General features: G+C 43.4%; 3 protein-coding genes across 14 annotated transcripts in view; 2 read left to right on the forward strand and 1 right to left on the reverse strand.

Moving 5' to 3' along the window:
* Positions 1 to 21,782: 21,782 nt before the first annotated feature.
* Positions 21,783 to 22,562, reverse strand: LOC105864176 (DNA-directed RNA polymerases I, II, and III subunit RPABC3-like). The gene has a single exon (XM_076009628.1). It carries the CDS (start codon positions 22,451 to 22,453, stop codon positions 22,001 to 22,003), a length of 453 nt encoding a protein of 150 aa, XP_075865743.1. The 5' UTR covers positions 22,454 to 22,562; the 3' UTR covers positions 21,783 to 22,000.
* An 18,836-nt stretch (positions 22,563 to 41,398) lies between these two features.
* TMTC4 (transmembrane O-mannosyltransferase targeting cadherins 4) lies at positions 41,399 to 103,338 on the forward strand. Of its 3 annotated transcripts, XM_076009298.1 has the most exons (18): positions 41,399 to 41,520; positions 46,731 to 46,946; positions 50,441 to 50,556; positions 51,947 to 52,163; positions 57,500 to 57,587; positions 71,268 to 71,368; positions 75,609 to 75,701; positions 75,930 to 76,094; positions 76,896 to 77,098; positions 78,777 to 78,948; positions 79,038 to 79,169; positions 87,776 to 87,855; positions 88,036 to 88,143; positions 88,251 to 88,392; positions 93,647 to 93,761; positions 95,040 to 95,152; positions 100,846 to 100,915; positions 102,089 to 103,338. In XM_076009298.1, exons 2-18 carry the CDS (start codon positions 46,785 to 46,787, stop codon positions 102,235 to 102,237), a joined length of 2,226 nt encoding a protein of 741 aa, XP_075865413.1. In that variant the 5' UTR covers positions 41,399 to 41,520; positions 46,731 to 46,784; the 3' UTR covers positions 102,238 to 103,338. The 3 variants fall into 3 exon arrangements, with proteins under 3 accessions (XP_075865413.1, XP_075865411.1, XP_075865412.1); XM_076009297.1 differs by lacking the exon at positions 46,731 to 46,946 and having other exon boundaries at positions 41,450 to 41,520; XM_076009296.1 differs by lacking the exons at positions 100,846 to 100,915; positions 102,089 to 103,338 and having other exon boundaries at positions 41,423 to 41,520; positions 93,647 to 93,771; positions 95,040 to 95,126.
* Positions 103,339 to 113,874: 10,536 nt separating this feature from the next.
* GGACT (gamma-glutamylamine cyclotransferase) overlaps positions 113,875 to 144,179 on the forward strand; it is a 45,102-nt gene continuing 14,797 nt past the window's right edge. The window contains exons 1-4 of one of the 10 annotated variants that reach the window (XM_012751861.3): positions 113,935 to 113,980; positions 117,365 to 117,520; positions 121,672 to 121,791; positions 122,296 to 122,389. In XM_012751861.3, the coding sequence (XP_012607315.2) occupies positions 122,329 to 122,389 (61 nt within the window). In that variant the 5' untranslated portion in view covers positions 113,935 to 113,980; positions 117,365 to 117,520; positions 121,672 to 121,791; positions 122,296 to 122,328. Of the gene's footprint in view, positions 113,981 to 115,551; positions 115,911 to 117,361; positions 117,521 to 121,671; positions 121,792 to 122,289; positions 122,390 to 133,356; positions 133,707 to 144,179 lie in introns of those variants that run through there. The other 9 variants (XM_012751860.3, XM_076009299.1, XM_012751867.3 and 6 more) reach the window with 9 other exon arrangements.

Consider the following 144,179-nt stretch of genomic DNA (forward strand, 5'->3'; position numbering starts at 1 on the left):
TGACTAAGAGATTATGGATACTCAATAAACACCTGTTGAAGTGAAGTTATTATTTATTGAAATAGAAGCATTTAGTTATCACACACAGTGAAAAATCTAGACACAGGCGGTCCCAGAGCCAATCCATCCAGGACACTGAGTCAACCTCTCTGTGAGGTTCTTAGCCTTTTCCATTTAGCTGCAAGGTGACAGCCATCCCCCAAACATCAGATCTCACAGCATGATGTCTAAGAAAGGAAGCAAGGGATGACCAGGTTAATGAGCGATGTCTCCTTGCACACTTTTCTGGTCCTCATGTAGCTAGAACCAGATCCTCTGCAAAGAGGCTGGGAAATTCAGCAACCCCGACCCTTTTTTCTAGACCCTGCAGTGGGAGATGGGCAGAGGAAAAGGAGGTTGGTTGTCCCTAAGGCAGAGAAATAATTTGCCTGATTTCCTACCAGGCCAATTCAAGGCCAGGAATTGTACAAGTAGTACAAATACTTATTGTGGTTCAAATGCCTTTTTCTGACGAAGGCACAATCATTATTCTGGAATTTTCTGTACTTATTGATCTTATTGTAAATAAAATCTACAATAACTCTTTCTAGGCCGGGCGCTGTGGCTCACGCCTGTTATCCTAGCTCTTGGGAGGCCGAGGCGGGCGGATTGCTCAAGGTCAGGAGTTCGAAACCAGCCTGAGCAAGAGTGAGACCCCATCTCTACTATAAATAGAAAGAAATTAATTGGCCAACTGATATATATATAAAAAAAAAAAAATTAGCCGGGCATGGTGGCTCATGCCTGTAGTCCCAGCTACCCGGGAGGCTGAGGCAGAAGGATCACTCGAGCCCAGGAGTTTGAGGTTGCTGTGAGCTAGGCTGACGCCAGGGCACTCACTCTAGCCTGGGCAACAAAGCGAGACTCTGTCTCAAAAAAAAAAAAAAAAAAAAAAAAACTCTTTCTAATTACCAAATGATTACCCTTAGAAGGACATTTAGAAAGACTGTTTATGTACAACTTGACTGAATGAGGTCTATATCAGATTATTGTAATCAGGTGCCTAATATGATAAATATAAATTATATTTTTTAAAATCCCTTGCAAAAATTCCCTGGTCCATAAAACAGTTAAATAAAATACAATGCCACAGGGAATTTGAACAGCTCCTAGGAGCTATTTGCCTGGGTTTTGATTCACGTAAATGTTATTATTGACAAAGAGAACAATTGAAAGCCATTCACACACGAAATGTTTGCATTCAAGCAACCTTCAAATATTTTGACAAGCTACCTTCCACTTAATACTCAGAGAGAGGCCAAGGAAATAAACACAGCCTACTTTGGGCTCCCAAGGCTGTCGGCATGGATTCTGGTCACTGAGGAAGATTGCTTTCCATCTGTCACCATCCGGACACATCTGTGGCAGAGAGAATGCCCAAGTTCAGGAAAAGGCAGCAAATAAATGTCAGAAATAATAATGGCTGGGACAGACTCTTTTCAGACTTAGCTACGATTCATAGACTTAGAACCACAACGGACCGTAGAGATTATCTTCCACACTTGCATCCAAAACTGTGTTGTCCCTGGTCAGATCTTTCTGGGAAATGATTTTATACAGAGGAAATTAGGTTTTTTTACTCGGGACTCTTCAGGGGCATTGGAGACAGAGTCTCACTCTGTTGCCCAGGCTAGAGTGCCATGGTGTCAGCCTAGCTCTCACTACAGCCTCAAACTCCTGGGCTCCAGTGATCCTCCTGCCTCAGCCTCCTGAGTAGCTGGGACTACAGGCACATGCCATCACACCCGACTAATTTTTTCTACTTTTAGTAGAGACAGAGGTCTCACTCTTGCTCAAGATGTTCTCAAACTCCTGAGCTCGAGTAATCCTCCCACTTTGGCCTCCCAGAGTGCTAGAATTACAGGTGTAAGCCACTGTGCCCAGCCACTATGAAACTTAAAAAAAAAAAATATAGCCACTTTTTCCAAACCTGATGTAACTATAGATGCCCCCTTTTTTATTTTTTTTATTCGTTTATTTATTTTTAAGACAGAGTCCCACTCTGTCGCCCAGGCTGGAGTGCAGTGGCATCATCATAGCACACTGCAACCTCAAACTGCTGGGCTCAAGCAATCTTCCTGCCTCAGCCTCCTCCTTAGTAGCTGGGAATACAGGCACATACTGCCATGCCCAGAAAATTTTTGTTTTTAAAGTTTTTGTAGAGACATGGTCTCACTATGTTGCCCAGGATAGTCTCGAACTCCTCGCCTCAAGCAATTCTCCCAACTCAGCCTCCCAAAGTGCTGGGATTACAGGCGTGAGCCACTGTGCCTAGCCAAACAGGCCCCCTTTTAAATGAAATATACTAAATTTATTTTTTGTTTGTAATCATGGTAAAATACATGTGACATTTACCATCTTAACCATTTTTAAGTGCACAGTTCAGCAGTGTTAAGTGTATTCACATTGTTGTGCGACCAATCTCCAGAACGTTTTCATCTTGCAAATTGAAACTCTGTGCCTATTAAACAAAGACTCCCCCCTTCTGCCCCATCCCCTGGCAACTACCATTCTACTTTCCGTTCCTATTAATTTGACTACTCTAGGTACTTCATGTATGTGGAATCTTACAGTATTTCTCTTTTTGTGTCTGGCTTATTTCATTTAGCATAATGTCTTCAAGGTTCATCCATATTGTTGCAAGTGTCAGAATTCCCTTACTTTTTAAGGCTGAATAATATTCCATTGCATGGATGGACCACATTTTATTTATCCATTCATCCATTGATGGACATGTGAGCTGCTTCCACTTGTTTATTTCAGATAACGCTGCTAGAACATAAGTGCATAAATATCTCCTCAAGATCCTGTTTTCAATTCTTTTGGATATATTACATATACCCAGAAGCGGAAGCTCTGGATCCTGGTAATTCTGTTTTTCATTTTTTGAGGAATCACCATATTGTTTTACATCCCCAGCAATGGTGCACAGGTGGAACCCCTTTTTTAAAGAACACTTATTGACATGGAATAAAGCTTAAGAAATGCTGGTTTAGTTTAAATCTACAATTTTACAAATAAAAAAATAGTAGTTTAAGAGGTGAGGGACTTGTGCAAACACTTGTCCTTGCAGGTCTTCATGGCGAACCAGCCAGGAGCTCCGCAGGAAGCACAGACCACGCACCAACGCTATGGAGAGAATTTAATGTAGGAATTATTGACGCAGTTGGGAGCCTTACTAAGGGGGCCAGCAAGGGCTGGGAAGAGCAACAGTGAGAAGCAGTTACCACCTTTTGGTCTAAAGAGGGAAAGAGAGGAAATGGTATGTTTGAACCCAGTGAAAGCTAGAGCCAGGAGGGTGGTTGCCCAGGGGAGTGGGAGGTCAGGGGCTGTGGTCACAGCCAGAGCAACGACACAGAAGCAACAGGCAAACGGATACTCCACTGCTCTCTCCTTCTGTTCGCTAACCTCCTGCCAGTTCCTCTCACTGGCCAAACCAACCAAAACGCAGAGGGCAGGAGAACCCAGTGTGCAGGAGTAAGTGCTCAAAAGAGAGCAGAAATGGTTAAGGAGGAAAAACAAGAGAAGGAAGGAGGGTACTGGAGCAGCAACCCACGGTGTCTGACATGGAGGGTGTCTGGGCATGGTCTTCTATGCTGCTTATTGAAGACAACTCAAAATTTAGAATGTTCAGAACATTAGAAAAAAATCAAACAAAAAATTTACTAATAATCTCATCACCCACAGATATCTGAATTAACATTCTTGTTTCCAACGTATATTGCATGGCAAAATAAAGTATTGAGGTAGGAAGTTGCGTTTGCTTTCACTGCTGTGCAGTGGCCACTCCAGAATGTCCACCCAGGAGGAAGAAGTGGCTGAAAGGAAGAACTGGACCTGTGTCTTGACGCCACACTTACGTAGCAAATGCACTGGCTTTGACCAGATTGTGGGTTTATTTGGGAGCCTTTCTGGGGCTTCTGATGGAAAAGAAAGGCTTTGTCTTGAAGCAGAGGAGCCCACTTGTCTATCTTGGGAGGTTTTGGGGAGGAAGGTGATGATTTATGTGGCAGGGAAAAAGCTCCCCTGCTCAAGCCACACCTTGGCAATGCTGTAGAAAAGCTGCCACAGCTCGGGCTCCTCCCTGGACAGGCGATGGCCGTGGATGCAAGTGCTTCCTTCCCCACAGAGTGGGTGCAGGTGCACTGGGAATGGGAGATGTGGGGCAGTGTCCTGGGGATGTCGTAAAGACCCGCTGTGAGATGCCACATCCTGACATATCACAGGAGCCCCCACCACACACACTAAAGCCAGCGTGAAGCACCCACGACAACCACAGTTCCCCACTTCCGTCTCAATTGTCTACAGGAACTGCTGTAGCAGATCTTGCACCAGGGAATCTTGGCATGGATGCACATCATCAGAATCAAATATTTGAGGAGAGCTGGCACCATAAGACAGGGAAAAAAAGTAAGTGAAAATGGAGAAACTTTAACTCAAGAAGCAGATTGGTGCATAAAAGGGACTTTATAAAAACCACATAATAAATATCTTTAAAGATTGAAGGATATAATGTGGGCAATCATAAGAATAGACAAAGATCCAATCAAAACCACTGGGCATTAAGATTTTAATTGTTGAAATTGAAAACTTAGTATGTGGGTGGAAAACAGAATGAGCTTAGCTGAGGAGCAAATCCATTGGAAAATGGAGCCATGGAATCTGCTCAAAATGACACAAAATTAAGAGACATGTAAAATAAACCTACTTCCAGCATCTGTGGGAAATGAGTTTCAAAAGAGCCTAGAGAAAAAGAAAAGTAAATAAAATTTAAAGAAATAATTGATTAGAAATGTATGAAAATAAAGTAAGACATGAGGTCTCCGAAAGAAGCCATCACTATCCAGCAGAATACAATTGTTTTCAATTATTCAGACACAACTGAGAATAGAGGACATTTGTTATCACGTGGCTTAAACTATTAGGGCCAAAGACAAAGACCACCTGTTTCAACATGACTTAATTATTTGCTCCAGGAAATTCTTGCCCAGAAAAATAAGGCTGTAACCAATAAATAACTGCTATTTATTATACTTCAGGAAATTCCTGCAAACCAATTTGTCTGGGCAAACAGTTTGTGCATCTGGGCAAACAGTTTTCCTCACAAGACAATAGTGTTTGCAGCTGGGTAAAGAGCTCTTCTATAAAACAATTTCCTTATCAATATTTGCTTTCAGCCCCTAGCTCCACTGTGTCCACCAATCCTAAACTATTAGTTACAGTCTTCACCCAATCCCAATCAATCCTCGTCTTTGAAAGATCTGCCTTAAATCCCCTGAGCCATGACCCCAAAACTCTATCAATATCCTCTCCTGACTTTTACCTTCTGAGACATCGCTAAGATCCTCTCAAAGAGATGATTTTCCCTTACTACAATAAGTTTAATAAAATTAGCTTTGCTTTATCAAAAGGTTATTTTTGATGGAAATTTAGGGGAGTTAGCAATTGAAAATCCATGAAGAAACTTCATTAAAATAAAAAGAAAATCTTAAAAAAAATCATTTCTCAGTTTTTTTGGCTAAGATCAAGTGTAAAACCTTAAAAATCTTCCGGAGAGGAATAAACTGCTTATCTACAAAGGAAAAAGAATCAGATTGGCCTCAGACTTCTTGATGACAACAGTGGACACAGGAAGACCTTGGAGCAATTATCTAAAGGAAAATAAATTTGAGCCTAAAATTTTATACCCACACAAACTATCCTTTAAAAACTGAGGTCAAAAAACTATAGCCAATGGACCAGCCCTCTGTTTTTACAAAGAAAATATAATTGGAATACAATCACACCCATGCATTTATTAAATATGTATTGTCTGTCGCTGCTTTTGCACTACCTTAGCAAAGTTGAATAGTTGCAACTGAGACCATTCAGCCAGAAGCCTAAAATACTTTCTATTTGGACCATTTAAAAAAGTTTGCTGACACTCGCTTTAAAATAAAACATTTACAGATACGTAAAATCTCATAAAACTTACAAAGAACTTTATTGCCTTTTTAGTTCCCCCACTCACAATTTCCACCTGCCTCCATGGAATTTAACACTGCATGGGATTTTTAAATTTAACACTTAAATAATTAATGCTTATGTTAACGTACAAATAAGGTTTACTCCTGTGTTTGTAACTCATTGCTTTATACGTCTCACTTCTTCCTCCTGGAACCTCCCGTCCCCTCCCTCTCTCCCACAATTCTCATAGTGATTCTTCAAGCAGGATCATTGGATAGCAAATTTTATGAGAGGCGGGGGGTGGGGGGGAAGACAGTTTAAACTGGTGAAGGGGATCAGGATATGCCACCCCAAAACATGCCACTTTGGCACAAAAACTATTTTGAGCTGAAAGCAGTTGAGAATCAGCAGACAGAGAAAGAGTTCACTGCCCTCCCCTAGCTGCCTAAAAATAGGGCATCAACTTCCCTTTGTGAAGGTGTCCCCCACTCCTGTACCAGGCAGAGGAGAGCAACTCCTGTCACCTGGGACAGAGTTGGCACCAACATGAGTCTGCACTTTACCAAAATAAGCCCTTTCTTCCATTAATTAGTTTCCCCCATATATTTCCTTGTCACTTCCCCATAGGCCATCATTCCTTGAAGCCCAACCCCCTTTTATTTTCGACCCAGGCCCCAGAGTTTAACCACTTCTTTGAGTTTCAGTTCTTTTCTGTGAACTCATGTACATAAATATTAATAAGAATGGTATGCTTTTTCTCCTATTAATCTGTCTTTTGTTAGTTTAATTCGCAGGCTCCCATCACTAACCCTAAGAGGGTAGAGGAAAATTTTTTCCTCTCCAACAGCATATGAAAAGAAATACTCAATTATAACACATGCACACACAATACACACATAAAATCAACTTCTATATATCCAGTTTACAAGGGACAGACTATAGCAGATACCTTGGGGACCCTGCTCAGACCCGTTTTCAGCCTGATGAATCCACCCCTAGCTGCAGTGGGTGCTGGTTCTTAAAGTCTCACCGGCTGCCTCCCTTCTCTGGAGAACTGTTGATTGCAGCTGCTTCACCTGGGTGGTTATTCAATAAAAAAAAACAAAAACCTCCAGGTAGCAAAAAAAGAGGAGCTGTCTTTAATGATTAATCATGTCATAGGGCATGCCCATATATGATTTTCCTGCATTACACACATTATTAACTAGTATATTGTAAGACAGTAGGAATTTTGAGCCCTGTTGGGATCTTCTGATTTAATCTCTAGAGTGGAATGGGATGGTGGGAGTAAGAAATTTTCTTTTATTTCCATTGCCACAGTCATTCTGAACCATCGTCAAAGGATGCACCAATCACGAAGAACAATTCAAGAGAGCAAAGGTAGCTTTTTAAAGAAATATTAAACGAAAAAGTGGCTTTTTTTATTTTTAAACATAAGCGATTCTTTTCAGCTGTTCAATACTCACGCCTAGGCTATTTTGAAGCTACAAAGAAAAACATTCAAATAGTAAACGCTATAAGAGTTAGTGATGTGCTTTTCAATATAACTAGAATTTTTCTGGAAATACTACAATTTTCAAGATATTTCTGACAAAACCCATAGGTAAAACTTCTACTAGAATTCTTGTAGATCAATAAGTTACAAAATTATTTCATCAAATTAGCAATAGAACGTATTCAACTGTTATATTAGCTTCCTATTGTTGCTATAACAAATTGCTACAAATTGAGTGGCTTTGAAAAACAATGCAAATTTATCATCTCGCATTTTTGGAGGTCAGAAGTCTGAAATGGGTCTTACTGGGCTAAAATCTTCCTTTGGGAAGCTCTAGGGGAGAACCCATTCTCTTGCCTTGTCACCTTCTAGGGGCTGCCCATATTCCTTGACTCATCTTCAAAGCCAGTGACATGGGACCGAGTTCTTCTTATGCCACCATCTCTCTGGTTCTCTCTTCTGCCTCCCTCTTCCACTTGTCAGGACCCTTAAGATTACATAGGACTTGCCTGGATAATCCAGCATACTGTCTCCATCTCAAAGTTAGTTGATCAGCAACTTTAATTTCTTCTGAAACTGGATTCTTCCTGTAACATAGTCACAGATTCCAGATATTAAGACTTGCACATCTTTGGGTAGCCAGTATTTTGCTTATCACAACTCTTAAGAAACAATTCCAATAAAATATAGTTTTAAGTTTAATAATTATTTATCAACATTTGTAAGATATTGTTACTTTGATCAATTATGTTCTAATTGAAGTTATAACTAAATATAGAATAAACTTCTTGTCACTAAGAGCCTAATATTCATTGGAAATGAAGCAAGATTTTCAATCGATAGACACAATTATATTACAAACAAATATAATAGAGTAAGTAAGACCCTTCAAGCATAAAATTATATCATATTTATAGGATAAAATTATATGGTAGAAGTGAAATGGAAATTTAAGTCAAGGAGAAAGACAAAATGTAAATTTTCCCAATGTTTAAGGTTGGTTTGTGTATACATTTGATAATGTGTATCAAATCATTGTATATTTAGGTTCCACTGGGTAAATTTGAAAGTATAATTAAGTTTACTTTGAACTGTTGATACAATTGAATCTTACCAACTAATGTTGCACAAAAGAAGCCAGATTATATGATTCACTTATATACGCAGAACAATTTTCCAGGTGGCCTTGGACAAGCGTAGTTCTTTCCTTTTCTCACAGTTCTCAAGAATAGCTGTCGAATGAGCTGGGAATGCAACATCCTGACATGGGGGAGTTGGCCAGACAGCCCGGGCTCTATTCCAGTCCTTCCCTAGAAACAGGATATCCCTCAACACGTTAGCCCAGCAAGTAGCTCCTGAGTATAACACCCAGGGCAGGCTGCTTTTCCGGGTCCCTCGGCTATGGTTCAAGTGAGGCACACACAGTTGAGACTCTGTCCACTCTGGAAAACCTGCCTGAGCCTTAGAGGGGCCGGCTCACAATGACTCTTTGATTTCCCAAGGAGAAATCCATGTAATCCATTTCTCCCAAGGAGAAATCTGCTCCATGTAACGTGCATGCAAGGGTGTTCTGTCTCACTAGAGTCAGGCGAGTTGGTGACCAGTGCCTGGTGAACTTATTTCACAATATGAAGTTCAAAATATAAGCAAACTATCCAGTGGTGTTAGAAACCAGGATGGTGGTTATGCTTGGGCTGGAGTGAGGGGAGAGTGGGAAAGAGACAGGAGGCTCCTGGGAGTCTGGTTATCCTGATTACACAGATGTGTTCTCTTTGTAAAATTCACGAACTATACACTTATGCTTTATTTACTTTTCTATATGTGAGTTGCAGTATAATAAGATCATTATTACAAGTGTCAATGTAGCCTTTATGCATTATGGATATTGGTACATTGTTATTTATCTTTCAAATATCCTTTTCTGTCGCTTGTACTTTAACTGCTTTATAGAAGACTGGACAAAATTTACAAGCAGGCAATTCACAGAGGGTTCCATACATTAAATACCCAACAAATAAGAAACAATATGCAGTTTCACTACTACCTAGGGAAATGCAAATGAATACAACATGTAAATCTTTCACTCATCAAGTTAGAAACTTTTCTAGAGGTTTATAACATGTTGCCAATGGTGTGGGAAAAGAGGCATTCTCAAACCTTTGGTAGATGGAATAAATCGATGGAATAAATTGCTGAGAGACAGTTTGGCAGTATCTAACAAAACTCCTCATACAAGAACCAGCAGCCCTCATGACATTCCCGAGCAACTGAAATGATGTCACCAACCATCCACCTCCACCTTTCTTGTGAAGACAACAAATCCCTATTCATTTTTTTTTATTTCAATATAGATACCCGCCCTCAACCAAATTCATACCATCTGAACTCAGCAACCAAATACATTCAGAGTATTTGGATAAATCTCACAATATCTGAACTCTCACTACTCAGCATCCAAAACTTGGGAACTTAAATGTATTTACTATCAGCCACAAATTACATTCTATGGAACCATTTAAACTCACAGTGAATATTTTTAAATGCCAACCTAAAAGTGTACAATGGTGAGGGGGGTAATTTTTGAAAAATTCTTTTAGAGCAAAACAACTTTGAAGATAATAGTCTTCATATACCTCTTTAGAAATATATTCTTCAAGTAGACCAAAAATAAATAAATGAGCAAACAAAAATACATAGGATTTGATTTCCACAATTAAAACTAAACAACTAAAGTTTTGTATGTATCCTCAAAGCAGAAGATATGCATATTTTTTTCAAACACCCACTTCATAGTTTGAAAACTAAACTCTATAAACAGGCCACACAAAGCTCAGTACGTTTCCAAAAAAATTGATATCATATTGTCTCCATTGACTGCCCACAATATAATTTTTTAGCCCCAAAACGTTTTTGCCAGGAAATTTAAAAACACACACCTGAATAGCTCTTGAACTAAAGAGAACATCAAAGAAACAGAACAGTTCCTACTCTTCCCATGGGACCTGGGGGTTCTCCTAGGTGTCCCCATGAGGACCCCCAGCTGCCATCCTGCTATGTCTCTCCACTGAGGCCACCCGCCCTGTGACCAGGCCTCTCCCCACTTCCCCCAGCACGCATAACTAGGCAGAGGAACCCACAGGGGGCCACAGCAACCTTCTTCAGGGAATCTGTTGGTGGAAATTCTTGTCCTGCGATGAATTGGTACTCTCTTGTTGCTCATTAGAAATCTGTAATCCATCTCGTTTCTTTTGTTTTGTTTTGTTTTTTCTTTGCCTCCAGAAAACTCTGAGTTTTGTTCTTGGTTTTCATATTTTTGCTCAGCCTAAATTTTCTGATTAAAAAAAAATCTCTTTGTTCTTCTACCATAAGGCTTTTGTCGAAATGGTTTGAATGTACATAGCCTCCTCACATCAGTTTTGGAAGTAGATAGGGTACAAAATATAAATACATACATACACAAATAAATCAAATAAAACTTAAAGGGTGGAATTTTCAGGATAGGTTGAAGATTATCAATGGTGACATTTTCAGGCAGGTAAGGTCTTGATGCATGGTAGAATCATCTCAGGCAAGTGACCACCCTGTGCATAGAAATGTCAAATATTACAAATAACTGTCCTCCCTCTACCCTATCCCTGAATCCATGTGGGTTGAACAACACCCAGAAAACCTTGAACATGGCAGCTCAGGTCCTAAATAAAGATGGTTCAAATTTGCCAAGAGATGTTGCTTCTGGAAACTGAGAATTCTCAGAAGATATTCTAAAGACATCTCCTGCTGGGGACCCCAGAACAATTTCCTGTTCTCATCAACAGATTAGCTCTTGGGAGGTCACAACCTTCATTCTGTGCAGGTGTGGCTGAAAAAAAGCTGCAACCCAGTCATTTTTTCAACCTTGAGACAGAAGAAGCTACAATCCCAGCTGCGTTGTAAACAATCACTCAGAAAACGGAGAGGCCGTATTTAGCTCTGTATTTAGTGTGAAGCATTTAGTACATTGCGTCCACCAGCCATCCTTAACACGCTTTAATTGGTTTCCCGTCAAGCAGCCACTACAAAAACACACAGAACCTTTGAATCTTAAACATTTCAAAGTGACATCTAAGGAAATACATGCAATTTTAGACTTTATCTTATTTTTAAATCACAACTTTCTTTTAGATGAAAACAATATAAACTTTACTGCTTCTGTCCTCGGGAAAATTGTTTTTTCTGACAATTCCCCAGCACAGTTTCACATGGGACGTAGAAAAGACACCTCCTATTTTCTAAAATGCCGTATCAAGGAAAGTAAGATGGCGGCCAAATGAACCCTTCCCTGCTCAACCTGATGTTTTGTTTCTCCAGCTAGTCTCCTGGAAGTGTGCTAAGTAATTACAAGAGAATTAGACACATGGGAGGATTAGGATTGAGAGTAAGAAGTGACAAAAAGTAGAACTGATTGCTTTGCCATCCAGGACAAACGCTATTTCCATAAAGTGCTAAGAACATTATGATCCTGCAACCACCAGGATCAAGGCAGCTGAGTGAGAGCAAGCCCTGAGCAGAATAAGAACTACAGCACCCCGAGTGACTGCCTCTTTCGCTTCTTGTGGTGTCTCTGCCTTCCAGCACTGGGTGGACTGACACCCCTACCCACAGATTCAGTCCTGCCCCCCGCCCATCACCCACCCTCACCTTCACCATCAAGCCAGACCTGGAATTAGGTGTGATCATCTCAGGCCCTAGACCCACCCCACCCCCTCTAGCCCTGATTCCTCTCTTGCTGTGGCTGTAACAACTCACTACAAAGTCAGCAGCTTAAATAACAATTTATTGTTACTTAAATAACAATATTAACAAGGTATTATATATATATAGCAAGGTAAATAACAAGGTATTAGCTCAGTGCTGTAGGTCAGAACTCTGGGTGGGCTCAGTTGGTTTCTCTGCTCTGAGTCTCAGGAGGCCAAAATCAAGGTGTCTGCCTGCCTGGGCTCTTCTCTGGAGGTTTTGGGGAGAAACCGCTTCCCAGCTCACTGACGTTGTGGGAAGAGGTCAGTTCCTCCCAGCTGTAGGACTGAGGTTAGGTCTCCATTTCCAGGAACCTGTTTCAGCTGGCAACGGCCACTTTCATCCCTTGGCATGTTACCCTGTCTTTAAACTAAAAATGGCATGTGGCATCTTTCTGGTACTCCTGTGACATCTCCTTCTGCTGTAAGGGCTTTAAGGGCTCGTGTGACTACATCAATGCCCCCCTCCCCACCCACCCCATCCCCTATGATTCAGAACAATCTCCATTTCTTCATGCCAACTGATTGTTGCTAGTAATCCTAATCATATCTGTAAAATCTCTTTTGCCATGTAATGAAACATGATCACAGGCTCCACGAATTAGGATGTAGACATCGTTGGGGGTCAATTCTGTCACCTGCCCTCCCCCCAATTTCCCCTTGTTCCCAAGCAAACCCATAATCCAGGGGTCCTCGAACTTTTTAAACAGGGGGCCAGTTCACTGTCCCTCAGACCGTTGGAGGGCAGGACTATAGTTTAAAAAAACTGTGAACAAATTCCTATGCACACTGCACATATCTTATTTTGAAGTAAAAAAACAAATGGGCAAAAACACCCGCATGTGGCCCACAGGCCATAGTTTGAGGACGCCTGCCATAATCTATGGTGCCTGGGTTGAGGCGAGTCCTCTGCACCAAGGTATGCTCCTGATGCTCCCACGCTAGACTAAGTCATGAAATTAGCCTCAGCTGTTAGGTAGACAGTGAGGGACCTCCAATCCTCCTGGGGACAAAGACGGTCAGGAGCCTGAGCAATTGCCACAGCTGGGAAAGGAGTGAACGTCCTACCAATCTGCCAATCAGAACTTAGCATGCCAACTGTGAAGGGATGCAGAGGATTTCCTAGCCAGCGGGCCAAGCAGCACAGGCACAACAGGGTCTGGAAGGTGACCTAGAACAACCTAAGGCTAATTACCATGTCATTAGCTTAAATCCACATTGTGATTCACCACCCCGCCATGGGCTTTCAGGCTCATGGGAGATCCACATGCGCAGTAAGACTCAGGTTCTATAACTCCCAGCTGTCCATCAAAGTGATTCCATGGTGACATTTGAACCACAAGGAGGGCCCAGCCTGGGCAATATAAAACAGGACCCAGATCATAATCGAGTCCCCCCGTTATGACACAGGGTCCTTTAGTTGTCTGTGGTAATGTACCTTACTTTACTCAATAAACTTCACCTTGTACTTGCCTTATTTTGGTGCGTTTGGTCATTCTTTGGACAAGAGCACACCGAGAACCGAGAACAGACAACTACCACCTGACAAGGTCTTGATTCCTTACTATGAGCCATTGTCCTGCCAGAGGCTCAGGTTTCCTTCTCACCCGAGCACCCATCTGAGAAACTGGTTTTAGACCAGGAGAAAATCTGCTGGCTTCTTCCCCAGGAGCTTGCCCCTAGGCTGGTGTTGCCCTGCAATTGTACAGCGCTCCAGAAACCGACCCGCACCCCTCCAACCGCCTCTGTGCGAGAGGACTGGCCTCTGTACACCCTCCCCCCAGAACCCAGTCCCAACAATTGCCAGAATCATCCGTAGAGTCTGGTTTGCTGAAGAGCAAGAACCACAAGGGGCTGCAAAAATGCCTCCCTGAATCATAAATAGGGACCAGTTAGTTTTTCTGTTGGAGACCCAATAAATCTTTCTAATCAAATCACATTTTGTCATTTGTAGATGTCGGCGATGTGTTTTCCCAAATCTTGCTTGTTTCGAAACATTTCTCCCTGAAAAGAAATATGTTCTAGCTCTCTTTTCTCTAAGGCCAGAAGCATAAATTGCACCAAGAATTTATATAATACGGATTTAATGTTTCCCAACCTCCTCATCATTTCTACTCTGCTTTCAACTCCTACTCAGTGAGTTTCCCTGAGAGAATCGAAGTTCTTCTCTGTCGCGCCCGCCTCGCCAGCAAAGAAAACGCGGCAACCGGAGTTCTTCTGACAGCGCTTTAATGGGGATTGCTTAACTGGTTACATGCGGAGACGCCGAGGCGTTCTCGGCGGCTGCTTATAAAGGCAGTAAGTACACTGGGCATTGTCTGATTGGATAAGGCACTTGGAAGGGAGGAGACAAACTCTGCACATGCACTGAGCACTTGTTTGTCAGACTAACAGCAGGGTTTGACCAGGAAGCGGGCGCCATCTTGGAATGGTGTTGCCACCGCGCCCCACATCTCCCCCTATTTTATTAATTAAATGAGAACTGAGCAACCGTTTAGCAAGGATGCAGAGCCTCACTTACCCAACAACAACCACCTTACCTCGTGCAATGAGCAAAACTCTGAGGTGTGCAAAGGCTGGTTGTGGGACTGAGGACATGCCTTCTCTGGTGCAATGGGAGAGATCCCTCAGAGTGCAAAGGCCATGTCTGCCAAATGCCTGGGAGTAGGAGCGGGTGCAACCCAAACCTAGGCTAACCCTTAAGCATGGTCAACCACACCTGTGTAGACTGTCCCAGTTCAAGCGCAGCAAATGCCTGTGCCAATACCACATGGTCCCTCCGTCTCTGGGCCTGCAGCCTACAGATGCACCACAGTCCGCCAACAGCCGCAACGATCAGCAAAACGGCCACGGCTGCAAGACCAGACCATTCCTTCAGATGATGGGTGGCTTGTTGAATCCATGCTGTCAGTCCTGTGGCAAGGCTCAGATCCACACGAGTGGAGTTCACGTGCATGATGGCCAGTCTCCGGTCTCTGAGTGAGGAATCAAACTGTGCAGACCAGTTGCCTGCTAGATGCCTAGACAGCTGTCTAGAAAGATTAGCGGCAAAGGTAAAGTTCTCATAGAGCACAGAAGTGACACAGAGGCCGGTCATTCTCCACTCACAACCCAGCTGCGCAAACTGCCAAAGAGTGTCCACCTGGTCCTGTACTAAATCCACTCGCTGATTCAGAAGCATAATCCCACCCTTCACATGGGCATTCAGAGTGGCTTGAGTGTCGAGGGCTGCGGCTACTCCAGCAGATAGATTGTTGAGAGCCTGAGCAGTATGAATCGCAGCTGTGATCCCGAAATCTCTGCGAGATCTAAACAGAGTCATAGAGCTAGAAGCTTCAACAGGAACAGGAATGTATCAGTAGTCAAGCAGGCATCTCCTCTGTCTTCTGTCCTGTCCTTTCCTTTGTCATTTTTATTTTTGGTACCTTTACATTTCTTTCTCTCCCTTTTCTTCTTTCTCAGCCTTTTCTCCTGGCGCTCTGGCTTTGGCTCTGGCTCTGGCTCTGGCTCTTGCTCTGGCTCTCGCTTTCGCGCCTGCCTTGGTCTTCTTTCTTGTCTGACTCTGAAGTACTGTCTTGATGGTCAAAGAGCACCTTTTGCCCTGCCTGTAACGAAAGCAGGGAGCTCACGGGCTCTCAATAACAGTCTACCTTGGTCAGCAAAGGTCCGAATTCGATTCCGTCCCACGCGTCAGTTCTGAACTCTCCTCTATCGAGGTCATCTTCCACTGGTGCCTCAAAGTTGTTTCGGTTCCTGGGTTTCGGCACCACTTGGTGCCTTAAAGTTGTTTCAGTTCCCGGGTTTCGGCACCACTTGTCGCGCCCCCTCGACCAGCAAGGAAGACGTGGCAATTGGAGTTCTTCTGACAGCGCTTTAATGGGGATTGCTTAGCTGGTTACATGCGGAGACGCCGAGGCGTTCTCGGCGGCTGCTTATAAAGGCAGTAAGTACACTGGGCATTGTCTGATTGGATAAGGCACTTGGAAGGGAGGAGACAAACTCTGCACATGCACTGAGCACTTGTTTGTCAGACTAACAGCAGGGTTTGACCAGGAAGCGGGCGCCATCTTGGAATGGCGTTGCCACCGCGCCCCACACTTCTCTGATTCATAAACATAGAATCCTGACACAAAGAATAGCGGCCAAATCTCTAATGAGGAAAAAGGACAGGAAGGGCAAAGAAATGTGCCCACAAATGTGAAATAACACCATCTAGTGGGTGGCCGGACAACTGATCTCTCCAGCCTCCTTCCTTGGTCTTCCATCCCCAAAGGCATGAGGGCTTCCAGACACACAGTCCGCCCTAGCATTGTGCACACATGCCCTGTGAGCTCCTTTGTCCCTATCGATGCCATGACCCTTCTATTTTTGTTAACTTCTTGTAAGTATCAGATGCATACATGAATCACAGCCCCCAAACTTGGGTGCAAGAAACACCACATCTCTTTATTTACATAAGTCAATTTGGTTTCAGATCCCAATGCCAATAACACCAGGCTGGTAGAAAATTTAACCTCGATGACTTTCAGAGTTTCTAGACAGCTCCCTGGAGGTATGGCAGGGTGATGGAGGTTTGCCTGCTGCCACGGGTCTGTGACACGCCCTCCAGACAAGCGTCAGTTTGCTCACCGCTGAGACATCCCCTTCTCCCTGCATGGCCCCAGCAGGGCTCTGCTACTGCCGTCCCCCTCGATGACCTGGGGGGGCCCTTAGGTTCTTGGGTCCTCAAGCATCTTCAGGTGTTTCCCGGAAACCATAACCAAGACGCCTCCCCTCTGAGACACTCAGACTCCCCCGCTCTTCTCGCTTAAACTGGAGCCCACGCTGAGACCCTCACAGGGACAGTGGGGGGCTGCCACCCCTCTCCTTGCTGCCTCCCTGCAGTGTTGGTTCTCCCAGCAGCACACCCCATCTTGATCTACACCCTTATCTCCCCTGGGCTGGCAGCCTCAAGCCTTCGCTGGGACAATGACTCTCGGGTGTGTCTGCTTGAACGAGGGGGATACTTAGTGAGAAAAAAGGGCTGAAAAACCACAAATATCTTGAAAGCCTATTTAGCCTATAGTAATGAAAATGCATAGCCTTCTCACTCAAAACCCAGTTTATGCTCACATCCAACAGAGAAAATCCAAGCTGGCCCCTGCTAGCTTCAGTGACGCGAGTCTCTCTTAGAATCCCGAGCCAGGGTGGAAATTAACCTGCGCCACCGGCAGCCTCCTCCCTGGCTGACCCGGAAGACTATTCTTTGGAGACGGGAGAGCATCTCTCCCTCCTGAAAAACAGTCCACAAGTTATTTTAGCATTTGTGTATAACATTTTAAAAGAGGAATCATTTAGGGCCGTATCATGGTGTTTTTTCAGCAAGTCCCTGCAAGGTTTCGTTCCCAGGTGCCAACCTTCTAGGACAGAATGAATTACTCTTCCCTTTGTTCCCACACAGGGTGAAGTGTGTAGGTATTTATAGCACTTCCTTTATTCTGCCTTGTCTATGCAGAAATAAATGAAGACCACCCACATGAGAAAGGCAAAGGCTATTTATTCAGAGCTTGCTGTAGCATGGGGGTCAGCCACCGTCACTTGTGTTTGCAGAGACTCAAAGGCACACAGGGGAGTGGGAGATCTTCACAGTGGACAAAAGGGACGGCTTCAGGTGTGCCCTGATTGGAGGCTGTTGGCCTGGGGGACAAAAATTAGGGAAACTGTTCATTAAAAATCAAGTCCTGGCCACGTGGGGCCTATTGGTAGAGGGGATATTGCGTGGCTTCCAGACCAGTTGCTAGAGATAGTGGTTTGAGTTTCTGCAAGTCTGACCTATAAACAGGAGGTTGGCTTTCTAGGCTGATGACTATACATAATGGGTTAGTTTTCTGGACTGGTTGCTGCAGATTGTGGGTCTGAGTTCTATTTTTATGTACGATCTGGCCATTGTCCATTTATATATTCAGTCTCTCACCTGTTACAGTTGGCTATTTATATCCATGGCTATAAGATCCTCGAGGACAGGGACCAGACCTTTAGAGTTGAATTTCCAATGCTCGGGGTCTAAGACATACATATTTTGAAAATTGAACTGAATCAATTTCACATACATGTTTGTGGAGGTAAATTGAATACATTTTATTTTCACTAGTACAGTCATTGAGTTAATTTTTTCTTTAGCACAAAGTACTAAACAGACACTACTGTACCGCCTTCCACCGTAAGCAAGGCTTGCCCCCCCCATGCCAACAACTCTTCAAACTCCACTCTTCAAACTCCATGCGTGACCACCTTGCCTTCAATTATGTCTCTACCCTTTCACCATCTTCTTGCATCTTCCCTGGTGTGGTTTCTGTCTAAACCATGAGATGCCGGATACCATCTGACTAGGTTTGTCAACCAGTATTTTTTATTGTTGTTGTCATGAAATTGAACTGTGTCTACCTTTCCAAAGTTGGCTTAAAAACAAATGCATTTGTATTGAACCAACAGTTTCCCAGTATATTTTGGCTAAAAATACACAATAAACCAAAGAGGTTTGAAGAAGGCCTTCTCTCCCAGATAAGAGAATTAAGAATGCATAATCAATGTCCCTTTAGCTTTGGTCTGAACACTCAAATAAGTAATCCCCTCCTCTCTAATTGAGTAAAATTCACATATGTAAAATGAACCATTTTGAAATGTGCCATTCAGTGGCATTTAGTACATACACAGTGTTCTACCACAATCACTTCTAACTAATTCCAATACATTTTCATCATCCCAAAAGGAAACTCCATACCCATTAAGTAGTCCCTCCCCATTCCAGCCTCCCCCCAGCCCCTGACAACAATTAATCTGCTTTCTGTCTCTAGTATTTTCCTGTTCTGGATATTTCCTATGAATGGAATCATACGGTATGTGACCTTTTGCATTTGGCTTATTTTACTTCGCATAATGCTTTCATGGTTCATCCGTGTTGTAGCATGCATCAGTACTTTATTCCATTTGTAACTGAATAACATTGTATCCTGTGGATATACAATATTTTGTTAATTCACTCTTCTATTGATGGACATTTGGGTGGTTTCCACCTCTTGGCTCTTGTGAATAGTGCTGCTATGTACATGGTTGTGCACGTGTTTGTGTGGACATATGTTTTCAGTTCTCTTGGGCATATACCTAGGAGTGGAATTGCAGGGTTCTATAGTAATTCTATGTTTAACTTTTTGAGGAATCTTTTTAAAGTGCCCTATGTGAGGAGTGCTGAATTCAATTGAAACATGCAGGTGGGCTAGGAAGAACTGGAATGGGCTTTCCATAACGTCTGGGAATGCCCCCCTCCTCTCTGCAGCCTGCTGAGACCTCTGTGTCCCTCGCCACACTGCACTGTAATGATCTGTTTCCAACGTCTGTGACCCCAATTAGCATGCAAGTCTCTCTACGGCAGGGGCCATGCTTTATAGGCTCATCTGCGTGTCCCCAGTGGTTAGTAGTTAGCACTATTCCTAGCACATAGTAGGTGTTCAAAACTGTTGGTGGGTCTAAATCAATTCTCAAATGACTAAACTAATGAAGGCATCATTCCTTTAGCAGTTTGGTCCTTGTTTAAGAAGAACATACTTTTCACTGGGATGCCCACAGAGAGCTGTTGATAGGTACAGCACCATTATCTAATACAAAGAACATGTAAATTTGGAAAGCAATAAACCCCGGATGCACTAACAATGATAGCAATCTCCACTCTGGGATGGTACATTTAACTTGTGTTTAAATTAAAAGTGAGCGCCTTTGAGCATTTCTCCATTCTTAGTAGAGAGAGGCTCATTATCTAAAGCAAAATACAATCCCAGATAACATTGACTAATAAAGCTAAGTATTGTGCTTGTAAGAAAAATGAACTGAGTGACTCATGGATTATACTGTGTCTTTATTGTTCAGAATTTCTAGGCCTGAAAGTTCGCTCATCCTGCTTCTGCAGAACGATTAGTATATCTTAGGACCATGAAGGACAGAGTTAAATTTTTAAAATGTACAATAAGCTCAGCCCTACTGTTAAATGCTACCATTTCACAGCTCAATCCTCACAGCTCACTGCTTTGTTGGCATTAGGTGTTATCTAAATGCAATGCCATGCCATTCAAAGGGCTGTAAAACAGGACTTAGCACGCAGCTCTGTGAAACTTGGTGTCATCGCAATGAGGATCTCTTTCTTTTCCCTATAAATTCTCCCTTGATGTTGAACAGCCGAGGCTAAAAATGATCAAACAGCAATTAAGCCACGATGATCTAAGAATTATGTGAGATGATGACTTGGAAAGGATGATCTGCTCCTGGAAGATAAATCAAGAAGAATACAAGGGGGAGAAATGTGAATGCAGGGTGGGAATGCGTGATTTCAGACTGGCAGACGTGGATCAGAGACAGAATCCACCCTCTTCCTTCTAGGCCGGCCATTGATCCCAGGGGAGTTGGCGTTGGTGCCTCCTTCTCTCCTGCCCTCAGGGGCCTCCAAACTCCCCCTCCGTGCACCTGCACCCCTCACCTTCCTGCTACCACACCCTCTGGACCGATTTCAAGCCTTCAGGAACTCAGGATTATTAAAATAGCCTCCCAGCCGACTTACTGCCTCCACACTCCCCCACTCTAATTTGCAGATTAATCCCCTCATATGTGGGTCGATTCACAGTTCAAAAGCTGCTAATGCCATCCCTCCCCTGCAGAATGGAGCACGGGCTAGCCTCGCCTGGCATCAAAGCCTTCCGTGGCCTGGCTGACTGACCTTTCTTTGCTACACTTAAAAGAGCCATTTCTGTTCCCCGAACACATTGCTACTATCTCCAGTGGGGTTCCCAAGAGGCCCGGAGAGGAGGGTTCATGTGCAGGTGACTTGCTGAGGAAGTTGGACAGGGGACAGGGAAAGCCTGGAACGGGTGTGCTTCCAGACGCAGGCTGCAGAGGGAGCAGAAGGGAGCTCTGAAATTTGGGCTGACAGAGGCTGGGGCTTTAGACTCCTGCCGGGGTGGGCGTGGGCAGGGAAGATGAGCTCTGAGCTCAGGCACTCCTGGGCCTTGGTGTGGCTCCGGGAATCGCCTCGGCTGCTGAGCTGCTAGAAGCAAAACATGCCAAAGTTTGGGTAGGGGGATGGGTGGGTGAGGAAGACTAGAAATGGAAAAGGGATGGAGAGATTTTTTTTTTCCTGAAAAAAGTAAAGTTTAATTAAAAAATCATATACACAAGGCCGGGCGCGGTGGCTCACGCCTGTAATCCTAGCTCTCTGGGAGGCCGAGGCGGGCGGATTGCTCAAGGTCAGGAGTTCAAAACCAGCCTGAGCAAGAGCGAGACCCCGTCTCTACTATAAATAGAAAGAAATTAATTGGCCAACTAATATATACAAAAAAATTAGCCAGGCATGGTGGCGAATGCCTGTAGTCCCAGCTACTCATGAGGCTGAGGCAGGAGGATCGCTTGAGCCCAGGAGTTTGAGGTTGCTATGAGCTAGGCTGATGTCACGGCACTCACTCTAGCCTGGGCAACGAAGCGAGACTCTGTCTCAAAAGAAAAACAAATCATATACACAAAACAACTTCTGATTCATTTTAAGCTCTCCCACTGGGTCTTTCACAGGCAAGTCAGTTTCCCACTGAGTCCAGACCAGCTAAAGATGCACCCACAGGAGAAAGGGGACCTTTAATAGGTGTTCTCCTTAATAGGTGAACAACAGCATCTGTTACTTGACCAATGTCCACGACCCGAGTGACTAGGCAACAAGGCTGGCTTCCCTCGTAGTTCAGAAGGCCAGTTTCTTCATCAGCAGGTAAACTCTGGAATCCACCTCAAATCCATGCAGGTTGTTGGCATCACCCTGCAGCCTCATGAGCAGGCCCCCATAGGACACGTAGGCAGAGAGGCGTGTTGCTGCTTCAGTGGAAGTTTCGTCTCCCTCAATCCTGTACACTTCCCCATACATTACATACTCAAATTGGTCAGCCCCGGAAGGCCTGTCAACACTGGGGTTGTATTCACCATCATCCAGGGTACCATCTTCATACAAGGTACTAGCTACGACCAACCGGAACTTATCACCCAAGTCTACAGGGTAAATCTGGATGTTTACATCTAAGATGAGATCCATCTTGAAAGATTCACTCTCACAATGCACTCGAGACACTCGGTCAAATTTCTTGCCCTCCGGGTCAATGTCTTTCACATCGAAAATATCCTCAAACAGGATGCCCGCCATCGTGAGGGGGGCAAGAGAGCAGAAGTGCTGAGTGCATGACCACCGCTACAGATATGTGCACCCCCTCACGTGGAGAAAAGGAGAGAAGAAAAAAGCAGTTCCTAAAAAGAGGAAGCCAGAAAGAATCGGGATGGAGAGATTTTGGGTGGAGTCAGGACAGTGTCTGCCACACCTGCTTCCCACCTAGTGTCTTAGCTGTGATCCTAGGAAAGGTCACCCTTCATCTCTACTTCATCTCTACTTGCCAGAATCTAGACCATCTTGCACAGACCAGCTCAGAAGCTTCAACTAAGCCTTCCCTAACCATAACCACCACCACCACCACCACCACCACACACACACACACACACACACACACACACACACAGGAACAAAAGTGGACCCAGCCAACAATGGCACAACAGCTGAATGCACAAGGCCCACATGCACAAGGCACAGAGCATTCCCAGGTGCAGCCTTGGAGGACGGTGGGCATCTGAGGAGAAGGAAGAGTGGGCAGCCCAGCAGGCAGAGGGCACAGCCACCCGGGAGCACTGTGGGTAGAGGATGCAGGCCTCCTCCTGGGTGGCGGGTTCCCAGCAAGTCTTCCTAGAGGGCAGTGTAGCTACAGGAGGCAGAAATAAAATCATGCATAGAAACAAAAATAAATAAATAAATAAATAAAATGCTATGAACTGGGACCGATAGGAGAGGGAAGGACAGGAAGAATAAAGCTGCAACTTGGGAGGCAAGTGCAGTGCAGTAGCACGGTGCAGGTGAGCCTGGCTGAGCAGGTGGCCACACATTGGCTGCTTAAACTCAAACAGGCCTTTCAGGGACCAAAGAGGTTGCTTTTAAAAAGTTATTGAGATGAAATACCAAAGCAGAGATAAGTACCTACTTGCTAATTTTCAACATTATGTCCCTCTTCAGTAGAGGTTGGAAAACAAAATATTCAAATTCCCAGCCTCCTCTGCACCTAGAGGTGGTCACATGCTACACACCTGGCCACTGAAAAAATAGGTAAAAGTCCTTGGAAAGAGCTTCTCTCTACTCTTCCTTGTTCCCCTTTTGTTCTGGCTGGGATGCAGATTTTGACAGCTGGTGACTCAGTAGCCACCACAAGGATGAAAGCCACAATCTCAAAGGTAGACAAAGAAGATAAAAAGAGACTGGTCTCCTCATGTAATCTTTGAAACTTAAGGTAGCAATAGCTGCTATAACAGGCAAACCCTGAAAGCTCATACAACAATGGTTTATTTATTATGTGTGTAAAATCTAAATGGTGTAGGATGGAAGGGGGTGCTCTGCTCCATGTCATCATTCAGGGACCCAGGCTAAGGAAGGCTCTACTGTCTTCAGCATGTGGTTTCTCAGATCACCCTGGGTATGAAATCCAGCCAGCAGAGAGAGGAAAAGAGGGAATAGATTATTCCCACAGCAAAGTTTTATGAACCAGAACTGAACACAGTATATTTCACTTTCCTTTGACCAGAATTCAATCATCTGGCTGCACTAACCACAAAGAAGTCTGGGAAATGTAGTCCAGCCCAGGAGGAAGGGAGAAGGATTTGGCATCCCCCACTACATTCTTCTGCAGCCACATGAACCCTAAACTGCCTCCCTGGTTATAGAAGACCACAGGGAAGATATACGTCTTTCTTGTTTAAGATATTGTTTGTTAGATATCCTTGTTATTCTCAGCCAAGTACAATTCTATCTTAAATCCAGGATAAACAGACATTGTGGTGTAGTTAAAATATTTACAGGTAGAAAATTCATGCTTTTAACAGTCATACCACTAGTATATTAATTAATCATAAGATAATCACAGCATTTATATAAAATGTTAATTGATAATGCTCCAGAGGTGTGGTATAGTACTGATAAATGAGGTTAAATTTATATGGCATCATTTTCTTTCCATCCTGTCAATGATTTCTGTCACTATGTGTTTAACTTCAATGCAAGAAGTCTGATATTTAAGGTTTTTCATGGATGTGAGACCTGGGCCAAAATGCTGCCCCTGCCCAAATTGGGAGGCAGAAAAAAAGGAAGGGAGGAAAAGAAGTGGTCTACTTCTGCCTCTGCCACTGGATTAAAAGATTCTTGAGAATAGAATTTGTATGATTCATCTTTATATCTCCAACACCTAAAATTTAAAAATAGATGGACACTTAGATAAATAAGACTGTCAGAATTATTGCTACAATGCCAAATATTAGTAGCTACATTTTTCTACACCAAAGATAGTATGTTGCCAGGGAATAACCTTGGAGACAGACATGCAGATGAAGATCGTGCTTTTTTAACTTAGGTGTTTTTGAAATAAGGTATCGATATAATGTGGCTTTGTGTAGTAGGATTCAATATCCATTTCATGAATCTTCGAACTGGAAAGGATCTTGGTTCAGGCCCCCTTAATAGAAGAAGAAAGGAGGTGCAGAGGGTGGGGTTACTTGCCAATAAGCGACTGAGCCAGGAGTAGGACCCAGGCCTTCTGACTCCCAGTCTGGTGCAGATGTACACCATACCATGTTTGATTTTTTAAAAGTGCAACAAGAGTTAAACAGAGAGATCATATATGATCCAGCCATTCCACTTCTGGGAATATACCCCAAAAGAATTGAAACCAGTGACTCAAACAGGTATTTGACTGCTCCTATTCATAGCAGCATTATTCACAACAGCCAAAAGGTGGGAACCACCCAAATGTTCATCAACTGATGAACAGGTGAGTAAGCAAAATGTGGTCTAGACATAGAGTGGAATATTATTCAATTTTAAAAAGAAATGATGTTCTGATACTGGATGAACTGTGGGAACATCATGTTAAGTAAAGTAAGCAAGACACAAAAGACAAATGTATGATTCCCTTATCTGAGCTAGCTAGAGTAGGCAAATTCATAGAGACAGACAGCAGCATAGAGGTTATGAGGGGCTGGAAGGAGGCAGTATAGGAGTTATTCTTTAATGGGTGTAGACTTTCAGTTTAGGATGATGTAAAAGTTCTGGAAGTGGAGAGTGCAGGTAGTCATACATCAGTGTGATTATATTATACTTAATGCCACCGAATTGTTCACCTAAAAGTGGTAAATTTTATGCTATGTATATATTTTACCACACATACACAAAAAGAAGCACAAGAACTTTTTCAAAAGTACTTCTAATAATGTGTCTTACTTTTTAACAAAAAAAGTTTAAAAAGTAAAAAAACAAATAAATTTTAAAACATTAAAAGTACAAAGAGTTTATAGGATAAGGATATAACAAAAGAAAACAGGGCCAGGTGCAGTGGCTCATCCCTATAATCCCAGCACTTTGGGAGGCCAAAAGAGGATTACTTGAAGCCAGGAGTTCAAAACCAGGATGGCCAACATAGCACCAAGACCCAGATCTCTAGAAAAAATTAAAAAAAAAAAAAAATTAGCCAGGTGTGGTAGTGTGCACCAGCTACTCAGGAGGCTGAGACAGGAGGATCCCTTGAACCCAGGAGTTCAAGGCCATGGTGAGTTATGATCATGCCACTGCACTCCAGCCTGGAGCACAGAGTTTCTGTCTCTAAAATAAATAAATAAATAAGCAATATGCAGGCAATGGAAACTGTATTTTAAGTATCCATATAACTATTCTTTCACTTCTAGTGTAATATTTGACAAATTACATGAGATGGTCAACACTTTATTATAAAATAGGCTTTATGTTAGATGATTTGCCCAATTGTAGGCTAATGTATTTTGAGCATAATAGGTATGCTAGACTAAGCTATGATGTTTGGTAGTTTAGGCATATTAAATGCATTTTCAACTTATAATATTTTAAACCTACAAAGGTTTATCAGGATGTAACCTCATGGAAATAGAGGAGTATCTATATATATACAATCTTACTGATTTTAAAAAGGATGTCTAGAGCAATTATGCTCTTGGATCTTCCTCTGAAGAACTACATGACGTGAAACATTCTCATGTTCAACACACACTCATGGGATTTCCTACATTTAGACTACAATAATTTATAATCACAACTATTTGCTAATGCTTCAGTAATAGTCTGTTCCTACTGATTGCAGCATCAAAAAAATAGTGTGGGTTATGCACAACTCACCCACAGCAGCTTATTCTCTCTGCAACTTTTATCCAAACAACATGTCAGCATATTTTGAAAATTAGAGATCAATTGTTGGTTTTGTGAAGTCAATTATCTCCAACTGATAGTGACACAACTCCAAAGTTTAGTGTCACTTAGAATTACCTTGGGAGGTGATTCTTAAGAAAGTGTAGGTTCCCAGGCTACAAACCTAAGAGAGTCATATTTATAGCATTTCAGGTGGCCCAAGAATCCACATTTTAGCAAGTATTCTAGGAGCTATGGAGTTGTTATCTGGAAAACCTTATCCTAGAGAGACTTTAGTTTTAATATGGTCCTAGCTACAAGTACCCAGTCGAGGCTCTGGATGGTAAGGTAGGAAGAAGGAAATTGTCATATGCTCCTTCCAAAACAATTAGTCTTGGCAAACCAGCTGTGACAGGCTGAACTATGTCCCCTCCCAAATTCATGGGCTGAAGCCCTAACCCCCAGTACCTCAGAATGTGGCTATATTTGGAGACAAGGCCTTTAGAGAGGTGATTCACTTATAATGAGACCATTAGGATGGACCTTAATCCAGTATGACTGGTGTCCTTATAAGAAGAAGAAATTTAGACACAAAGACACCCACCAGGGGTGTGTGCTGCACAGAGAGAAATGACCATGTGAGGACACAGCAAGCCAAGCAGAGAGACCTCAGAAGACATCGTACCTGCTGACACCTCCATCTTGGACTTCCAGCCTCCAGACTGTGAGAGAGTAAGCTTTAGTTGTTGGAGCCGCCCTGTCCCTGCTGTTTTGCTACGGCAGCCTTAGCAAGTAATAAACCAGCTCTTCTTACCTGCCTCAGAGTTGGCTCACGGCCTGCAGGAGCTCGTTTGAAATGTGTCTCCATGATACAGCTCTCTTCATTTTCCCTTCCGGGAAGCCAGAAATCAGGGCTGCGAGGTCCACTAATGTGCCTTTAAGGACACATAGTGGGTTTGTGGGAGAAAGAAACTGGAGATTGGCTCCTCCACCGCTAAGATAATACAATGGTGTCAGTGAAGAATCTGCCCATAGTCTCTCACCTTTGAGTGAATGAGAGAAGAGAAAAGATGCCAGCGGTTGTGACTCTTGGACATCAGAAACTGGCTTCGCTAAAGTCTTGTCCTCAGTCTTAGGATAGATCTAATCGGGATCCCTCAAGTATTCCACAGGCACCAGTGACATATGGCCAACCGCAAAGCCCATTGTGAGATAGAGTCGGTGCATTTATTCAAATTGTTATTGCCAAAGTTAAGAGTTATAATGCCTTTCTGCTTATTTAGAAATATACTGCCGCACTTTAGCAAATCTTATAACATTCTGGAAAATTACATTATGAAAGTAATTGAATGATGATATTTGCTTAATTAGATCAATTGCCTACTGTAATTAGCTACAGAACTGCTTCATCCTTATTCCCTTTCTCTCCTCTGAGCTCTCTCCATTTAGTGTGTTTGCCGCGGGTGGAGTGTTTCAAGATCACAGGACACTGAGCATGTGGGAGAGAGAAAGCACTTGCTGAGACATTTGTCACTCTAAAGACATTCACCTGCACTCCTTGCCCTCCTTTGTCACCTCTAGGCTCCTGTGCCCTACCTCCAAAGAAGCCAGCATCACCACTGGGAGAGAAATGGGGTTTTATACACAGCTGGGAAGGAAGAGAGGGCTAGTCTGGATGGAGGTGAGTGAGGATAGTGCCTACAGCTATGTAGAGAAAAAGGGAGGATGAGGAGTAGAGAGGAAGAGAAGTTTCATCAGAGTGGAAGAGAAGGAGGAAAAAGAGTGTTAGGGGTTGAATTGTATACCCTTCAAAAACACGTTGAAGTCTCAAGCCCTAGAACCTCTGAGTGTGCCCTTACTTGGAGATAGGATCTTTGCAGATGGAATCAAGTTAAAATGAGGCCATGCTGGATCATGGTCGGCCCCGGTATAATATGACTGGTGTCCTTATAAGAAGAGGAAGATTTGGACACAGACAGACACAGAGGGAAGAGCATGTGAAGATGGAAGCAGAGGTTGCAGTGATGCTGCCACAAGCCAAGGAACGTTGGGGGCCAAAGAAGGCAAAGAAGGATCCTCCCCTAGAGGCTCAGATGGAGAACGGCCCTGCCAATACTTTGCAGACTTCTGGACAGAGAGAAAATAAGTTTCTATTGTCTTAACACTTACCTTCTATGCTACTTTGTTACAGCAGCCTTAGCAAACTAATACAAGGAGAGAGTGTATGAGGCAAAAGGAAGCTTCCTGAAGGCATCTGGGTACTCAGCTAGACTGGAATGTCTGAGGTGGCTCGCTCACATGGCTGGCAGTGGCTGCCGGCAACTGGCTGGGAATTTGGGCAGGTACATGTCATCCACAGCTCCTTGATCTTGGAGCTAGGATTTTAAGAGGGAGCATCCCAAGGACAAGCATTCTGAGAGAGAGGAAGTTGAAGCTGCCAGTCCTCAGAGAAACTAACTCAGATCAATTTCCACCGCATTCTATTGGTTAAGCAGTGCGAGCCCACCCAGAGTCCCGGAAAGGAGAAATAAACTCTACCTTCTAATGAGGAGAATGACAAGAGAATTTGTTGCCATCTTTAATTAACTGCAGAGAGCTGATGGAGCTTTTAATAATGGGGATGTCTTCTGTGACTGTTTGCTTTGCTTCAATATAAACTTCTCTTCAGTCTTCTCCAGGGCTATATATTGATGAGAAAAGCTTTGCATGGGTGGGTTTTGTTTTTTTTTTAATCCAAAGAAATATTAACTTTTACTTCTGGATTAATGTGGATATAATATAAACAGCAGATGCAGAAAAACAGGCAGAGAAGACTATAAGAACATGGGACCTTGATAATCCAATGAAAGTCAAATTGTCCTGTAACATTCATAAAGAAATGAAATAAATAAAAATATAATAGTACTATCTTAATGTACAGAAATAGTTATTGTTAATATAAACAAAAATTAGAAATATTTAAAATAGGGATCTTAGAAATAGAACTGGACACCCTAAGATGTCCAGTTGGTACAGAAGACTTGTGCATTTAAACATTTTTAAGGTTTTATTTGAAATATTTTTGAAAACAAAATTAAACTTTTCTTGCCTATCAAGAAAAATTATACATAGTGATAAAACCTGTTTGGGCAAGGTCTTGAGAAATGAGCTTTATGTATGTTTGAAGGAAATATAAATGGGTATAACCTTTCTAGAAATGTTTTGCAAAATGTTTGCATATTCTTATTTAGCAATCCCATTTCAAGGTGTTTACCTTAAGATGATAATGACAAAAATGAGGGAAATGTAGGTACAAAGATGTTCAGCATTATTTACAATAATGAAAAATCAGATGCAACCTAAATGTCCTTTGATTGGGATCTAATGAGGTAAATTATGGTACAATCTGGTAATCTCCAACCATCATAATTGATTTTGTTTTCTCAAAATGAAAAGATGTCCATGATGGATTATTGAGTAATGATCCTGATTGCAGAATGTGTATAATATACATTTACATAAAAATTGTACATATACACTTAATGTGCCTATATGTACCAAACATAGTCATCATTGTGAGGTGGAATTTCTAGTGTTTTCTCTATTTTTCTGCTTATTTACATATCTTAAAATATAAAGCCAATGTTAAAAAGAGCTACTGAAACAGCAACAATAACAGTATTTCCAACAACTCAAGATTAAATGTAGGCTTTTTGTATATCAACTACTCAAAAAAGATGACAGTATCTCTGTATTTCATACAACAAATACCATAAAGAATAATACAAAGTAGGCCGGGCGCTGTGGCTCACGCCTGTAATCCTAGCTCTTGGGAGGCCGAGGCGGGCGGATTGCTCAAGGTCAGGAGTTCAAAACCAGCCTGAGCAAGAGCGAGACCCCGTCTCTACTATAAATAGAAAGAAATTAATTGGCCAACTGATATATATATAAAAAAAAAAATTAGCCGGGCATGGTGGCACATGCCTGTAGTCCCAGCTACTCGGGAGGCTGAGGCAGAAGGATCACTCAAGCCCAGGAGTTTGAGGTTGCTGTGAGCTAGGCTGACGCCACGGCACTCACTCTAGCCTGGACAACAAAGTGAGACTCTGTCTCAAAAAAAAAAAAAAAAAAAAAAAAAAAAAAGAATAATACAAAGTGTACTTTAGCAAATGCCAAAAGAAAACAGACTGAATTTGTGGCATCATCTTCTTCTGAATAAGATCATTCTACCCAATTTTCTTAAATATTTTTCCAGAAATAAGAACAACACAATTCTAGGCAGAAAGCCAGAGTTTTTGTATCAAGAAAAGAAAAGGGAAGATTCACTTACCTCTGGGGTGACTTGTAGTGGGAGAAAATCAGGCAAAAATGTTGCTGGATGCCTTGTAGCCATTTGAGCCACATGATCAGCCTGGAGATAACTGAGGTCCTATCACTTTTCTAATTTCTATCTTGAGCCCCACCTGCCCTATTTGTCAAAATTTCATTGTCTCCTTCTGGAGAGCTTCTTTCTACCTGCCATCTCCGTGCTGAGGATTCAAGGCTCGATTGCTTAGCCTCAAAGGCTCAGGCAGGGGGACCCCAAGTCATGCAGATCAAGCCCTGCACCGCTGCTCGGGGCCACCATGCCTGGTGATGTCCAGTTGGCAGTCATGCCTTCTTGGTCTCAAGACAGGTATGCCCCACACCTGGACCTTAAGGGGGTATATCACCTTTAGTTTATCCATATGCTCAGCTGTTTCCCCCTACATGAGACTCTGCTAGAACAGCTGGATTTAGGAAAGCCACAAATATAAGGGTTGTGCTGAGCCTGGTTCATCAGCCTAGAAAGGGAGGTAGGTAGATAGATAGATAGATAGATAGATAGATAGATAGATAGATAGATAATAGATAGATAGATAGATAGATAGATAGATAGATAGATAGATAGATATTTAGATAAATAAACTCCCATTTTAGTCCCAGGTGGTCTTTACCATCAGTGCACTTCATCTGGGTTGGGACCATCTTACTTTATCAGAAAGAGCCTGATAAGATGGGATCTCAATAGTGAAAATGTGGGAGACGAGTGTCCCTCCCTTTCCTCTCTAATTTACTCACCTCTTAATATAGCAACCATCTCTGCCAGCCATAGTTTTTGGAACAAAGTCTAGCTGATAAAGCTCCTATTAAAGTAAAATAAAATCTTCCTTTTATCTAGGGAATGGAGTAAGGTAATGGATCCCTACTCATCTAACATTTGTATTATTAAGAAGCCCTTCGATCCACCCTCCAAATCTGCTCTGAAGAGATTTTCTGCAGAGGCAAACCTAGATGAGTGCTGGTAACTTCTCTGTTAAAAAGCCTAAAATCCTCCCAACTGAATATCTTACCAAAAAGCTTTTATTTAAACAAAAAAAAGTGGGAGGGAGGAGGAGCTGCCTGTATAACTTAAAATTCCCTACTGTTTTCTTAATGCGTGCCAAGACCTACTCTCCCAAGTCTGCCTTAATAATTCTAGAGGTATGTTACACACCACAACAGTGCTTGGAAATGACTTCCCCCCAAATAGTAACCGAGCAACTTGAGACTTCACAGGAAATTAAGTCTTTTGTATCATTACATCCAAGCATGCTTATTTGATCCATTCCTTACATTTTTTATTAGAAACATATGTGATGGCTTTCCTTTGTAGTATAATATAGAGCTAGCTCCAGCTGAATGACGAATGTGGCTATGTATGAGATGCCAGTGGGAAGAGAAACAAGGAAAGCAAGTAACTGCCTTTAGTAAGAAAAAGTATTTAACACTTGGAAATAAGGCAAAAGAGTAAGTGGCTTGTCCCTTTTTCTGTCCTGCTGGGTATACTAAGTTGAATGGTGTCCCCCCAAAGTTCATGTCCTTCCCAGAACCTCAGAGAGTGTGACTTTATTTGGAAGCAGGGGTTTTGCAGATGTAATTAGCTGGGAGGAGGTCACACTCTAGTAGAGAGGGCCCTATAGCCAATATGACTGGTGTTCTCAAAGGAGAAGAGAGACACAGAAACAGATACACCGGGAGAACACCACATGATGACAGAGGCAGAGATTAGAGAGATGTGTCTACACGCTAAGAAACCCCAAGGATAGCCAACAACCTCCAGAAGCTGGGAGAGAGGCCTGGGACAGCCTCACCCTGAGAGCTCCAGAAGGACCCAACCCCGCTGACACCTTGATTTCTGACTTCTAGACTCTTGAGGGAATAAATTTCTATTGTTTGAAGCCACTCAGTTTGTGGCCATTTGTTACCGCAGCTCTAGGGAACTAATACACTGGGGTATTGTTTAACAGGCTCACCCAAGTGCTACTGAATTTTTTAGGGAACTATTTTTTTGTTTTTTTCTACTTAATATTTTAGGTAAAGGTTCAGTCTCTGTAAAGATACATGTTAATTTATATGCAAATAATTTCTATCTGGTAAAAAAGATAACCCTAAAGGTTACAATTTTAACACCCTGTAAGACATTAATCAGTTTTATTTCGAACTCAGCAAACATATCAAAATGTCTTTTCTGGTGGAGATAATTCCAATTCTTCTAATTTTCATTTGAATTGGTTTTCCCATCTTACTATTGCCTCATTCGAAAGTTAAATAAAATCTTTGACACTTCTTCATTCTATATATGTATGGAAGTCATGTATTTAACTTTTTGAAAATCATACTTTGACAACACCCAGAATCATCAAGGTCTGGGCATCTTTATGAGCTGGAGCTGGTCTGATTCAACGCCACTCTGAACAGAGGAAAGAATTTTTTCCTCAGTGTATTTGTGAATAGGCTTGTTTAGCCTGTGCTTGAAGACTTTACTTGATGAGGAACTCATGAATGTTTTTAAGGTAACCTGTTCCATTGTGAGATATTTATTATTAGAAAGTTATTTCTCAGACTGAGCCAAAATCTCCTTCCAATTCTTGCCTATTAGCTTGAACTGTGCTTTCTGAAGCAGCACAGAATCTGAGCCCTCAGGACATTTGATATCAACCCCCCCCTTGGCATTTTATCCCCCAGGCTAAATATCTTTAGATCCCCCTGAGCACTAGAATGTTCCTCATATGTTTCATAGTCCTGTGGAATTTGGAAGCTGAATTAAATCCAACAACCTCTCCCTTCTTTCTTGAGCTTCTACTGTATCCAGTGCTATGGAAATAGAAAGGGAATCAGATATCATCTGGACTGCAGAGAAAACACTACACTTATAAACAGATCTCTGCAAGAACAATTAACAGACTGGAAAGACTCTGAACAGCTTTATGGGATCCACTGAGGATCCGAGGGAGGACATGATGAATTCTACCCAAGCCTCTGAGAAAGGCTGGTGTCACAAAGAAGGTGCTCCTTGAACTAGGTCCTGAAGGTAAGTGGGAAGTCTCTGGAAGGTCAAGGTGTGAGGGGCACCCCAGGCAAAGGCAGAAAGAAGCATGAACAAAAAAAGCCAGGAGAAAATTCTCAAATAATCACAAGGTACTAGAGCACCCCACAAATTCCATGAGAACTACAAAAATATAAGAGTCATCAGTGGGGAAAATAATGATTATGGAAATACAGCCTGTTCCTAAAAATGTAGGCAGGAAGGCAGTGGTCTGCACAAAGACTATAAAACTTGAGCTAAGGAGTGAGAATGTGTTAATATTTACTCAGCCCAATCCAAGGAAAAGGCAGCATATTGGGGAGATTTTGGTAATTTAGAGGAGAAAAGCCAAAATCTGAAGAAATAGTAATCAAATGGGAGGTACTTTGTGTAATGACTTTGAAATGGGATCTGGTATCTTGCTGCCCAGTGCAAATCCCAGCTCTGGCTCTTGCTTTCTGCCTGGCCTTGGGCAAGCTACTTAACATCTCTACAATTCAACTTCCCCATCTGTAAAATGGGTCATTCCTAACTTCAAGGAGTTATTAGGTTCATATAACATAATCCATAAAAGTATGTATCACATGCCTGACTGATGCTAAGATACCAGTGAAGAGTAACTATTATTATTAGATCCTAATAATACTTATTTTAAATAGCAATTCAAAGTGAGAGAGCAGGGACGTAAAGAAGAGAGCAAGACCCTGGGAGGAGGGCAAAGGAAGAAGAAAACACTGAGGAGATACAGATGCAGGTTTTGAGAAGGCGTCGTTACAGTTCTTGGTTGACGTGGTACCTCCGGGGCTGTGTGTAGAAGCAACAGAGCGAGCAGATGCAAGGCATGGCCACCCCCTCCTCTTCCCCGGCCAGGCTGCCTGGTCTCAAATCCCAGTTCTCCAACATACTGGCTGTCCTTTTGTACCCCAGTCTCCATATCTATAAAAAGTAGGGATAATAATAGCAGATCAACCTTTACAAAGTTGTTTATGGACCAGATAAATTAATATATGGCACATGATTAGAACGGTTTTTGTATATTAATTTAAGTTTATAATATATTACAAAATAGAGCACTATAATGAATAAGAACTATGTAAGTGTTACTTCTTCCTTTCCTCTTCTGACATCGCACTGTCTTCTACAGTTATTTCAGGACTTAAAGTTTAGATTCAAATGTAACTACAGAAGCTACACAAGCTTGTTTGCTCAATTAATCATTACCTACCTAATATTGAACACACACATTAAACATGAAAATTTATGGAAATACTATGTAAAAATATGATCCTTTAAAGTTAAGCAAATAAAGAAAACCAGTGTTTCTCTCCAAAGCATTTTTAATATTTATAGCAAAAAAAAAAAAAATACCTAAACTTGGTAAATATTGATTGACCTAGAAAAGTTCTCACCAACTCTTGTGAAATTTGCCGATTCTAAAAAATAAAAGTGATTGTGGGGCTCTGGAAAAAAGAAAAATTTAGAAGAAATGATTGAAAATAGGTAGTTAATTTAAAAATAGAGTAGATAGTAAACTACCACTAAACTATTACATTTTTTAAAAATTGACGTAAAATACACATAACATGAAATTCAGCATTTTAACCATTTTAAAGTAAACAATTCAGTAGCTATCAGAATATTCACAATATTATGCATCCTCTACCTCTACCTGATTCCAAAATATTTTCATCACTACGAAAGGAAACCCATTGCCCATTGAGCAGTCATTCCCCACTTCCTCCTCCCCCCAGCCCCTGGCAGCCACTAATCTGCTTTCTGATTCTATGTTTTTTCTACTTGGATATTTCATATAAATGAAATCAGTCAATATGTTCCCTTTTGCATTGTGCTTCTTTCTCTTAACATAATGTTTTTAAGGTTCCTCCATGTTGTAGTGTGCATCAGTACTTCATTACCTTTTATGATGGCATAATATTCCGTTGCATGGATAGACCACCTTTTGTTCACCCATTCATCAGTTGATGGACATGTGAGTTGTGTCCTCCTTTTGGCTGTTGTGAACAGTGCTGCTATGAATGTTCAGGTGCAGGTATCTGCTTGAATAGCTATTTTCGGTTCTCTCTAGTATATACCTAGTCATGAAACTGCTGGATCATATGGTAAATCTATGTTTAACTTTTAAGGAACTTCTTCATTGCATTTGAATCTCAAGCTCTTAGAATCTTCTACCTTATATGCACATTTCCCCTCTACATTATCTTGTAGGCCCTGGGATCTTCCCTGCTGTCCTGTGCCATCAAGCCCATGACCCACAAGTCAAGGCAGAGACCAAAGTGTCCATTCTCAAGCCTGAGCCACTCTGACCACTTTCTCTCTCTGATTCTGCTCAGACAGCTAAGACTGGAAGCAGATAGGGCAAAGGGTGGAGGGTGGAGTTTAAATTCACCCACAGGTGTTGTTCCTTCCCTGGCATTTGTAGCTATTTAAATCTTCTTTCCAACAAGCTTTATCTTACTCAAGGCTCCTCTGTCTAAAAGGAAGAGAAACTATTTAAGGTAGCTTAAGGAAAAAAGGAGGAATATATTAGAAAGAAATAGGGTGTCTCCCAGAATCATGGGGCAGGAAGATGGAGAAGCCCTCACAAACTGGAGACTTTGGGCTCAAGGCACCTGCTTTGGCGTCCAGTACTGCATGTTCTCTGAGCACCAGGTCTTTATAAACATCTGATTCGGTTTTGGTTTTTCCAGAAAACACGTTGCTCATGAGGGAAAATTGCAGATGCTCCAGCCCTGGCCTTATCCCATCTCATTCTGTACGATGTCTGCTGGTCAGTCTCCTTTAACGTGGCTTCGTTAATTTATTAATCCATGAAAAACTTCAAGGGCCTCCCATTGCCTTAGAACAAAATGAAAATTCCTTATCATGACATTCCATACCCTCTTCAATCTGGAAACTTCCAACCTTTCCAGCCTGATTCCTCCACATGGACTCTGTGTCTAGGCTGTCTGGCTTTCTCCAAATATGGCCAGAGCTTTCCAAAATCTCGTGCCATTTCTTTGCTGGAATGCTGCCCCCCCCCCCAATCCTCTACTATTGAAATCACACGCATCTGAAACGAAACTCATTTCCTCTTTCTGGGCATACAACTAAACTACATTTTCCAGCCCCTTGCACCTAGACAGGATGGCTGCTTTTCTCCAACAGAAAGGGAGTGGAAGGAATGTGTGTACCTTCCAGGCCAAGGCAGTTAACAGCACGTGTGTCTTCTCAATGTACTCGCTCTCTTCTCCCCTTCCCCCACTGGATAATGCCAAAGCAACTGTGAAGTCACAACTGAAATCAAAGACTGGACCCACAGCATGGGTGGAGCCTGGGACCCTGAATGACGGCATGGAGTTGACTGGGTGGCTGTGACATGAGAAAGAAAGTTTTATTGGACTAAGTCGCCAAGAGTTAGCATTGTTCATAATAGCAGTTAAGCTGCTCTAATAGCACATCATCCCTCCATTTGAGACTTTGCTCAAATTTTACATCTTCCTATGTCACCCCTGTAGAAAATGACCATCTGCACTTTTCTCTAGTACTCTGTTGACAGTACTTATCAGTTAATTCCATTAACCTTATGTCATACAGGTTGTTTACATGCTCCGTCTTTCTCTCTGGATAGGAAATTGTTTGAGGACAGTGTTGAGGGGCCCCTTGCATAGCTGCCACACTTCAGTCTCTGACTGGTATTCTGCGGGGTTGTCACTGTACAATGCACACACTGTTCCTTCATGGAACGTCTATCTGGTGAACTGGGGTGGGAAGCAAGAGAGAAACTTGGGAGTCCCCTTCCACTCTCCCAGGGTTAAGGGGATCTCATTAAAAGAGTCCTCCAAGCCCAAGGAAGCCATGTAAACCTGGGAGAGCTGTGCCCTGCACAACCGCAGAGGGCTCTATTCACACAAATTGCAATGCACTTTGCGTGTACACATTTCAGAGCCCAGGATTTTCCAGATCCCAAAATATTTCAACCACTCTCCAGATCTGCAACCAAACCGACTGAATTAAAGTGTCATCCTCCCAAAGGCTCAAATGGCTCATGCCCTTCCAACAACTTTAACATCTTCTCTTGAGAAGGGAGAAGGCAGAAGGTATGAGGAAACAAGATGATATTTGCCATCTTCTCTGTTGTAGTTGTTGCCAGTCCAAATGGCCTTATTACGCATTTGGGGTGTCCCTTAACTCTCTGGTTACATCCCTCAGTTGTACACTCAGTCTTGGCTTCACTAACACACTAGCTGTTTGACCATGGACCTCTGTGCTTCCTTCCTCATCTGTAGGATGAGAATAATGATATTCACTTGGTAGAACTTTTGTTGAGAGTTAAATAATACAAGCACAGTGCCTGGCATACACTCAAATAGTCAACCAACCTGCCTTCTGAGTGTGCCAGCAACCCCAGAGTTCCTGTCCAAGGGGCTGGGGTCAGTGTATAGGGCGAGCAGCAGGGAATTTCTCTGTCTTAAACTTCTTATTAAACCATACGATTGTAAGAGGCAGAATCAGTGTCATGCTCATCTTTGTGTTTTCTATAGAGCCTATCCCTGTACTTGGCACATAGCATTGTATCATTTTGATCGTGGCTGCCTCAGCAAATTGCAGAACAAGAAAGCACTGGATTAAGTCAGGAGACTCCAATTCTAACTCCAATATTGCCAATGACATCCAGTATGACTTTCAGAGTTGTAGTTCTCTGAGGGACACTGTTGAATGCCTGCTATGCGGTAGGCATGGTAACTGCAGGGGTACAGGAGTCAACGACACAGAAATGGTCCTTACCTGCATGGAACTCACAGTCTAGTGATGGAAACAGACTTTATACAAATGATCACATGGTTAGTTGATCACAAATGTAATAAGAACTATGAGAGTATATATGGATGGATCTAAGGGTGTTCGGGGAGATAATTCAGGAAAGGGCTTTCAGAGGAGGTGACTTTTGAGCAGACACCTGAAGGGTGAATTAGGGGTGGCTAGGTGTTGCAGAGGAGAGTAGGAAGGAGTGCTGCAGGTGTATGTGAACATCCCAAGATGGAAAGGAGCACAGAAGCACACTGCAGGACTCCAAGAAGGCCAACATGGCTGGGGCTCAGGAAATGAAGGCAAGAGGGGTATGAGATGATTCAGGAGCGGTAGGCAAGGGGCCAGATCCTGAAGGTTTAGGTCTTCAGTCTAAGAATAATGGGAAGCAGTGGCCCACCAAGAAGGGCCACAGTGGGAGCAAACCATCTTGACGACACAAAATAAGGGGTGTGTTGTCTATAGAGTATTAAAAGGCACCAATAGAACTGACTAAAACTTTGTCTGCTTTTTATTTTCAGCATGCACTGGTGATTTTAACTATGCCAGTCAGTAGTGTGCTGGTAAATATTTAATAACTAGATCTCTGGGGGTAATAGAAATGTATGTACATACACAAGCATATGTGCATTATAAATGTCCCTGTTATAAAGGATGTGCAGGAAAAATATACAAATATTAAAATATGCAGACACTCTTCACTATAAATTCTATATACTTCATTGACTAGAACAGAATGCTTTGGTTCATTTTTGCCAAAGGCTTGTATCTGAATCCAAGGCTTGCAAATTGACCATGATTTGACAAATGGAATTGCATCCCAATCTACTTTTTTCCAATGAATTTATTGTCATTAAATCTAGTTATGTGATGTTAAACTGTATCTCTCCCTTGTACAAACTAAAACTGCAATCTTTTTAATTTCAGCACCAAGCACAACACATTTTTAAGTATAATCTGCATTATTAACATTTTCCCCCCATCACTTTCTTAAGTCTAGAGATAGCAAAACAACAAACCATGTCCTGATTCATAACGTTTGCCAATTTCCATGATGTAAATACTCCCACCATGGCCAACCGCAATCTACCAAGGTGACATCACTGAGTGTGGGCTGGGAAGACACATGCACTGTAGCACATCATTTTATGTTAACAGCATAAATGGAAAGAAGTGGACAGACTTCAGAGATATTTAGGAAGTGGATTCTTGGCAATTTGTTAGATACTGGGGTGAAGGCAGAGCTTTTGAAATACTGGAAGGATGGTGGTGCCTTCCTTGTCACAGGGAGGCCTGGATTTAAAAGCCAGCGGTGAAAAGCATGCATTCAACTTTTGGATGTGTTCCATTTAAAGTGCTTGTGACCTCCAACTGGAGAAGCTGAATAGGAGGAAGCTAGATATATGAGTTCAGAGCCCAGAGAAGCAAGGACTAGAGTTGTAGATTTGGGAGTTGTAAATCTGGGATATATTGATTGAAACATTGGCAGTGGATTAAATCATGCAGGGAAAAATTGTGAAGTAAGAGAAAAAGGTCTGAGACCTTGAAAACTTTGCTATTTGGTGGTGATCCAGAGCAGATAAGCAAGCCGAGAAGACTGGGGAAAAACAGGGAAGTGGAGTGCTGCCCAGCCACAGGAAGAGCATGTTTTAAGGAGGAAGAAGGAATTTTGCTGAGAGATCAGGTAACATGAGGAAAGAAAGGGTCCTTTGGATACAGTGATGTGGACGTATGTTACTGGGGACTATAGCAAAGGCAGTTAAACTGAGCGTGGAGACCAAGAGCCGAAGGGAGTTGGGAGGCCACAAAAGTAAGGGCAGGCAGCTCTTTCAACCTCCTCAGCAAATGAGAGCAGGAAAGAGACCGGGTGGCAGCTGTAAGGGTACGTGGAGCAGAGGAAGGCTTCAAAATCATCAAATGCTGAGGATCCGGATCCCAGCCCAGAGGGAGCTACTGACCGGATCGCAGGATGTAGCAAAAGGGCAAGGAGGGGGCGCAGGGGCGGTGATGAGAGTAGGTGTGTGGGTTTGGCCGTGGAAAGTGGGAGAAGTTGCTTTCCCAGAGGAAGCAGGCGGCAAAGCCACGCACTGCGATGGGAGTGTGGGGCGTGGAGTGGCAATCGGTCAGGAGCGGAGGTTTAGACCGAGTGGCGAATGCACCCACGTTTGGTGGCTCTGGCCGCAGCAGGGTGCGTGGGGTGGCGCAGCAGGCCCTCGTAGGAAGGACGCAGTTTCGGTCCGACAGGCAGAAAGTGGAGACGCAAATGTACCCAACTCTCCCAGACAGGGGGAAGTCTGGAGTCCGGCTGTGCCGCAGGGGCGTGCGGGCCCTCCGAGGAGCGGCGCGGGAGAGGCTCCGGGCGGGCCAGAAACTGGCCCCGCGCTCGCGGACCGCGGCCGGGGAGGGAGGGCCCGCTCCGGCTCCCGCAGCCAGGCTCCCCGGCCCCGCCTCGGCTCCACGCCCAGCGGCCGCTTCCTCCCCTCCCGCCGAGTCCGTCTGTCCCTGCGCCTCCTCGCCGCCGACTAGCGCCCGCTGCCCTGACGTCACCGGCGCGTCCGCCAATGAGCTGAGGAGGGGCGGGGCCGAGGCCGGAAAGTGACGGGAGAAGCAGCCAATGGCCGCGAGGAGGGGCGGGCCGGGGCGGGGCGCGAGGGGAGCGCCGCGCGCGTGGGGAGCTGCGGGCCGGCGGCGCGGCGGGGGCGCGGCGGGGGGCGGTGCGCGGCGGCCCCTCCCCTGCCGGCCGCGGGCGGGCGGGCGCCGGGAGCCGCCGGAGTTTCCGCGCCCGGGAGGGAGATGCGGCCGCGGCTCGGGCTCCTTGCAGGTAACGCGCGGGGCGGCCCCTGCAGGGCCGAGCGCGCTGCGGGGCGAGCGGAGTTGGGCTCCGAGCGGGCGCGGGCTCCTCGCTGCCGCCGAGCCCCAGCCCCGCGCGGCTGCCCGGGCCCGGGGGCAACGCTGCTGCCAGAGTTGGCTCCTGGACCCGGGCTGCGGCCGGGGCCGGGGTCACTGGGGACGCGGGCCCCTAGCGCCCCGGTGTGAGCCGCACACGGGACAAAGGGCGCGGCGTGGAGGCTGCGCGCCCCCCAGCCCGCGCGCGTGGCTCTGGCCCCCGCGTCCCCCTAGCCCGGCGCGAGGTCACCACCCCAGCCCCTGCCCGCTCCGGCCGCGCGGGCGCTCCCTCCGCCCGCCGCGCCTCCCGGGAGCGGCCACCTGGCCGCGGGGCCCTGCGCCTGGCACCAGCTGGCCGCGGCGCGGGCGATGGCTGGACACTGCCCGGCCGCTTGGCCGCCTGCCCTGGGTTACGAGGCGGCTCCCCCGCAGCGCCGCGAGCGCCCGCTACTACACGCCCGGCTGCCGAGCGGAGCGGCGCGAGTGCGGGGCCCGCGGCCCGGGCGCCCGGGGCCACCCAGCCGCCACTTCCGGGCGAAGGCTTGGAGTTCGGGGAAGCCGAGCAGGTGGCGCAGCCACCTCCTCACCTCCTGTGAACTCCGCGGGGCTTCTGGTCTTGTTGATGTTGTGACTGTGGGCTGTGTGTGTTTTCTTTTTTTTTTTTTTTTTTAGTCACACACAAAAGAAGGGAGGAGTTAGAGGAACGATCCAGCCACTATGAGTCATCCCACACTTTGCTGTTTCCCTAGGAGAGCGAATGCATGGGGAGAATTTCTTGGGAAACAGTTGTAGTAAGGACTAGGTCCCCTGCCTGTCCCTTACCTGCAGTCCCGTCCGTGCCTGGTACGTCCCCGCTGGAGGAGGGGTAAAGTGACTCTGCCTGCGGACTGAGATGGGAAAATGGCCACAAGCTAGCAAGCTGGAAACTTTTTGGGATAGTGGAACTGTGAATGTCAAACCACACACGTTTTTGCTATAGTCAGTCATGGCCCTTCTGAGTTACTGAATTTAAAAATGGGAAGCAGGTCACAACGGGGACGGCGCCCTCACTACATTTGGCTCAGCTGCACAGGAGAGGGCGGTGGAGATGGCCTGGTCCCCTGCGGTGGGAGGCTGGGACAGGAGCTGCCAGCTCAGGGTCTCCAGGCTACTGCCAGGCCCACAGATACTGGGTCAGAAATGATCATGCTGTTTAGTCTGATTTCCAGAGGCATTGTCACATCTCAGCGTGGCAGAGGGCAGCTGGCTGGCTGTGTGGATGGATTGCTATTGATGAGGTAGAAAGGCCGGGCAGAGGCCAACAGGCCCTTCCATGCATGTGGAAGAATATTCTTCAGTAGGTGGCTGCTGCTAATTTTTCCAGGGTGAATCATTTAATTTTGGTCTCATCATTCTGTTTACTGCAGTCCAGGCTGCTGTGTCAGCTGTCACTGGGTCCTCATGGTTCACAGCTCAATGCCATTTGTTTTTGGAGGGTCCCTGTTTGAAGTGTTTTTGACCTTTGCACTGATGACTAATTTGTTTTAACCTCCTGAAAACAGAGGCTTGATATTAGAAGTTTGAGAAATTGGGGATAAAGGGACCTCTGCTTTGTTCCAAATTCAGCTACTGTTGAAGGGCCAGTTGGTTCTGACCCAGAGTCAGACAGCAATCAGAATCCCACTTTTATTATGGCTGCTGGTGCACTCTGCGTGGACTGAGACCCCGGTGGGATTCCCTTCTTCTCACTCCACAAGGTGAACTTGCCTTGCAGCCACGGCGGAGGAGCTGGGGATCCCAGGCTGGGGTATCATGTGAAAGAGAAGGATAAGACGGTTTGGCCTAGTGCCCATCAAGACAAAAACAGAATGTCTCTTAATATGTCATGGCTTGGGTATAAAGAAGGGTGGAGGGCCTGGTCTCCCATGTCTACCACCTCATGCAGCCAGGGCTTCTTTTACCTGAGTGCCAGGCCTATCTCAGATCATTGCAGAACAAAGGTCACTTATTATTGATGGAAGGGGAGTTGAGAGCAAGGTTGCTGTGCATGGTTATGCAGTTTATGCAACACAGACATGCCTGGCCAAGGAAACCCTGTGTCCTGGGTCTGCCTGAAAGAAGGATGCCTGTTTCGCAATTGCAGTAGGTCCCCTTATGGGCTTGGCTGGTAAACCCATCTGCAGGAACAGATGATGGCAACATGGGTGTTCCCAGGACAGGCAATCAGGAACTAGGCACCAGGAGCTAATTTCTCCAAAATGTGACAGTAATGGAAACTAATTGTTTGCCTACGTTACCTCATTTAATGCTTACCACAACCTCCTGAAGAAAGTAGTGGTACCCTATTGTGCCTGTGAGGAAATTGATCCTTAGAAAGACTAAGTAGCTCAAGGTCAGGCAGCCAACAAATCCAGATTTGTCTTGACTCTGAGAACTTTGCATGCATTTCTAACACATTGTAGCTTTTTTTTTTAATATTTGAAAGTGAAAGGCATTTTCTGCACTATTCTGCTATACATGTTAACAGTCTATCCCTTAAATGAAAAGGGCATTTATGAGTATTTTTCAGTGGCAACAAAAGAGCAGGCACCTTGGAGACTAAAGAAGGAGGAGCCCCTGAGATAGAGGAGCAGGGGAGTCACGTGAGGAAGAGAGAGCCAGCCAGAACTGAGATAGTGTGGGGAGGGTGGCAGGAGGGGATGGGGTAGATTCCTTGGTGTCCATGCAGGAGGAGAGGGGGAGGAGATCATCCTGAGGTTGACTCAGCCATCCTTTTGACTTCCCAAGAGCCTGGCCTGGCCTAGGAGGACACTCCAGCAGTTGGGTCCATGGCCTGTCTTATGGGTATATGGGCTGTTGCTTGAGTACAAAAATGATTAGTCTGTTATGAGTGATCTGAAATACGGTAGCTAATTTAAGAGCACAAAGTATTTCCTGTTGTAATATTCTACCTGTAAGGCCATTTGAACCTCATGACCAACTTTTGTGAAATAATATTCACATATTTGGGGCTAAAGCAGATGACATCAAAACCAGTTATGTGACCTTTGGTCAGCTCACGACTCTATGTACAATTAAAATTGCTGTAAATTATTTGTTTTCCTTCACATTAATTTTCTAAATCAGAGAACACTTTTATTCTCCCCCTGTGAAGTCATCGTATCTACCTAACAATTCAGTCTTTTGATTTGTATTTTTTTTTTTTAAGTAGCAGGAGTAATTTCTTTAGCTGAAATGTGAACATAGTGGCCCAGTGGTCGGGGCTGCGTGGTGACCTGCATTGTGTTTGCAGTGGTAATTTGGATTTGAGCAGTGGCTTATTCTTTCATCGGAAAAGAAAAGAAGGCAACAGATAGTAGCTGGAATATTCCCCCAGCACTTTCCAAGGGCATGCCTTACGTCAGGCTATGAGGCTCGAGGGACAAGCAGTGGAAGAGTTGCAGAATCTTCCATCTCTGGAGGGTAAATCTGGACCGCCTCGCCGGCCCTGGAAAGGGACAGCATAACCGTGGTTGCCTGTTGGGTCTGTCTCCACCTTCACTCAAGCTTGTGGAAAAGAGGCCTGTGACCTCAGATGGCCTCTGGCTGACTTCTTATTGATTATAATCAAGGGGGCCGGCATTTGCTTCTATCTCAGGGGAAAGGAATGGGGGCCGGTTTCCTTGGTATGGAGACAAGAGTCTCAGTACCAATAAACCAAACACGGTAATCCCTCATTGAATGTCATTGCTGGTAGGTTCTTGGAAACTTCACCTGTAAACAAAATGATGTTTAATGAAACAGCCTTATTTGAGGACCTGCTGTAGGCTGTTTCAAATAACGTCCCAGGTTCCAAGAGCCTATTGGTGACGTTAATTGAGGACTTACAGTACTAAAGGAGATTTTCTAAAGAAAATCATTCTGTGCCTGTGTTTCAACCTCCTGGAGAAAGTACTAGTGTTAATAGCTAACCTTCTGTGAGCATTCATTAAAGCCTGGCAGTGCTGGGAATCCCATTTGACCCTCGTGACAACTATGTAAGGTAGACAGTGTGATCATCCTCATTTTACTGGTAGGGAAATAGGCCCAGAGAGTTTAAGTAACTTGTCCAGATTTACACAAGATTCGAACTAAGCAGCCTGACCCAAACACGATCCTGGTACATCCAAAGAAAGCACCTAATGAGGGTGTGGTAGGAATGGGGACAGATAAAATGTGATTTGGGTGGCAGTTTGACATTTGTTGGGGCAACTCTCACCATTGGACAGTTCTTATGCTTTGCAGAGTGCCGCAGAAAGTGGGCTCAGAGAGAATGGGCCACACACATGACCACACAACTAACACGTGGCAAGGCTGAGACACAGACATTCCTGGTGTTAACATTTTGCCCGTTTGAAGGAAAAGTTCAAAATAAGTGTATATTCGATTCTTTCACCAGTATTGAAGGTCATGTCCTCATGTGCAATAGCCTCCTCTCTTGCTTAGGATGCAGCTCAGCCTTTCTGGGACAAAACAGTCATTTTTTAAAATCTGTCCTCTGTGTGTAAACCCCTAACCTGGCCGTCAGTCATTCGATCATGTGCCCTGCTCTGTCGATCTCTTCTCTCTCCTGGAGTTTCATCTAACTGGCCTGTGCACCTGAGTTCTACAAATAGACGATGAGCTCTTTCGGAATTAGGTTTGTGTTTTGTACATCCCTTCCCCAAACGTGTGCGTGTGAGCACACACACATACACACACACAGACACACACAGTGTACTAAAACCCAACAATGAATATTTGTTGTTTTTTCTTAACTGGATGAGGTAAGATGGTAGCTTCTTTTTTTTTAAGCTTTGTGAACCAGTTCAAGGACAACTAAAAATGATTTGCCTTATGGGGTTTATAAATATAGGATTCCATTAAATCAGTGTTTCTAAAGGGTTGTCCAGCATCTTCTGGACAAGGTGAGGGCGTCCAATTCAGTATAGGTTGTGAGATAGGGCCCTGGCATCTGCATGGGTCCCAGGTGACTTTTCTGCCCACTGGAATTTGGAAACTGCAACTTAAAACTTTTTAACGATCACATCCTATAAAATGGCAGCACCGACTGTCTTGCTCTGATTTACTTACAGTAAATATGTCCACTGCAGAAACATTCCTGCTAACAGGTCGATGCATGTTGATGTGACCTCGTTGTTCCTGCAGGTCTCTAACCAGCATGATGCCAGAGCAGGGGGCCGCCCGCCTGCAGTTCTCAGAATGGCCGAGCTGGACGCCGATTTGGTTCACATCCTTCCGTCTTCTGTTCTTCCTCCTTTCTGGGCTAAGTTAGTCGTGGGATTTGTTTCCCTCGTGTGTTTCGCACGGAGCTACGATGGAGATTTTGTCTTTGACGACTCTGAAGCGATTGTTAACAATAAGGTTCGTATCTTCACGCTTTTCTAGTAAACTGCTGTTAACCACTTGCCTGCGTCTCTGTAATCATCTGAGTTCGTGCCGCGTTCTTCTCTGTGAAACTTAGGTCAAGCATTTGCCCGGGCCCCGGTTGTCCTCTAGATTTTCCACCTGTTTGGTATCGTAGCTTTATTTTAGTGCCTCTCTCATTGCTGGCAGCAAGGTCTCCAGCCCCTGCCTATACTCAGGCTGTACCTTCATGAGGCCCCAGTCCACACGTGTATCAGAGAGGCGGGTCTGCTAAGATTGCCAGGAAGGGTATTGCAGGGCATTGCAGATTAAGTATTTCAGGTGTTGTGAACATTTTCCAGAATTGTTAAAAAAAAAAAAAATCATGCATTTGCTGCAGTGATGGGCGGGTCCGATCACCTGCTGAAGGATGCATTCTCAGCAGCACGCAGCAAGCTGGCTGCTGCCTTGTCCTTCACTGAGAGGACCAGGACAGCCTGCTGACAGCAGCTGGGGCAGGGGGAATGTGCTGCCCGGGGTGCTGCGGCTCCTGCTCAGTTCACGTTTGGAGATTCATATTTGCTGAACTTGCAAAATCTCACTCAGTTTTTGCTCACCAGTGGCTGCCGTGTATTGGTGCAGGGGAAATGATGTTCTTTTTCACTCACAACCTAGAGTTAGAGCCTTCTAGCTCCTTAAGTGCAGCCTTTTGTCTGAATCCAAATTTTATAGAACAAATCCTTTTAATGAAAGAGTTACTGGTTCCTAGTAATTAGTAATCTAGTTACTCTGCTGAGATTCTAATTGCTCAGCAGCTATTTTCTGTGTGTTCCTTAACCAATGAAGAGGACTTGAGAAAATACACCAATCTAGCTGTCTAGTAGATGCAATTGTAGCAACTCTTTGTAACAACACTGTTGAAGTCACAGATTCCATTACTTCAAGTTTGTCGTTTTTAATTGTCTTCAGGGTTCACCCAGCAGTGACTGCAGATGATTCCATTTCACTTCTTTTTTTTTTAACCATGTTTAAAAGAACTAAGTAGCTCTAAAGCGACTATGTCAAATTGTGTGGCTTCATAGCCACACAATTGCCTTTCTCACAGGGTACAACTTTATTTTTTAAATCCTGCTATTCATTTTGGTGAGAGTTTCTTGACTTTTATAAAGTGGAAGATATATAGAAAACGTTAATTCAGAACCTGTGTTGAAACTGTTGGTCAGCCAGGCAGAACAAAAACACGAGCCTTGTTGTGCGGGGGAGGGGGGGCTGGCGTCTGGGTGTGATCTCAGCCCTTGTGTGTGAGGTGAGGCAGATGAAGCCGTTTGGGGCTCCGCCGAGCACTGCCTTGGCAGTGTTTTCTGGAGCATCACACTGTGCCCCTTTTGTTAACTTGCTAGCCCTCCCTTTTTCCGTTCCTGTCTAATGAAAGGCCCTCCTCCGTTCACTGGCTCCGTGCCCACAGTAATGTGAAACAGGCTGTTACTGGATTTTAGTGATGTTAGAGACCGTTTTCCAGATGCTTCCCGGTCGTGTTGAGTTGCCTTTTTTGTTCCCTGAGATGATGGTCCTCTTTGAGACAGTGGAGTGAGGAGGAATTTCAGACACAATGCATCTTTTCCATAAATCATTACGAGGAAAAATTGACCTTTCTTTCCGTAGCACACCCCGCTGTGCGTAGGCTACACCTAATCAAATATTTAGAGCTTCGTTGGTGTTCATTTTCTTTTCAAAAGGAGGGAAAGATCCTCCGCCCAACCCTTTCACAACTGAAGGAGTACCTGTGTGACAATGCAAAAGAAGTTAGACTTCCTATTTGTCGCTGCATCCACTAAGTCAGCAGGTGCATTGCATGACACGAAATAACCGGCTCTTGTGGGGGCAGGGTGGTCAGTGTACTCAAGACTTATGCAGCTGGTCACTAATGGAAATGAAAGCCCCCCTTACTGTGGGAATCAGGTGGCCAGCTTTGCATCTGTCACCTCTGCTCAAGCCTTTCCCTTGAGTCAGCAAGCACTTCAGTAGCAAATACTGAACTCCAAGTTGTGCTGTGGATATTTGTTGTTCTTTGGGGCCACCCATCATGTGACCCACTTCTTCCATGTGGGGCATTCTTATTGCTCGAAGACCATTTGATTAGGAAGCTATTCCTTTGAGGTGTGCCCACCTGTTGGAGTCAGGAGCTAGTCATACAAAGAAGTAGGGTCGGGACACAGCTGCCTAGTCTTGGCAAGGTGTCCGGGGCGTGACTCGTGGTTGTGGCTGTACCGCTGTTTTCTGGTTTTCCAGCCCACATGGTGTGTCTATGAGGCTTACACTCCCCTGTAAATCATTTCTTTTTTTGCTTCAATGAATCAGAATTTGTTTGGTTACTGCAATAAAAAATCTCGACTGATACACCAGGCAATGATTAGCGCATCATAATTTCTAAAACATCCTAAAACATCCCTGTTTAATTATGCTTTAAAGAGAAAATTAATCATCAGTTTTGTTACTCACTCCGTAGTACCTTGTTTGCCATTTTGCTTGTTAGATACAGTTTAAGCCTTCTAGTTTCATAGTACAAATGTAAAAGAAAGATGCATTTTTAAGCATCTGTAGTGCAGTATCAAATTAAATTACCTCAGTAGTAAGATAGGTTTTTCATATTTAGTGATTTTTATGTTTAAAAATTATGTGGAAGTTTTTTCCTGAATTTCACAGTCTGCTCAGCCCATAATCAGAAATGGAAAACTTAAAAAAATATATAGGTTTATCCATATTTATGTTTTAACGGGGACATTTTTGGTAAATTACCTTATTTATTGTCTATGAGAGGTTAGTAATCTTATTTAGCTATATGGCCCATTCATTCATTCATCGTGTATTAAGCATCTTCCATATACTCCCAGCAAACTCGGATGGGGTCCAGGCGTTGTAGAGCCCTGGTCTAGTGCCATGGTTGGATAGTGATCATGTGATTGTAAGTCCCAGTATGCCACACAGTATGGGGACAGGGGCACAGTGCCCCAGACCCACAGAAGAGGGGGCAGGATCCGCTTAGAAAGGGCAGATCTCAATGGCTGAGATATGAATGTTGGGAGGAATCGAGTTGTGAAGAGTTGACGGTGACTGTTCAGGGGAGACCTGCAGAGCCTTTGGGACGGGAGCTCACGGGAGCCACAGCAGGACACAGTGTCGAGTTTGGTGGGAGCCAGAGCACCCCAGGCTGTGGCTGCCCCATCAGGTGTGGGCTCTGTCCTCAGAGGGTGGGGTGAGCCACTGTGCAGTTTGAAACAGTCAACTCAGAGACCGTGTAAGAGGGCACGGTGACCCCGCTAGGCCTGCAGCCTGGGGGAGAGATAGCGGAGCCCAGGGTGGCCCAGGCCGGCAGCGGGAGAGGTGGAGAGAGAGGGCAGATTCGAGAGCGCTGAGGAACTTTCGAGAAGAGGGCTCTGTGAGGGCGTCGGTACAGAGCTGAGGGAGGAGTCGTGACTCCCTTGTCCAGAGTGTCCCCTGGTGTGTCCTTGCAGGACCTTCAAGCAGAAACGCCCCTTGGGGACCTGTGGCGCCACGACTTCTGGGGCAGCAGACTAAGCAGCAACACCAGCCACAAGTCCTACCGGCCTCTCACCGTCCTGACTTTCAGGTGAGGCGTGACCACGCAGAGCATGGGGGCTGGCCGCGGTTGTGTGCCACTGGGTGCTGAGGGCTGGGAGTCCTGTCAGCGTCTTCTGGGGAGGTACGCGCCACTCACAGACTCGGGTCTCTGGGAAGTGCAGCTAATCCCAGCTACTAGGAGGGAGGTCACAGGAGGATCCAGACTGTGCCTAAGGAACCACCCATTGTGGTCCTGTCGCAAGGATGATGCATTCTATATTTTTCTCATTCTTGGAGGTTCGGCCATTTGCTGGTTAACACCCAGGGAACGGTATGAATCAAAGAAGCGTGTGGCATCTAATGAAACTGTGATTTTTTTGACTACATGAAAACAAATAATAGATAAATCTTCCTATTATTACCAAGTCAATATGCAAAAATAAAATGAAGCTTAAAGACAGTTCCCCTGAGGCCAGGCTTGGTGGCTCACACCTGTAATCTCAGCACTTTGGGAGGCCACTGCAAGTGGATCACTTGAGGCCAGGAGTTCAAGACCAGCCTGGGCAACACAGCAAGACCCCATCTCTTAATAAAATGAAAAAATTTAGAGAGGCATGGTGGCGCACGCCTCTAGTCCCAGCTACTAGGGAGGCTGAGGCAAGAGAATCACTTTGAGCCCAGGAGTTTGAAGTTGCAGTGAGCCATGGTGACACCATTGCACTCTAGCCTGGGCAACAGAAAGAGACTCTGTCTCAAAAACAAAAATACAATCCCCGCCTCCATTAATCAGGGAACTGTTTGCATTAAATTGCTTTATTCACCTTACAAAGGTTTTCATTCACACCTGTTTCTCTGGTGCATTTAAATACTTGTGCATAGACCTTCCACGCACACGTGGAAATGATGTATGCAGTTGAGAAACAGAATAAGAATCTAGGGGAAGGCACCTATTGGGTGGAAGGCGGTGGGTGTGCCGCTAAGGAGAGCTTTTTTGGGTGGATAAGCAAATTGCACGACTCTCATAAATCCAGGTCCCTGTGGGGTAGCCGGGAGGGCGCAGTATATAACATACTAAACAGCAATATAATATAATATGTGTTATATTGTATCTTCTTGGAATGTAGTTTGCCTTTTTTGCACTTAAAAATTTGACTAGCTTTCCTTTCGATTTTCCTTGGCAAGCGTCCTCCTCGCCGCTCCCCTTGGCCACGTCCGTTTGGTCCATTTGTCCCTCTGCAGTTAATTACGTCTCCACCTTTTCTTCAACCTTCTTGGCTTGACAGGCATTATTTATCTCGGTGCTATTTTTACCAACCTGGCACACCATCCTCCTCCTCTCCTTTTAATATTTTCACGCACAAGCCTTCTCCTTCAGACCGTTGCTGTTCCTCTCCGCGTGCCACTGCGCATCCGGCCTGAGCACCCTGTGTTTGCTGCAGGATTAACTACTACCTGTCGGGAGGCTTCCACCCCGTGGGTTTTCACGTGGTCAACATCCTCCTGCACGGCGGCGTCTCTGTCCTCATGGTGGACGTCTTCTCCGTGCTGTTCGGCGGCCTGCAGTTCACCAGCAGAGGCCGGAGGGTGCACCTGGCCCCCAGGGCGTCCCTGCTGGCCGCGCTGCTCTTCGCTGTCCATCCCGTGCACACCGAGTGCGTAAGTATCGTCTGCGTGCACGTGGGAAGGGACAAGACATCCCTATGCCGTCTCCTTTCCTAAAGCAGGCGCCCTTTGGGTGCTCACCTTGCTTCTAGAGCCGGAGAAAGCCTTCTCCGAGGCATACTCTATAAATAGAAAGCACGCTGCATAAACGCCCCACCAGACATGCGGAACCATGATGTCTGGGTCAGAGACATCTCTCGTGAAAAAAACGATGCAGAGCGCCGTATTGGTGGAGTCTTCATGATAAGGTGTGGTGTGATCTCTGGTCACACTCCTGTTCAGCCTCTGTGACTCACGCTGGCTGGTAACGTGTGAGCGTCAAGTATTGCCTGGCCTTGAAGACTAAAGGCCAGAGGCTACGAACCATTCTTCAGGGAAGGGTCTGATGCTGTTTTTCTGTTAGCTTACAACTCATTGATTTACAGAATACATTCTTATACTTAATATGACTGTCACAAAAATGCTGCGATGTCAGTTGGGCTAGTATGACAGTTCCCACTTATCAATGAGGAAATGGCCTAGGAGGATAAACGAAGGATTTGTCCAGGGCGAGTAGCAAGTGAGTGCAGGATAGGACTCACACTCTGGGCTCCCCAGGCTCCTCCTGGGGAACTGTTCCTGAAGTCTCCCCACCTTCCTCTTCCTCTCTCCTTGTGTCATCCTCTTCCCCTGGACAGATGTGGCCCAGGTGATTGGGCAGCTCCTGACAGCTGCCTCACCTGTCTCCCTTCCATGGAGCTGCTGCTGCGTGGATGTGGTACAGACTGTGTTGGGATTTAACTAGATATTGGTGAGGTTTTCAGGAACTAACTCACCTCCACCCCTGTGAACCCTTGAAAATGTAAGTCAGCATGTTTGCCGAGGTAAAATATTTGATTTGAATCATTCATTCTGTGAGCTTGAAGTACCTGGTCATCAAATACTGCATATACTTTATGATTAATATGTCTCTCACAGTTGACTTCTGCATTTAATATGGATTTATATACCTACGTTTAACCAATTGTATTGAGCTTCTTGAAGTGTAAGTGCCAAAATGATGAGCAGAATTCCTGTTTTTAGCATCTGATTTTATTAAATTGTTCTTTGGTATCAAGAGTTTTGTGGAGCTGCTATCACAGCCTGCTCCTAATATTTTATTTTTACTAAAGCAAATTCAGAGGACTTAGGGCTTAATATGCTGGGACTGCTGTTGTAAAATTTTATCTATACTTAACTTTAACCAAATTTGACTTTGTTTGAGTCTGAGTTCTCCATGGTCTAAATGTTTGTTGGGACCCAGAAATAGTATACACGTTGATCATAAATAAGGGACTGAGTATACTGATTTCCCTAGGAAAGAACTAATCCACTGTTTTGCTTCTTGTCTAATTTAGCATGATCTTCAAAGCAAAATAAAATATTTGAATTTTTAGGCAAAGAAAGTTTTCTAAAATTCTCATTTTAAATAGTGCAAACTTGATACATGAAAAATTTTAGGTGCCAACAAGTATAACTGGATGTGCTGACACATACCACACACACACACACACACACACACACACACACTCCAGATAAAGTGCAATCTGAGAACATGTTCATCTTCAAAGTCCACATTCCAGATCTTTAAAAGGAAACTGAGGCAGGCCTAGCTATAAGAGAGAAGGAAATATTTGAAAAAAATCTCTTCATCTCCCCCTCTCCATTCCATGACAGTCATTCAAACTCAGATTTTTAAAAAAGAGTTATGAATAATTTAAAAATAGATGGATATTTTATATGTTCATCTTTCAGTGATTGTTTTGTCAAATAGCTTTCAGTTTCCTCTTATCTGCATTCTCCTGTTGTCTCCCATTCTGCATTTAAAAATTCCAGCTTGAAAAATGTGCAGAGAGTGGGATACCCAGGCAAACAGGTGTCCTGGCCAGCTCTGAAGAGGCAGCCCAGCTCTCTGGGGGGCCGGGCCAGAGGCCTGAGTGACCACCTGGGCACGGTGTCCCCAGACTGTGTGTTGATCCCTTGCAGGATGACGACAGTGGGGGCTTGGGTAGTAAGTGTGCCTCTGTTTACATTTATTAAGAGAAAGTAGGGCAGTGTAGGCCCCTGTAGGTTTAGTGACACAAATTTCTTTATATTAACACCTGTGTGTTCTGTGTCTTTACTACTCCTCAACGTTGACATTGAAAGTGATGTTGCCCGCTGCAAATAAGCACCTAAATCTTCCAGTCTTCTAGGGCGACCTGGCATCCAATATTCCCAGGACTTTCTGTTTCAAAACCCGGACAGCCTGGGCAAGCGAGGATGACTCAGTCAGTCACCCTAAAGGCTTGCCACCCCTGGTCTCCAACCGGTAGTGCAGCAGTTACAGTTGGTGTGATTTGCTCCCTAGCTGATAAGAGAGTCTCTCTTTTTCAGATGTGCCACCCTAGATCTGTTTGTAGACACACAAGGCCTCTGACACACCAGTTACCGCTGGAGAGGGGACAGCTAGGGAGGCCTGCGCAGCCCCTGGTCTGAGGACAGGGTGCCCCTATGTGGGTTTTACTGTTTGTTTTCCTCAAAACCTTGGGGAAGATTTCAAGTTGCTAGGATTCCAGTATCAGAGAGAAACTCAGACCTCCCCTTCTTTCTTACGGCCCCTGGGCAGGTTGTTCCTAGTGGGGAAACAGCGGTGCCACCTGCTTTGTGGATTCAGGGGGATTGCAGTTATTTCTTCAGAAAACCCTGACAGGAGTACTTCATGTTATTTGTAAGAAAAAAATAGTGTTCGCAGAGAAGTTTGCCTGAAAATACATATTATGCAAGTATCAGAAAAGGAAAACAAAATCTCTTCTTGCTTATGTTCATTCTTAGACAAATGATTGGATATAGTCCCTTTTGGGATAGTCTTTTAACATTTTTTTTCTATGAAATCTCTAATTACTATGCCAAAAATTCATTGTAAGTGAATTTTTACTTTTTTGTTTTTACAAAATACCCTCTTGCTTTAAAACATTTACCATACTTTAAAATTTTTGTTTTTCTTTATATAAGACCATATAAAGTACATTACTTAAAGTCCTGGAATTGTCTTCAACAATTAACAAAAAGAAAAACATTTCTTTAAAAATAAGTTTATGAAGGCCGGGCGCTGTGGCTCACGCCTGTAATCCTAGCTCTTGGGAGGCCGAGGCGGGCGGATTGCTCAAGGTCAGGAGTTCAAAACCAGCCTGAGCAAGAGCGAGACCCCGTCTCTACTATAAACAGAAAGAAATTAATTGGCCAACTGATATATATATATATATAAAAAATTAGCCGGGAATAGTGGCACATGCCTGTAGTCCCAGCTACTCGGGAGGCTGAGGCAGGAGGATCACTGGAGCCCAGGAGTTTGAGGTTGCTGTGAGCTAGGCTGACGCCACGGCACTCACTCTAGCCTGGACAACAAAGTGAGACTCTGTCTCAAAAAAAAAAAAATAAATAAATAAGTTTATGATGTTTAAAGTTCGTTTTCATGCGATTCTTTACACAGGCCTCAGCTATGAAGGCAACAAGTGGCTTAGATGGACCGGTCCTCTTGGCCTTCATCCCTAGTGTTTATCCAAGCAGTTTCCTTCCCCTTCGCTCACTCCATTTCCCAGGTCTCTGAAACTCCCTTCCCAGGCATCCTCAGACCCCATTGCTCTGTGGTCCCTTTGGGCAGGCTTCCCCGGATTATTGGCTTTCGTTACTCTCTTCTCCCAGGGGCTTGGGTTCCGGTCCTCCTCCGGGCACCGTAGCCGCCGCCTCACTTGCCAGCTGGCTGCAGAGACCACACCCTGCCTCCCCCGAGCTTCTGTGTCCTTTATCCGTTTCCTTTCTGCTGCTCCTGTTTCTAGAAACCCCCCACGGGATTCACCAGTGGGAGTGACAGTGCGCCGCACCCACCACGTGCCAGGCTGTCTTCTGTGTAGCCGCACCTCTGATTGTTTTACTGTGTCCCTGATTGGGTTCACAGCCCTGAGTGCTGCAGAACTCTTCATTGCATATTCATTTCACTCCTAAAGTAATTGGATTGTTTAACCCTCCAGCATGCTGGCATACTTGTTCCGGATCTGTTAAGCCTTTGTTTTGTCTGTAGGTTCCTTCCTGGTAGGTTTTTTATGTGTGTGGTATTCACAGGTTGGATTTATCGGCTTATTCAGCCTTCCTAGTCATTGCATGACACCGTGGGCTGCCACGTGCACTCCATCAGGAGGTCACAATTACGGTGGCTAATAGACCTCGGCATGTCATAGATACCCGGTGTAGTGTAGGGGCAAACGGCTCCTAAAAAGGCATGCTTTCTCAGCTATTGCTTGTACATGCACTTGGGAAGCATATGTAAATATAGTAATTTTATACTTACTGTATATCTTCTTATCAAGATTTAGAAAGTAGTCTTTTATTCTGCAACTCACATATCACATATCTTCCCTTTGAGAAAGGATTAACCTGCCAACCTTTACAGCACTACGTAGAGAATCACAGCAAAAGCTTTGATGTATGTCAACATTCAGGCGCTGGTTAGTAAAGGATCCACCTACCCTAGACCAGTCCTCGTGCATGGAATTCTGTGTCTTTCATCACCATCAAACGTTTGGAGAGCAGTTACTGGAGCAGTCAGCCTGCAAGGAAGAAACACAAAGTTCACACTGCTTCATTCTCACTAAGGGAAAGAAGAGAAGGGCAGAGTCCTGTGGAAAATGGGGGGAAAGAAATGGTACAAGTGTTATTCTCTTTTCATCCTAGTGGTTAATCACTTTTGAAGCATCGGCTTTTCAGGCTAACCCACTTAATCAATTTTGGTCTGAAAGGAGGAAAAGACAGCAGAGGCAGCTTTGAGCGATTATTCCTGTGTCTTTTTCTGTCCGCAAGATGGCTTTTAACACTTCTTTCCTACTTTTATGTCCATCCTGTTTCCAGTCAAATTTTATTTTTTAAATATCATGCCCTTTGAGCTGATAACATTTTCCATTTGAAAATCCACTCTGGGGACATCAGAAGCTTGTCTGCGGAGCTCTTGGGTGCCGCATGTTAAAAAACACAGCTTTTCCTGCACACGTGTGTCCCCGTCGGTGCCCAGCCCACAGACTAGCTATCGGTAGGTCCAATTCAATCTGGCTTTCTCCTGGAAACGGTTGAATCAAGTCCTACACCGAAAAAGGGAAGAGAGAACCAATTATAAGATAACACCTCAGGGTTGTTGCACAGCTACACAGATTATTGTCATAGGTGGCAGGGTCTAGGAAGTTTCTTGTTTTCTATACCTAAAGAATGTTTTCTATTTCTGAAGTTTAAGATGTGCTTAAATGTTTTTATGTAATTCTTTTTTTTCTTCCCCTTTTTCTAAGGTTGCTGGTGTTGTCGGCCGCGCAGACCTCCTGTGTGCCCTGTTCTTCTTGCTGTCTTTCCTTGGCTACTGTAAAGCCTTCAGAGAAAGTAAGCATTATGTTTGTCTCCTTAATTTTCCACCTCTGCCATGTTTTGTCCTGTGGAGCAATGTCTTAACAGATGGGAAATGACCATCTGTGTAAGTTTATCACTTTGCAGGGATGTGGGTGAGAAGGCACATAAACGCCATTGCTTTTTCCATGGTGCAAAGTTCTGACATCAGCGCCCACACAGGACTGTCCTGCTGGGTGGTGAGAGCAGAAGCAGTGGCAGACGTACTAAAGCAGCTGTGATTTTTGCTATTGTATTTACAACAGAATTGTAGGATTGCAAACTATTCTAGGACAGGCTGTGCTGTTTTGATATTCTGTGGATTTATAGCCCAGCCATCCCTCTGTAGTTTCCAGGGGTGGATTGGAAAGGGCCTTGGAGATTTTTCATTCACTGTCATTCCTCCGTCCCCTCCTGCTCCGGCTGTGTCCTGGAGCACCTGCTCTCTCAAACCTTTGACTTCTCTAAGGCACAGCAGAAGGGTGACCCGCATGGCCTCAGAATGTGACAGTGCTCATTCAGGGTGTGGTGACACTGAACCCCACCCCTTCTCTTGTTGTTATTTCATCATACCAAGGTAAAACCACCACTTCTTCCTGTGACACATGCGTTTTCCAATATGTCTGAGAGTTTGGGGACAACCGAATAGAATAGATTCGAGCACTGAGAATAGCGTTGGTAGCTTTTCTTCCTGAGACTGAAAGTTAACTTAGCAATAATTCACTTCATCTCTCTGTCTGGGGTAGGGGTCATGCCACCTCCGATGAATGTAAAACTCCCAAGAGACATGGGGTCCCCGGGATCGGGGCAGGTTGTACCCGAGTGGCCTGGTAGTGAGTTCGGCACCATGTGAACTCTTCCACATGGCCATTCCATGAGACCGTGAATTGCTGACGGGAGTGGGAGGGGATGGGAGGGGGTCGCTCCTACCACGCTGTTGTGGTCCTGCATGTAATGATGCTTTGTGTTCTAAAGTCAGCAGTTAAATCTGTCTGAATTTGCACATACCTAGGATGACAATTTATCAGCGGTCATATTTTTCCTGAAGGAAATTAAAAATTAAGATTTGTGACTTTTCTCTAAGACAGCTCTAAAGTTTCATAAAGTATCGTTTTATTAATTTTGACATATCTTCCCTTAAAGTAACTACTCCCTATTCTGAATGGATTTCAAAGACATCAGAAGGGATTTTTGAAGAGAGTATTAAATGTTGATAGATTTAACATGTGAGTTATATCATTTAGGGGATATAATAGGACTTCTCACTACTTCTAAAGATTGCTCTTGTGAAATAATGGAAAAACTATCATGAGACTGCAAATTTTTCTATTAAGTGAACTCATACATTTATTAGCCTCCTAGAATGGAGTATTCTCAGAGAATGGTGACAAACTGAAGACATTTTATGTTCTTTTACTAACTTTTTCTCTGTTCTAATTCATAAATTTGTATATTAATATTTATATAGTATATATGTATCTGGTTTTTAATTCATTTGTAAATTATAAAATTATTTCTAAGAGCCATTCATACAAAAGATAAATTTTTCAGAAAGTTTCTGGAAACTGATACCAAAGATAGAGAAGCTTAAATGTGTGGTAGTTCAATTAATTAATACTTTGATTCATGAAAAATAGGCAAAGTATATTTTAATATTGACATAAAATGTATTACCTGCAGGTAACAATGTGACCTTTCTTTTTTGGTCTAGTAACATTCTTTTAGCATTTATAGTATGTTTATTTTAGAATTGGAAAGAAATTATCAAGCGTTTAATGTTAAGTTTGTAAATGTTTTTGAGAAAGTTAACCTGGAAATATTTAGCATTACAAACCAATAGCAGTGGTAGATGTGGCTTCCGTGGAAACTCTTCTAAGACTGTGTATCAATAGCTTTTCATTTGGTTGAAGTTACTTGGAACAGTTAGACAAATGAATGGATTAGGAAGCCTTTGAAGAAAGCTTTTTGTTGACCTCTTGTCTGTGGGCCAGCCCATCTTCTTGGGATCTGTTCTCTTGTTAACTGGAACTCTCTTTGGGAAAAGGAAAGAGCAGGTTAAAATGGAGCCTCTGGAGTTGCCCCCAGGCTGATCTCTGGTCCTTTGCAGTCACCGACTGCTTGTTTAGTCTTCGGAAATACAAAGCCACAGTAGTTTGCATCTTACCCTCTTCCAGGGCTTAGGGTCAAGTTATTATTGGCCATGGATTTTGTGCCCTTTCTGTCCCCTAAAAGTGTCCACCTGCCTAGGCGGGTTAGAGATCATCACGGTTTTTTTTGGGGTGGGGGTTCAAGTGCGTTGTTTAAAACCCTCCTCCCTGCCGGGCGCTGTGGCTCACGCCTGTAATCCTAGCTCTTGGGAGGCCGAGGCGGGCGGATTGCTCAAGGTCAGGAGTTCAAAACCAGCCTGAGCAAGAGCGAGACCCTGTCTCTACTATAAATAGAAAGAAATTAATTGGCCAACTGATATATATATAAAAAAAAAAAAAATTAGCCGGGCATGGTGGCACATGCCTGTAGTCCCAGCTACTCGGGAGGCTGAGGCAGAAGGATCGCTTGAGCCCAGGAGTTTGAGGTTGCTGTGAGCTAGGCTGACGCCACGGCACTCACTCTAGCCTGGACAACAAAAGTGAGACTCTGTCTCAAAAAAAAAAAAAAAAAACCCTCCTCCCTCAAGCTGCATCACTGTCATTTTGAATTGGCTTTCATTGCTGTCTTCAGTTCCCAGTCGTGGTTTCCCATCACAGACTACCGACACAATGATCGGATCCTGCCTCCCAATTCCATCGCAGGCTGATGATGGCACACAGCAACCTGGATTCTTGAGAGAGGGCCCCAGGCTCACTGTCACTGGCTTTCTTGGGAGAGTCCCCTGAGCCCCGCATGTGAGCAGTTCTCCAGCCCTCCCCAGCAGGGTGCTGTGCCCTGAGCCCCAAACGCCGTGGCCTCAGGAACCTGGATGGGAAGCCCAGCCCCATCCACCTTGCTCCCCTCACCTTGCCAGCTGCTCTGTCCCCTCCTCACAACTCCCAAAGCCCCCTTTGTCTCGTCATCCCCAAAACTGGCACGATGAAGTCTGGTGGAGCCTTTCCTAGTCTCTTGACAGAGCTACTGTTTGCAGCAACTTTTCTGTGTTTCTGAGTTTCCATGCTCCTTTGTAAACATGCTGAGACTAGAATATGCTGCTTTGTTCATTGACGGCTCTTTGGAATAATCCTTAAATGTCATGTGAATGTTCAACTTTGTATATATAGGGTGCCTGAGAGTATTTTTTTAAGGGGAGCAGACTTTCTACAAACTAATAATGCCTTCACACAGAAGAAGCAGTACGAACCCTATATGCAGAAGTAATTCTAGTTAAGGTGTTCATGAAACACCACTGTCTCTGATTCTGTTCTAAAAGGACATAGAGGCTTATTGATTTTGGTCATTCATTTTATCACCAATAATTAAACTTTAAGGCTATTTTTTTCTTTTTCTTTTCTTTCTTTTCATTTTGTTTTAAAGATAGGGTTACACTCTGTTGCCCAGGCTAGAGTGCAGTGGCACTACCATAGCTCACTGCAACCTCTGACTCCTGGGTTCAAATGATCCTCCTGCCTCAGCCTCCCAAATATTATAGCTAGGACTCCAGGTATATGCCACCATGCCTGGCTAATTTTTTATTTATTTTATTTTATTTTATTTTATTTTATTTTATTTTTTAGAGATAGGGTCTCACTGTTTTGCCCAGGCTGGTCTCAAACTCCTGGCCTGAAGTGATCCTCCACCTCAGCCTCCCAAAGTGCTGGGATTACAGGTGTGAGCCACTGTGCCCAGCCTAAGGGTGTTTCTTATACCAGGCTCTGTGTCTGGTGCTGGGGACACAGACTAGAAGGTGAAGTCCATGTCCTTGAGAGATGTATAATCCAATGTGTTTTGATAAAATAAAGCTTCCATTATTTAGAGTACCCAAAGAGTGCAGTGTTCTGCTTCTTCACACTTCCCTGTTGCCTTATTCCCTCCTGTCCCCCTCACAACAGGGGTTCAGTAAGTATCACCTTCTTTTCATGCTGTGCCTATGAGAATGGGTGGCTGCAGCCTTTGTACTTCTGATTTCTTTCTTTTTCCTTCTACTAAATTTCCTCCAGTTCAGCAGAGCAGAGACCTTGATCCTAGTGGACATTCAGGTGTATATATTTTCATTTGGAGTTTGAGATTATCTTAAGAAATAATCACGTTTTTATGTTCCCCTATCTAGTCAGTGCAGATTATACAAAAAGCTGAAAGTTGTATTTATTGTCATTGCAGTAATGATTTCTTGTTCCAGTTCCCTGTGTTTATAAATGTTCAACAGAGAATCAAAACTCTTTTGTGGTAGCAGTTAAGTCCATTATTTATGGGGATACAAATAATAATGCTATTTAATGTTGAGAGTGACTTGGTCTTTGCACTTTCTGGATCTGAACATAAATTCAAAGAAAGGCCTAGCATCCGTTACACATAAATTTGAAGTTCAAGAAAGTCTTTTACAGAGGAACAGGTTTAATATTAAGGAAATAAAAAAATTAAGTACTCTGAAATTAATGATTCAACTAGTTAAAATTCTCTTTCAGAGGATGCATTTCCTTTTTGGTAACTGCATTAGCTTTCTTTATAGATGCAATGTCTGTATTATAAAACTTTGGACAATTTTTAACTGCCTGAGTCTATTGACTAGCAATTCTGTCCTAACCTCTGAAATCCTGGCATTTTCAGAAAGTAAAAAACATCTGCTCATATAACATTTCTGGGGCTTTGCCCTCTTTTTCTAGGGATGGGGGGGGCAGGTGGTGCTTAAATAGAATATTTCCAAGCAAGGTCTTTGAAACAGAATGCTTTTTTAAGAAGTAAATGTCCTAGGCCGGGTGCGGTGGCTCACGCATGTAATCCTAGCACTCTGGGAGGCCGAGGTGGGCGGATTGCTCGAGGTCAGGAGTTCGAAACCAGCCCGAGCAAGAGCAAGACTCTGTCTCTACTATAAATAAAAAAAGGAAATTAATTGGCCAACTAATATATATATATAAAAAAAAATTAGCCGGGCATGGTGGTGCATGCCTGTAGTCCCAGCTATTCAGGAGGCTGAGATAGCAGGATTGCTTGAGCCCAGGAGTTTGAGGTTGCTGTGAGCTAGGCTGACGCCACGGCACTCACTCCAGCCTGGGAAACAAAGCGAGACTCTGTCTCAAAAAAAAAAAAAAAAAAGAAGTAAATGTCCTTATAAAGGAAGCATACTTTTTCTTAAAAAAAGAAAATTACTAAGTCAGGTGAAGTCATTGGTACACTGGTTATTATTTCTGAATGCCCAAAACAAAAAGTATTATTCTTATGATGGGGCATCTTGTCAATATTTATGTCTGTCTTAAAGCCTGGTATTTCACATTGGAAATGGATCATCTCTATACCATAAAGCTTGCTAGAACAGCCAAAACTATTTTGTTTCTAAATTAATACCTTGAAATACTTGTTTTCCAGATGTCCAGACTAAGAAGATAAACTTAGTCTCATTTATAGTAGGGAGGAGAGAGTATTTCCAGAGGAGGGTGGATTTGCTATATGCCTAGAACAATATTTTAAGTTCTAAACTATTATTCATAATATCAAAGACAAGATCTCAAATCTCAGTTGTTTTTAAATCGTTAAACCTTATTTGCTGTATTGCTGTCCTTATGATAGTTCAGGCACTAACATAGGGTAACTTACTCTTGGGATAGATACCATTTCTTCATATTTTCATTCTGACTTAAGATATTTGTGAGGTTTTTTTTTGTTTTTTGTTTTACTTAGAATCATGCAATTTAAAAATTAGGGCAACTAATTGCCCAACTGTTCTTCATGTTGTAGAAGGCACTTGCTTTTAGATTCGGGTCTGTCGCTGACTGAATCCTGCCCGTGGTATTCACGTGTATTCTCTTTTCTCTGCTTTCACATTTCTTTGCTTCCTCCACTGCCTGGTTTTCCCAAAATGGACCCATATTTTAGAGTGGGAAGTCTGACTTCTTTCATTCTGCACGTGGAAGCACGGCCTGGTTGGTTCCGGCTTTTGGAACGTGAATCTGCTGCTCATTGTATTGCTCTGGCAGATAGCGAGTCGCGGCCACCTGTCGGGGTGGCGTGGTTCCCACACACTACATGACGTGCCAGTTTCAAGCGGCGGAGATGCCAGGCATAGAGTGGTGAAGAGGGGTAGCTTGTACAATGTGATGCTTTTTCTGAAAGGAGATCTTCCCACTGGAAAGGAGTGCCAAATCCGAGGCACAGGCTTCATTAAATTGATCACATCTGTTGGCACTTGTGGGTGTCAGCACTGACGAGTGTCTTTCTGTTACTGCAATTTTTTTTTTCTGTGCTCCCTTCCCTCTGTTGGCCTTTGCCTCCATTTACCTAAGTGATTGAATTATCTTAGATAATAGAGACATGTCCTGAAACAAGAAAAACATTGTCTAGGCAAATCTCTAACTGCTGACGTATGCTAATGCTGCATAATTATCCTAGAGCAAGTTGTCGTCTTACGAGAGAAAAGATGCAGCATGGTGTCTAAATGGCTTTTTCCATCCTCTCCTGGGTCATTGGTGCTTAAAATTTAGCAATTGGGTTGAAGATGAGGTGGAGAACTCCGGGTAAAAGTGACGTCCTGAGATGCTTACATAGAGCCGTGCACAAGTTAGAATTCCCTATCTTGGGAAGATTTTTCTGAATAAAGATATTTATAAAGCAACTGCGCTGGAGGCGACATCTGTCTCTCAGGATTTATTTTTACTGTTTTTAACAGTTACTTCTAAATTTAAAATGAAAATAATCCATTTCCCCCATACTTTTTTATATTCCTTATGTAATTTTTTAATTAATTTTTTTTTTTAAACATTCTCTTATGTGATGGAGATTCTTCCAGTATGAAGCGGTTTGAAGATTAAATTAAAAGTGTAAGGACTTGACTTCTGGCTGTATTTGTTCACACTAAGCAAATTATTAACTTTTGGGTATTAAGTTACATCTCTTAATTGCAAAAGAAATATGGTAATATAATAAGACTTCTGATGAATGTGGAAATAAGTGAAACTTTTTATTGATTTAGCAAATATTTATTGAGTACTCACTATATGTAAGGTTATCTGTCTTATTAAATTACTCAAACTTGCAAATAAAAGAATGGCTTGTATTTGTTACTATATAAGAACACAGCCACAAGAATACAAATTCATCTAGATTATGCTATTTATTGATAATTATGAGCATTACTCACCTTGACAAACCAAGGTTCAAAGTAAATCTTAATTTGGGGGATTCCATGAGTAAAACTATATTAGAGCAGGTTATATTACCAGAAGTCCACTAGCCTGGGCTACCTGAACTGTCAGAATTGGTTTCCCAGTCTAATTTGTAGGACGCCTTTTTTGTTCATGCGCAGGACGGAAAATATTTCATCAATGCTGTATAGGTTGGCTTTGGTTTATTATATACATACATACTACATATTTGTAAAGAGGACCTCTTTGATTTATATTAATTGGTTTAAAAATATTAGTTAAATTAAGCTCCCCAGTTTGGATTCTGGAAGACTCAAAGTATATATACACGCTTAGTCCTGTTACTCCTGATAAAATATTGAGTGGCTAATCTGGTAGGGACTGGAGAAGATAGAGTTAGATTTAAATAGGTAATCTCATTTCCTGTTTTTCAGATTTTCAAAGACAGAGTTTGAATACAAACATAGCAATGTGCAAATCATTTCATCTGTGAACTGTGTCTTTGATCATATGATCTAGAGTAGACACAGCCATGCAATAGAAATACAACAGGAGCTATACATGTAATTTTAAATTTTGTAGTAGCCACGTTATAAAAAGAAACATGTGAGATGAATTTTAATAATATATTTTATTTATCTCAAATATATCAAAAATATAATTTCAACGTATAATCAGTATGAAAATATCTGTATGAAATCGTTTACATTATTTCTTTCATACTAAGTCTTCAAAATTGAGAATGTATTTCTCACTTGTAGCACATCTTAATTGGGACTAGATACATGTCAAGTGTTCTTTAGCTATAATGGCTACTCAATTGGACAGTGGCAGGTCTAGAATGCAGTGCTCTGACCATGAAGCTGTTACTAGGTTTATAACTCTGACTGTTGAAATTTTGCCGTTAATCTGAAATTGCCACTGTTTTGAGAAGTGTATATTAAATAATCACTGAGACTGAAGAAACTTTTTCAGCAAAGAAACATTGCCTTCATCTTTCATATGTTTTCATCTTGGGTGTGTTTGAAGCAAAACCAGCAGTTTAAGGGAAAATTAAAGAATAGGACTCTTCCCTGAGAATTGCAGGAATAGATTTTAAGAGGTGGGGAGAGATAAATAAGGGTTTGAAAGGTGAAATCTTGGGTGAGACTAGGGAGAAGACTATGAATAAATCCAAAGGCTGGCTGCTGTATGTTACTTTTCTGTTTTCAATTATGTCTTTGATTTAGCCATCTAAGGAGAAAGCCATTTTAAATTTTAGATAAGTGGAACATGAGCCCATCATTTTCATATCTGTGCAGTAATTTAACTTTGTGTTAACGGAGTGCTTTCAAGAGCAGTCCTCTGGGCATTTTAATGGAGGAACTAGGAATTTTTTTCTTATCACAGGCCCCTGGTCCATGGGGGAAAAATTAGTCCGTGTTATAGTCAAGTAAAAATACAAGCTAATTCAGTTTTTCTAAGCAATTTTTCTAGGACTTTTGAAATTAAGAACGGGGAACTTTACATTGGGAAATCATGTTCTTTGAAAAGTACAAACCCACATCATGGGAGTAAGAGAAGCGTAAAAAATTAAATTCCAGTAGTAGGTTGGTGAGGTGGGCTCCAAGTGGGAGCTGCTTGGTTTGTGAACTGCTGAACCGAATTCTTGGTCAGCGTGGAAACAGCATCCTGGGGCCTGACCAGGCACGTTTCCTCCTGCTGGGCCTGGAGGGGCTAAGAGCTGGGAGGGGCAAGGGTGTCTTTTACCCTTTTATCTGTGGCTGAGACCCTGTGGTAATTCATGGGGTCACTTATAATTAAAGGCTTGTGTTTACATTTACTAGTAATAGGAGAAAATCCTGAAGGTGTTTTGACCCCAACTCAGGAAAATGTGTAATGGGGGGAGGGGCTACACGCACTGTCCCCAAGACCGAGTGGCCCCATGGCGGGAAGCTTGGACCCCTCCAGTGCCCTGGCTTGTGACATCGTGAGCTGAGATCACCCCAGTTTTACCAGCTGGATCCCTGTGAGCCCCTGCTAAACTGGTGGGGTCTTTTCCTAAAGGGAATTATAATCAATATGTTAGTTTTAGGGTTATTTTTGGCCATAGTTTTTTTTTTTTTTTTTTTGAGACATAGTCTCTCTTTGTTGTCCAGGCTAGAGTGAGTGCCGTGGCGTCAGCCTAGCTCACAGCAACCTCAAACTCCTGGGCTCCAGTGATCCTTCTGCCTCAGCCTCCCGAGTAGCTGGGACTACAGGCATGCGCCACTATGCCCGGCTAATTTTTTTTTATATATATATCAGTTGGCCAATTAATTTCTTTCTATTTATAGTAGAGACAGGGTCTCGCTCTTGCTCAGGCTGGTTTTGAACTCCTGACCTTGAGCAATCCGCCCGCCTCGGCCTCCCAAGAGCTAGGATTACAGGCGTGAGCCACAGCGCCCGGCCCCATAGTTTTTTTTTTAAGTTTTGGTGCCTACCAAATACTTGTCTGCACATGAGGGCTAGCAAATGACCAAATTGAGTAATAAGTTCCAATTAACATGTAAATGCTCAAATTGGAATTATGCTCAATTTAAACAGAGTTTTGTTGTGGCTCATGATTATGATCTTTTGGTGTTATATACATATAAAATTATTAATTTCTGCAAGTTAGACAATCCTTAGTTTGTGCGACGGATCTAATTACAGTAATATGTAATGGTTTTCATTATCGAGAACTTGACTTCCAGGCTCCGTGCGCCTGAGCAGCTTGGAGCAGCGGCGCTGCCCTAGGGCAGAGCTAAAATCTGAAGCGTAGGGAGGCAGGCTTGGGCTCGGCATGAGGACGAATGTTCTAACAACCCCAAGCTTTAAAAACGGAATAGACTGTGCTTTGAGCAGTTAATCCCCATCACTGAAGTTACTCAAGTCAAGGCCAGGTGGCCCCCTGCTGGAAGCATCTTGGAAAGGATTCCAGCATTTCCACCTCTGCAAGGGAGATTCATGCACAACCTCCAAGAAGAGCTATTAATACCTGTGGTTCTGTGGTTGTCAGGAGCTCACAGGTTCTTACGCCCCTCTTGGTAGATGCTAGATAGTCACTTCATTGACCGAACACGTGTTGCCTTTCCGGTCAGTCGGCACTGCTGATGCAGTCAGTCGCATTTTTAGTGGCTGCCACAAGCCAGGCGTGGTGCGGGAGATTTAGCTGTGAGCAGGCCGACTGCGAGGGTAATGCTCGCAGCCTTTAGGGAGCAGCGGAGTCCCCGGGAAAGCTTGTTAAAGGCTGGTTGCTGGTTCCCAGCCTCAGTTTCTGATTCAGCAGATCTGGCTGGGGCCTGAATCCGTGTTTCTAAACAGACCCGGGTGCAGGTCCGTGGACCACACGCAGAGTAGCGCTGGTATTGGTCAGTGGTTCTCAAGTGGGAGTGATTTCCTACTCCCCCCGCCCCCAACCTCTAGGTATGTTAGGCAATGTGTGACATATTTGGTTGTCACAGCTGAGGGCAGGGGTTAGGGGGAGAGGCTAGCTGTGCTGCTGAACATCCTAAGGGCAGCTCCCCTTCCCCACCAAAGAAGTAACTAGCCCAAAGGTGAGCAGTGTGGAAGGGCGGGGCCGGCCAGGGGCATTCTAGCCTAAGGGAGGGGTTAGGGCTAGAATGCAGTATAGACTCGGAGAAACTAGACAGGTGCCACTGGCTGATTTAGAGGGGCCTTTAAAGCCACTGTTTGAAAGCCACTGTTATCTGAAGGCAAAAGGAAGGATTTGAAAGACCTTAAAACAGGAATGTTCATTGTGTTTTATGAGACAAAGGGATCCCAGTTAATGAGGCTTTTTACTGCTGACCAGTTGCAAAAAGCCCTAAAATGCCTCCACTCTAATAGCCAAATAAACTTTTTGTAGAGTACCTATTCGGCTGTTTTGTACTTAAATCTGGAAATTTGAGATGCAGAGATTCCCCAAAAAAGCTGAAAAGGTTAGGAAATGTCAACCCTGGCCGTCCTTGCTGCCTGTGTTCCGAATGTCTCCTGTTACTGGAGCCTGTTTGTGAATGTGGAGGCTTGACCCCCAGACCCCCAGCCCCGGGCCCAACCTGCAGCCTGGTCCTGCAGGCAGTGCCAGCCGAGCACATCAGGAGTTAGCTAGTCCTGCCCATGGTTGAGAAGGTCTCAGCTGGGGACAGGCCTGCATCATCGTGACAAGAGTCTCAATCCGAACATAGAACATGGGAGGTTAAAGGCACCTCCCACCCACAGGCCAGACCCACTGGCTGTTGGCAGGACTCGAAGGCCTCCCTCCTGGGGCTTTGCTGATTCGTTCTTCAGTGTTCATGAGGCTTTTATTCAGGCTCTGCATGAAACACACGTGCCCACCCACATCGCCACGTGCTCGTTGGTCTCCTGAGCAAGCAGTTTCATGAGAACCAAGGTATATCTTTTACACTACATAATGTGTGTGGCACATTGTGTGACCAGGTCAGCCACCACCTGACTACTGCACCAAAGCCACATTGGAAATTCCGTCTCCCTCTAAGCTAATGGGGTTTGCCTGATTCGTGTGCAACAAACAGTCATTGAATGTTTTCTGTGGTCCAGGCACTATACCGGTGTTTAGGGGTTTTTCCTTTAAAAAAAAAATTTTTTTTTAGAGACAGGGTCTCACTGTGTTGCCCAGGATGATCTTAAACTCCTGACCTCAAGCAATCCTCCTGCTTTGTACTCCCAAAGTGCTGGGATTACAGGCATGAGCCACTGTGCCTGTCCTAAATGTTTGGTTTTTAGTGTGGTTTTTAATACATGTACATGGTTAAGAAAACTTAAAAGGTACCAAAGGTAACATAGTGAAAAGTAAGACTTCCTCCCTACTCTACCCCAATTTTTCCTCTTTGAACTTCTCCAAAACTGTAGTCAGTTTCTTGTGTATTTTCCAAAGATATGTTTTGCAAGTTTACATATATAAGCATATTTACATATTTTTTAACACAAATGGCCAAGTATTCCTATATAATTTTTTCCTCTCAGATATATCCTGAAGTAAGTTATATTGCCCCTTTCCATGTTACAGATGAGGTCATTGAGACTGTGAGTGTGAGTAACTCGTTCAATGTCACATAGCAAGTAGCAGAGCTGGAATTCAGACCAGGGTTTCTGGCAAGCTAACGATTGGATCCTCCAAGCAGATTCACATTTGCCCCAATCAAATCGATGTCTTTTGAAATTGTTTGTTTAAGGCCAGGCGTGGTGGCTCACGCTTGTAATCCAGCACTTTGGGAAGCCGAGGCGGGCAGATCGCTCAAGATCAGGAGCTCGAGACCAGCCTGAGCAAGAGCAAGACCCCGTCTCTACTAAAAATAGAAAGAAATTCATTGGACAACTAAAAATATATAGAAAAAATTAGCCAGGCATGGTGGCGCATGCCTGTAGTCCTAACTACTTGGGAGGCTGAGACAATAGGATCGCTTGAGTCCAGGAGTTTGAGCTTGCTATGAGCTAGGCTGATGCCACAGCACTCTAGCCCGGGCAACAGAGTGAGACTGTCTCAAAAAAAAATTGTTTATTTAGATGAGGGGTGAGGACTTCACAAAGGAGGAAGAGCTGAGTAGTCCTTGTGGCCTTCTCTCTCCTCCCTGGAAGTTCAGCTCTGGCCCCCAGATTGCATGCACCATCCACCACAACAGTGTACAGCCAGAGCCTGCCTGCTCAGAAGGCCGTTTAGGGACAGGTGGTGGTTACTCTTGCTCCTGCCCACTTCAGCTTCTTATGGTGTTCGCATGTCTGGTGATGCTTTGTCTTCCTGTTGATACTCGGGTCCCCATGCAGATTGGCAGCTCAGCCATTACCTGTCCCGGGTGCAGGGTAGGTGCGAGCGCCAGGTGCATTCTTTGGTAGAGGTCGGAGCTGTTCCCCACTGGGAGCAGAGCAGACCCGTCCTCAGCCACCTGGTGTTCCAGGAGCCTGCGCTCTTGTCCTAGGCGTGGCAGAGATGCTCGGAGCTGCACAGGCACTCCCAGCTCCTCCCATGATGACAGCAGCAGCGACCGTTGGGGTCATCTTGCAACCAGATGGATTGTGCGCAGTCTCACTGGGAGTTCTCAGCGTGACTTGTCAGAATGATCTAGTAGGTGATTGGCAGGTTGGGAAGAAGGTACTCGCCCCATGGGGACTCTGGCCAGAGGTATCTTTGTGGCTGAGGCTCCATGACAATGCCTCCCAAAGGCTCTGGGCACCTGCTCGGGAGAGCCTGGAGAGGGGACATCCCTACCATTTAGAGGGTGTTGTCTAACCAGAAAGCAGAAATGCACACTCGCCTACACAAAGCACCATCTGAAGACCAAACCCTGCTTTTAAATTGCGGTAATTTAAGGTGCATGCATAGAGTTTTAGTTCCTGATGCTAAGGAGACTGAGCTGCATTGTATGACTTTGGACTTATCATTTCTCTTAATTGGCAGGTAACAAGGAGGGAACGCATTCTTCCACCTTCTGGGTGCTGCTGAGTATCCTCCTGGGAGCGGTGGCCATGCTGTGCAAAGAGCAAGGGATCACCGTGCTGGTGAGAGCCAGGGCGAGGGCAGGGCCCACTCTCCGTCTGCGTCCTTCCCCCTCTGCTAGGACATCCTGGGCTAGCCCTGCCTCTGTGACCTCCTCTACTTCTCCGCCTGAGGTCATAGACCTTTCTAGATAAATGACTAAAGTCAAAATTCTGGCATTTCAGATGGAAAATTGACTGCCTTCCTTGACGATCATTAGCAACTGGTGGGAAGTGGTGAATGAGAATTTCTTACAGAGCTGTGATAGTCCTCTCAGGAAGCCCTGTAGTGAAAGAGAAAAGAATGGTTTGAGTTTTCTGGGATGGTCTTACATATTTCAGCAGCATAGGTATAGCAGAGGACTGACCCCATCAGTGTTGTTGATCCTGGATTTGGAAAGGGCAGTGGGTGGTCCAGAGATGGAGGAACGTGGGTCTGCCCCCATTCAGAGTACACATACCCTCTCTCTTCTCGCCACTCCCTCATCCTTCAAACTTGCCTATGGTCACAGTTAATCGCCACCCAAGTGAGAATTCAACCAGCACTAGAACCAAAGTGTTTCATGCTCACAAATGTTTGACATGAAATTAAAAGATTACTAGTCTAGTATTTAAAGAAGAATATATGATAATACCTATGTTTCAAGTGGGACTTGTTTTCAAAGGGCTCTTCTTAAGCCAGATGTGCCTTATAGCCATGTATTTTAACTCTGAGCCTTGAAATCTCTTTATACATGATATAGAGTATGCATCATACTATCTTGGTTGTATTCAAATGTGTTTTAGAGTCCATTTTGCTTAGAAAATGTTAAAGACCCAGATGTATAGCTTCAGAAGAAAAATTCAATCTAGTTCATATTTTAAGTTCTATTTCAGTCTTTAACCCTTTGCACTCACTTGCTTTTTTTTTTTTTGATTCCTTTATTCTCCTCGGGATTTAATTTTTTAAATACCCCAGATTTTACAAAGTGTGGCAGTAGAATAAAAAACTGGAGTTTCTTTTCATACAAACTTATTTATTTGGATTTTTTTATATTTCAAATTATTGATACATTCAAAGAGTAATTTTAATATCTATAATTTTTGCTAACCATGTCGAATCACACTCGACATCCGAGTGCAGAGGGTTAAAACCAAGCTTCCCAACATTTTTTTTTACTATTATTTTTTTAGATATAATTTACATACAAAAATGCTCCCAGAATAAAGGTATATATGGTTTTAAGGTGGCCAAATATGCACACCTGTGTAACCACTGCTCCAGTCAAGACATTGTAGGGGAAGCAACACTTTAGCTCTATCCTGTAGGGGGTTTTTTTTGGCTGGGTTTGAAAACTAAAATGACGTAAGACATACTGACAAGAGAAAAGCATCCAAATGCGTGTAATACACGTTTTACATGACTTGGGAGCCCTCGTGAAGAAATGAAGACCCAACGAAGTGGCAAAACCTACATGCTTTTATCTCAGGTTGGACAAAGATGCAATTACAGAAAAGTAAAGTCTGCGAGGAAGCTAAAAGAAGATAAGAATTATTTAGACAAGATCTGTTTGTACAGAATCCTCTCAGTCTCGACTTCCCCGCCGTGGTGACACTTTCACTCTGTAGTGATCTTCATTTTTTTCATTTGTGTCTGCCACCCCCTTTTAGGCTCTAGTCCCATGAGGGAAGGGACCACCACGGCTGTCTGTTTTGGGACTCCTGGGGTAAACCCATACTCATATAGTAAATTCTCACTAAGTCTTCCTTGAATGGGAGAGAATCAGTCTGTGAAAGAACACAGTCATTCAATGTTTTGTGACCGCCTGGCATAGACACCAATGAGTCCGGCAGGTGTTGAGTGTACCTAGTTCTCTCGGAGAGGACTGTACCCGCTTCCACGGGCAAAGAGGGAGAGGAGGCTCTCTGCAGCGTACGGTGGTGCACTTCCTACACCTGGTCAGAATAGAGGCTAGGATTGAGGCCCCAGCAAGGGAGGGGTGTTAAAATCCACTTTCCTTTTCCTCCGTTCCAGCCAGTTTTCTGCTTTACATTATTAGTGGAAATTTTAGAAATTCGGCATGTGAGCAGAGGTAGAGAAATGGAAAGCAAAGGTATGGGATTTGAAACACCGTATAGAAATCCCTTATGAAAGAGAAAGCAGTCAAAGATATTTGGGGGGGTGACACAAGTCAAGACAAAGATGAGTGGTTTTATTAGGCTCTCATCTATTAAGATTAAGCTAGCAAGGAGATGGTATAGGAAGAGTTGCTGTGAAGAGATACTTGAATTTCATGAGTTACTTTCTAAAAGTTTGCTCTAAACCAGTGTTTCTCAACCTTGGCACTACTGACATATTAGACCAGGTAATTCTTTCTTGTGGGGGGCTGTTCTATGCATTGTAGGATGTTCACCAGCGCCCCTGGCCCCAGCCTACTGCATGCCAGTAGCCATCCCTTCAGTTGGGACAACCCAAAGTGTCTCCAGACATTGCCAGACATCTCCTGGGGCATGAAATAGCCTGTTGAGCACCACTGCTCTGAAACCTTACCCTGATGGGAATGTGGCTTGGAGACCCACGGCTCAGCACCATCTGGGAGCTTAGTGGCAATTCAGGATCTCAGATGCCCCCGCCCCAGGCCTCCTGAGTCAGAATCCCCATTAACAGGGCCCTTGGGTGACTCTTGTATACATTCATGTTTTGGTAGCACAAAAGAATTGGGTGGAATTTACATGAATACAGGCAATGGTGAGATGCAGCTGTTTTCAAAAATGTGATTAAAATGTGGACATTTTGATGATGTGTTTAAATGGGAAGGGGGAGGGAGTGCCAGTCTTGCATTTGGCTCAGTTCTCGTGACCAGATAGATGACTCTGTCACCCCTTGGTGTCTGTCCTACATCTCGCAGAAAACAAACAGTGTGAGAAGACAGCTGTAGCTTAACAGGGAGCTTTTTGCCTTGTAGAAAATGGCTTTCAACCAGGCAGAAATGGTCTTCGGTGACCCTCTAAGATCATGTATCACATGGGTGAATAAAATCAGGATTCTTTGAAATGATTAACCCAGCACTGGCCCGTGTACTGGGTAATTAGTGGCTCCCAGCATTTATGGGAGAGGGTTAAGTAGGGATGTCATCCTTGCTCTGAAAACCACAATTACCACTGACTTCTGATGATTTATGATCTTTTTTACCACCAAGCAGATCATGTTAAAGACCCGAGTCATTTAGGGGAAGTTTTAACTGTATACACTGAGTATATTGAGACCCCTTTATCCAGATTGGGTAGGGAGTTCTGCTAGATGACTTGCCTGTAGCAGCAACATTTATAGGGTAGAGAATAGAATCCAAGGCTTGTCTCTCCGTCAGCCTGTAACTATAGGTGTAATAGCTGCAAAAGCAGCCTTTACCTGCTAGAATGAAACTGTCATGTTGGAGGTGGCTGTTCCCCACGCAGCAGGCCCAGGCTGGCTGGGGTCTGGCTACCATCAGTGTGTAGTTTCCAAAGTCGCCCTGGGTGTTTCCATCCCAGCCAGCTGGAGGAGGAAACCAAGTAGTGGGCTGTGCCCAGGCTTTATAAGCAAACCTCTCCAACGGTGCATATCACTTCTCCTTCACATGCCGGAGGCCAGAACTCAGCCATGTGACCTCATTCAGCTGCAGGGGATGCTGGGAGATGTGGCCTAGCTGTGTGCCCAGCGGGAAGAGAAAACCACTAGACAACTAGGACTCTGTGCCCAAGAGACCTCCAGAGTTCCATCAGATGATTATGTGTGTTCTACGCCTCCTTATGCTAAACGTGCCCAGATCAGTCAGCATTTGAGGTTTACTCGTGAGGCTGGGAACTCCAGGGTGATGGCCCCTGTATCTTCCAGCATAATTACTGCCTAGGCAACCACTCTGTTTTATGAACTAAAGGACTGTTTTATAACTACAAAAAAAAGGGGTGAGAGAGGGACCTCTGGGGAACTCTTCCTGGGAGCCCAAACTTTCTAGCAATCCCAAATTATATAGTACTCTATATGCAGACTGCATGAATCATTACTGTCTGGGACTTACTAGCTAATTAATATGATATATTAATTAATATGATATATTATGAGCTAATTTCATAGAAACATAGGGTTGTTGTTTGGTTTTGTTTTTTTCTAAGAGCTGAAGAGGTCTCTGATTATCTAATGCATTGCATCCCTTGTCTAGATTCAGTAATAAAATTGTAGAGTGTGATTGCTGCTTAATCAGGGTTAGGCTCTGCCATCATCGATTGTCTTGCTTTGCCTCCTTAGGGTTTGAATGCGGTATTTGACATCTTGGTGATAGGCAAATTCAATGTTCTGGAAATTGTCCAGAAGGTATTACATAAGGACAAGTCATTAGAGGTGAGTATTTACTTTTGTCTCCAGCCCAGACATGGAAAATGTCAAGTACCAGCTGATTGAAAATGCCATTTTCAAAGTACTTCTTGTGAATTTGAATGCTAAAATCAACAGTGTTCCAAAGCATGGTGTCAGAGTAGTTCAGGCAGAATCGCTGCACATTTGTACCTGGCTTGGCCTCACTTTTATTTGAATGTCTGCATCATCAGTGGCTTTGGGCTGTCCTTGCAGAATGTTGGCCTGCTCAGGAATGGGGGCCTCCTCCTCCGAATGACCCTCCTCACCGCTGGAGGGGCCGGGATGCTCTACGTGCGTTGGAAAATCATGGGCACGGGCCCGCCGGCCTTCACGGAGGTGGACAACCCGGCCTCCTTTGCCGACAGCGTGTGGGTCAGGGTGAGTCCTCGGCCTGTTCCCCTTTGGATTGTTTTCTTTCCCCACGAGATTCCCAGATCCTTCATCCCTCCCCCTCCTCCTCTTACCCCTCACCACACCCACAAAGTCCCTAGTAAATGGGGTGCCTCACGTTTGTTTGCTATGGCTAAGGATATTCTAAGACGAAAGCAGGGTTTATTCGGCAGTCAGGAGGGTGCACTGTAAGCTCCTTGTGTCTCCTCTTTAACGAGAAGTAAAGCCTGTGGTTCCTCCTTACTTCCGAGCCCTCGCCAGTCTTGTTAACACGCTCCCTAACCCCGCAGCCGGGTTGAGAGCAAACGTGATGGCCTTGCTGGTATCTTTAGAAGTCTAACAGTTATTCTTTTCGGTTTACCTTTTTGCTAAAGGCAAGAGTGTCAAGCCGCAAATTCTTAGCCGTGCATTTTGTAGAGACCAAAATCAAGAGAAGAACCATAGCAACCTGTTCTATGTCGTTAGGCACATAGGTGACCCGCAGGCCTTAGATTTCCTGCGTCACGGGCTTCAGGCAGGACTAAAGCATTGGGTCCTAGTTTGGCCAGAAGGATAACACATGCGTTGCCTCATCGGATGGCTTTGCTTTATTTTTATGTATTAAAATCCAAATGCCTTCGATAAATTACAGACTATAGTCCCGTGCCTAATACACAAGTTGGTAGCATTCTATTTTATGCAACTGCTTAGAAGTATGTGAATGCCTAAAAAATGAAGTTAGGGGATATATGTATATATGTTTTTTTGAGTTCAGTATCAAATAAATGTTTGTTTTCCTTTGACTGACAGGCCATAAACTATAATTACTACTATTCATTGAATGCCTGGCTGCTGCTGTGTCCCTGGTGGCTGTGTTTTGATTGGTCAATGGGCTGTATCCCCCTCATTAAGTCCGTCAGCGACTGCAGGGTAATTGCACTCACAGCGCTCTGGCTCTGCCTAATTGGCCTAATCTGCCAGGCCCTGTGCTCCGAGGACAGCCACAAGAGAAGGTAAGAGAGGCAGCGCTGAATTCTAACTCCCACACGGGGTGAGTCAGAAGCATTTTGCGAATCCAGCACGGATGCTTTTAATGATTTTGTGGAAGTCGCGTCGAAGGCCGTTTGTTTCAAATGCATATTTGAGGCTGGGATGAGTTCCATCCATTCGGAGTCCACCGCCAGCCTCCGGGAACGGGGAGCGAAGTTGGAAGAGGGGGTACGGATGACTGCTTTGTCCCCGCCTCCGTCCCCGTGAAGTAGCATTTTGAGATCCTTTTCGCTGTAGGTGGTAAAGAGTAATTTATGGTCAGAACGGAGGGTGTAATTGATGTGTGTTGTGCCCATTATTCCACAATTCTCCCTCAAAAAGCCCCCGTGAATGCTATCGTGAGGCCTTCTGTTGTTGTCGGGTACAGAATAAACTGCCGCCCCAAAGAGACTATTCTTTCTCAACAGAAAAAAATAAAAAAGTTATTGAGAAAATAATTGGGAAAAACAAATGTGCTTCGTGAAAAAGAAAACTGTTTTAAGATGATTTCCTTTAAGCATAAGTGCTTGTGGAATTAAATTAGTAATTTCTCAAAATCAATTCAATTTTAAGTTTACCTGTGTCTCAAATTGGTCGGCAATTCTAAAGAGCAACAAACTTTAGTCCCAGTTCACTTATACATGTGAAATAGGGTTTTTATTTTTTAAGACTGCAGGCACAGGGTCCAGGAAGGGGCCGCTGAATATGACCTAGCTTCTTATCAATTCACTCTCTTACGTTGTCACATGGGACATTGGAAATGACCGGCTAGTTTGGGAAGCATTTCAGGGCTCAGGTTTTTTTCTGCTTGACTGAAATTTGTGGAGATGTAGTAACCAAAAATGATACTAGATTATTTCAGTTTGTTATAAAGTTTAAACTACTGAAGTGTTATTATTCCTGTTGTTTTAGGGGAATTTTTTTCCCCCACGACAGCTACATTGAGTAGTTTTTCCATGAAAATCTAGTTGAGACCAGTGTCCACTGAACTATTTAATACCTAAATGGTTTGAGACATACTTAGGAGTAGGTGAATTAATAAGGCCTCACAGATGTAATCATTCTGACTTTATCCATAGGAGTTGTGTGACGTGTAAGTTTAACCCTTACTTAGGCTTGATGGTAAGTGCCTGAGTAACCTTTTTTATGTGTTATCCCCATACTCTCAGGCTAAACCCTGACATTTTTTACTGATAATGATACCTTTTCTCAATTGACGTCATGAAAAATAAAAAAAGTCTTTATCATCAATGTTGAATAGGACATTTTTCTTTCTTTCTTTTTTTTTTTTTTGAGACAGAGTCTTACTCTGTTGCCCGGGCTAGAGTGCCACGGCATCAGCCTAGCTCACAGCAACCTCAAACTCCTGGGTTCAGGCAATCCTCCTGCCTCAGCCTCCTGAGTAGCTGGGACTACAGGCATGCGCCACCATGCCCGGCTAATTTTTTCTATTTATTTTTAGTTGACCAATTAATTTCTATTTTTAGTAGAGACGGGGTCTCGCTCTTACTCAGGCTGGTCTAGAACTCCTGACCTTGAACGATCCTCCCGCCTCGGCCTCCCAGAGTGCTAGGATTACAGGCGTGAGCCACTGCGCCCGGCCAGACGTTTTTCTTGAGAAATGTGAAATAGCCATTTATTTACATATTTTTCATTTTCCAGGATCCTTACACTGGGCCTGGGATTTCTCATCATCCCGTTTCTTCCTGCAAGCAACCTGTTCTTCCGCGTGGGCTTTGTGGTTGCAGAGCGAGTCCTCTACCTCCCCAGTGTTGGGTACTGCGTGCTGCTAACTTTTGGATTTGGAGCCCTGAGCAAACATACCAAGAAAAAGGTATCAACCGAGACTGGTGGTGCCACCTATGACCAAAACGGCTGGATACATCTCACTAATGATATTTACCATGTCTCTCTATTCTTAAGAAACTAATCGCTACCGTCGTACTGGGGATTTTATCCGTAAACACGCTGAGATGCGTGATTCGCAGCGGCGAGTGGCGGAGCGAAGAACAGCTTTTTAGAAGTGCCCTGTCTGTGTGTCCCCTCAATGCTAAGGTACCTTGGCTGCCAGATTTCCTTTTAAAAGACTTTATTAGGAAATGTTTTAAGTTCTTCAGCTGAATAGAAACGTTTACCGTCATAGAGAATCTAGTGTGAGATCATGACCAGATGCTTGGGTTTTTCTTTGTTGCGAGTTTTTTTTTTAATGGTTTTGATAAGATTCATTAAAATTCTACTTAGCCAAAATAATTTAAAAGAAATCACTAAAAGCAGATAATGTCAGTGAAACAGATTACCTAAGCAAGGTCTTACTCATCTTCCAGGTGATCTAATCTCACCCTTTGAAGTGGTGTCAGGGGAGGTGATGTCATATTTGGAGGCCGGGCTGGGCAAGGCACAAATTCTGATATTTAGAGCACACTTTTCAAAATGCATCCTTTGGCAGTAGCATTAAGTAGCCTCCTCTAAGCTGTAATTTGAAGGTGGCAATACCTGCAAATGGGCAATAATTTTGTTCAGGAAGCTTAAATTATGCTGAGTTCTGCACAGTAGTACATGTTCATATCACTTTTGAGTTCTCTGTGATTCCTTTTGTCAGATTAGGAAAACAAATGTATATACAGTCATGTACCTCATAACAATGTGTCCTTCACCAACAGACTACATACAGTAGTGGTCCTGTAACATTACCATGCCATGTTTTTTACTGTATCTTTCTGTATTTAGATACACAAATGCCATTGTGTCACAGTTGCCTACAGTATTGCGTACAGGTACATGCTACACAGATCTGTAGCCTAGGAGCAATAGGCCATTGCCATACAGCCTCGGTGTATAGGTAGGCTGTACCATCTAGGTTTGTGTAAGTGCACTCTGTAATGTTTGCATAAGGATGAAATCACCTAAGGACATATCTCTCAAAACATCCCTGTCACTGTGAAGTGACATATGACTGTACTTTAAAATTGGCAATGTTGGATATATACTTACAAAATAGGTGCGATGCGCACCACCTGGGGGTAGGACACGCTTGCTGTTTTCGTAAGGCGGGGGGCAGGGGGAGGAATGGCAGGGGCAATATATGTAACCTTAACAATATTTGTACCCCCATAATATGATAAAAGGAAAAAAAAATTGGCAATGTTGGCTGGGCCTGGCGCTCTGGTAGGCCAAGGTGGGCGGAGAGCTCAAGATCAGAAGTTCAGAACCAGCCTGAGCAAGAGCTAGACTCCGTCTCTACTATAAGTAGAAAGAAATTAATTAGCCAACTAAAAATACATAGAAAACATTAGCCGGGCATAGTGGCGCATGCCTGTAGTCCCAGCTACTGGGGAGGCTGAGACAGAAGGATTGCTTGAGCCCAGGAGTTTGAGGTTGCTGTGAACTAGGCTGATGCCACGGCACTCACTCTAGCCTGGGCAACAGAGTGAGACTCTGTCTCAAAAAAAAGTTTAAAAATAAAAATAAAATAGGCAATGTTTTTTGTTGAAGCAGTCTGTTAGGAATTTATTTCACTTGTATTCTTGATGAATCCCAAGCTCTTTACTTAACCAGCCGTGCTTCTTTGGGTGAAACTAAACCTTTTTGAACTTTCACGCCCCTTTCTGTAAGAAGGGAGTGATACCCATATGCTGGGTTTGCTGTTAGGGCTGAATGAACTAAAATGCTCTGATGCCGGGGCTAGCACATAGTAGGTGCTCAAAAACTGTTAGCTTTTGTAGGCTCATTTTAGTTTTAGTTTTGTGTTAAATGACAGGATGGGAATGCTGTTTGCTCAAGATGGGGGGGGGGCTTGGTTAGGTTAGAAAAATTTTCTGTTAGTACAGATTATCATTAAATAATGATTTATTCTATCTTATATCATCAGAATTAGAGCTGCCTAGGATGCTTAAATGTAATCCTCCTGGGTGGGAGGGCTCTCTGCATTCTGGCTCATTTTCTACATTCTGTATTTAAGGGAAAGCAATCATTTCAGGCAAAATTATATAAATAACACTAAAGAATTGTAGGCAGTTTATTGTGACCTTGAAGTGATAAATAGTGTATAAAAGGTGCTGACTCCTTGTTTGTCTTTTTCTTGGATTAAGACATCTTGTTAATATTTTACAGTTAAAAGACTTAGATAATAGGAGTGAATTACTTTGAGCTTTTATCTTTAATTTGATTTGCTGACTTATCAATGTATTTTATGCTGCCAAAAATAAATTGCCTGTGATTTAATTTCATAAACTTTAATAGATTTGCTTTATTTTTCCTTTACTGTTTGAATAGCAGTAATTACCCCTTCTATTTATATAGTTCCTTACCACAAGGAACTCAGATTCCTTTATAGAGGCTCTATAATTAATCTCCATTATCCTCTCACTAAGGTTTTAGAGAGAGAGGGTATTATTTTTTTTTATTTTTGCAGGTGGGAGAAACTGAGGCATAGAAAGATTAAACTGGCATTCTCTAGGTTAGCAATTTAGGTGGCTGGGTAGCTGGTATGGTGCTGTGCCCTGTTTCTAATAAATGAAGGGGGATGGGAAATACATGACATCTGAGCCCGAAAGTCTGCACAAACAGTGATTTCATACATTATAGGCTCGTACATGTGGGCATGCACACGGTTACTAGGAGAGAATGTGTGTGTGGTTTTCTCTTTTTAAGAAATACATACATGACCTCATCTTCAAAACAGACACAGTGGTAATAATCCAAGAACTTTTTTCAGTGATAAGCAAGGTAGAGGTTTTCTGTTGTTTTTTTTTTTTAGTTTTCTGTTATAAATTGAGGTTTCATAAAATTGTCTTTACTTTTTTATTGAAAACAGCTAAGTGGATTTTAGGGAAGATATCTCATTTAGGAAGATGCTGGTTTTCTTCAATTTCTTACAGGGAATACATTTTCTATATTGGTTTCCTTTGATATTCATTGAATAGTAAGGGAGCAATTGGCAACTGGCTCTAGTTTAGGGCCAGATTTATAAACTAAGATTTTTTTTTTTTTTGAAAGATTGCAATATCTACATAGGTAGTGTTAGTGCTTGGTCTGCATTTATATTACTCACGGTGCTTTGCATATGGTAGGCACTCAGTATTAGTTATTGAATTGAGCCAAATGGAAATTGGATTCACTGAGCCTACTGTGGATGAGATATCAGGTATCTAATTATGTATACAGTCATTTTCAGTTTTTAAGGCTTAATAGTATATTGCCCTTGATACCAACTCTGTGATACAACTCTGAATTCTTTTAATAATAAAAAGGATAATACATCACAATGAGGTATTTTCTTAAGGAATGACCCAGGATGAGATGTAGGATTTTTATGTGTTTAAAACATGTTAAATTTAACATCAAATGTTGGTTACAAATATCCTTATTTGTAACAAATTGGTTTAGCACTGGCTTTAAAAGTGGCTTTCGTTACCGATGCTCTTATTTCATTTGCATTTACATATTACTAGGTTGCAATGGATGCTTTTATCTTTGGCTTCTCCTGTGCTAGTTCATTGCCTCAGCAAATGAATCACAAATGCTGGAGGGAGAGTTGTAGAGTAAACAGGCTTTTTCAATCTTCTATATTCCAAGGAAACAAAAATCACTTAGTCTCTAAACATTATTTTAAGTGACCTGTTTGTGAGGTTTTTGTTCTGTTTTACAATCTTGGCAGCTATTTTTGTATTCAAAGAATTCCCTCCATATAACCCTTAGGATAAAGCTGGCCTCTGAGTAAACCCGTTTACCAGTTCTTAATTATGGGCTGCCTTCTAGGGCAGTATCAGATTTTTAACTAGTTCTATTTAAGTAGCAGCAGTCTGAATTTCCAGAGTCCCCTGTGATCTTCTGGTCTCTGGCATTCTGAGTGTCTAACAGAACACTGTCTCTACTGCAGAGGGCAGTTGAACTCTTTGTCTGGGCTTTTTATTGAGAAAGCAGAATTTGCCCGGAACAAAGGAAAGCAGCAGGAGCATGGGGTGGAAGAGACAGGAGTCATGTTGAAGTCAGAGTAGAAGCTGTATTTGTATTCGGGGGACCACAAGGACATCGCTGGCAGGTTGGATTGTCCAGCGTTGGGTTCTTTTGTGCATGGGACGGGAGGTGAAGTCACACTTCCACGCTGGGTTGGGGGAGGCACAAATTCTAACCAATTCAGAGCACACTTTTTCTCGACGTGCACTCTGGCGGTAGTGTTAACAAAGCCTCCTCCAAGCTACCATTTAAGGATGAAAATACCTATGAATGGACAATAATTTGGTTCAGGAAGTTTAAATTATACTGTGTGGTGTGCAGTAGTACACATTTACATCACCTGCCATTTCTCTGCTTGTGATGCCTTTCATCGGAGTGGGTAAACATGAATGTGTATACTGTTAAATTGGCAGTTTAAAAAAAAAATCTGTGTTACATATGTGCTTAATAATGTCACACTGCTCCACACCCTTCCAGAAATACAAGTGTTTTTGGGGAAATGCTTTAACTGTAGGTAAAGATTGATAAGGCAAGATGTGGTTCAATTTTCAGAGGTCGTTTTGAAGCAGTGTCCAGGCATAATGTTACTTGAATGTGTTTAAACCATTATTGTATTTCAAGATTTATTAGTCTGCTTGGGCTGCCACAAAAAAAGGGCCACAGACGTTTATTTCCTCACAGTTCTGAGAGCTGGAAGACCAAGATCAAGGTAACGGCAGGTTGGTTTCTTCTGAGGCCTCTCTCCTTGGCTTGTGGGCGGCCACCTTCTCCCTGTGTTGTCACGTAACTTTTCCCCGTGTGTAGACATCCCTGGTTTCTCTCTGTGTGTGCAAATCTCCTCTTCGTGTAAAGACACCAGCCAGGCTGGGTTGGGGCCCACTCATATGCCTCATTTTATCTCTTTAAAGACCCTGTCTCCAAATAAATGCATATTCTGGGGCAGCAGGGATTTGACATATGAACTTTGGGGGACAATCACACGTAACAGGAAGCATTAATTTACTTTAAGAAAAAAAGCTGATGGTACAAATGAGTGGGTCTGGAAATTGCCTTGAGCAGTCGGCCCGTCTTCACCCAGCGTACGTAACTGGTGGGTGTGATCTAGTAGAAAGAAACTCGGGCGCCAGACCCCGGGTTCAGATCCGGCATCACAGCCTTGGATGAGACGCTTTAACGACGCAGGAGCAGTTGATCAACTCACAGGGGAGAGTCGAAGCAGCCACCTCGCAGGGCTGTGGTGAGGAGAAGAGGCCACACGAGCACAGTGCCAGCCCAGCTGATGGCTACACTCAGCATGTGCCAGCTGCTGGCGTCACTATTGTTGGTAGTAGTCACACTTCATACTCCTAATTGAATACATTTCTGTAGTGTCTTCTCCTCTGGGATTGCTACTGGTCTTCATAGCACATGGTCCCCAAAGGAGCTTTTGAACATCATAACTACTTTTGACAGCAGTCCTCATGAGTCTGCATTCTTGCTGCCCTGGGCTTAGTTCGGGCCCCCACTCCCTTCCTTGTAATTTATTCTGTGTCTAGTTGAGAAAATGCTGTGCGTTGGCCTCCTGGTGCCCTTGTTCCAATGTCTGCAGCTGGGAGTCCTGTTCACTTTGTCTACTTTACCACTCTCTGCAGTGATTAAAATGCTCTGTCTCCTCATTCTCTCTTTCTCCTTTTAGTGAAGGTGAAATTCCCATAACATAAAATTAACCATTTTAGTTCCTAAAAAAATTCAAAACAGAATTATCACATGATCCAACAATTCCATTTCTGGGTGGGTACCCCAAAGAATTGAAAAACAGAGACTCAAAGAGATATTTGAACACCCGTGTTCATTTCATAGCAGCACTATTCCCAATAGCTAAAAAGCAGAAGCACCCCAAGTGTCTATTCGGAGATGAACGGATGAATAGAATGTGGTGTATTCATACAAGGGGATATTACTCAGCTGTAAAAAAGAAGGAAATTCTGACACAAGTAACACAAATGGGCAAATACTGCACAATTTCACTTGATGAGAGGTCCCTAGGGGAGTCAGATTCATACAGATAGAATGTGGAATGGTCGTTGCCAGGAGGCAGGGGAGGGGAGGATGGGAGTTGTTGTTGAATGCGTACAGAGTTGCAGTTTTGCAAAACGAAGAGTCCCACAGATGGATGGTGGCGATAGACTTCCAGAGTGTCCTCATTCCTGTCCTCCAACAAGCCCAGTCACCCATCACTTATCCATCCTGTTCCGAATGTTGGAAACCTTGCACTCATTCTTGGCTCCCTTCCCCCTCTCCTATCAGTACGTCACCAACTTCTGTGCTTTTCACTTCCTTGATGTCCCTCAAATCCCTCTAGCACTTCACCATCACCTCAGTTCATTCTGTTGTCCTCTGTCCCCGGCACTGCAGCCACAGCCTCTCCCTGGACCCCAACGTCTGCTTCTCTGCACTCGTATCTCTGATTTGTTCCACAGGAACACGAATCTGAGTAGGTCACCCTGCCACCCTCCCACCCCTGGCTTTCTGGTTGTGAGTTGAATTGTGCTTCCCAAAAGATGTGCTCAATTCCTAACCCTGGGACTGTGTATACAACCTTATTTGGGAACGGGGCTGTTGCAGGTGTACTTAAAACGTAAGTTGCACGGAGGTCATACGGGAGGAGGGGGCCCTTAATCCAGTGTGACTAGTGCCCACGTAAGAAAGGAAGAGGGACACAGAGACAAAGAGGGAGAAGGCCCTGTGTGGACAGAGGCAGCGGTCAGCTGCAAGCCAGGGATCACCAGCAGCACCAGAATCCTGGAGAGAGGCATGGACAGTCTCTCCCTCCCTCAGAGCCTCTGGTAGGAACCAGCCCAGCCTGGTTCCTTGATCTTGGCCTCCATGACTATGCAAGAAGAACTGTGTTGTGTTAAGCCCCCAGTTTGTGGTGCTTTGCGGCAGCAGCCCCAGGGCTCTCAAACCCGTGCAGACGCTACGCGGCCTTCTTTCCTCGCTCTGAGGACAACGACTAAACCAAACCTGGCCTTGCTCGGGGTTCCCTGCGTGCACGCTGCACCTGCAGGCCTCCGGCCTGTGCCCCTTGCCCTCTGAGCTCCAGCGACACTGGGCCTGTTTCTCAGACCAGGCTTTCTCCCAGCCTGGAGCCCCTACCTGAATCGCCCCCTCCGCCTGGGCACCCTTGCTCCACCAAAACCCCCCTGCCCCGTGGTGCCCTCAGATTTCAGCCAGTAGGCCTGCCACGGGACAGCCTTTCCTGCGACTCAGCTGTCCTCCCGAGCCCTTTGCAGTGACAGGTGTGCTCACGTGGTTGTGTGACTCCTTAGCTAGGGGCCCCGTGAGGCAGAGATCCGATGGGTTTGCTCGCTCTGGTATCTCCCAGTGCCGGCACGTTCCACATCATTACCTGAAGGAAAGAGGGAAAGGGGATTGTAGTTGTTTTCTTAGTCCAGGCTACCATAACAATCCCACAGACTGGGTGGCTTAAACAACGAACATTGATTTCTCACGGTTCTGGAGGCTGAAAAGTCCAAGGTCAGGTTGCCAGCAGATTGGGTGTCTGGTGAGGGCTTGGCTTCCTGGTTCGCAGATGGCCGCCTCCTCCCTGCGTCCTCACATGGGGGAAAGAGGGGTTGGTTGCTGTCGGTGGTCTCTTTTATAAGGGCACTGATCTATCCCTGAGGGCTCCCCTCCTCACGCCATCACATGGGGATTAGCATTTCAACCTGTGAGTTTGGGGAAGTCATTCTGCCCAGAACAGGCATAAAGTAAAATGCTTGTGCTGCTACAGGAGAAGATGTCATGCAAGAAGGGGCTGTGTTTGTTAGAATGGGTGCACAGAATCACAGTTTCTTCCTCCCATCTCCACGTGGGATTGGACTTTGTTATCTCAACTCTAATGGGGTGTGAGACGAGAGGGATTTGAGGATTTGGTAATAAAAACAAGCTGGGAGTGATGGCACACTCCTGTAGTCCCAGCTACTCGGGAGGCTGAGGCAGGAGGATCGCTTGAGCCCAGGAGGTTTTTTTTGTTTTGTTTTGTTTTGTTTTGTTTTGAGACAGAGTCTCACTTTGTTGACCAAGCTAGAGTGAGTGCCGTGGTATCAGCAACCTCAAACTCCTGGGCTCAAGCGATCCTCCTGCCTCAGCCTCCCGAGTAGCTGGGACTACAGGCATGCACCACCATGCCCAGCTAATTTTTTCTATATATATTAGTTGGCCAATTAATTTCTTTGTATTTATAGTAGAGACGGGGGTCTCACTCTTGCTCAGGCTGGTTTCGAACTCCTGACCTCGAGCAATCCACCCGCCTCGGCCTCCCAGAGTGCTAGGATTATAGGTGTGAGCTACCACGCTCGGCTGAGCCCAGGAGTTTGAGGCCAGCCTAAACGATATAACAAGACCTTGTCACAAAAAAATAAATAAAAAACAGCTCAGCATCATAGTTTTCCAGTTTTCCCTGGTGAGTTCTTTAGTTATTTCCCGTCCATCCTGCTTTAGCGATGGCATTTGCTCGTACCCTCCTTTCTTCTCATCTTTTCTTACAGGGTTGGGGGTTGAAGTTCAAACAGCCCCGCCCGCTGCAGGGTTTTAGCTAAAGTTGTGGTGGATGATTGTTTTCAATCCCTTTACCTTTGTTTTCAGTTAGAAGATAAGATAGGGGTTCCAGGCTCTGAACAAAGAGGTCTGTCTGCTGATGGCCAAATTATTATCTGTGTTTTCAGGTTCACTACAACATTGGCAAAAACCTGGCTGACAAAGGCAACCAAACAGCAGCCATCAGATATTACCGGGAAGCCGTAAGGTACGGCAAGCACGTCTCGTGGAAGAAATAACATTTACGTACACACATTGTTCTTACTTTCTGCGATTAAAAACCTGTCCCCTTAAAGACCCAAATTTAAGATGTTGTTGCCAATTCCTGAGAGTTTGGTGAAAACTCCTGTGCATTAACGGGCAGCCTGGTTTCCCTCTCAACTTCCAGATTAAATCCCAAGTATGTTCATGCCATGAATAATCTTGGAAATATCTTAAAAGAAAGGAATGAGTTACAGGAAGCTGAGGAGCTGCTGTCTTTGGCCGTACAAATACAGTAAGCATTGTTTTCATAATTATGCTGGGACGGAGGAGCAAGCTCCTGCATTCTGGCATCTAAGCCTCTCTTTTTCTTGTTTATCTTTTTAAAAAATGCACTTCTAGGCCAGACTTCGCTGCTGCGTGGATGAATTTAGGCATCGTGCAGAACAGCCTGAAACGGTTCGAAGCAGCAGAGCAAAGTTACCGGACAGCAATTAAACACAGAAGGAAATACCCAGATTGTTACTACAACCTCGGGCGTCTGGTAAGCTCAGCATGCCCTGTGCCTGCAGAAGGAGAGATTGGTTCTTTTTCTTATTTATAGTAAAATGATAGCAGTGATGCCCACCTGGCACTCTACAATCTTTTAAGATTTTTTGTTCGTTACTGACAGGGTCTCACTCTGTCACACAGGCTAGAGTGCAGTGGTGTGATCATAACTCACTGCAGTCTCAAACTCCCGGGCTCAAGTAATCCTTTTGCCTCTGCCTCCCAAGCTGAGACTACAAGCACATACCACCACACTTGGCTAATTTTTTCTTATTTTTGTAGAGATAGGGTCTCACTATGTTGCCCAGGCTGGTATTAAACTCCTGGCCTCAAATCATGCCCCTGCCTCAGCTTCCAGAGTGGCTGGGATTACAGACATGAGCCACTGCTCTTGGCCTACATTTTATAAAGTTCTTTTACATATGTTTATCTTATTGAGAGCAGCTATTTGATTTCCTTATGTGTAATTTTTTAAAGCTCCCATTAGAGAGCAATTCGAGTTGAGTTAGTCAAGTTTAAGAGGTCACCAAAGCAAAAGGTTAAACTAAGGAATACATTAAATTTTTTAAATCCCTCCTGTCCTGTAAAACAATGCTCCAAGAGGCAACTTCCTGATAAATATCAGTTTCTCTGTTTTTAAAACAAGAATTGAATAAACATTAAGATAAAAAAAAAAACACTGGTAGTGTGATTTCTGAGCTCCCTTGTTCTGCTTCCTCAAGGGAACAGATCTCTTCATCTGCAGGAGGCATTTTCCCCAAATGCGATTTATTTGAAAGGGCTTTTGCGTTATAGAAATTGAAAATAGTGTATTCCATACTAGCTTTATATGTTTGGTTATTGACAGAATGTTTATGAAGATCTGATTGCTTTTGATTTTTTTGATAAAAAACAAAAACGAGACACACAGAAATGACAAAATTATTTAAACAAGAATGGTTATATTCTACCCACAATCGACCATTTAATTTGGTTTTAAGAAACCAAGTATACATATTCCTAATATATTTGGATTTATTATTATATAATAGATAAAAGGTTTTTTTAAACATTTTTTTTGAGTGGGAGGCTGTGAGGACAGGTGTCCAGTTGTCTTGTTTATTTTTGTTGAGAAAGAGTCTCACTCTGTCGCCCTGGGCAGAGTGCAGTGGCATCATTGTAGTTTACTGCAACCTCCAGCTCCTGGGCTCTAGGTGATCCTTCTGCCTCAGCCTCCCAGGTAGCTGGGACTACAGCCGTGTACTGGCAAAACCCCAACTGGGTTTTTTTCTTTCTTTCATTTTGTAGAGACGGGGTCTCACTCTTGCTCAGGCTGGTCTTGAACACCTGAGCTCAATGGATCTTCCCAAATCAGCCTTCCAGAGTGCTAGGATTATAGGTGTGAGCCACCGCACCTGGCCTAATAGCTAAAATTTTAAGGAAAAACTATTTGTTCATTTTAGCCAACCTGGAATTCATGTATAGTGATGTGACTTTTAAAAGACCTTTATGTGTAGATTTCCAGACTTTATCCTGCTTAGCCTTACAAGTGGGAAAATGTCTTAGTGTTCTAAAGAGAGGCCTGAAGCATCTTTGTTTTAAGGAGTCCTTGTGTTATCAAAACCAGTAGTTCCCAAAACTGGTTTGTACATCCAAATCACCCCACCCCATCTCAGAGTTAGGGAATCACAAGCCCCATAGGGAATCTGTACTCAAAAACAACAGTGATAAACCCTGCAGGAGACTCAATATTCTGCCCTTGGTCCTGCGTCTGGGAAGCAGCTCTGTCTGAACTTTGACCCGACAGACTGAGCATGAGCAGAAGGGACCTTTTGGGGAGAGCAACCTAGAAAACATTAATTGCTTTAAATTGATTGGAAACCGGGCATCAGTTTTTACCATGATATGAATGTCTTTGATCTTAATGTCTTTGTTTCTGGACTGGGTAGCCATGACTTTGTGAGCTGTGGAGATAGGGTTTTCTGAATGGAGGAAACGTGACATCAGGAACCTATGGCCGACTAATGGTAACAATCTGACCTTTCCCACTCTGCAGAAGTCACTTTAAATGGGCGAGTAATGCTCACGTTATGCATTTTAAAGTGAACGTTTTTTAGTTATGACATGCCAGAGGAAGATGCCATCTCTTTGTACTTCCTCCAGTGTGGAAAAGAGGAATTATTTCTTCCTGGGCACAGAGAGGAGGGGGGGCAGGAATGTGCTGAATCCATGGAACAGCAAGATGATGTTTGGATGAGGAATGTTGTTAGCAAGACACTCCTGTTGTCCCACATTAACTTTATCTAGTACCACTGGACCTTGCGTGCATTTCTGATTTCTTTTACACATTAAAATTCTGTGCTTTATGATCTGTTTGCATGCTTTGATGCTGAAACAGCTTTCTCTGTGAAGCCTGGAGATTTGGAGAGAACTAAAGCTATTATAGTGATAAGCTGTTAGGGGAGGCCAGTAAAACCTCACCGTAAGGGTACAAGGAGCGACCCCAGAATTCAATCACATGCAAGGCAGGGTTGGTCCTCACAACGTTAATGAAGTGAGAAGGGGGCTAAGCAGGGGTGGGAGCACAGGGGGTGTTATCTGAATACATTCAGGGGGTGGTTATGAATATATCAAGCAGGGGCCACTGTTTCTATTTACTGTGTCTATTAAACTAGTACTGAGTGACATATTAGACTTGATATCCATTTGTGAATTCTTCTTTCATTCTTTTTTTTTTTCTTTTCTGGAGGTCACTCTTTGGGTTATTGCTTGCAAAGTGAGTGAGTCTGCCTACAGCCTCCTGGGTTATCCTTTAACGCTCTACTCTTCAGTCTTTCTCCCTCCTCTAGCAGCTGCCAGTCATTGCAATTCCTTAGGACTTGGAAAATAGAGAATTTATGCTAAATGCACCTTCTGTAAGAGTTACATCCAAAGAAAGGAATGTAAAATGTAAAATACCAGCTTTATCATGTACTCTAGTCCTTGGGATTCATTACACTTTCACTTAGGAGATCATCTGTAGCACTGAACAGACCTGTACTGCTCTTTGTTTATATTGTTTACTAATTACGCCACCGTGAAATGGTCTTCCCATGTTCCCTTCTGCCAACTGTTCCTGCTTATTTAAGGCTTTTGCTCTCCATTGTGGTTTAATTATCCAGCTTTTGCCTGCTTGACAGCTTAAAAGCATTAAGAGCTTAATCTTTTAACAACTCAACTAACCCATTTATATGTTGACGAATAAGAGGAACTTAATAACTTAAAAGTTTCTTTTTTAGAAATCACTCCTTTAGTAATGGAAGACAGAAATTTGTTTTGATTTCTAGACCTGATAAGAAGGGAATAGAATGCAGTTCTCTTGTGGAACAGGGACTTAGGAAGAGCTGGGTTACTTGGGACATATTACTGATCTCGGAGAGTTAGAATTTTGGTCGCTGGAGCTACTGCCGGAGACAATTCACAATGCAAGAACTGGCTGTTATCAGTTAGGATGCGTTCAGGAGAACATAAACCGTGCCAGGTACTTTAAGTGGAGAAAATTTCATACAGGGAATTGGTTAGACAGTCATTGGGAGGCTGGAAGAGCAAAAAATAGAAAGGTAATATTAACTCAGAGATTAGTGAATAAAGGAAATGCCATAGGTTTAGGAGAACAGACAGGAGGAAGTGGTGCTACCAGAATTTAAGAACTCAGAAGGAGCTTCCATGTGTGGAGTAACCACAATGAGCTGAGGTTGTCGAAGAAAAACCACTGCTTCCAGCTCTGGGACTCTAGAGGAAGGGAAACAGCCACTTCAGAGACACTGCCGTGGAAGGAAGGAGAGGCTGAGAGTGAGGGGAGGACCACTGCCCTCTCCCCACCATCTGACGCCTGTTGGGAGAAACTTATCAAGCAGCCAAATGCAAAGGAGCTTGGGAAATGTGGTTTGCAGACTCCCAGCCCCAACCTCCCAGAGGAGAGTACAGCCAGGCACAGGGCTGATCCGTGAATGATGTGCACGTTACTCATCTGCTTTCTGGACAGGTGGTTCCTGCTAAATCATCCTTTTTCTCTGCTTCCCTCAATTAAAGTGTTTGTTCCCTTTGTAAAGATGCTGTAAGAAGAATAGAGGTAGAGACAAAATGAAAGCAAATTTTACCTGACTCAGTCTGTTGTTATTCTTCAAAAAATACTACTAGTAATAGTAAAATATGTGAAGAATTTTGTTTTATAGTATAAATGAAGTTATGTTGGTTGTCCTGGGTGTGCTCAAATGCCTCCATGGATTTTGTCCAAGTGACTCGAATGTTTATCACTTGCTAGAGAAAATTGACTTGAGAAATCACTGGGACATAAAACAGAGACAATTAAATGTTAATATAATTAAGCCTCCCCATTATTTTAATTTTTATACTTTCATATCATTTCCTCATTTAAGGGATAAAATATTGTAACTTGAGTTTCCAAGTCTGGTGGGGAAATTTGTACTTTTTGCACAGTTAAAGGGATCAATGACATTCAGATGAAATATGTATTTCGGCTTAGTGAAAGAGGGTCAGTTGCTAAAATATCCCTCACTTTCTCCCTGTGGGCTTTTATTAACAATGCAAATTGAGAGCTAGCCATTTTGTAGTCTGTTATCAATGTTAAACAAAATCCTCTCAAAAGAAAGCTATAGATAATTCTCTTTTTCCTAAATGAGCCAAATAGGCTCCAAATTGCCAAGGGGTTTGATATTACTATAGGTGACTTTTCCAAGGAGTTTACAAAGTATGTCTTTACAAAGACATACTTTACAAACTCAAAGTATTAGTTTACAAAGATGTCCTCATATTTTCATATTAAGTTTAGGTGTAGGCAGGAAAAGACTTCTAGGCCCATACTTCATAAGGTGAATTGGACACATACAGCTTTTGGTCCTGTGAAATATTTGAAATATTTTGTTTAGTATTCTAAATAATACTTTATTGAAGATGGACTTATAAAGTCTTTCTGGAAAAAGACTAATGGAGATTCGGGTAACTTTGGGAAAGTTACTTAATTTCCCTGTGCCTTAGTTGCTTCACCTGTAAAATGGGGATAATAATATCTATTTCACTGAGATTGTTTTGAGGACTAAATGAGTTGATTGAAAAAATTAGAAGCTCCATAAATAAATGTTTGTTTTGTTTGTTTGGGGATTTTCTTTCTTTTTTTGTTTTTGTTTTTTGGCTTTTTTTTTTTTTTATAATGAAGAGCAAAAGCAGAAAACTTGTGATGTTGACTTTTTTGGCTTGTGCTTTGTTTTCAGTATGCAGATCTAAATCGTCATGTGGATGCGTTGAATGCCTGGAGAAATGCTACTGTGCTGAAACCAGAACACAGCTTGGCTTGGAACAACATGATTATACTCCTTGATAACACAGGTACAGAAAGGTGAATTAAACACATTGCTCTGTAGTGCACGACCATTGAATAATTAGGAGATAGAGATTATTGTGCTTTTCCCCCCTAATTTAAAAATTAACATGGGGTTAAATATTTTATATGATAAAAATATCTATTCTTTAGAAAAATAGAGTTTCCTGTGACATATTGGAATGTTTGACTTATCATTTTCCCACTTCACTTAGAACTGGTGCTGAGTACTGGGGGAAGAGATGTGATCATATCTCTTTTCTTCTGAAGAAGATGGGCTCAAGAAATGCATGGTGCTAGGTCTGTGCTCCAAGTTCATGGACTTTACTCAGAGGAGATGCCCTCAGTCAACACTCCCAGCCATGGATTCTTACTTTTGATTTAATGATAGTAGACTCAAGATCTGGTGTCTTAGCCTATAGCAGACCAGATTCAGTCAATTAGAAGTTATGCTGCCCAGTTCACTTTAAAAATACAAACATTCTTTAAGAGATAATGGTGTTAGGCACAGAAAGACAAATATCACTTGTTCTCACTAATATATGGAGAGCTAAAAAAGTGGATCTCATGGAGGTACAGAGTAGAAAGGAATGATAGTTACCAGAGGCTGGGTAGGGTAGAGGGAGATGAAAAAAGTCTGGTTTATGGGTACAAACACAGATAACATCTAGTGCTCAATATAGCACGGTAGAGTGACTATGGTTGAGAATGTATTGTATATTGCAAAGTAGCTAGAAGAAATTTGATATATTCCCAACACAAAGACATTATAAATGTTTGAGACGAATATCCTAAATACCTTGATTTGATCATTACATGTTATATGCCTGTATCAAAATATCACACGTATCCCATAAATATATGCAACTACTATGTATCAATAAAAAAGTTGTTTTCATATATGCTTGTTTCTAAGAAAAATACAAAACATGTACTTCAATATGATAAATATGAAAGTGTTACTATGATACTCTTATTTTACAGACTTGTTTTCTCTGGTTTGGGTATAACTGGTGTCTGGGGAAAAAATAAAAGCAGATTTTATATGCTTCTACAGACTTTAATCAAAAGCTGTTTATGTACCATGTCAGGATTGTGCTGAATTGTAGTGGCTATGCCACTGATGGGGTTGTGTGTAGGTGTGTGAGTTACGCATTCTACACGGATTTTCTTAAGTCGTTTATTCATACTCGCTGTGTACTGTGTGCGTAAGCCCTGTTAATTATAGAGAATAAAACCCAAGACAACATTAACATGTTTTTTATTTTTCCGTGCTTTACTCCCAGGTAATTTAGCCCAAGCGGAAGCAGTTGGAAGAGAGGCACTGGAATTAATACCTAATGATCACTCTCTTATGTTCTCCTTGGCAAATGTGCTGGGGAAATCCCAGAAATACAAGGTGTGTAAACTGCGGGCCATGATTTCTTGCGGTTAATGCCAGCACCTGACAGAAGCCATAAGTGTTACTTCTGCCCAGTTAGATTCGGAATCAAGCCAGAACAGCGGCAGCGGTACGCTGTGTGGCTTGGTCAGTTTGTTTCCTGGAGAAGTTGCCCAAAAAGAACAGGAATGTGTAGGACAAAACTCCGTGGCCTTTGTCATCAGAATTAACCGCCACGGTTCCATGTGGGGAGGGGCGGGAACAGGCGGGGACCTGCCGCACAGTTGGCCTCGCTCGCTGTGCGGCTGGTGGAGGAGAAGGACTCAGGATAGCGATGGGGCATCCCAGGAGACGCCCCAGCCCCACCCTGGCTCGAGGGCGTTTGGCTCCATCCTTGGCTGGAGCTCTGGGCTTTATTTGCGGGCGCCATCTTCCTCGCACAAGGATAACTGGTCCGTGAAGGATGCACGGCTGGTTCTTGCGCTTCCAAGTTTTTCTTCATCTAAGATACAGGCCATCAGCAGGGCCCAGAGGGTTCTGACCAACAAAAGCCACAAGATACTAAATCTGTGCTCTGGCTGGGCTCCCAGGCGTGGCCAAGAGTAGGCTCTGCCTAAGTCCCTGTGTGCTGAAGGGGACTTGATGCTCCCGATAGCAGGGATCTCAAACTTTAATTCTGTGTGTCAGACAGAATCACCAGGGAGCTCGTGGCAACATAGATGCCCACATTCCTCCCCACGAGAGATCGTCTCTAGGGGCTGGGGCAGGTCAGGAAAACATGTTTAACTGGCATCCTGGGTGTCTGATACAGATGTGACAGGAGCAGTGCCTTACACACTTTCGTGAGAGAAATATTTCACTTCAGAATCAGGGGCTGTATCTTCTTTCGATCACTCTGACTGAGGCAGTGGATTATAAGACAATAGGCCTGAAGGTAGTGACTAATTAATACTTGTCCTGTGTTATTCACTTCTCCTTTCCTGTTCATTAGATGTCATTATCAGTATAGTTTTCTATAAAATAATAAGATATTTCGCTTATGTTTTGAAAGTCAAGGAATTTAATAGGTTTACTATACATGGTTAGCATTTCTAGACTGTGCTCCAGAGATAGCTTTTAGAGGAGTTTAGTTCTATCTTTGATGGATTTACTTGAATATCAGGGGAAGGAGGTGAGGTTTGCAGATTTCCCTTCTAAGTGACCTTTCCAGCCATCTGTCAGCCTGGGGTGGGTCCGGAATCTCAGTTCTCCTCCAGTGACCCAGCTACATACAGTGAGTCATCTTCAAGATGCGGCTTATATAATCATTGTATTGATTTTCCTATCTGCCCACAGTTTATAAACTGGAATTTCTATTAAGGGGACAGAACCCAGGATTGATTTAGCTTCCAATTCATGTTCTTCCCCCTCCCCTTCTGGCCCCCCAGCTAACGTAGAAAATACTCAATAAAGCAGAATGGAAAAATCAGTTTCCCATTACTTTTTTTTTGTTGTTTGAGTCAGAGTCTCACTCTGTTGCCCAAGCTAGAGTGCCATGGCATCAGCCATCGCTCACAGCAACCTCAAACTCCTGGGCTCAAGCAATCCTGCTGCCTCAGCCTCCCGAGTAGCTGGGACTACAGGCATGCGCCACCATGCCCGGCTAATTTTTTATATATAGTTTTAGTTGGGCAATTAATTTCTTTCTATTTTTTTTAGTAGAGACGGGGTCTTGCTCTTACTCAGGCTGATTTTGAACTCCTGACCTTGAGCCATCCTCCCACCTCGGCCTCCCAGAGTGCTAGAGTTTCCCATTTCTCTACACATTTTGCATCCTAATTGTGGAGGTTCAGGCACTGATCCCAAGATAAGGAAACAGAAGATGGAATCTGAAATCAGGAGCTCACCAAGAGCTCTCCAGGAGCTACCAAGTGGGGGAACATGATGGGGCTCCCCAAGCAATGGTGTCAGCCGCCAAGCGAGCATTTAATGTGTTTTGTAAATTAAGGATTTGGAATTTTAAACAACTGTTCAGGTTTTCTCTTGTAATGCAAATATGATACCTGTTTCTCTTGGTTGGCTGCGTCCCATACCGTTCGTTTCAGGATTTGGCGCAAAGGGCCTGTTCCTTGCAGAGCACCGGGCAGGATGCTCTGGGGAACAGGGGTCTGTGCCCACAGACCCTCCAGCTCAGCCATCATCCTGGCAGGACAGGCCCCTGCTGTCAGGACAACTCAGTGTGCACCTAGGTCCTTGCTGTTCTATGTTGTCAATCACTTGGTAAATTTCCGTAGAGCACCTGGAGGCTTCTTGAGGTTGGGGTCAAATCTTCAATCCTATTTTTATGTCTCTGTTCCTGTCCAGCCTGCTGATGGGCAGTTAGTAAGCACCCAGCTAGTAGTTGTGAAATGACCGAATGCATCTCTCATTTGGCCCTGAAATATTCAAGCTTTAGGAACCTGTTTTGAAACTTTGATGTGCAGAGTGAGCATATTCTCATGATATCCATGTGGTTCTAGGGCACATTTTCATCCTATACAGGCAGCCCTTTTTAAAACTTAACAGCAGTCACCTAATCATTCCTGGCCTCAGTTTGTTCATCTGTAAAATGGAGACAGTGATCTGCCCAGCGTACTGACAGGGCAATATGAAAAAGTGTACAAGAATATAATTTGTAACTAGTAAATGGTAAATATATAATAATAATTTTAATGATCATTAAATAAATCTCTAAGGATAAAATATGTTAGAATTTATATTACTTCTTGCCATTTAATTCCCAATTGGGGGCTAATGTGATAAAACAGAAGTATAAAAGTACTGTTTTTCAGTGCTTAAAGCATTTTTTCCTGTGCTGATTTCTCTTTCTGTATTGCTAATTCCACTGGCCCTGTAGTTTAAGAGCCGATTATGGTGATAGAGCAGTTTCCCAAACTACAGACATTTATATCACACGTTTACGATTTTTTTTTGTTTGTTTGTTTTGGCCAAATCTAGATATTACCTGACTTATTTTCTTGATATTTTTCTTTAAATAGATTTTTAACGTAAATATATTTAAAATAGTAACATCATATCGTTACCATACATATAAGGTAACTGAAAATGAAATAGTTTTATGCAACCCCAGCTAGCTACTCTTGCTGGCCAAGGCTCTGAGCCTGTGGGTCACCTCTGTTAGCTTCCAGGGTGTTAGAGGGTGTGGCCCACAGGCGGCCATTGGGTGTAGCCGTCTGCCCTGACTCAATCAGAAGGAAGGAAGGAGTATTGCAAGAGGGAATAACTCTTCTATGCGTTTCATGGTTCCAACCTCACTTCAGACCACCTCCGTGACCTTTCCTAATTCCAGTGGCCTGCAGGGTGGCCCCTGTAAAACGCTGCCCGGAAACACAGGTATAAGGACCTGCTGCCGCTGCAGGTGCTGCTACCCTACGCTCACTCAGACTCAAAGATTGTTCCTACTTGGAGACACAGTCTGCCAGGCCTTTCTCAGTGCTAAACCTCTGTTGAATATGTTTTGTCTAATATGCTTCATAAAATATTGCGTTATTTTTTTTCTTTGGGTTCATAAAAAATTCCCGTTTAAATGTGAGTTTATTGGTTCATTGGCATAAATTGGCTCATTGCCTGGTTCTTTAAGCATCCAGACACCTCCATGGAAGATCAGTTTATAAACAGTTCACCGCTTTTCTGAACAGGGCCATAAAAAAGCCCGACTTAATAGATGAGCATTTCATGGGCTTTGAATACCCACAGACGTTTGTGTCATAAAGTGGCCTCCACACCTGACACCCAGGTACAGGCCCAAGGGCTGCCCCAGTTACCTGAGATGGAGTGCGTCTGACCCACACTCACCTCCCCCCAGCCCAATTCTTCCTCCTGATGCCCACCTTTTTTGTGCATGTACCACTGTGTTTCTATTTTTCCTCCCCTGTTGTCTCCCCAGGCCGGTTCTTTCTGCCTGTTCCTCCTCACAGCTGTTCTCAGCACCCTGCAGAGTCCGGGCCCCACCCTGCATAGACAGGTGGCCCCTGGCAAGGTGTCAACCCAAGCCCTCCCTGTCTTCAACACCACTGTGTCCCCCAAACCTGCCCACTCCTTACCATCCTGAGTGATCCTCATGGACGTTTGAGAAGTTAGGCGAATAACTAAAGAAATGAGTCTAGCATATCACTCCTAACTTCCTTTTTTTTTATTTTTTTTTTTATTTTAAAGACATGGGGTCTCACTGTGTTGCCCAGGCTGGAGTCAAACTCCTAGGCTCAAGGGATCTTCCTGCCTCAGCCTCCCAAGTACTATCTCTAAACCAGTTCTCTAGTTAACATTACCATTAGGGGAACATTGTTAAGTAGATTTAGTTCATTCCTATTTCTCAAGTTTTAGATTTTAAATGGAAATGTTTTGAAAATCATCAGAAACAGCACAGCTACTTGGAAACCACTGCAAAACTACACAATTCACTTGATTATTTGATTTTTTTTGTTTATTTTGCAGCCTACCTGATGTGGTAGGAAAATCTTAAATCTCTTTGAAGGAGTTTTAGCTACTGAAACTTGGAATGTAGACACCGACTTTGAACTGACATATCCTGTATTTTATCCTGATGTCTTTATTCAGTCCCTCTTGGACGACAGTTCTGAAACATAAATTTTTTCCTCTTCTAGCTCTGTCTAAAAGGTAGTGGTTTGGGAGATGTTAGCTCACAAGCCCAGACGAGTTCTCAGGAGTTCCACAGACCCTAACGGGGCAAAGGAGCGGGTTATCTTGGACATTATAAAGTGCATAATCTTACATGTGGGAAGCCCACCTAGAAAAACTCACATATGGCACAGGTAGAAGGTGCAAAAACTATCCCCAAACTAACAGCTTTGATTAAGCTCAGCATTTGATACTGTTTAAAGTGTACATGGCCCTACAGGAATAAGAATGTAGAGTAGGGTGAACAGCGCCCCCAGGCACACGTCAGTGAGGACAGATGAGGCGTCTTTGTGTCTCAGCAGGAGGGTAGAAGGAGACTGTCCCCCTGCAGTGGTGCAGCAATGATCAGGGAGGAAGACACTTCGCCCTGCTTCTTAGGGACTGGATTGGAAGGGAGCACTATTTGGAAGAAAAGCAAGTTTGTGCAAGAATCAGTTCACGCCCATCAGGGGCGTTTGGTCATGGTCATGTCCAATACTGTGACAGCTTAGGTGACAGGTGGCTGTTCCTTCCTCATTCTCTCTGCTCATTCTTTCCAGCTGAATGGGCAGCTTCTGGGTGTTGCTGGTTGTTGAGGGAGATGAGCTAGGTCCCAACTCCTGCCTTGAGAGCCCTGGAAATGCATTCCTTGGTGCTAGCTAAAAATGGCACTGGCAGGGGTACGTTCAGCAGCCTGGTCTCTCCTGTTCTCTCTACTTTTTCTCATCCTCTGCAGCACCCTGACCCCAGTGACCTCCTTCAAGTTGCAGAATCCCAGCCGCTGCAGGGAGGCGGGTGGCCAAACCCAGGAGCACATCCATCCCCTCTCTGCGGTTGGCACGGCCTCCTGATGCCCCAGTCGCTTTGCTCCCTTCTAGCTCCTGGGAGCTGCCTTCAGCAGAGTGTGGCCCCGCTCGGTCTCGAGACCATTTCTGAAAGAATGCATTGGTACACAAGGAGGATGTTAAAATTTTGAAAACCATAGAAGATAGAATTGCTTTTGCTTCATGTACAGTAAAATACCTTCTTTTCTCTGTTATATCTTTCATTTTTAGGAATCTGAAGCTTTATTCCTCAAGGCAATTAAAGCAAATCCAAATGCTGCAAGTTACCATGGTAATTTGGGTAAGAAAAATTTTCAACTTAAATTATATTGAAAGTCTATGTAATTTTAATGAAATGGGTGCATTTTTATAAAATCAATGTTGGGAGAGGTTTTTTTTTCCCAAAGCTAAGGCAGTGTTATCCTTCACAATGTGGTTTTATTATTACATTAAAAGGGTAGCAAAGTGACAGTCACATTTACAAATCTTATTGCATGACCAGAACAGTCCCCAAAATTGCCCAGTTTATCATCTTCTAATGGATAAGACTCAGATGTTCCTTCTTTGTGTGAAGGATCATGGAACATTAAGCTGAGAAATACTTTGGAAGTTTGCCTATAATTTACCTCCTTTCTTTCCTTCCTCCGTAGTAGACCTTTTCCTTCCAGCCTGGTCTTCTCTGCTTTCCCACATCCCCTTATGCTGTGGTTAAAAATGCATTTATAATCATTTATTCCCTAGAATTCATTCCTTCCATTTTTACATCTCCATAGTTAAGATTTTTAGAGCACAGCATGTTGGTGTTTTGAATGCTTGGTCATGAGAATGTTTTTTCACCAACTCTGTTCTCCACTAGATTTGCTTTGTGCCTCTTGTCACAGAAGTCACAAAGTATCTACAGGTGCCCATGTAGAAAGTTGGTTTTATTAACAAAAGCACTATAACAATCAGAGGCATATCATTGTAATAATTAGGCTTATTGGAACTGTTGTTTAAGGGTCAGATCTTGACAGCAAAGGACTTATTTTCAAATGGCAACAAATAACCTGCTTCTTTAGCAGAAAAGAAAGGGAAATCTTTATTTAAAATGAGTAGCTGGATTTCTGCACCATCCTGGCTCTAAGCAGTCCCTGGCCACACCCTACGCAGACTGGCTTCCTGGAAATTTCGTGGCAGTCTCAATGACATTTAGTGTACTTTTTTTTTAACTTCTTTATGTAATAATGTTGCAATAGGCAGATATATCCCATCTAGTGCTATGAAGAGCCCTAGACATAGCTGGCAGTGGTTAAATTGACAATCACCAGGGAGTGTGATCACAATAAACAGTTTTCAGTACAAACAATATTTTTTCAACACAATGATTTTGAGAACTATTTGCAAAGGTTCTGTAATATTTCTTTGCACACGTGGTGAGGAATACTGCAAGTTATTCAGAAACATTTCCAATGAAATTCACCTCTTGCTATTTCAGCTGTGCTCTATCATCGCTGGGGACATCTAGACTTGGCCAAGAAACACTATGAAATCTCCTTGCAGCTTGACCCCGCAGCATCAGGAACGAAGGAGAATTATGGTCTTCTAAGAAGAAAGTTAGAACAAATGCAAAAGAAAGATGTTTGATCCTTTTTCCTTCATTTGTTGAGTTTGAGTGTGTGTGCATGAGGCATATCGTTGATATACTATTCGGTTAAGTTTAACCACTTAAGTCTTAAACATGTTGTTTATTTTTATTGTTTTTTTCTATGAAAACAAAGACATGCAAAAAGATTACAGCACCAGCAATATACTCTTGAATGCTTGATATGATTTTTGCATTGAAATTGTATTTTTTCAGACAACTCAAATGTAATTCTAAAATTCCAAAAATAATCTTTTTTAATTAAACAGAAAAAGAGAAAAAATTATCTTAAACAACTTTTGGTAGAGTTAAACCTGCATTTGGGATATGAGCCTCATTGTGTATGGACTAGCACTATTAAACTTCAATTGTGGCCAAGAAAAGACAGACTGACTCCTACAATTTATATAAATATCAAATGTGTCTGTATATTAGCATTTTTATTTAATGACTAGAAAGCAAATTAAGATTCTTGTTTTTTAATCTGTTTTTTAAAACAATATACTGTGAACTTTATTTGTAAGGAAATATTTATTTGTATTTTTATGTTTTGAAGAGTGCAAATAATTGAATGAGGACTGGAAATGTTAGCATCTAGTATATGTATATGCTTTTCTTCCTTGGGAAGAAACCGACTCCTGCAATATTTTTTTGGATTCTCCAACTTATGCAGTTTCCGTACATAGATTATGTAATAATCTACATAAACTGCCACTATCAGTAGAAAATTCAAGCCATGTTTTGGCAAGAGCAGGCAGCCTGACATCTTTATTTTTGTTATATTTAGGGTTCAGAGGCAACACATCTATGTAAGTTGCTTTTTTATGATTTTTAATTGTACAGCAACCTTCCAGTTTGCTTAATGAAACTACAGACATTATCCAGAAAAATGCAAAATTTTCTCTCAAAAGGAGCCACATTTGGGGTGTTGGTGGCATTTTTAAGAATTATATTTCTTAACTATTTTAAGAATTATTTTCCTGTGTTGTTTGGTCTGATTGTCATGCTAATTTGTTTTGCTTTGTTCTTCTCTATATGCTATTGGCTTAATGATTTATGCAATCTCTGTAATTTCTTATGCAGTAAAATTATTACACAAACTAGTGTGAAAATGTCGTATTGCCTTCTTAATAGATGATTTTCAAGTTAGTGAATTTTGTTTCCTCCTTTCCCTTATAATGAAATCACAACTGACCAGATTTTCTTTTTTAGCATGTGGCTTCTGTTTGTTTTAGGGGAGCATTTCATAGAATTGCAGTAGAGTTACCCAAGTTCAGAGAACAGGGTAAATAGACCCATATTCAGATGAATTTGATTCTCCATACTTATTTTTTGGGGATAGATCTGTATAGAGTTGTAAATCAGTAATTGTAACTAATGATGGGTGAGATACATCAGAAAAGGAAGTGTCATGTTTCCAACATTTCTTAAATGGTCCCAAAACAACAGTAATAATTTATAGCTCTCTTAGGGGCAAAGGCTGTCTTATTATTTATGGTCCTATATTGCTTAGCTTGGTGTATAATAGATGCACTATATGCTTAGTTGATTGTTTTAAAGCAAATTTCTTCTTTTGAACCAGTCCTTGTCTTTTGAGAATGAAGAAAAAAATGATGTTTCTTGTAAAAGCCCCTTCAGGATCCTTTTTTTTTTTTTCCTATCCATACTGCAAATCAAGACATGCAAATCTGGACCCCCGCGTCTACAGAACGAATTCCCTTAGCTTTCACTGCTTGGCTCTTGGGATTTCCATTGCAGCTGTTTTCTTTCCAGAGAAAACAGTCATTAATTTGATGGATATTTCAGGAAGTCTTTTATCTCTGCAGATTTTGGAAATGCCCCATGCCGGCTCCCTTTTCTTCTTCATCTGTCTTAAAGCAGCCACCGTCTTTGTTTCTTGGGTTCCCTTCTGAACAAGGCTGCAGTGGAAGGCTGTCTCTCCCAGTTCCTCTCTTATTTGGTGTTGTTTTTTTTTTGTTTTTTTTTTTAATGTTTTCATTACTAAGGACAGTTGGGAGGCCAGTGTCAAAACAAACCTGGGGAAGTCACAAGGTTGGGAAACCATCGTCATCTTTCAGCTCCCCGATGGGCAGCAGCATCCACTCTGGACAGAGCGCTGGGGCTGGGGCTTTGGTTTGTTGGTGTCACATGTGTTACTGCCACATTTCTTCCCTGATCTCTCCTTGCTCAGGCTTTTCAATTTAGATGGAGGCTTCCATTTGTTTCTTTCAAGTTTTCATTCTGTCAGAGAAAGCCTGCCAGGCCTGGACAGGGCCCCTTGGGGTTCAGATTCTACCACATTTCTAAAGCAGGTTTTTTATATTTTATTTCAAATGACTGACTTAACATATCATAGGAAGACGGAGTCCCACACCAACGCACTGGACACCTGTGTGCATATTTACACCCAACCAGCTTGGACTTTGGGGTGAAAAAACTGAGATTTGGGCCTTGGCTCTCCCACCGTGGCATCACAGGCAAGTCATTTGGCATCGCTTACGCCCAGTTCCCATCTGTAAAATGGGTACAGTAAGACCTCCCTCCCACTGATAAGGTGGAAAGCTCTCGGCCCAGTTGACCCTCGATAAATGATAGGTTGGGTTTTTGAAAGACGGTCTGCATTTGGAACAGACAGATCTGGCCTTAAATACATTTATTCCCCTATTCTCTCAACAAATATTAAGTGCCAGATACTATCTAAGGCACTGGGAATACAAAGGTGAGTGGACGTGGACAGTCCAGTGAAAGACAATAGTTCTTAAGTAGTGATACGATGAATACCTGTGACAAGGTAGGCCTGATCTAACCTGAAGAATCAGGAAAGATCTCTCTTGAAAAGGTGGACTGTAGACTGAGATTCGATAGAGAAGAAAAGGTTATTCACAGCCAATTCTCAATCAGGGGAGATCTTGCTCTCCAGGGGGCATTTGGCAAGGCCTGGAGATATTTTTGGTTGTTACAACTGATTGGAGGGAGGAGAGGTGAGGGGGATGCTGCCATACATCCTATAATGCAAAAGACAACCCCCCACAAAAAAGAATTATCTATCTTAAAACATCAGCAGTATCAAAGTTGAAAAAACCTGGGCCATGCAGAAGAAATAGCATATGCAAAGGCCCTGTGGTGAGAAAGCTGAAGTCCAAAGAGCAGGGGAGGGGCACTTGACAGGGCTGACAAAGGTGACTAGAGCCCACGTATGCCAACGTTCAAAGACTCAATGGTGTTTATCTTAAACGGTGGGAGGATTCAAAGCAGGGGAGTGACATGATCAGATTCATGTTTTGACAAGATCACTTTGGCCGCTGGTGGGGAAGGAATTGCAGAGAGACCATTCCAGGTGTCCAGCATTCAGGTAAAAGTTGCTCAGTGTAGGCAAGTGGCAGTGGAGTTGGCGAAATGTTTAGGAGTCAGCTGGTGATGGGCAGGAGGTGGGTGGTGAGGGAATGAGAGCTGCTGAGTACCCCGTGCAGTTCAGCACAGATAGAAGCCATTGGAAGGGAGAAGCTGGCCTTAAACTGGAGAAAGAAGGTTCTTGAGAAGAAAGAATGGGATGGGCCCCCAAATCAGGTGGAAATCTGATCATCTTCCCTACCAAACAGGAAAGAAAGCTCCGGTATGTTACAAGACTGGGACCAGTAACCAGAGGGGCAGAGGAGTGTTCTTTGTTCTAAACCATAGGAGTCGGCTCAACAGAATTGTCTGGGCAAAGGGCATGAGGTCATCTTCACTGGAGATAAGGCCTGCCATGACTACCAACCATAAACAGTAATAGCCCGAAGCTGAAAACCCCCTTCAAAAACTCTGTATTTCTGCCTACAAGCAGTACGATGGTTCTTTAAGACAGGAGTCTGCCATTTTCCATGTTTGCCGGCAAATTAATAAACTTTTTTTTCCCTCAAACCGTTTGCTTGTCCTCATTTTTTGTTCAGCTTCCGGGAGAAGTACCAAACTTCCAGTAACACATTTGCACTGTTCGCCAAACCCCAGTTGCAGCATTCATATTAGTCATATTACAAGAATGTCAACCTTTCCAAGCCTCATATGAAAAACTTCCTCATATGAAAAAAGCAGGTAATGATGTTTAACTTGCAAGGTTGCTGTGAAGATTAAAGTTAATATAATAAAATGTCTACAGCTGCACTTGAATTGAGCACTTGAAATGTGGCCAGGCCAAGCTGAGATAGGCTATAAGCATAAAATACATGCTAGATTTTGAAGCCTTGGTATAAAAAATTAATGTGAGATATCTCAATAATTTTCATATTGATTACATGTTGAGACATTATATTTTAGATCGATTAAATAAAACATTAAAATTACTGTCTTTTTTTTTTTTTACTTTTTAATGTGGCTACTAAATTTAAAATTACATCTGTGGTTTTGCATTTGTAGCTCACTTTGTATTTCTAATGGGCAGCATTTGTCTAGAGCATAGTAGAAGCTAAGTATATGGTCCCTACCTAGCAACCTAATTCATTTTTTAAACATAACATTTATTGCATCTAATTATTGCAATCTTATTAAATTTTTAAAATTATTGGATTCCAACAAAGTCTATATTTCTCATCTTTGTCCCTAAGGCTTTCCTAGATGGACCAGTAAGATGCACTTTGGAAAACTGGATTCAGTGTGCCTGAGGTTACATGATTAGCAAATAGCCATAGCTGATGAAAGAGAATCTTCTTCTTCATAAACTAATTTGAACTAATAAGTGTTAAAAGAATGGGAATTAAGGAATCATATTCTTCTTTTTTGGTTCCTGGTGAACTATCAATAACCCCTTTCATATTGTCCTCGGGTAAGTCATATTTTTGTCTTTGGGTCCATCTTTTAAATATCTTTGTTTAACGGTGAACTCCCTGGTTTTATTGCATGTTTTAGGTGCCTCCTTATCCCCATCTTTTCCTTCCCTGGAGTCACAGTTGAAATTGCATTTTCAAGAGCTGAGAGTCTCCCTATCCTCTTGAGCTGTTTCCTTAACTTCTGGAAAACTGCCTTCCTAAAGCTTTTGATCTGAGTCTAATTGCTCCTGCACAGCTGTTCCCGTGTTGGCTTTCACAGACCCACTGTATAGCCACTTTCTCCCACAGTTGCTATTATTTTCACTTTACTAACCAACTTCCATTTGTTGATTAGAAATAGATTGTTCCAGTTATCTATTGCTCCAAAACTTAGTGGCTTAAAATAACAATAATTTATTTTGCTCATTGTGATGGTTCATTTCATGTGTCAACTTGGCTGGGCCATGGGGTGCCCATATATTTGGTTAAATATCATTACCCTGGCTGATACACATTTTGCATCTGCAAGTTGGGCTGGATTGGTCCCAATAGCGCCTCTCTTGCTCCCTGCCACATAAGCTAGGGTGGTACAAAGGCTGGGGCCTGCGGTCCTCTGAAGTCTTGCTCGCTCAACACGTGTGGCAGTTGATGCTGGCTATTGGCCATGTCCTCATCAGGGACTGAGACCTGGAATATGACACCTGGCCTCTCTGTGTGGATGCTTAGGCTTCCTCACAGCATGGCGGCTGGGTTGCAAGAGGGTCAAGCAGAAGGTATATCACCGTTTCTGACCTAGCTTTGGCAGTCACAAAGTATCTCCTGCCATAGTGACGGGTTCATTCTCTGGGAGGCATGTCAACATCACATTGTAAAAAGAGCACGTGGAATGGAAAATTTTGTTATGGCCATCTTGGAAATATAACTTCCCAGCTAGGTCTGCAGTAGTGTTTATCTTCTATTTCTAGACTAGTCTTTGGGAATTGAAATTGTCAGTAAGACAAGGTCAGAATCTAGACAGAGGCTCTGCCAAATACAACATCCAGCAGGTGTTCACATCCCCAGAGCATCCCTCCGTTCTGTGATGCATTGGTGCCAATTTGGGGATTTATATTTTGAGACACATCGTTTGTTTCCCCCACCCAAGCAAGTAGACAGGACTGAGCTACTGCAGTAATCCACAGATTGCCATTTCTCTTTTCATCCTCCTTGGGTTAGCTTCCACCTCTAGGCTCATAAGTTTCCACACAGGTGTCTCTCTTTTTGATTAGTGTGTCTTCCTCGGAGGTCTCTGTCTTTTAAACATGATATAGCTTTTCAAAGTCAGAGTTCATCTTGAGTCACATCCTACCACATTTAGGGGTGGTGTCACCAGAGGCAGAGATTGGAGTGATGCTGCTACGAGCCAAGGAACACCAGGAGCCACGAAAAGCTGAAAGAGATAAGTGAAGGATTCTCCCTGAGAATTTTCCAAGGGGCGTGGCCCTCCTGACACCTTGATTTCAGACTTCCTGCCTCCAAAACGGTGGGAGAACACATTTCTGTTGTTTTAAGCCACTCGGTTTGTGGTACCTTGTTATGGCAGCCCTAGGAAACCAATAGGACAAGTAACTTAATCTTTCAGCATCTCAGCTATAAAGTGGGGAATACTGCTACCCTTTTCACAGAATTATTGAGAAGTTTAAACGAGAAAAGTTATATAAAGCCCTGGGCTGGTGCTCGGCATATAAAAATATTTGATAAATAATTGAAGGGGGGAACCCCTCACTTTTCCTATTTTTATCCTGTAATTAAATGACCCAGAAACAATCCCAGATTTATATTTTGATCCCTTTTTTCTAAGTCTGATTAATTGAAGTGCTTTTAATCTGTTACATTGTTTATCAAACCTGCCTTGAGTGTCCTACATTTCTAATCATTTATTTTTAAATACGTGGCATTTCTGAAGGACCAATAAAGCTTTCTTCTTCCTACTTGTAATAAGTGTTTAAGTAAATATTTTCCCTCTTGATCTAAATTATACTTTTATCCATCTTTTTAAAACAATTTTGTCTCAGCAGTTAAATTTCAGTAGCATTAATTTTGATGGCTAGACTTGAGATTTGTCTTGAGGAATAACAAAACTGCTCATTTCTAGAACTTTCTGATAAAGTATACAGATGATAGCTTTTACAGCACTGGCCTAGAAAACTGCAGACCTCATAAAACAAGAAGATGGGTGGAAAGAACACAGAGGAAGGTATAGGAAATCCATCCTAGGGTCACTTTCACTGCATGTCTTTTTTTTTAAGCTCCAACAATTCAATTAGGTACAAACAATCCCAACCTTGAGGTTAGTTACCTATACCCTGGAAGGAGTCACTAAATTACTCCACATCTCAGTTGCTTCTAGTAAAAATAATGGTGGTGGTTCTTGCTTTGGTTAATTTCTCCTCTATGAAATGAGAAGGTTGGACTAAACCAGCAGCCTTCAAACATGACCTCTAGGTTCAAGAAAAAATGAAATCTTGTGGAGATGTCCACTGTAAGAAAAAGAAATTATAAAAGTGAGCTGTTTTGCATGCTTAGATAAATCCTCATAAAAATCTGTTGTGAAATGTAAGAATGTTTGAGATTCTAACACCCTTGTGGAAATAAAATATTTTTTGAAGGTTTCTAGTCCTGAGATGGCCCGAGAAGGTAACAACTGAAAAAGTAAAATTCTGCCCCTGCCATACCTCAGGCTGAGCTAGCACTGATAATGACAGCTGCCAAGTGAGCAGGAAACATGTCTTCCAAAGACAGGATGATGTTATCCCAGGTCAAATAACCCCCTTCTTTGGGTGATTGCTACTTTCTTACTCACCAAGACAAGCCTCCTTCTGAAAAATCATTGACTATCAGAAAAGCAGCTATTTGAAACCATCAGTAAGAATGAAACATCCCATGCTTGCCTGGTAGATCCAAGATGCTTTGAAACCAACAGGCAGCCTCCATTTCCAAACCAGGTGCTGAGCTCCACTGAAGGGGTTTCTGGATGCACTGTCTGCACCTATCCTAACTCTGTAATCTCCAAGGATGAAGGACCCTGGGCCTACTCCGCAGTCCAGACCTGATATTGATCCTTTGTGCCAGCCCTGTTTGCCTTAACTCTGTCAAAACACTGTTTCTTTTAAAGTTCACCTAAACTCAACTCCTCTCCCAAATCTCCAAACTTCATGTTTGTTTGCTTAGGCATCCCAGGGTTCCTCGGGTCTGAGTCTCCCCTCTGTGCAAGGAACCAATAAATCTGACTTTGTCCAGCTATGGTTTTGTTCCTAGTGTTCTTTGATTGGGCTAAGACAGGTCACTTGCCAATTGAAAAACCTTGGTCAAGTCGTCTAACTGCATAACCTCATCTGTAAACGTAGAAGAAATTCTCCCTGGCTTTTACTACACAATGCATGAGCAAGGATCAAACTGATCATGTATATGAACACTCCTTGTTGAGAGAACAACATATATAGGATTATTTATTAGAACTAGTACTTTTAACAAAGAGGTTCAAATATAAAAGAAATGATTAGTCCTGATAATCCACATTTGGTGGTACAATATTCAGCTTATTTAGCCCTCATGTGAAAGAGTGTTTTCAGCTCAGCTGGGTGTGAGTTTGAGTCTTTGCAATCTTGTTGATTAGCAGTGTGCCTTTGAGTGAGTTACTTTGCTTCTTGGAGAGCCATTTGACATGTAGAATGGGAATGATAATATCTGGTTTTGTTCAATGGAGGAAAGAGAACAGCCCTACTGTGCCTGGCCCAGGAAGCACTCAGCATGTGTTCATTCCCTACTGACCACCCAAGGGAGTCAAGCTACAGTTCATTTTGTAATTTCTACATTACAATACCAGGTTGGCATTATTCCCTCTAAAAAGTTAGTGTTTAGATAGTGGGGTTCAATAACTTGATTCCACTTTCTTGAACAATGGCAGCAATGTGACAGGTTAGAGATAGGTTGTGGCTTGGCTATGGCTCTTTGCAATGCAATTAGCTTCAATCATAGTGTATGGCATATTTGGCTGGTCTAGTTACTTCTGAGAATTCAACCCATTATCCTCCTATTCATGATTACGGATTTACTCACCAGAACTAATGAAATAATCTCGTAGAGTGCTTCGAGTCTTTGCTTATTATTCTGGAAATTACAGAAGACAGAAAAGAATAGCATAAACCATCACAACTGCAATTGCTTAGAAAATTGCTTAGAAAATCTTAATTGCATATACCATTTAGAAAAGATACTGCTTATCTTTTGTGGAGAAAAGGTCAATGCCTTATTCAAAGAAACCTGACAGCAACCCACATCATCTTTAAAATATTAATTCCAGAAATACCAGGATTGAATTTAATGTGAGTGGTTAAGCGTGGTCACTGGTGCCTGTAATCCTAGCATTCTGGGAGGCCTAGGTGGGAGGATGGCTTGAGGGCAGGAGTTCGAGATCAGCCTGACCAAGAGTGAGATCCCATCTCTACTAAAAATACAAAAAATTAGCTGGCCAACTAAAAATAGGAACAAAAAATTATCCAGGCATGGTGGTGCACACCTGTAGTCTCAGCTACTTGGAGGGCTGAGGCAGGAGGATCTCTTGAGCCCAGGAGTTTGAGGTTGCTGTGAGCTAGGCTGATGCCACTGCAATGAAGCCTGGGTAACCGAGTGAGACTCTGTCTCAAAAAAAAAAAAAAGGAAGAATTTAATGTGAGTGAACATAGCATCATGAGGTTGCTTTTCTCCAATCCTTAACTTCTTTGCTGTGGAAACTGTTTAGCAGTGAGACCTGTTGTACCAACTAAAACAACTTTGCAGAATGAGAATGAAGAAATGATAATCCTGCTGCTTTCAAATTAAACAAAAAAATTTAAGAACCAGATTTAGAAATGGAAGTAAGGAATCCAATGATATGCAGAATACATGTATATGCTAGTTTCTATTTTTTGCAGACAGATTTTCTAAATTAGCCTAATTAGTAGATCCTTCGTTGAAACTGCAAAGTCTTTTCGTTAAGTTCATATTGACTGACATAGGGAAATGACCAAAAAATAAACTTGAGCCAGGCTTGGTGGGTTGCACCTGTAGTCCCAGCTCCTAGGGCAGCTAAGGTAGGAGGATTATTAGAGTTCAAGAGTTTGAGGCTGCAATGAGCTATTATCCCACCTCTATACCGCAGCCTGGGTGACAGAGCAGGATCCCATTTCCAAAAAAAAAAAAAAAGTAAACTCAACTAAATAACTGAAGACCTACTCTGTGTGCCATAGTGGGAGATGCTTGAAACATACACACAGAGGATTTAGGCCTGGGCTCATGAAACTCAGTCCAGTGGAGTCACGTACATCAACTGTGACAGAAAGGAGAGCACAGTGTTGAAGCAGAGGCTGGAACAAGAGACAAAGTTTGAAGGGTGGGCAAAGTTTTACTGTAAAAGAGAAGTTAGTAAATATTCTCGTCTTTGCAGGCCATACGGTCTCAGTGGCCGCTACTCAATTCTGCCACTGTCCCGAAAAAGCAGTCATGGACATATGTAAACAAGGGAGCATGGCTGGGTTCCAGTAAAACTTTATTTACAGACACTTTGAATTGCCAAAACTATTATTTTTCTTTTGATTTTTCCCCAAGCATTTAGAAATGTAAAACTCATTCTTAGTTCAAGGGTCGTACAAAACCAGGTGGTGGGGTGGATATAGGCTATAGGCTATTGAGGGCCAAAGATGACTTTTTAATACTTTCTAGAATATTTCAGCAGATTTTATAGTGTTGTTCAGTTGGACTTCAATATCTTTATATAGCCTCTCCTTTCTGTGGTTTAATTCACATTATAACTATTAGTATAATTTCAAGAGATGGCCAAATAATTAGGATTAAAGGCAATTTGTCAAATCCATGGAGTTGGTAAAGGAAATGTTTGCTGAGCCATGTGCTTAGCAGTTTGCTGGCCGTGTGGCTCTAGACTGGAAGATGTGGGAGATTGAAAAAGGCAAAGCAAACCGACCAGAGTAAGCAGAAAAACTTCCCAAAGATTTTTCTCAGGCATTCTCGCACAGGGTGAACTGAACCCTTTGCACAAATGACTCAGCAGCACCAAACTGACTTGGCACGTCAACCCATTTCCTAAAACCACCTGAGCAGTTGGCTTGCCAAGGCATCCTGGGTAATCCCGACCAACCCTAACCTGAGTAGCCCTGCACTTGCCTAGACCAACCAATCCATTACCTGAGGCACTTTGTGACTTTTTGTTTCTGTGAGGGAACTCCCCTACATCCCTGTCACCTGGGCCCACAAGTGGCATTGTGTACACCCAAAATGAACAACTTTTCTAGAGAAAAATTCCCCTTCAGCTTTTGGTTCTCACTCCTTTTCATTTTGGGGACTCAAATTAGTCCTGGGGCCAGAGGCCAGGTGATAAGTCATTCCTTCCATTGTTTCCTACGACCACAGTTCTGTTCAGAAGAGAACTGGTTAATAAGCGGGCAGTATGACTGTGTGGTTAATTATCTGTGCCCGGTGTGGTACCCCGGTGCCGAGTGTGCATGCTCAGGTGTGAGCCCTTGGTGAGGCGTGTATCTGTCCTACAGGATGCATGCCCAGGTGCATCTATCTGATGTGGTGTGTCCCCAGGTTTATGGAGTCGTTTGTGAGTCTGTGTGTTTGATGCGGGGTGGCCCAGGTGAGTCAGGGTCCAACATGGACTCACGGCTGAGCCGAGAGCCCAGGTGTGTTAGGGTGTGCGTGACCGGTGGGGGGCGTCCCCAGGTGTGTGGAGTTGGCAGCGCTGTCTGCGACGGGGCGTCCCCGTGGGCCCCGCGCGGGGCTGGGAGGGGACGGCCGAGCGGCCGAGCCCCGCGTCCTGCCTGCAGGGGGCGCCGCCCGGGGCGGCCTGGGTGCCGCGCGCCCGCCCCGCCCTGCACTTCCGCTCCGCGGCCCGTCGCTGTGCCAGGCGGTCCCCGCAGGGCGGCAGGTGAGGCGCTGAGCGCGGGCGGGGACCGGGGGACAGGGCGGCCCCGCCTGCCGCGCGGCGTCCGGGGCACCGCGGGGCGTCGTTCCCCGCGCGGCGTCTGGGCGGAGCCGCTGCTCCCGGCGTCCCCGCGGGCGCGGCGGGGAGTGAGGCCTGGGGCGCGGCCTGCGGCCCGGCTCGCGTCGGCCCAGTTGCTCCACGCGGGGGCAGGGGGACGCGATTGCCACGTTGGGTGAAGGGCAGGAAAAACTAGGAACTGGATGCAAGCCTACACGCTGCTCGTTCCTAGTGAAGGAAAAGTGATGATTATTCAGAAGGCGTCTGTTAAGGGACCTTTGAGCTGAATGAGGCTAACACTTTTCGGAAATTCTGTTTTTCGTTTTAGAGACACCTGTCTGTGAGGAGACCAGAAGCTGCAGGAAAAAAAATATATAGAAACTAATGACATTTGCGAATTTATGATCTTAGGTTTCTTTGGAGTCATTAGCGAAACACCTGAATTCTTTGGGGAACTTTCTCTTACTGCCTTGACTACTAAGTATGGTTATCATTGCTGCTTTACTCTGTTGGCCGCGGGTAGCCACAGTCTCACCTGAAATCCAACATAGGTGTTTTTTGAGCACAGCTTCTTGACACCAAGCTTAGGTGATTAGTATTGAAGTGATAAAAAAATACACTAGATGTGGAGCCTTTTTTAAAAAATAGGTTATTCGTTTTGCTTAGTGTCCCACGGAAAAATCATTAATTAAAAACTAAAGGATATCTCCAGATCAGTTGGATTGACATATACAAAGTGTAGGTCTTGCACGCACACACAACATCCTTATATACATTTACCTGTAAAGGAAGATTTTCCTTGGCCCCATTCAATTTATGGAAATGCTAATAGGGAGTTAGGGAAATGCAGTTTGCCCTCATTTTCCCTCAAAACCTTGCTTTCCTGAAACTATTCTCAGAAACCCAGTTTTCCTGAATAAGCAGACCACTCTACCATAGCAGAGAGCATTTGTATGTATTTTTAAAGCCAAGTTTGCAAAGTTAATTTAATTTCTAATTGGTAGAATAGACTAGTTGACCTTACTAACCAGGGCCATAACTATTAATACTAGTCCTGGAGAGGGTGGTTATTCCTGGTGAGCTTGGATAGTGGGTAGCAATAAGTAGAATAGAAGTGTGATAGAAACCTGTATATTTAACTTGTTAAATTGTCCATTTTACTCTTTATTTAATGTAGTGAGATCTCTTGAAAGCTCCATTCATGTCTGCTCTTAAAGTGGAGTCATCGGAAGGCTTTGTACCCACTGCCAGCCAGGGCCTTTACTGGGGGTCAGGAGATCCCGCAGGCTGGCGTGGAGGTGTAGTGCAGCAGTGTTTGAAGAGGGACTGGGATCAAGGAAAGGTGACAATAAGGACAAAATCAAGTGATCTTAGCAGTCCTCTCTAGAACATTCTTCATCTGGGCAAACCTTAAATAGTAGGGATTTTACTAAGAGAGCCTCAGTTACATATGACAGCTCAGCATCTTATCGAACAGGAATTTGTTATTCAGTTGAATATCTCTGTTGTCAGCAAAACCGCCCAGGGCAGGATAGCCTTGTTTAGACTGTGAGGACCTGCCCTGGACCTCTGAGCTGTATAGGCCAAGATCGCTCCTGGTTATGTGTTATGATACCCCCTCCAATGGATTTACAGAAAAGATCCGGCTGTTGGAAGTCTTGGGTTTGTATGGCATTGTGAGATAATAGACGTGGTAAACAGCTAAAACGCTAAGAAGAGTGAAGCCAGAGGCAGTGTGCCCTGGGAACCCAGAGGTGATTACACACCAAAGGCCGTGGGAAAGGCCTGGTTTGGAACAGACTTTAAGCAGAGAGTGAATTCTTATAAGCAGAGGAGTGGAAAGTGGGGTTCCTAGTGGCAGACACCATGAGCAAAGGTAAAAAGCTTAAAATGAAACTGTGTTCAGAGTAAAGCGAACAGCTGGTGTGCTGAGGCTGGAGTCTGTGTGGGGAGGGGTGCAGCCAGAGGGGTGCCTGGAAAGAAAGGCTCTCTGGTGATAAACTCTACTTTTTGATCAAGGTTATCTGATTTTTTCCCCCTTTTTATTTGGAAAATTTTAAGCAAACATAAAAGCACAGGGAAATAGTATAATGAATTTCCTAATATCTGTCAAATAGATTTTACAATTCTTGTTTGACCATCTCTGCTTTATCTTTTTTTTTTTTTTTGGTTGTGGTCGAGGTTTAAAGCAGTTCATTCCAGGCAACATAACATTTCACCCCTAAATAGTTCAGTGTGTACCTCCAAAGAAAGGGCATTTCTGATATAACCATAATACCATTATCACTGCCTAATGAAATTGACAATAATTCTCTGAGTTTTCTAAAAACCCAGTCCATGATCAGATTTTCCTGAGTGCTTCCAAAACACACTTATCTTTACTGTTGGTTTGTGTGAATCCAAATCCAAATCAAGAACCACACATGGTATTTTGTTGGATATCTGCAGGCTCTTTCAATCTAGGGCAAGGGTTTGGCACATTTTTTTCTGGGAAGGGCCAGATACCAGCTCTTTTAGGCTTTCCAGGCCACTGTGGTCTCTGTCATAACTGCTCAGCTCTGCCATTGTCTTGCAAAAGTAGCAATAGGTTATATGGAAATGAATGAGCATGGCTGTCTTCCAATAATATTTAATTTTCAAAAGTTTTTGTTTTAAAATCCACTTGAAGGCTGTATTTATCCACAGATCATAATTTGCTGACCCTGGTCTAGAGCAGTCACAGTGGGGTTCTTTAATGCCAATGATTTATTGATGTCACTTGGTTGATTGCCTATAGCATGATGTACATACAGGATTTATTTGGCTGCTTTTTGGGTAGTATGGTTTTGCTTCTCTGTCCCCTCTATTTCCTGTAAATTGGAAGTTAGATCTGAAGGCTTAATTAGGTTCATGTTCACCATTTTTGGCAAGTCTACTTCAGAAGTGGTTTGAATTCTTTTAAATCTAAATTTATCAGACTTTAAGAGACTTGGAAACCCTCATCAAGGAAGCTCAACATTACTAAAATAGGCTTTGCCTGATGGCTGAGAATACACTTTTTCTTTCTCTTCTTACTTTCCTTACTTGTAGGAGAGGATATAGCTGTTATTTTTGAAGGAGGTCGAGAACATTGAACCCCTCGTCTAGGTCATTGGAAACTTTATTCAAGGCATTCCTTGGCCCCTTGAATGTGTAAGCCATGTTTTTCCACTGAATGGAAATACTTTCCTTCCTTGTGTCTGAGATTGTCTTCCAATGGAGATTGGCTCATTTGTTTTTGTTTTTAAGCCCCTTATCTCTTAAACACTCAATTTTTTTCTGTTGACTTCCTCTTATCTCACCTCCCAGCAGGTCTAAGAACTGGATATTTGGGCCACGTAGACTTTCTGGTCTCTGTGTGAGTTGGCACACTTTTCCCTGTGTCCTATGGAAAGATTTTGAAGCTTCTAAGACTCACTGTGGTGCTGGATTCCAAGGCAATACATTTCTGAAAAAACAAGCTTACAGGTGAGAACTGTTATCCTCTATTCTAGAATGTTCATTGTTCCTAAATTCTACAGCACCTGAGGAAGTATGCTGACAAATAGTGCCAGCTGGAAGCTCGTCTTTTTGTCATTTAAGAATAATAGGGCATCCTAGCACTCTGGGAGGCCGAGGCGGGCGGATTGCTCGAGGTTGGGAGTTCGAAACCATCCTGAGCGAGACCCCGTCTCTACTAAAAATAGAAAGAAATTAATTGACCAACTAAAAATATATATACAAAAAATTAGCCGGGCATGGTGGTGCATGCCTGTAGTCCCAGCTACTTGGGAGGCTGAGGCAGGAGGATCGCTTGAGCCCAGGAGTTTGAGGTTGCTGTGAGCTAGGCTGACGCCACGGCACTCACTCTAGCCAGGGCAACAAAAAGTGAGACTCTGTCTCATAAAAAAAAAAAAAAAAAAGAATAATAGGGCAAAATCATATGTTCATTTGTTTATCCATTTTTCTATTGGGTTGTGGTCTTATTAGAATTATATATTGAGAATACTAATTTTTGGTCAAATATATTACAACTATTAATATTTCCCTCCCCCTAACTTTTTATACTTTGTGTGCAATATGTATGCTCTGCAGAAAATTTTAATTTTATGTAGTGAAAAGTGTCAGCCTCCCCTTTTCAGTTTGTTTTGTGTTTTGCTTAGAAAGACTTGCCCATTTTAAGATTTATATTTAAAATCCATGTTAACACAGATAAATGAACATGTACTGAGTGCTAGGAACCTGTGATTCTGAAAAAGAATGCTATTGAAGGGGGAATGTTTCCACCAGATAATATAATACCAAACTAATTAAATGTGGGCATTAAGATTGGTCCTGTGTGGATAAATGACAAAGTCGGGAGATGGGTATATAAGGGATTATTATATCATTACCCCTAGTTTTGTATATAATTGACTTTTCATAGTAAAATGTTTTCTTTAAAAAAAAACAGTAGTGGGAAAAATGCATCTTCGTCCCATTTGTTTATATTCAGCAGCTATTTAGTAAGCAATTCTGAACACTGGGAGTATTGTGTTAATACATGCACAATTTCTTAGAACTTATGTTTCTTACATGGGAGACATATGTTACTGTTATGGTTAAGGGCACCAACTCCTGTGTCTGCCTGCCTGGCTTCTAATCCTGGTACTGCCACTGACCACCTGGGAAGTTTTGAACTTTTTGATTTAAAAAATGAGGATAATAGCCTTCTGGAGGCTCTAGGGGGAATCTGTTTTCTTTCCTTTCCCAGCTTTTAGAGGCTGCCCACACTTCTTGGTTTACTGGTCCTTCCCTCCATCTTCAAAGCCAACAGTGTTGCCCCTCTCTGACCCTGCTTTCATCATCACATCTCTCTTTCTCAGATCTGGGCCAGGAGGAGTTTTCCACTTTTAAGAATGGATGTGATTAGGTTGGGTCCACTTGGATAATCCAGATTAATTTCTGCATCTCAAGATCCTTAACTTTAACCACATCTGTAAAGTCCCTTTGCCATATAAGATGATATATTCACAGGTTCCAGAGATTATGATGTGAACATCTTTGGGGAGGGAGGAGAGGGCTATTATTCTGCCAATCACAGATTTGAAGAGATGAAAGGAGGTGAGTGTGGCTGAAGCATTGGCAGGAAAAAGATGGGGTGGAAAAGGGAGCAAGGGGGTCCTATGGGTCATATTAAGTTTTGAAGTTTATCTCAACAGCAAGAGGAAGGCATGGTCAGATTTACTGCCCCAAACCTGGAATCAGCCATTTCTCCAAGGCACCCTGGTTAGCTGTTTTAAATTGAACAATGATATTTAGAAACCATAATCTGGACCATAGGGTGCTAATTGCTATTGGGTTGGCAGTTGTTTTTAAGCCATTTCCATGTACAGAGATAGAGGAAAACGTTGTTTGAGATAAAATATTTCATGAGTTCATTCTGATAACTTCCTAGTCTGTTTCTAGACTGCAGGGTTTTTTTTGCTTAACATCGTAGATCTTCTATCCATACCTCTTTCTTCCACTCTAAAAATCTCAGTTCCCAACAACAGTAGCATAATTAGCCATTTGCTTTATCCTTCACCACACAAAGAATCGCTGCTACTAGGGGGTGTGGGTTTTGGCAAGGAAGACCAAGAGGTAAAGTGCCATTTCATCACATCCAATCAAGGCTGCATACTGTCAATGTGACTTATCCCTTTTGCTGTTGACCTTGATGACCTGGCTGAAGTAGTGTTTAGGGTTTATCTGCTATAAAGTTACACTTTTCCCTTCTTTTCATACTGTACCCTTTGAAGGAAAGTCACTGTGAGCACCGTGCACTTAGGGAGCGAGGAGTTAGGCTTCACTTCCTTGAGGGTGAAGTATCTACATAAATTATTTGGAATTTTTTTCTGCACAAACAGGAGATTTCTCTATTTTCTCACATTTATTTATTCAGTCATTTATATCATTATGGACTTATGGATATTTTATACTTTAGGTTATAATCCAGTACTGCTTATTTTCTTCCCCAAATTGTTCCTGCCTTGCCCACTGGGAGCTCTCTCATTTGGCATCTGTGTCCCTCTGACACATTCCCATCATCGTGCGTTGGTTGGTTATTTATGTATTTTTGAGCACTTCCTTGCTTTCTGGCCCTACTAGATGCTCCAGATTCATCTATATATTCCCTGCACCAGTCTTAGAATTGGCCATTTCTCCAAGGATCCTCAGTTTCGCCTATTGAAAATGGTATTAGAAACCAAGAGCTGGATGCTGGATCCGCTCATTTCTGCTGCAGTGACATCACTTTTGGGTCCCCTCAGCTGATGGAACAAAGAACCGTATACGTATACTAACCTGTGTATATGCACGTATCTATAAATACTTCTGTGTGTCGCCGTCTGTGTCTGTAGTAAGCTAGACTTGAGTTCACACAGGTGTATCCAGCTGTCCTCCTTTCCCACATGGACCACAGGCCTGTCTGTGACCTCCTGCTCCGGCAGTGGGAATCTGGCTCTCTCCATCGGCCATCCCTTCCTTACTTGGTCAGAGCTTGTGTCCATGTACAGCAATATCAGAACTGCTAACTCGTAACCCTGTGGGAACCAGCTTAATCAACTATAGTCCAGTTTTTATGGACAGTTCCTTTTACCTTTAGTCCTGAAACTGTTGACTAGGCCAGATACTTTCTTTGGGCTGATTGAAATGAGACCCTACTACCTTGAGGACATCTTAGCTGTCAGATCTATAGCATGGAGATTCCGTGGCTTCCCACAGCAGTTCTTCTGTCACTTAGGCACCCTGGGTGTTGTAGGACACTGAGCACATGAAGCCAGGTCAGCCTTTGCTACTCTGACTTGACAGAGGGAAGAGTACTTAGTAACTGTATTAGTTTTCTAGGGCTCCCATAGCAAAGTATCACAAACACGGAGGCTTAAAACAACAGAAATTTATTCTCTCACAGTTCACAGAAATCCAAAATCAGAAATCAAGGTGTTGGCAGGACCACACTCCCTCCAAAGGCTCTATGGAAAACCCTTCCTTATCTTTTCCGGCTTCTGGTGGCTCCAGGCCTGCCTTGGCTAGTGGCTGCGTAACTCCAGTCTCTGCCTCCATCTTCACTTGGCCCCCTCCTCTGTGTCTGTCTTCTCTTCTGTCTCTCCTAAGGACATTTACCATTGGATTTAGGGCCCACCTGGTTTACCCAGGATGATCTCTAACTTAATCACACCTGCAAAGTCCCTTTGCCATGTTAGGTAACATATTCAGAGGTTCTGGGGATTAGGACATGGACAACTTTGGGGGGGGGCCTTTATTCAGTCTACCTCACTTTGTAATACAATAGTCACCACAGGATCTGAGCAGCTCTCCAGGCATTTTGTGGCAGGTACTCTAAGACCAGGTGCTAATAATCCTCCAGGTGTGTTCAGGCTACTCTTCCACACCTGTCCTGTTCTTACCCTTCAGGTCCCTCCTTCCTCAGCATTGAAAGGAGGGGCTTTTGGATGAAAGGAGACTTTGGTTCCACACCTGAAATCCTTTCTTCAGAGCTTAATTATGGTCAGAAGCTGCCTTCAACTCCTTCTCCTCATCGTAAGGGTCATGGCCGATACCCTATGACAAAGTCAGGTTAACAATAGAAAAGCATAACACATACGTTTATTTAATCATAGTTTTACATGGCATGGGAGCTTTCAGAATGAAGACTCAAAGACACGGGGCGGACTGTCCACATTTATGCTGAAGTTTGGTGAAGCGGAACAGCCATGTGAAAAATGTGATAGACAAAAAGGGTATGAGCTCATGCAAATAGACCGAGTGGGGAAACCCAGCCAGGCCTGTCTGTTTGGATTCTTCTTGGCCTCTCTGTTGTAGCATTTCCTCCTTCCAGGCATGGGGCAGGACCCCTCTGGAATCAGGGTCTCATTCCATAATATCTTTATGGCCACCTGTTACACAGAATGGCAGGAGGAAGATCTGAGTCATATTTTTAGATTTCATGGCTGGCTTTGGAAGAGGTCCGGCTTCTAAGATCCGCCTTGGGGAAGAGGGGTTGTGGTTTCTGTGGCTAGCCTCGGGCGAGATTGGGGGCCAGAGACAGGAGGGTGAGATGAGGTCAGAGGGAAACTTTGCTTCTGGGGCCTTCACTTCGGGGTACCACGTTTTTTGAGCCCCGTCCACCCCACAGCTGTGGGAACTCCTGCCCCTGCACACTGTTGGTGTTTCGCTGCAGCTGCTATTTTATTTATTTGAATTTCATGTTATTTTGTCTTGTGTGATTGTTTTTTTCATATGAGCCTGAACACTGCCCGACTGTGAGCTCTGGTTGGATGGGAACCGCGCTGTCCTCGTTTCCGTTCCGCCACAGTGCCTTCCGCGTCGTGGCACCTGGTAAGAAAGAATTCATTTCCGGTTAGTTGAGAGTGTTTTTATGGAACTCTGATGTTTTGAGTCATGCCAGAGTAAATAAATTAGAGTTGGAAGAGTAAAAGAGAGAGAACTGCTCACACGATGCTGTGCTCATGTCCATGTGTTCAGATTACGCTTTGGAGGGTTAAGTTCCTCTTCCTGTTTTTGTCATCTGCACTTAGGTATGTGCAGCAGATCAGTTAATGAAAGTTATTAATATTTCTATATCCATGAAGGTTTCACTAACTTAGGAGCATTGAGATTGGAAGAGTGTTGTTTGAGCCATTATTTTTGAGAATAATCACCACCGCCTGCTTTGAACTACTCTTTCTCCGTTGATATGGTTTTCTGCAAAGTTGCATGCAGATTATAAAAGCCTGGTATAAGTTTATGAGAGGAAATTAGTATATCTTATAAATGAATAAAGAATGATTTGATAGCATTCCTGGAAGTATTTACAAAGTCTAAGTCACTGTTAATGTGACAATTAGATAAAGAATTGTGAACAGCAAGATCTTTTACAATAGATGTCAGGTGGATTCACAGATAACTAGGTGTACCAGGGTCCCAGTGCTTGAGATCCGCTGTGAATATACTGGCTGCAAGAATTTTCCAGAAGCTCGGTTACTTGCTGCTGCTTACTAGGTTTCTCTAGTCTCTGTGGTCACTTTCCATCTGTGCTAACCTGCAAGTGTATGAAGCAAATGGAACACAGGTTTCAGTGTAGAGGTGGCGGGTGTGGGTCTTTTATTGTGTTGCCTTGGCAGAATGACTGTAACTAAGCCGTTGGTAACAAACACTGGCAGTGTTTGGGATGAGAGCTGCAGAGGTGAATGCAGCGGCTGTCTATCATGGAAAGAAAAGAAGAGCACGCTTGGTGCTCAGAGCTTTCTCTGTGACTTGGAGGTATCAGTATCTTCTTATCAAATGAGTGAATGGTTTTTGAAGTCAAGTTTGTGATCCAGGCCTCATTTAGAAAACGTCTATTTCCCTTTTCTGTCTTTTTCTTCTGGTCTTTTAGTTGTGCCCAAGTAAATAACAAATCCCCCCTGATGAAAAAAGCCAAGTGGAAACATCATTCCTGCCCTTTCTGCATAACAATTAGGTACAAACTGGCCTTAGCTTGGCTCCTGCAGAGACAGACACACTTCCAAGTAGATGAACCCTCCCTTCCTCTCTCCCTCTTTTCCCCCTTTAGTGTTGCACTATGAATGTTTCCAGACACGCTCAGAGTGGAGCTAACAGCTCTCAGGTGGCAGCCACCCAGTATCAGAGGGGGTGCTCCGTGCTGGCTTTGCCACACCTGTTCTGTTTGCCCTCTTCCTTTGTGTTTTGGGGTCCTGTTCTCATGCTTCTGGAGAATTTTGAAGCAAATGCCAGAAATCATGTCATTTCATGCCCAAATATTTTAGTATGAATTTTATTTAAAAGTTTTTTTTCTTACATAACTACAATTCTACCTCACAATGAACAAAAATTCCACATTCCATAATATCATCACTACTGTGTTCAGATTTCCCCAGTTTTCTGAAAAAAAAGGTCTGTGCAGTTGGTTTATTCAGGTAAGAATAAAAAAGCCCATTCATTTTATTTGGTTTTTACATCTCTCAAGTCTCTTTAATGATAATTAATGTTTGCCAGGCACTAATTTGATTTCATGCAGAGTACTCTTATTCTTTTACCTTTCATTTTTAACTGTTTTAGAGTAGTTGCATGCTCTCATGCTTTCATTCATTATTATTACTTAAATTTATATACAGTAAAACTGACTTTTTGGTACAATTCTCTGAGTTTTAAAATGTGTAAATGCTTGTGACCATCATCACAATCCTGATACAGAGAGGTTCCACCACCAGGAAAACCAGGAAACAAAACAAACCCTCCCTCATTCTGCCCCTTTGTAGTCAAACTCTCCCCCTCCTCCATCTCTGATGTCCTTGATCTGTTTTCCCTCTTTATACATTTTGCCTTTTCCAGAATGTCATGTAAATGAAATTATATAGTATATATTGTAGTATATAATATTAACCTTTGAGGCTGACTTCTTTCACTCATACCATGCCTTTGAGATTCATCTGTGTGTATATCCTTTCTTATTGCTATTGTCTGGACATACCACAGTGTGTCCATTTGTTAAAGGATTATTTGGATTATTTATAGTTTTTGGTGATTATTAGTAGAGCTGCTATAAACATTTATATATAGGTTTTTATATGAAGCAAAGTTTTCATCTTTCATCCTAGATTCCTAGGAGTGCAATTGCTGGATCATATGGTAATTATATGTTTAATTTTATAAGAAACTCTCTGAGGTGTCTGTATCACTTTCATTCCCATCAGCAATGTGTGAGTTCCAGTTGCTCCACGACCTAGTTAGCACTTCATATTATCAGTTTTTTTTATTTGAGCCATCCTAATAGTTCTGTTGTTTCCATTTTTAATTATCTGATTTTAGGTTTTTTGAGATTTTAAAACATCGTTCTTTTTTTTCTTTTTGAGACAGAGTCTCACTCTATCGCCCTGGGTAGAGTACAGTGGCATGATCATAGCTTACTACAACCTCAAACTCCTGGGCTCCAGTGATTCTCCTCCCTCAGCACCCCCGAGTAGCTGGGACTAAAGGCGAGCACCCAGCTAATTTTTTCTACTTTTGGTAGACAGGGGGTCACACTCTTATTCAGGTAGGTCTTGAACTTCTGAACTCCAGAGATCCTCCAGTCTCAGCTTCCCAGAGTGATAGGATTACAGGTGTGAGCCACCAAGCCCAGCCTTAAAAAATTGTTCTTAATAATTCTTGAACAAATTACTGAATTTATATACCTGTTATAAAAATAAATATTTTTGGTTTACTGAGATTTTCCACAGATAAATATGGTAACTACTCTATACTAAAAATAAATTAAAACCAGAATATTTATAGACATGAATCAATCTTAAATCTCACCAATTGAGAGCTCTGTAATCAAAAGATTACAGAATAATATCTGAATATATGGTGCATTTTGCAACAATTTGTTGTATGTGGCTTGTGAACATCTCATTCTTATTTTACCCTCAGTAACCAAGAGTGCCATATTTGCTTTTGCCATCAGTTTTATGCTAGATTGATCAATGAATAGTTAACTATATGAAAGCAAATTGGACTTTAGCAGAGAGTAATTTGTTTGAATGTACTTTATAGTGCCACCGTTGTTTTTAAAATGGGCTGCTCTGAATTTCTGTTTGTGAACTTAAGATCATGTATCTCTTCCTTTAGATGATTTAGGAACCATGATCACTGGTGGCTGTTGCTTGAAAGTATAGAGTTGAGTCCTGGATTAGTTACCAGAATGCCACTGTTAATGTTGTTTGTCGTCTCTTGCTTCTCCTGGTGAAACTGTAAAAGTCCCCAGGTACACAAGGTCATTGCTGAGGGAGGCCCTGTCTATAAACTCAGGCCTTTTCCATGAGCTGCTGAGATTGGGCTTCCAGTGTGTGGTAGTATTTAAAAAGCAGGTTTCTGTCGTCTACTTGGAAGAACGGTGCAATGCAGATTTTATTTTGTGACTTGAATTTTCCTATTTTTGCTTCTGAAAAGTTGCTGGAGAGTTAGACCTACTGACAGACCTTCCTTTCTAATGTAGGGACATCAGAAAGAAAAAACTGAGCTGACAAAGGAATATTGAGGACAGATTGTCAGATGAGCATCTTAAGGTGGTTGTGGTTCAAAGCCTAAGGCCAAATATCAGGAAGGTTTGCTTCAAAGTGTTAAAAAAAATGGGGTAGATTTCTGCAGTCAAGTCATTTTTGGTTTAAAACTAGCATATTAATGGACCTTTATACCAATTAGGATTGGAATAAATTAGAAATAGTGTAGTTTTATTAAGGATATTACCTCAGTTGGACCCAAATTTTTGTTTTGTTTAAAAAGTGATTTATGTATCTCCTTTAAACTTTAGGTTTGTTGGAATTGTGTTAATAAAGTGACATGTATGTGCGTGTATATATGCTGGGGGTTGGGCTGAGGGGATAATGGAAATGCCTTGGGGCCTGGCCTGTAGTCCCAGGTTTTAGAATGCCAGACTATACACCTGCTGCCCCCTGGTGGCAGCGTGGTAAACAGTGCAGTTCCAAGGTAAGGACTTTGGAGAGTGGCGTCCATTGTACTGCCCTGTCCAGAGGATTGTAGAGGGAGCTGGGAGATACACTTTCTCTTTTTTCCCTACTCTTCTTGTGATTACTACCTGTGTGATCTTAGGCAAATCATTTAGTTTGATTAAAGTGTAGGTTTCACTTTCTTCAACTTTAAAACGTCATTTCTAAAGTTTCTTCCAGCTTTAACATCCTGTGATTCTTCAATGATATTAGCAAACATTACATAGCAAAAGATGTCAAGTTCCATTTTTTCCTTTGGCAGCTATATCCTAATAAATCCCAGGTATCTATTCAAGAAAGTAGGTTCTGGAATACATCCAGAGGCTTGATGTGGATTCAGTGCTGGACAGCAACTGCATAAATCTGTAGCACAGCCCATAATTAATCAGCATGATGACCCTGCATTCTTATGGAAAACTTAAATAATTTATATTTTTTATTTTAGTTATAGAAAAAATACATCAATTTTACCATCTCAACCATTTAAGTGTATACTTTAATAGTAGTAAGTATATTCACCTTCTTGTGCAGCCAATCTCCAGAACTTTTTCATCTTGCAAAACTGAAACTCTGTATCCATTAAACAATCCCCCATTATCTCCCTATCCCCAGCCCAGGCACCCACTATTCTACTTTCTGTGTCTATGAATTTGACTACTCCAGGTACCTCTCATAAGTAGAATCATACAGCATGTGTCTTTTTGTGATTGGCTTATTTTGCTTAGCATAATGTCCTCCAGGTTCATCCATGTTGGAGTGTGTGTCAGAATTTCCTTCCTTTTTAAGGCTAAAAGGATATTCCACATGTGGGTGTATTCACCAAACTTCCTTTATCCATTCATCTGTCAACGGACACGTGGGTTGCTTCTGTCTCTTGGCTATTGTGAATACTGCTGCTAGGAACATGCAGGGGCTACATCATTTGTAGTGTGTTGTGTTTAATGCAGAGAAGCGTTATATAATTTTTTTTTCTGTGCATAAAAGGTTAAATTTCATTGTAAAGAACATTAGTTAACCATACCAGATAACTAATATATAGGTTTTTTTATGGATGAGTAAGGTACATATTTATTGGACACAAGCTATATGCCAGGCACTATTATATCTGTGATACATTCTATTTAGTCCTTATGGTAATTCTGTGATTTCCTCTTCTGTCAGAAGGCAGCTAATAGTTATAAAAATCACCTGTGGGACAGAATGTGTGTCTGTGCGCGTTATCTCCATACATCAGTCCTTGAGGTGGGCATTATTACCCCATTTGTCAGGTAATGGGCTGAGGTTCGGAGAGATGAAATACCTTGAACAAGGTCACACAGCTAAAAGAGAGCAGGGTTTTACCTGACTTTGAAGTGAAGTACATCTAGTTCAAAAGTGTGTGCTTTGCCCACCCCACACTTTCTCCTGCTGGGGGTGGTCACACTGCACATCTACAACCTGAATAATATAAGAACGATATCCAAAAATGGCACTGATGCATTAATTTATAATGAGAAAAACTTCTGTAATGTCTTTGCCTTAAATACCAGCCCTTTCCATTTTCCTTGCAGAGACACTGCATCGATTCAGATGAGTTTATCTGAAAGGTATTACCAAGGCTTGCCTCCTGGGGGATTTTGCAAACTAAATCTCCCTACTTCCAAAAGGTGGTTCTTATATGCGGATTGCCGTGTTTCTGAGGGTGTCTTCCACTGCATTATTATTTTCCCCTGTTTTCCTTTCTTCCTTTCCTTTGATTGGCAGAGAGTTAGGACTGTTGTCATCGCTTTTTGCTCCCCCGTCTCTTTAATGCCGCAGTATTTGGGGCTGGCGCTTTGATCTGCTCTGGCACCGTGTTTTCACACAGCTAAAGGGCTATAAACTGTCCTCATAGGGGGTCGTTTTCTTGGAGACTCAGCAAGCGCTTGGGGAGGCCAATTGCAACATTTTCTCACATATGGGATTTTTAGATGAACAAAGAAGTGCTGATGCATCATCCAAGCCGCCATTTAAGCATCTCTGAGATCTGTGCATGCAGGGGGGGACATTCCTTGGGATTGTAAAAACCTAGAGATGCATAAGGACTCAGACTGCTTCCAGAGGTTCATTGGAGGTGTTCAGTAACCCTGACAGCAGGCTGTTGGCCAGTAAATATGAAAAGTGAGAATGGCAGAAATTGCTAGTTGCCACTAAGTATCCATTCTCTCCTTTCTTGGTTCCTGGTCCTGCTTTAGCCAGACTGACTCGTGTGCCTAAGTTATGGTGAATTAGAGGCAAGCAGAAATGTGTGGGACTTCCGGGGAGGTTTTGCAAAGGAACCTGGTTCAGTTGGAAGTAGGGTTCTGGTGCCCCACCCGCCTTCCTCATTCCTGCTCCTTCGGATGCAGCTCTGTGGCTGGGGCTCCACCAGCCATTTCTCTCATGAGGGGAGCTTGAGAATGGAAGCCACAGGCTTGCAGCGAGACAGAGGGCCTGGTGTGTGGATTGCACCCTCGGCTGCAGAGCCTTCCCACACCCTGCACACGTGCCCGTGCAGCGTGGCTTTGCAGCTCCCCTGTGAAGAGATGAAGTCTGTGTCTCCAGCCCTGGAACCTGGTGTGGAGAGTCGGAGCCTGAGCCGGGTGAGTAGGCTGACCTTGGGGCGGGGGTCGTCCGGATGCAGGGTCAGAGCCCGAGCAGGGGAGATGGTGGTGGCCGAGATTGGAAATCAGTTACATATGGAAGGATAAGTTACTGCACCAAAGCTAATGGGAGCCAGGTTTCCCAGTGTCAGAGAAGAGACTTACAAATACAGAAATGCAGAAAATTGGAATGAGTCCTGTGGTGTGGGTTGGGTTAAGCGTATTGGTGTGCTTTTCAGTAAATACAGATAGATGCAGAAATAAGTGTGTGTGTGTGTGTGTGTGTGTGTGTGTGTGTGTGTGTGTGTGTGTGTGTGTATGTGTATGTGTATGTAGATATGGGCATGTATTCCTCTGAGGGAGTTGGTGGCAGACATACCCCAGCAGCAATAAGCAAACCTCACACCCAGATTTTGGCTTCCAAATACCATTTTTCGCTAAGAGGAACAAGGCCTCCTTAGAGAATTGCTGATTCCAGGGCTGGTTCAGGGAACGTACAAGATGAGCTTGAAATATCCTGAAACAGAAAACAAGGGAAGTGTGCTCCAAGAATGATGAGGATGGGTCCAGGGGACAGGAAAGCCTTCTGAAATTAGCTCCATCTGTCCAATTAGGGACAATTTGGGCATCAACAGAAATAATGGTAGCATTGGATGTAATAGGAAACCGTAAGTCCATACAGATAGAAATAAATGCACAAGTGACAAGTTTGATGGTGAATGAGATATCTACACAAAGCCCCTCCTCACAAGATACCAACTGTATAAAGGGCACATGAGTAAGTTCAGTATGAAGAAGCCTGGCAGTCCCCACCTTAGTCGAGTGATCAAAGTGAATGTCATCAATAATGAGACCAATTGAAATCATGTGCCACCTGATAGGCCGCAAGAACACGGCATCATTTCGAGATTCCTGCTGCAGGTGGATCTGATCAGGAGGCAACGTCAGACAAAACCAAATTGAGGGACAGTCAACAAATGCAGCAGCCCAAAGTCTTTAAAAGATCGTAAAAGTCAAAGAAAAACTGAGGGATTGTTCCAGATTTAAAGGACATGATCATTGAATGCAATTGGGATTCTGTGCTGGGTCCTTTTGCTATAAAACATGTCTTTAGGATAATTGAAAAAGCTCAGAAGGGCCTAAGAGAAGGTGGTAATTCTAGTCGGGTATGTTGCCTGATGTTGAGGATTGCGTGTGGTTAGATGACAGATGTCCGGGTAGGAAACAGACATTAACATGTTCAGGGATGAAGGGACATTAGGTTGGCACCTAGCCAATGGTTTACTCTCTGCGCAGACGTTCAGTAAACCTCCGCCACACCCCAGAACCTCGGTCTATAGTCGGGAAGCACGAGTCGCTGGTGCCTGGGCCCTCCCAGCAGTCCAGGGAGACAGAACGCCAGCAGGTGCGAAGCAAGTGTTCCAGGACCAGGGTCCTGATCAGTCCTGCCCCTAGGGCTCAGGGTCCAGGGGGATTTCCCAGCGGGTGGCATTTCAATTGACCTGGAAACCCGGAAGAATGAGTAGGATTTTGCCAGGCAGGATGTTGAGGAAAGAAGAGTTAGGGGGCCTTAAAGGCAGGAGCAGCCCTGCGATCAGAGAGAAACTAGGTCCTACCACGCGCAGGTGAGGCAGGGCGGGGCGGGACCTGGCAAAGAAATTCATACTCAGCACTCTGGAACTTAGCTATTGCTGAGGAACAAATCGCCCCCAGAATCAGTGGCTGAAAACAAATCTTATCCCACAGTTTATGTGGGGCAGGATTTGAGGGCCGCTTGGCTGAGTGATTCTGGCCTGGGGTCTCTCTCAGGCTGCAGCCGTGCTGTGGGCAACTCAGGCCCGCTCACGTGACAGTTGGCAGGCCTCAGTGCCTCTCCACATGGCACCTCTGTAGAGAGGCTCACAGCGTGGCAGTGGCTTTCCTCGGAGTGAGGGAGCTGAGGGAGAGAGCAGAGGAAGCTCCCAGGGTGGAAGCCGCAGTCTTTTCATAACCTCATCTTGGAAGTAACATCCCCACTTCCTCTGCACTCTGTCTGCTGGAGTGGGTCACAGAGCCTGCCCTGTGTTCCGGGGGCAGGAATCACATGGGGACGGGATGCCGGGCAGGCTCGGCGGGGGCTGTCTGAGAGGCTGCCCACCGGAGCCCGCGTGGCCACACAGGCAGGCACGGCCTGGCATGTGTCCTGGAGAGGTCACCCCAGCTTTGGTGGGGAATGGCAGCAAAGTCGTTTTGGAGATGGTCATCCAGGATGGAATTATGTAGGGAAGAGGCACCGTTACCAGTATATAAAACTGCACACAGCTAGGGAGGGCAGAGGGTCAAGACCCTGAGTGGGCAGAAACCAGCTTCAGCAGAGAGGGTTTTGCAGGATCCCTTTGCTGTGAGAGCTACGTGGTGGTGACCTCATTCCAAAACACATTTTCAAGTTGTAAAATATCAGGGCTGTTATTTTTTCAGTTATATCTTATAAGCGCGGCGGTTCCTTGGCTGTCAGTAGTTAAATGTGCAAATGAAAGCTGTTGACGTTGTCAGGTGGTTAACTGGACCAGGCTTTAACATTCTGAGCGATCCCTGATGCAAGACAACACTCTGATCTGAAGTCCTGCCCGTTAAGGGCTTGTGTCTCTCCTTTTGAAATCTCCCCTTTCTTTGAAGTCTGACCTGAACACAAATTACTTTAAAGAATAAAATTTTTGCAGAGATTTTGGATTTTTAATTTTAGGCATGTTATCACCAAACCAATCAGAGCAAGATTGTGAGTTTTGGGAGCAGAGCTGAGCTTGCGGTGGGCTACAGAGTTGGGAGTTGGGGAGGAGGAGCCCCCCCCCCCCCACTTGTGAAATATCACAGAGAAGCTGTTTCAGGTCTAGATCGCTCTGGTCTTTTCCTTTCGTCATTGTGCTGAAAATGAAAAACAAACATAACAACCATCCTTTAAACCTGTACATTCCCCAGAAATAGCAGCCATCTGGGGTGTGGTTAAAATCCTGCTTCTGGAAGGGTGACCTGGGCCTGGGGCCCCGCTCCCCTGTGACGGCGGCTGCCACCTTGCTCGGGCACACCCGGCACAGAGCACACAGAGCTGTGTGCTGTGTTATGCTGGTGACACCAGGTGTTGAAAGTAAAAAATGTAATTTATTCCACGCTTTTCAGATGGTCATTCTGGTTGCTTCATATTCATACTTCGGTTGACTTTGAATCGTAGGAGAGTAAAAACATAAAGCTCTTAGACAATTGGTACTCAGCGTTACTGGTTAAAGAATGGTTTCATAGTTATATTAAACGATGGGGAAATTTAAAGGGCTAATATGTACTAAACGTGGAAGGGTTACCTTTTGGTTATCCTAAGGTTTTTTGTGTTATTGACATTTTATATTTTTTGCTTTCCTTTTATGTAACTTGGACACTTAGAGCATTTTTAAAAAAAATATGTTTGTACAAATGTTAAATCTTTAATAGGAGAAATTTGCTTTTTTGGTTAATTGAACTTTCCATGTACATGAAGGTTAAAGCAGAAATATTTCTTAGAAAGTCCCGTGAGAATGAATTAGTGTACCTTGTCTGTGTTTACAGTATACAGAGCAAGATGAGTCCTCCTTATTCTAAAAGTTAATAATTCAAGAGCATCACTATAAAACTGAAAGACCCTTCCCACAATCAATAGTTTCCCAAAAGGTTAATTGCCAGAACCACCTGGAGAGCTTTTTAAAATATTGTATTTTATTTGAAATCTAGGTTCCTGTCTCCTAACTCCCAATTTACTAAATCAGACTCTCTTGGGGAAGGGGCTGGAATATAAATGCTGAGGTGTCACATGCAGAATGTGCAGCACTCAGGGCGCCAACGCTTTGCTGCCAGCCCCGGCTCCTGCCGGCCAGTCCTGTCCTTTGGCTCCCAGTAGCCCACGGGCCCCTGGGGCTCCCTGCGCCTTCCCACTGGGGTACTCAGCTCACGCTGGCCTGGAAGACGCCTCTTCTCTTTGTCCCATAACTCCCCCTGCCCTGCCAGGTCGGTTCACAAGGTGCAGTCAGGGCCCCAGGTGGAGGTGCCCCAGGTTCCTCTAAGACAGAGAATCTCTGCTGCACAGAGGCACTTTCCTTGTGAACACGGCATGCACTTGATCTGCTGGGAGGACACTACCCCTTGCATGGTGTTTGGCCTGCACCGCACATTCCAGAATCTCATCTCCTTTCAGTGTTCATAGCCCCAGGTGAGGTAAGGCCACGTGTCTCAGAAGAGCCTCCGCGGCCATGCACCGCACCAAGGTGGGTCCGAAGACGCAGGACTCATGTGGACACGGGCACTAGCAGCAGTCAGGAGTAGGCGGCTCTCTGGGGCCATTCTTGACCAATGTAGAAATCTTGCTTATCCCAGAAAATGATAACCAAGAGGAAATATAAAACAAAGTCCAGGGAAGTTGTGTGAATAATTAATGGCAAAGTATGAGGAGCAATATAACCGAAGACACAAAAACTGAATGTGCCAAGAATATTAACGTTTAATGAGACACAGGTGAGTGTAGCCAGGGGCTCACCCACAGTGCAGAGTCAGCTTGGGCAAGAAGAGGTGAGTGCGCCTGGGGCTGTTCGGGTGGTCTGGGAGGGATAAAGTGTCACTCCACTGTCCTGAGTCCTGGGGGTGATGCAGGGAGTGCCGGCCAGGCTGTCGGAGTCACTGGGATTTCAAAGATTCTGGCCCATTCTCCCCCCACGTACATCAGGCTTGTTAGATCTCATGTCCCAGTTCTTTAGAAAATCGCTCCATTGTACTTTAGGACACTGTGTCCCGGGAACACACTTACCCAAACAACCTTGGCCAAGAGTCTAGGAAAACAAAGATAGATTATGTGAAGAAATGGAATTGTCTACAACAAAACCCCAGTCGAGATAAAGCAATCCGGGGTCAAGAGATGGCAGAGACGTGAAGTCCTTAGCTGGGAGGGGTCAGCAGGTGAAAACAATGGGAGCAAATGTTTGTCCCTGGCTGTGATCCTCGTTAAGCCCCCTTGGGGCCTGGCTGAGGAGGTGGTGGTGGGGTGGGGCTGGCAGCTCCCCTTCGTCTCTGGAAGTGGAGTTAAGCTCCCCTGGGCAGAAGGCTGAGAGAGGAGACCCTGGAGAGGCTTCCCAGCCTCTGCAATCCACATGGGAGAGAGAGGAATGTGTGAGCCGTGGAGCACTCACATATTACCAAACAAGTAAAGGTGTGGGGGATAAAAGGGCTTTGTTCAAATGCTTTTGCTTTTTAAAATAAATCAGCCTTATTGGGTTACGTGCAATAAAATCCACCCATTTACTATTTAAAGTTCAAAGTTTTTTAAAGGTTCCATGAATTTTGTGACAAATGTCTATAGTTACATATCTACCACTAAAATCACAATGCAGACTGTCCATCACCCCACCCGCCCTCGGGCGCCTTTGCGGGTGTCTCCCTCCCTGTGCGGTCCCCAGCGGCTGTCCCCAGGCCTTGCCTTTTCCAGGATGTGGGTGGAGGAGTACAGTGTGTGGTCTTGTGTCTGGCCCCTTCCACTCAGCAGGTGCAGTGGGGTTTACCCGCGTTGCTTGTCCACACACCTCGGCCTGTTGGTGGATTCTCAAGTTGACGAGGGTTTGGGTTCTTTCCAGTTATTGGCTCTTATGAATAGAACTGCTGGAAACGTTCATGTGCGGGTCTTTATTTTATTTTTTATTTTAGAAATCATGGTTCTTTATTTTTTTTAACGGGCATACATAACTGAATTATATGTAATACAACATCTTTTTGACAGCAGCTAGGTTGCTTTTTTAAAGCTTTCACAATCATCCATGAACAATTACATTTATGATAGAAATAGTTCTGTTATTTTTATATTCACAATGAACTCTAGAGAATTGCAATATTTTAATAGCTTTATTGAGATACAATTCACATATTATACAACTGACCCATTTAAAATGTACAATCTAGTGGTTTTTAGTATGTTCACAGAGCTGTGCAGCCACCACCCCAATCAGTTTCAGAAGATTTTCATCATCTGGTAAAGAAACTCCAGAACCATCTGTCATCAGTCACCCCTGTTCCCTCCCCCACCACACACACACACAGTCACTGGTCCTGGTTTTCTTCCTGTGTTTGCCCAAGTGGACAATCGTGGACAAGTTTAAGAACAAGTGCTCTTTGTCTTTCTATACCTGGCTTATTTCTCTTAACATAATGTTCTCTAGTCATGTTCAGCTCTTAATGTGGATAAATGGGTTCACTTATCTTGGGTATAATTCCCAAGAGTGAGATTGCTGGGTTGTGTGATAAATGTATGTTTAACTTTATAAGACACTGTCAAAACTATTTTCTAGAGTTGCAGTACTATTTTGAATTCCCAGAAGCAATGTATGAGAGTTTCAGTTGCTCTACGTCCTTGCTAACACTTGATATTGAGGGTCTTTTCAATTTTGGCCTTCTAGTGGGTATATTATGGTATCTTATTGTGGTTTTTATTTGCATTTCCCTAATGACTAATGATGGTGAACATCTTTTTATGTGCTTACCTGAGGTTCATATATCTCTGATTAAGTATCTGTTTAAATCTTTTGCCCATGTCTTGTTTGTTTGTTTGTTTGTTTGTTTGTTTGTTTTTTGAGACAGCGTGTTTCTATGTTGCCCAGGCTGGTCTCAAACACTTGGGACTCAAGAGATCATCCCACCTCAGCCTCTCAAGTAGCTGGAACTACAGGCACAAACCACCACTTTCCAGCTATTTTGTCCATTTTTAATTGGGTTGTTTTTCATCTTGAGTTATAAGAGTTCTCTGTATATTCTGGATACAAGTCCTTTATCACGTAAATGTTTTGCAGGTATTTCCTCCCAGTCTTCATTTGCCTTTTCATTTACTTACCTGGGTCCTTTTTTTTTTTTTTTTTTTTTTCTTACCTGGGTCCTTTGAGAGCAGATGCTTTAAATTTTGATGAAGTCAAAACTTATTCATGTTTTCTTGTTATTATTTGTGCTTTTGTGTCCTATCAAAGGATTTCTTTTCTAGAAGGTTTAGCTCTTACATTTGAATACATTTTGAGTTAATTTAGGTATATGGAGTAAGATTAGAGGGACTTTTGTAATTCACTTTTTTGAATATGGATATGTAGTTCTCACATCATTTCATTGAAAGACTATCCATTTTTCCATTGAATTACCTTGGCGCCTTTAATGAAAACAGTTGCCCAACAAGTGTGGGTCTACTTCTAGACTCTTTGTTCTGTCCCATTGATTGTTTTAACTAGTATTTTTTTAATTGATATATAATTCACATGCCATAAAATTCACCATTTTAGAGTGTACAAGTGAGTGGTTATAGTGTATTTGCAAGGTCGTGCAACTGTCACCAGTAACTCCACCTCATTTTCATTATCCCAAAAAGAATGTTCCATTGATCTTAATGTCTATCTTTTTTCTAATTCCATACTGTCTTATTAATTGTAACTTTGTAGTGTTTATTGGAATACAAACTTTGTTCAGTGTTTTCAATATTGTGGCTATTCTATATTTTTTAAACTTTGATGTACATTTTAGAATCAACTAATCAGTTTCTACAAAAAGAAAAAACCTGGGATTTTCATTAAGATTGTATTGAATCTGTAACTTGATTTAGGGATAATTAGTATTTTAATAATGAAAATTATCCATGAAAACATGGTATATATCTCTCCATTTATTTAGATATTGAATTTTTTTTTCTCTTAGCAGTGCTTTGAATTTTCAATATATAGGTCTTGTACGTATTTTGTTAAATTTGACCATAAGTATTTTACATTTGTAGTGCTATTTTAAATTATGTTGGATTTTTAAATTTCAAGTTCCAGTTTTTCTCTTGTAGTACATAAAAATACAATTGATTTTTTTTATATTGACCTTGTCTCCTAAGGTCATGCTAAACTCATTAGTTCTAGTAACTTTTTTGCAGATTGCCTTTGATTTTTCTATACAGTGATGTCAACTGCAAAAGAAAAGATAGTTTTTTAAAATTTATTTCTAAACTGTGTGCCTTTTATTTCTTTTTCTTCCTTTATTGACCTGCCTGGAATCTCCAGCATCCAGTGTTAGATGAAGTGGGAAGAGTAGACACCCTTGCCTTGCATTCAGTCTAAGGGGAAGACATGTAATTATTTACCAGTAAAAAGGACATTAGCTGTAGATTTTTCACATGTGCCCTTTATCAGATTGAGGAAGCCTCTTCTATTCCCAGTTTCGTAAGAATAATTATCATGAATTTGTCGACTTTTGTCAAATGTTTATTCTGCAACTATTGAGATCATCATATGGTTTTTCTATTTTAATCAGTTTCTATGGTGATTCATTTGTTTTTATTTTTTTATTTTATTTTTTTGGGGGACAGAGTGTCGCTTTGTTGCACAGGCTAGAGTGAGTGCCATGGCATCAGCCTAGCTCACAGCAACCTCAAACTCCTGGGCTCAAGCAATCCTCCTGCCTCAGCCTCCCAAGTAGCTGGGACTACAGGCATGCGCCACCATGCCCTGCTAATTTTTTTCTCAATATATTAGTTGGCCAATTAATTTCTTTGTATTTATAGTAGAGACGGGGTCTCACTCTTGCTCAGGATGGTTTTGAACTCCTGGCCTCGAGCAATCCGCCTGCCTCGGCCTCCCAGAGTGCTAGGATTACAGGCGTGAGCCACCGCGCCCGGCCTCATTTGTTTTTAAATACTAAACTACCTTGCATTCCTAGGATGAAACATGCCTTGGTAATGATGTATTATCTTTCGTATATGGCTGGGTTCGATTTGCTGGTATTTGTTCAAGACTTTCGCATTTATATTTATGATAGACAGTGGCCTGTAGTTTTTTTTTTTTTTTTCTACCAGTGTCTTTATTTGGTCTTGTTATCTGGGTGATATTGGCCTCATAAAAAGAGCTGAGAAGTGCTCCTTCCTATTCTATTTTTTGGAAGTTTGTTTAATGTTGGTTTTATTTCTTAAGTGTTTGGTAGAATTCACAAGGAAGCCATCTGTAAGGGTTTTTAATTGTGAGTAAAAGCTTTTCAATAGGCACAGGGCTGTTCAGGTTATCTGTTTCTTGTGAGTGAGCTTTGGTACTTTGTGCCTTTTAAGGAATTTTTTCATTTCATCTAAGTTGTAGAATTTCTTGGTATAAAGTTGTCCGTTATATTCCCTTATTATTCTTTTAATGTCCTTAATATACACAAGTCTCCTTGATTTCTTATGCACGCATGCGCTCACACGCGCTCTCTCTATAAAGATAGAACAGTGCAATGGTTCTCATATATCCATCACCCAGATTCAATAATTATCAAGATATTGCCACACATGCTTCATCAGTTCCTTCTTTTCTTTGATTTGCTAAAGCATTTTAAATTCCAGACATTATGATATTTCTCAAACCCTAGATACTTCCATATGCATCTCTAAAAAATAAAAATATTTTCTTATGGAACCATAATTCCATTATAATACCTAAAAAAAATTAACCATGATTCCTTGGTATCATCTTTTACCTAGATACACCTATGAGATTTTCTAAGTTGTCTCAGAAATGTCATTTTACAGTTGGCATGTTCAAATCAGAATCAGACAAGGTCTGTATATTACCTATAGCTGTTATGTGTCTTAAGTTTTTAATCTAGGGCGCAAAGCACCCCATTTTTTCAATGCAGAAAACAGTCATTTCTCCCCTAGAATACTCTGCATTCTGGATTTGTCAGTTTCCAGTTGGTATCATTCAATTTTTCTAAACAGGAGTTTCTTCAATCTGTGAATGACTGAATTGTGACTTGGAGCCTCTGTCCCCCTGAGCAATCCACCGTAGCTCTCCTCCCCAGGGAGGCAGGAAGAAGGGTGGGAAACTCTCTGTTTCAAGGCCTGGGAAATGTCCGGCTTCTCTGTCTAGCTCAGGCCAGGCCACTTCCATGACGTCTTTGACCCCTTTCACTTCCGAATTCCACTCAATTATATGGAGCGCTGAATTACGTGTATCTGTCATCTTCACTGTGGTTTCCTGTGTGTAACTCTTGGCCTCAAAAATCCGTCCTCTGCTCTGTTATGATATGTGTGTGTAAGATTCTGTGTGCACTTTATGACGGTGCCTCAGAGGAGGGTAGAGTCCCTGTGCTGCCTGGGTTTCCCTGACGGTTCCCCGATGGGCACACGTGTAGCTGGCACCTGGCGCACAGGCCTCTCGCCCCCCCTCCCAGTGGCACCCACTGCCCTGGAGTCCAGAGGCAGAGGTTCCCTTTGGCGGTTACTTATTTGCCTTCAATCAACACCTCAAGCAGAGTGCACAGCCCTGTGTCTGTCTGACTTATGTCACACGGCACTGCTCGTGGTGAGATCCACCCCTTCATTCTCATTGCTGCAGAGTATTCCAGAGTACGCCACAGTGACTAACCCATTTGACCGTTGATGATATTTGGGTACTGTCTACTTTGGGGCTGTTACAAATGGTGCTGACCAGAATAGTCTTCCCTGCCTCTTTGGTGAACCTGCGCTCACGTTTCTGTCTCGCATCTGCCTGGGAGTGGAGCTGCTGGGCCTCGGGTGTGCACAGGTTCCACTGTCATAGAGCTGCCGACACTCTTCCACGGGGGATGATTTCTTTAAGACCCAGTTCTTACCATGTTACCTCCCAGGGTTAATACCCTTGAATGTCTCTCTTGCATAGAAGCTGGAACCCAGACTCCAGGAGGTGCCTGGGGAAGCCCTGGGCCTGGGCCCGCCCCTGCCCTGTCCGCTCTGCTCTCCCAGCCAGCCCCTCCGTCCTGCTGCGTCCAGTGTGTCCTCAGTTGCCAGGCTTGCTCAGACTGTCCACTCCTGCAGGACGCTGATGCCCAGGTTCCCAACATGCGACTCTCCTTGTCCCTACTACAGAGTGTCTCAGAATGAGCTGTCAGTGTATCTGCTGCCCCCATTAGGCCACAGCTTTTTAAGAACAAGGGTCGTGGTCTTATTTCAGATGCCTGAATACATCCTGACTGAGCCAGCGAACGCCCCCAGCCCACCTGGGAGTCCTGAACACTGGGCAGATGATTGTAAGAGAAACTTGGTGGCTGGCGGTCCACTTCTTGCTTTAGAAAAATGTTAAGTGTAGTTTTGTGGGGTTTTTAAAATTTCAGAATATTATGGGGGTACAGACATCTTGGTTACATATAATGCCTTTGCTTTGCCCAGGCCAGGGCTACAAGCATGGTTTTTAAATTTGGAAAGAGAAGGGCTCAAAGCACAGCCCTTCACATGGGAGAGAGAGGTGGGGATGGATAGCAGGGGTCATTGTGGGGTCATCATAGTTGACATTTCAAAACTGTGGTGGTGTTTGCAGGTGAGAACCAGTATTTCTTCAACTGAGATCCTCTGTGTTTTGCTCTTAGTTGACCACAGTGTGTGGGGGGGAGGTGTGTGTGGATTTTGGATCAAGGCCTGACTTAAATCCGGGCCATTCCATGTAAGCTGTGATGTCTTAGTTAAAGAATTCCTCCGAGCCTCAGTTTCCCATGTGTAGAATGAGACAGTAATACCTGCCTCACAAGGCTGTTGGAAGATTGGAGAGAACGAATCAGTTCCTGGAGATCTACTGCAGCCCGTGCAGCTAACGGTCTCTCTCTCAGTCTCCTGGGGACGTGAGGAGGAATTCGCAGCCTGGGCCCAAGCAGGTTTCTGCCCGGCTCTGTCTTCCTGAGGGACCTGGGCTGGGCTGCACTTAAGGCCTGCCCTGCACCTGGGGGGAGGGGGACCAGGCCTTGGGGTGCTGGGGCCCTGGGGTGCTGGGGCCCTGGGGTGCTGGGGCCCTGGGGTGCTGGGGCCCTGGGGTGCTGGCGCTGCAGAGCCAGCAGGTCCAGGGGAGGGGCCCCTCTGTGCAGCTTCCTCATGGGTCAGTCCTGCCATGGGGAAAGAGATTTCTTGGCTTGGACAGCTGAGGGGCAGACAGGGGAGAGGCCTTGTTTTTTTCTTCCTGTTTACATAAACGTCTCGGGCTTTTTGTTTGTTTTTTAATTAAGAGAGTAGTTTTGGGACCAGGTGCCAAGGCTCAAACACCTGTAATCCTAGCGCTCTGGAAGGCTGAGGCGGGAGGATCCTTTGAGGTCAGGAGTTCAAGACCAGCCTGAGCAAGAGCAAGACTTGGTCTCTACAAAAAATAGAAAAGAATAGCTGGGTGTGGTGGCGCACACCTGTAGTCCCGGCTACTTTGTAGTCCCAGGTACCCAGGAGGCTGAGGCAAGAGGATTGCTTAAGTCTAGGAGTTTGAGGCTGCAGTGAGCTATGATGACGCCATTATACTCTAGCCCGGGTGACAGAGAGAGACTCTGTCTCAAAAGAAAGTAGTTTGAGCGATGGAAATGAGAAATCTATAAACATCCCCTCACAAAAAGTTAAATAAGTTAAATGCCTAACTAAAACATGTTTGAGTTATTCAGTTAAGAATGTGGATGAATAAACATAATTTTAATTTCAATGAGTTCTTCTCTTTATCAAGACTAAAAGAACACTTAAAAAAAAAAAAACTCCATAATGAAAAACAAAGCTGCTGTTCTGTTGTTTTTGAAACAAGTTGATTTGAAAGTGCTTAAACTGAGTGTAGCCTGCATCTGTCCTGGGATTGCCATAAAGTGGTAACGAGGGATTTTCACATTTTCACGAGGGATTTTGTTATCCCGAGAGTGGACCATGCGTTGGCTTTTAAGTGCTTTTTAAAAGCAGAGTGTATTCCAAAATGTGCTTTTTAATAATATTTAGGGTCCTGGGATCCACTCCCAACACTGGAGAGGCCAAAGAGTTGTAAATGAACCCAAAGGCAAGACTGGTGTGTTTGGCTTCAGCCTCCCAGTCCTGGCTTTTGTCAGCAGATCTTGGCCATAATAAAGCTTTTAAAAGTGGGATTTTTTTGGTGGGGGTATAGTGCATAACAGGGTCAGATTCCATTAGGGCAAGGCATCTAGTTTCCTTAGAAGTGCCAGTCACTCCAGCACAATGCCTTTTTCTGGAAGTTTTGGACCCAAAATTCAGGCTGCCGTCAGCAAACAGTGACCAGCTGTGTGTTCAGGACTTGTAGGAATGTGAGTAAATGGATCCACTTTATATAAAATATTTAAAAGCATGTTTAATAAATATGCCCTTAATTTCCTCCCCTACTCCCCTTCCTACTTGTCATTCACAGTTTTAACATCTCTCAGTTATTTTAATTGAATTTAACTTGGGGTAATTATACAATCACTAAAAGGATTAGAATGCTTTGGGAATAAGTAATTAGTAAAAAAAAAAAAACCATCAGGCTTAATTTTGACTTCTGTGCTTTTATTTTCAAAAAGGCTTGTTATTTTTAATGTTTAAAAATGGAATTTGTGTACATGTGTTCAGGATATCTCATTTCTCATGGTGTGCTAACGTAGGCAATTAACTCTTCTGGGTTTGCATTCCTCTCTTTTATCTGCTGCCTCCTGCTTACCTGCTTACCCCCAGCTAGTCTGCATTTTTCAGAAGATTTAACCTGGTTTTAATAATATTCTTAGTGAAAGGTAGTTCCAAAAGTAAACCTATTACTGCTACCAAAGAATCAGAATCCTGATTTCAAGCCCACTGGCAGGAGAGTTTGGATTGTCCCGACTCAGCTTGCTGCAGTTGGCACAGGAGGCCGGGCGACCACAGCACAACTCGCTCCCTTGTCAGTGGCCAGTTGGGTTTTGGGGTCCCTTTAGCTCCTGATTTTATGTTTCTGGGCAGTGGGACGTGGGGTCTGAGCTGGCAGTGCCCTGGAAGAGGACGGCAGGGCCTAGGATGGCGCTCGCCGGTTTGCAGCAGACAGACTGGCAAGTAGGGCCACGTGGGGTAGCGGTTTCTGTGTTGTGGTCAGGACTCCTTCTGCAGCGTAGGAGCCACTCCCGGGGGTTTTAGGTTTGACATCTTGCAGTTGTGTTTGGTGGTCATCTTCCGAAGTATTATTTGGAATACTTTAATTCATGCTGAGTAACTTATTCCACTCAGATCTGTTGGGTGGAGGCCCCCAGCTGGTTCTCCTTGGATCCTGTGCCCCCAGGGAGCTGAGCTGGGAGGTGCCTCTGTCTCCAGTCCCTTGTGTGGCCCTGCTGTGGTTGGCCTGGGTGAGGTGGGCCACCCCCAAGACAAGAGCGTGGCTTTGGCCTCAGCCTCTCAGCTCCCTGTCTGGCGCTCTTTCTAGCAGAATTGCTGCTCCCAAAGCAACCAGATGGCTAAGCTACTAAACACAGCCCAAGCCTGGCCAGGGCCTCACCTGTATTGTTTTTTTCTTGACTTTTGAGTAGGTCTGATTTCTAAAATGACTAAGAGTTGTTTAAATGGGTATGTGCTCTCATCTTTCTAGAATACTCTGCTAGCAAACCTCCTAGAGGAGAAGAGAAGGGCTTTGTGTGCTGCAGTAATAGTTCCCTGCTTCTTCTAACTTAAAGTTGGAGTCTCTATTTCTCACCTAAGATAGCAAAACAGCCACATAAAAACTATATTTAGTTACTATAGCCTTAAAATGTTTCTGAAAAACCAAACAAATCCTTTTAAATAATACACTAATGTATACTCATTACTGTTGCAAGCCCAGTTAGTCAAGGTACTTCTAACCCAAAGATTCTAAACAAACAGAAAATGAATGTCATGCTCCAGAAAAATGAATGTCAGAAAGGGCACACACAGGTGGCCTTCTCAGCCCTTGATTACTTTCCGCCCGGCTAGTCACCAAGTTGAAACAGTGAAGACTTTGGGAACACACAAGGTAGATAGAGTACAAGTTGCCTCCTTCAGCCAGACCCGGGTGTCCTATTTAACCAGCGAAGGGCAGGGCGAGCTGGGACAAGGTACAGATTCTTGGCTCTTCCTCCGTGACCCGGGAGGGGTGTTGCTGCTCCAGACAGAACAAACGTACCGTGAGCAGCTGCCGCTCTTCCAGCAGGCCTAGAAAATTATTCTAAAAGGCAGATCCTTTGCTGTGCTTCCTAGTAGCCCACTATAGGAAACCACTGCTTAGTCAGCAGCCAGTGTGCACCCAGCCCTGGGTGGGGAGAGAGCCCCAGAGCCCAAGCCTG

This window comes from Microcebus murinus, chromosome 13, assembly GCF_040939455.1.
Source record: "Microcebus murinus isolate Inina chromosome 13, M.murinus_Inina_mat1.0, whole genome shotgun sequence".
NCBI classification, from domain to species: Eukaryota; Metazoa; Chordata; class Mammalia; order Primates; family Cheirogaleidae; genus Microcebus; species Microcebus murinus.

What these genes read in the sequence shown, in the direction of transcription:
- TMTC4 (XM_076009298.1), top strand. Translation starts at nt 46,785, where the DNA reads ATGGCCGAGCTGGACGCCGATTTGGTTCACATCCTTCCGTCTTCTGTT. An exon ending in CTGTAAAGCCTTCAGAGAAA is followed by an intron (nt 57,588 to 71,267) that starts GTAAGCATTATG and finishes CTTAATTGGCAG; the next exon opens with GTAACAAGGAGGGAACGCAT. An exon ending in CCGACAGCGTGTGGGTCAGG is followed by an intron (nt 76,095 to 76,895) that starts GTGAGTCCTCGG and finishes TTTGACTGACAG; the next exon opens with GCCATAAACTATAATTACTA.
- LOC105864176 (XM_076009628.1), bottom strand. Translation starts at nt 22,453, where the DNA reads ATGGCGGGCATCCTGTTTGAGGATATTTTCGATGTGAAAGACATTGAC.